The 131,155-nt window shown below is 51.5% G+C and overlaps 11 protein-coding genes across 21 annotated transcripts; 8 read left to right on the top strand and 3 right to left on the bottom strand.

Moving 5' to 3' along the window:
- Positions 1-11,230: 11,230 nt before the first annotated feature.
- MLF2 (myeloid leukemia factor 2) lies at positions 11,231-16,825 on the bottom strand. Of its 2 annotated transcripts, none has more exons than XM_080661283.1 (9): positions 16,184-16,825; positions 15,567-15,646; positions 15,196-15,322; positions 14,913-14,948; positions 14,101-14,154; positions 13,391-13,519; positions 13,062-13,221; positions 12,023-12,235; positions 11,231-11,783 (listed from the first exon to the last, which is right to left on the bottom strand). In XM_080661283.1, the coding sequence occupies exons 2-8, from the start codon at positions 15,614-15,616 to the stop codon at positions 12,048-12,050; spliced, it is 744 nt and encodes a 247-aa protein (XP_080517409.1). In that variant the 5' UTR covers positions 15,617-15,646; positions 16,184-16,825; the 3' UTR covers positions 11,231-11,783; positions 12,023-12,047. The 2 variants fall into 2 exon arrangements, with proteins under 2 accessions (XP_080517409.1, XP_080517410.1); XM_080661284.1 differs by having other exon boundaries at positions 15,567-15,742; positions 16,184-16,363.
- An 8,074-nt stretch (positions 16,826-24,899) lies between these two features.
- PTMS (parathymosin) lies at positions 24,900-29,727 on the top strand. Of its 2 annotated transcripts, none has more exons than XM_080661282.1 (5): positions 24,900-25,511; positions 28,486-28,557; positions 28,759-28,837; positions 28,958-29,019; positions 29,185-29,727. In XM_080661282.1, the coding sequence occupies exons 1-5, from the start codon at positions 25,467-25,469 to the stop codon at positions 29,233-29,235; spliced, it is 309 nt and encodes a 102-aa protein (XP_080517408.1). In that variant the 5' UTR covers positions 24,900-25,466; the 3' UTR covers positions 29,236-29,727. The 2 variants fall into 2 exon arrangements, with proteins under 2 accessions (XP_080517408.1, XP_080517407.1); XM_080661281.1 differs by having other exon boundaries at positions 25,004-25,511; positions 28,486-28,566.
- A 1,756-nt stretch (positions 29,728-31,483) lies between these two features.
- Positions 31,484-36,875, top strand: LAG3 (lymphocyte activating 3; the record flags this gene model as incomplete). Its single annotated transcript, XM_080660254.1, has 8 exons — positions 31,484-31,541; positions 31,813-31,957; positions 32,285-32,526; positions 33,166-33,429; positions 33,848-34,123; positions 35,703-35,942; positions 36,226-36,356; positions 36,655-36,875. 8 exons carry the CDS (start codon positions 31,484-31,486, stop codon positions 36,811-36,813), a joined length of 1,515 nt encoding a protein of 504 aa, XP_080516380.1. The 3' UTR covers positions 36,814-36,875.
- Positions 36,876-53,677: 16,802 nt separating this feature from the next.
- Positions 53,678-68,310, top strand: CD4 (CD4 molecule; the record flags this gene model as incomplete). Its single annotated transcript, XM_080660253.1, is given in 11 exon segments — positions 53,678-53,683; positions 53,821-53,842; positions 53,845-53,925; positions 54,060-54,236; positions 62,612-62,776; positions 63,208-63,453; positions 64,695-65,030; positions 65,830-66,030; positions 66,617-66,741; positions 66,976-67,125; positions 67,424-68,310. Coding segments are annotated over 10 exon segments (1,485 nt in total). The 3' UTR covers positions 67,102-67,125; positions 67,424-68,310.
- A 1,791-nt stretch (positions 68,311-70,101) lies between these two features.
- GPR162 (G protein-coupled receptor 162) lies at positions 70,102-75,759 on the top strand. 4 transcript variants are annotated; one of them, XM_080660282.1, is made up of 5 exons: positions 70,102-70,187; positions 71,747-72,657; positions 73,746-73,935; positions 74,561-74,712; positions 75,003-75,759. In XM_080660282.1, the coding sequence occupies exons 2-5, from the start codon at positions 72,427-72,429 to the stop codon at positions 75,540-75,542; spliced, it is 1,113 nt and encodes a 370-aa protein (XP_080516408.1). In that variant the 5' UTR covers positions 70,102-70,187; positions 71,747-72,426; the 3' UTR covers positions 75,543-75,759. The 4 variants fall into 4 exon arrangements, with proteins under 4 accessions (XP_080516408.1, XP_080516405.1, XP_080516406.1 ...); XM_080660279.1 differs by having other exon boundaries at positions 71,747-73,046; XM_080660280.1 differs by having other exon boundaries at positions 71,747-73,046; positions 74,561-74,649; positions 75,003-75,758.
- Positions 75,760-77,207: 1,448 nt separating this feature from the next.
- P3H3 (prolyl 3-hydroxylase 3) lies at positions 77,208-88,258 on the top strand (the record flags this gene model as incomplete). 2 transcript variants are annotated; one of them, XR_013960294.1, is made up of 16 exons in its annotated part: positions 77,208-77,687; positions 78,647-78,799; positions 79,124-79,322; positions 79,406-79,537; positions 80,019-80,155; positions 80,571-80,660; positions 80,890-80,942; positions 81,076-81,143; positions 81,266-81,390; positions 83,895-83,996; positions 84,267-84,417; positions 84,649-84,766; positions 84,841-84,916; positions 85,702-85,842; positions 85,958-86,235; positions 88,235-88,258. XR_013960294.1 is itself a non-coding variant. In XM_080662954.1 (15 exons), 15 exons carry the CDS (start codon positions 77,208-77,210, stop codon positions 86,129-86,131), a joined length of 2,199 nt encoding a protein of 732 aa, XP_080519080.1. In that variant the 3' UTR covers positions 86,132-86,502. The 2 variants fall into 2 exon arrangements, 1 of the variants encoding a protein (XP_080519080.1); XM_080662954.1 differs by lacking the exon at positions 88,235-88,258 and having other exon boundaries at positions 85,958-86,502.
- On the top strand, positions 87,541-93,501 carry GNB3 (G protein subunit beta 3). Its single transcript, XM_080662955.1, has 10 exons — positions 87,541-87,670; positions 87,902-87,988; positions 88,235-88,273; positions 89,466-89,572; positions 89,650-89,713; positions 89,842-90,004; positions 90,119-90,185; positions 90,268-90,469; positions 91,784-92,000; positions 92,877-93,501. Exons 2-10 carry the CDS (start codon positions 87,932-87,934, stop codon positions 92,981-92,983), a joined length of 1,023 nt encoding a protein of 340 aa, XP_080519081.1. The 5' UTR covers positions 87,541-87,670; positions 87,902-87,931; the 3' UTR covers positions 92,984-93,501.
- A 2,568-nt stretch (positions 93,502-96,069) lies between these two features.
- CDCA3 (cell division cycle associated 3) lies at positions 96,070-98,154 on the bottom strand. Its single transcript, XM_080662956.1, has 6 exons — positions 98,086-98,154; positions 97,697-97,872; positions 97,353-97,482; positions 96,781-97,074; positions 96,547-96,650; positions 96,070-96,422 (listed from the first exon to the last, which is right to left on the bottom strand). Exons 2-6 carry the CDS (start codon positions 97,814-97,816, stop codon positions 96,267-96,269), a joined length of 804 nt encoding a protein of 267 aa, XP_080519082.1. The 5' UTR covers positions 97,817-97,872; positions 98,086-98,154; the 3' UTR covers positions 96,070-96,266.
- A 762-nt stretch (positions 98,155-98,916) lies between these two features.
- Positions 98,917-112,154, top strand: USP5 (ubiquitin specific peptidase 5). Of its 2 annotated transcripts, none has more exons than XM_080662953.1 (20): positions 98,917-99,108; positions 101,990-102,115; positions 102,623-102,689; positions 102,884-103,017; positions 103,143-103,288; positions 103,547-103,731; positions 104,164-104,258; positions 104,945-105,138; positions 105,746-105,817; positions 106,118-106,205; positions 106,325-106,450; positions 106,937-107,090; positions 107,385-107,559; positions 108,187-108,275; positions 109,095-109,217; positions 109,794-109,937; positions 110,014-110,159; positions 110,376-110,529; positions 110,813-110,897; positions 111,508-112,154. In XM_080662953.1, exons 1-20 carry the CDS (start codon positions 98,998-99,000, stop codon positions 111,599-111,601), a joined length of 2,508 nt encoding a protein of 835 aa, XP_080519079.1. In that variant the 5' UTR covers positions 98,917-98,997; the 3' UTR covers positions 111,602-112,154. The 2 variants fall into 2 exon arrangements, with proteins under 2 accessions (XP_080519079.1, XP_080519078.1); XM_080662952.1 differs by having other exon boundaries at positions 98,918-99,108; positions 109,095-109,286.
- A 500-nt stretch (positions 112,155-112,654) lies between these two features.
- Positions 112,655-116,369, top strand: TPI1 (triosephosphate isomerase 1). The gene is made up of 7 exons (XM_080658971.1): positions 112,655-113,205; positions 114,359-114,482; positions 114,586-114,670; positions 114,745-114,877; positions 115,167-115,252; positions 115,561-115,648; positions 115,781-116,369. Exons 1-7 carry the CDS (start codon positions 112,989-112,991, stop codon positions 115,897-115,899), a joined length of 852 nt encoding a protein of 283 aa, XP_080515097.1. The 5' UTR covers positions 112,655-112,988; the 3' UTR covers positions 115,900-116,369.
- A 116-nt stretch (positions 116,370-116,485) lies between these two features.
- SPSB2 (splA/ryanodine receptor domain and SOCS box containing 2) lies at positions 116,486-128,351 on the bottom strand. 4 transcript variants are annotated; one of them, XM_080658967.1, is made up of 4 exons: positions 119,176-119,343; positions 118,710-118,850; positions 117,810-118,556; positions 116,486-116,848 (listed from the first exon to the last, which is right to left on the bottom strand). In XM_080658967.1, exons 2-4 carry the CDS (start codon positions 118,711-118,713, stop codon positions 116,721-116,723), a joined length of 879 nt encoding a protein of 292 aa, XP_080515093.1. In that variant the 5' UTR covers positions 118,714-118,850; positions 119,176-119,343; the 3' UTR covers positions 116,486-116,720. The 4 variants fall into 4 exon arrangements, with proteins under 4 accessions (XP_080515093.1, XP_080515091.1, XP_080515094.1 ...); XM_080658965.1 differs by lacking the exons at positions 118,710-118,850; positions 119,176-119,343 and adding an exon at positions 128,263-128,351; XM_080658968.1 differs by lacking the exon at positions 119,176-119,343 and having other exon boundaries at positions 118,816-118,939.
- Between the last annotated feature and the right edge of the window lie 2,804 nt (positions 128,352-131,155).

Here is a 131,155-nt window from a genome sequence, read left to right as displayed (position 1 = left end):
TGGACCCCCCCCCTCCCCCCGCCACACACACACACACACCTGCATGTGAAGCAGTTGCCTCCTAAGAGTCCCAGATCTTGTGCTATTCTCTAGATCAGTGGTTCTCAACCTTTCTAATGCCGCGACCCTTTAATACAGTTCCTCATGTTGTGGTGACCCCAACCATAAAATTATTTTCGTTGCTACTTCGTAACTAATTTTGCTACTGTTAATGAATCGTAACGTAAATATCTGTGTTTTCCGATGGTCTTAGGCTCTACAGCGGCGGTTCTCAACCTGTGGGTTGCGACCCACAGGTTGAGAACCACTAGCAGGGTCGCCTAAGACCATCGGAAAACACAGATATTTCCATTACGATTCATAACAGTAGCAAAATTACAGTTATGAAGTAGCAACGAAAATAATTTTATGGTTGGGGTCACCACAACATGAGGAACTGTATTAAAGGGTCGCGGCATTAGAAAGGTTGAGAACCACTGCTCTAGATGGAGATTTAGGACAAACCACTCTATTGGTCCTAAAGGTGTCAGTTACAGAACTAGAAAGTGGGGTGGAATTCTGAGTTTTTTTATTAAAGTGGGCTGGGTAAGCTATGGAGACTTAATGGGACCAGTCCAAAGAGCCCTACTTCAGGAGTTGACACTCCTGGCTTCTCATTTTAGCTTTTCGCTAGACAAGCATATTAAGTCTGTTGCATCTTGATTCTCAGTCTCTACTTCTGAAATAAACCCTTTCTTCCTCCCACACCTTCTAATGTCTAGAAGTTGCTCATTCCTAGTGCTTTAAACCTGTCTCCCCTTCCTTTGCCCATGCCCGTTTTTCTTTAAACTTACACATTTTCCTGCAAGCTGGTTGCAGCTAATAGTTCCATAACTTCCTAACCTCTCTAGCTCCATCCTTTAGTAGATGGCTCTAGAATGTAGTGTGTGCTGGGCTGGAACTGCCTGCCTAAATATCCAAAGAAGGAGGAGGACCCTTCACAGCCCCAAGGACATGCAACTGCAGTTTGTCTTTGATTTGCAAAGATGGGTTCTTGGCTACCAAGGAAGGCATGGAGAAGAGGGAATAGAGTATTTGTGGATTCAGTTTTTGAGCATGAAATTTGGTTCAGGATTTAGGGATTCCATGTATAACTAAGCCCAGGGCACCAGGAAAATCTTCCCAACCAAGAATCTTATCACCACTTGCACACTCTCACACACTCATCCCTAACGTACAGCAATCTTAAATGACCTTGGGGCTGGACCACTATGGTAAGAGGAGGAAGAGAATTTGTTTTCATGAGAATTCAGAGTTCATGCACATGAAACAGATGACACTTAAAAGATTAAACCGAAGTCTCTGAAGCTAAAAATGGCGGTTGGACTGGTGCCTATCTTTATGCATAAGGAAAACAGAGACAATGTCTACAGTCAAGTGTTTTGTGAAATCCTGTTAAAGAAGAAATTCTCCACTTAGGTGCATCTTCCAACATGAGTGGAAAGAAAGGCGTTTAGAGAGACAAATCTAGGCAGTGTATTAGTTATATATTACTGTGTACAAATTATTCCAAAACTTGGTGGCTTAAAACCACATATTTATTAACTCAATTTCTATGTTTTGGTATTTGGCACAACTGAGCTGAGTTTTCTGCTTTAGGGTCTCTCACAAGGCTACAAACAGTACTCATTAGGGCCATATTATTTCAAGATTCCAATGGGAAGGACTTGGTTCCAAGCATGCTCAGTGATTGTCAGCAGGATTCACTGCTTCAGAGGTGGATGGACTGAGGACCTCATTTCCTGCTGACTTGGTCAGAGGCCATCCAGGTAGCCTCCATCAGAGCAGGAGACCACATCAGTAAGGTGAAATAACAATTATCTTTCTATGATGATTGCTAATAATATAAGCTAGTATTTATAAGTGTTTACTATAATCAAGCAGTATCCTAAGTGCTTTATGTATTTAAACACTTAATTTACACAAGGACCTTCTGAGATTGTATGATTACCCACTGCACAAGATGACAAAAGAGGTATGAAGATGTTATGTAATTTGCTCAGGGTCACAAAAATTACAAGTGGAGAAGGCACACCTCACCCTGTCTCCCATGCTCCTAAATGCATGGAGCAGCTGAGATCTCAGAGAAGTAAATGGTAGCAGGGAGAAAAATCAAAGTTCCATTAAAAAATGGTGAGTTCACCATTTTTCCTCCTCCAGTATCATCCAAAATGGACTCAAAGGCAGCCAAAACCCAAAATGGACATCAGATGTGAACTGAAAGAGCTCTTCTTGGAGCAGGTCTGAGGAGCAGAAAGGGACTCCTAAGAGTTAGGTTGGGGAAACCCTATTTTCTTTTTTCCCTTTCTTCTACCTCCAGCCCCAAGCACACCATGGTGGTGATAGCTGCAACAGTGACAGCAAGAGTGGCTGAGCAGGCACTTAAAATTCTGAGAGGAGAATCCATATCTCTGACCAGAAGAGTTGTGGTCCCACAAGTGTGAGTCAGATCCCCTCTGCTTTTTTCATTCTCTGTTCTCTTGAGGCTTAGCCCAGACATAGTGGGAAATGCCTAGCAGACTGGAGAAAATAAAATCCCAACTTTTGGTCAGAGGATTGGGACGGAAAGCCCTCAGAGAACCAGAAAGTGTCAGAAAGGTCATAGGAAGAAGATCAAGAGAACAGTCCCACAGAATTATGTGTTAACTCCTGTGCTCACCTCTGAGTTGCACAAGCATGGATCTGACCCTAAATAGCTTGCCAAAGCTTTGTGAACTGAGCAACAGGATGGACCACTGTCCAAGTATGACTGGCCACTGGGTGGAACACATGTAGGGCTGATCCAAATACCACCACAAAATTAAACTGATAATGGAACCACAATGTAAAGAAGGAAAGTTGCTGCCTGAACCCAACCTAATTAATTGCCTGTAAAAACAAACAACATTCTCCTTAGTATTTTAACAAGATCCAGAGTCAATATTAGAAATATCCAGAATACAATATAAAATTATTCAGCATACAAAGAAATCTCCAGGGAAAATACAATCAACCCAAGATGGCTGAGATGTTAGTATTGAAAGCAAAGACTTCACAGCAGTTAATATGACATTGGAAGAAGAAAGGGAGAATTTCTTAAAACAGATGGAAAGATAGGAAGTTTCAGCCAAGAAGTAGAAGATATAAAGAAGAACCGATTGACATTTTGAACTGAAAAATAGAAATAACCAAAATAAAATAGTCACTGGATAGGTTTATTAGCAGAAAGGAGAAGACAGAGGAACAAGTGAGTTTGAAGGTAGATCATTATAAATCATGTACTCTAAAACAATAGACAAAACAATATGTTTAAACAAACCACACCAGAGCCTCAGGAACCTGTGGGACAATACTAAAAGGTCTAACATTCATGTCAATAGTGTCCCAGAAGTTGAGAAAATGTGAAATAGAAAAGTTATTAGAAGAAATAGCTAAAAAAAATTTCAAATTTGGCCCAGCCATTGTGCCTCAGTGGTTGAGCATTGACTTATGAACCAGGAGGTCACAATTTGATTCCTGGTCAGGACACATGCCCAGGTTTCAGGATCCCCAGTCGGGGGTGTGCAGGAGGCAGCTGGTCGATGATTCATCATTGATGTTTCTGTCTCTCCCTCTCCCTTCTTCTCTGAAACAATTTTAAAAAAATTTTTTTAAAGTAGAGATAGTGGAACTATGAGCAATGTACCAACCAGAAACAAATAATAAAATTATAGAAATAAATGCAAACATTAATAATGTAGATGTAAATAGCGTAAATGCAACACTTAAAAGATAAATTATCAAAATGAATTTTTTAAAAATCAACTATGCTGGCCCTGACCGGTGTGTCTCAGTGGATGGAGCGTCAGCCTGCGGACTGAATGGTCCCAGGTTCGATTCCGGTCACGGGCATGTGCCTTGGTTGCGGGCACATCCCCAGTGGGAGGTGTGCAGGAGGCAGCTGATCGATGTTTCTAACTCTCTATCCCTCTCTTTCCTCTCTGTGAAAAATCAATAAAATATATATTTTTTAAAAAAATCAACTATGCTGCCCTTGAAAACCCATTTTTAAGTATGACACAGGTTGGTTTAAAAAGGATTGGTGCACTGTTGTTTTAGAGTACATAATTTATAGTGTAGGTCAGTTGGTTAGAGTGTTGTCCTGATCTCCAGTCAGGGCACATACAAGAAGCAACCAATAAATGCATAAATAAGTGGAACAACAGATCAATGTTTCGCTCTCCCTCTCAATTCAATAAAAAAATAAAGTTCAGCTTAGCTGGTGTGGCTCAGTGGTTGAGCATCGACCCATGCACCAAGAGGTCACAGGTTTGATTACTGGTAAGGGGACATGCCTGGGTTGCAGGCTCAATCCTCAGTAGGGTTCCTGCAGGAGGCAGCCAATCAATGATTCTCTTTCATCATTAGTGTTTCCTCTCTCTCCCTCTTCCTTCCTCTCTGAAATGAATAAAAATATATTTTTTAAATAAATGGTGCAAAAACTGATAGATGTCAAAGGAAAAATGGGCAAATTACAGTTGTAATTGAAAATCTCAAAATTCTTTTCCCAGTAATCAAAAGAACAAGTAAACAGAAAATGACCAAATATACAGAAGTATATAGAACCAAATTATACCATCAGCCAACAGGATCTAATTGAAATTTATAGAACACTCCCCCAACACAGAAGAATACACTTTTTACTTCCAAATGTGTGTTGAACATTTACTGAGCTATACTGTCCTGTGTCATAAAATTCAACAAATTTAAAGAATCAAAGTCATATAAAAGATGTTTTCTGACCATAATAGAATTATAAGTAGAAATCAATAACAGAAAGCTAGCAGGGAACACTGGTCCAAACATTTGGAAACTAAACACATTTCTAAATAACCTATGGATCAAAGAGAAATTAGAAAATATTGTGAACTTAATAAGAAATACATAAAACTAGAGGCCCAGGGCATGAAATTTGGGTAGGGTAGGGTCCCTAGGCCTGGCCTGATATCATGGCCCATCAGGTTCCCTTCCTCCCCACCTCCTCCTTCCCTCGCTCCCTCAGCGCCCACCACCACCGCAGCTGGTCACCCGCCATGTTCTGCACTGCCCCCTGGCGGTCAGCGCACATAATAGCGAGTAATCGAACTCCTGAGGGGACAATTTGCATATTAGCCTTTTATTATATAGGATACCAAAATATATTGGATGCAGCTAAAGCAGTGACTAAGGGAAAAAAAATCATAGTATCAAATGCTTATATTAGAAAAGTCTGAAGTCAACAATCTAATTTGTACCTTGAGAAGGTATATAAAGAATTGGAGAAATAAACATAAAGCAAGCAGAAGAAAAATAAGAGCAACAATTAGTGAAATTGAAAACAAAAATAGAAAAAGTCAATGAAACCAAAAGTTGAATATTTAAAATGATCAATAAAATTAATAAATCTCTAGCCATACTGATAAAAGAATAGAGAAGAGCCAAAACCGGTTTGGCTCAGTGGATAGAGTGTCAGCCTGCGGACTGAAAGGTCCCAGGTTCGATTCCAGTCAAGGGCACGTACCTTGGTTGTGGGCACATCCCCAGTAGGAGGTGTGCAGGAGGCAGCTGATCGATGTTTCTCTCTCATCGATGTTTCTGACTCTCTATCTCTCTCCCTTCCTCTCTGTAAAAAATCAATAAAATATATATTTTTTTAAAATAGAGAAAACATAAATTACTAATATCAGGAATAAAAGAGGAAATACCACTACACACCCCACAAATATTAAAAAGTTAATAAGCCCTAGCTGGTTTGACTCAGTGGATAGAGCCCGCGGGACTGAAGGGTCTCGGGTTCGATTCTGGTCAAGGGCATATGGCCAGTAGAGAGTGTGCAGGAGGCAGCCAATCAATGATTCTCTCATCACTGATGTTTCCCTCTCCCTTACTCTCTAAAATCAATAAAAATATATTTTAAAAATTAAAAAGTTAAGGGAATATGACAAACATAAATTCAATGATTTAGATGGATCAACTCCTTGAAAGCCACAAGCTACCAAAACTCACTCAAGGAGAGAAAGATGTAAATATAAAATACACAATTATAAACCTTTTATTTTTTTTTATTTTTTAAATATATTTTATTGATTTTTTACAGAGAGGAAGGAAGAGGGATAGTCAGAAACATCGATGAGAGAGAAACATCGATCAGCTGCCTCTTGCACACCTCCTACTGGGGATGTGCCCGCAACCAAGTTACATGCCCTTGACCGGAATCGAACCCGGGACCCTTCAGTCCGCAGGCTGACGCTCTATCCACTGAGCCAAACCGGTTCTGGCTATAAACCTTTTAGAAGATAACATAGGAGAAAATCATAGTTTCTGGAATTAGCAGTGTTCTTAGATGCCACACCAAAAATGTTATTCATAAGAGAAAAAAGTGGTAAGTTTGACTTCATTAAAATTCAGAACTTTTGCTTGGGGGGAGAAAAAGTCAAGAAAAGGAAAAGAGAAGCTACAAAATAGGGAAAAATACTTGTAAATCCCTATCTAACAAAGAGCTAACCAGAATATATAAAGAACCCTAAAAACTCAATAATAAGAAAATAAACAAGCCAATTTTGAAAAATGGCTGACTTAGACAGTTTATTAACGAGACTGTAATGATGGCAAATAAGCACATGAAAAGATGCTCAACATCATTAGTCATCAGGGAAATACAAATTAAAATCATGATGTGATATTTATTAGAATAAGTACCTACACACCCAATAGAATGGGTGAAATAAAGTACTTGACAATACCAACTGCTTGCAAGGAGGCAAAGCAACTGGAACTCTTGCTTTGCTGGTAGGAATACAAAATGGCGCAGCTACTCAGGAAAACAGTTTGGCATTTTCTTTTAAAGTTAAATATACACTTACCATATGACCTAGCAATCCCACCCCATTCTAAAGAAACAAATATGTTCACACAAAAACGTGTATAGGAATGTTTATAGCAACTTTTTTCATAATTGCCAAAAACTGGTGAATGGATAAACAGACAATAACCAGTAGAATATGGCTCAGCAATAAAAAGGATTGAACTATTAATACATACAACATCATGAGTGAATCTAGGGGCTAAATAAAGCCGAGTGAAAGAGCCACTCTCAAAAGGTTACATACTATATGACTTCATCATATGACATCTGGAAAGGCAAAACTCTAGCAATGGAGAACAAATCAGTGGTTGCCAAGGGTTAGGACTGGAGGAAGGGTGTGACTACAAAGAGCAGCAGGAGAGGGTTTGGGGGTAATGGAACAGTTTTGATCCTGATGGTGTTGGTTTACCCAAATCTATTATGTGTTAAATAAAACTCAGAAACTGTACACACAGCAGCTTTACTGTATGTAAAAACAAATACAAGATTAAAAAAACAAGTACTAGGCTACTGGCAATCCATTGTTTTAAACACTATGCTGTTGGGTAAATTTTAATATAAATTTTAAATTACTGAGGAACTTTTCATTTAAAGGAGGCCCCATTGTGAATCATTCTGTACAGCATATTAGTATCATTTGTGTCAATCTGGATTTTGAGTCCCGGCTCTTGCAGTGCTACTAGCTATCTATATGATGTTCAACAAGTCACCTCTGTTCCACAGTAAAATAGGAGCTGGGTTTGAATATCTATAATTGTTGCTAAGCTACCTTGGAATCCTCTCCAACCTCAAGATTCTGCTTTAGTAGGCTGGGGTGGTAATTCTGACCTGCTGCCACATTTGGGAACATACAGAGGTGATCTCTAAGGTCTCTTTCAACTCTGAAATTATATCATATACTTAGTTTGCTTAAATCAAGGGCTATCTGTATTGGGAATCAGTTTCTGTCCTTCCCTGCCACATTCTCTGTGAATTAGGAACCCACCCCCGACTCAGATCCCACCAGTAGTTTTCTAAGAACCTAGCTTTGCTTACTTTCATCAAACTATTTTCCACCTGTGTCACTTTGACTTTTCCAAGGTATTTCTGCTCCCTCTTTTAGAGACTCAGTCCCACATCTCTAACCCTTTCCCATGCCCCTTTCTCTCCCCTCCTCCAGCTTCATGTATCCAAATGTCCTTTGCCTCAGACCCCACAGACATAGGGCTGACATCCTGGATGGAGAACACTGACATCTTGGGGATAATTGTCCAGAACCTGTAAGTTCTCCAGTTGGCAGGTGACAGGCTACATGAAGAGGATGGGATGGATGCTGGGGCAGCACCCTATTCTTCAAAAGATAAGGTCTTCAGGGATGATGAGAAGAATCATAAAGGAATTCTGACCTCACCTCAGTGACAGTCGAGGACAAGGACCTGGGCCCAGAGCAGGAAGCACCACTGCTCCTCCTTGTCCCTGGAAATCCATTTAAGGTAGACATTGAGTCTGGGAAGGCTCAGAGCTATCAGCACCCCACAGGGGGACTTTAGGCTCACCTTCTCTAGCAGCTCTGCCAGCCTTCTGCATCCCAACCCCTTTAGGTGATCTTCCCTCCAGCCATTGCAGCTCCATGTCCCCCACAGGTTCTCCTCTGGGATGGAGGCAAGTTGGGAGGCTCCTTGTGGGAACCAGCTATACAGTCTTTTCTCCCAGTGCCCCCCTTGGTTGCTTCTCTTATCTTTCAGCCCCTCCTCTGCCCAACTGTCCCTATCGTCATCTCTCCTCCTCTAGTGTGGCTTCACCTGGCTCGCGCCTCTCCTATCTGAAGCCCCCCAGCAATGTCTAAGGGAGAGAAAGGGGAAGGCTACTTTTTTCTTGTTCCTAGCCCAACTGGAATGGCCTGAGAGAAAGAATCCTTGACTCTTGCTGCTCCTTCAGCCTCATTCCCAGGACTGGGAGCTTAAGGGCAGGATAGGTATATAAAGTTAAATGGCCTGGAATATGTGGGCTAGGAGACCAGCCCTCGTTCTCTGGGTAGCCTGTTTATTTAACTCAAGCACTGAGTAGGCGTCATTGGGCAAAAGGTGTTACTAGAACCCGAAGCCCTTTGTTAGCACAGGAAGGGGGAAAATCTCAAAATGCAAGTGGGGCGGGATCAGAATGGCCCAAAACATTTGTTTCTACTTGTTGGTCTGTGAACTGAGCGATGACAAGGTGAAAGATGGTAATTGGTAGCTGGGAGAACGGAGGGCTTGAGGCTGATTCAAGGCCAGTAAGATGGGAGTTTGGTTGTATCTGGAAGTATTTTAGGAGTCCTGTGGATGGAATGAAGGATGAGGACCAGAGAAAGCACTGAAGGCGCCAGACTGAGACAGAGTAATTGGGGAGAAATCATTTATATCCCATGCACTGTGTCAAAAGCTTTCTCTGTACTATCCACATCACCACTGCCACCAGTGCCAAGAAAGGCCCATTTTACAAAACAGGAAACTGATGTTGAGAGATGAAGAATCTTCCCCAGAGTTGTAGGTAAGTGCTGGAACAGCATATCACTGCTGAGAACTAGAGTCACAGGCCTGCGGAATAAGTGTTGGGTTGAAGGGAAGACCTCACCCAAGAGCAGGGAGCAGGGGTGAAAATTAGTTCATGTGTCAGAAAGCCAGAACCCAAATGGGAGAGCTTGTGACTCACCTAGATGGCAATAAGGGCAACCCTTGCCCCGCTACAGCCCCCACTCGAACTACACCCATGTGTGGGTACTGGAACATAAACTCAGGGTGAGATTGGGCACTACTGTAGCCTAAGATTTTGTAGCTAGAAGGAACCCACACAGCTGAGGTCCAGGGAAGTGAATGATCTGCCTAAGACCACATGGCTAGGTTGTTGGCAGAGCTGAGTTGAAGACCCAGCCTCTGGGCTCCTTCTGTAACTCCAGTGCTTTTTCATGAGCTGCCTCCTCAGGAGACTGATAAGGCTACTCCCCCTGCTAGAGGAAGTAAATATGTGTCTATCTGGACAGAGCAGATTACACTTGAAGCTGAGGGCACTGAGTTCCATCAACCATAACTCAGTACCCAGCACCCAGGTGGAGGTTGGATTAGCTATACCTGTTTAACCTCTGGAATTCTTGGGTTCTGGTGTGGTTTTGTTTTTGTTTTTATTAATTTCTAAAGAGAAAGGGAGAGGGAGAGAAACATCAAAAGGAGAGGGAGATAGAGACCTAAAAAGAGAGAGAGAGAGAGAGAGAGAGAGAGAGAGAGAGAGAAACATCGATGTGAGAAACAGATAGATCAGTTGCCTCCTATATGTACCCCAACTGGGACCAAACCCACAACCTGGGCATGTGCCCTGACCAGGAATCAAACCGGTGACCTTTCAGTGCACAGGATGACACTCAACCAACTGAGCATTCTTGGATTCTTCTAGTTATTGAATTGGTTCCCTTGACCCTGGTCATGCCTCTTTACCAACCCTATTTAATAAGATTTAACACCTGCCTTGGACTACAAAGCCAATGTTTGGTTGTTGAGCTCAACATCATCTCTCTGCTCATTGAGCAACTAGACAAATCCTCTTGAACCTCTTTATCCATTAAAACCTCCCTTTGTTGAGAGGACTCAGAGCCTTGAATTTTGGGTGGTTGTTGATGGATGTTTTGCCTTTGTTTACCAACTGGAAAGGATTGAAGATTTTTTTAATTAGAGGAAACCATCATCAGACTCATACAAGCATTTGTCATCATTAATAGGTTCCCAAGAGAAACAGAGTGACCCATTTGCCTGAGCCAGGTCAAGCAAGAGTGAATGTCTTGAGAAATTTGAGCACTTCATGCCCTTCCAGTACCGCTCAGGTTCCAGGTTAGTTTTTCCCCCTGGTCTCCCTCACTGGGCTCAAATTCTCAACAACTGGCAGTGGAGGGTTTGAAGAATGTTTGGTGGAATGTTGCTGACCCCAGAGTTCCTCCCACTTGAAGGCCTGCGTAGGGTTATTTGGACTCCTTCCTGCTCTGTACCACAAGTGTTCCCACCCATAGTCCATGGGAGAGACTGTGCCTGAGGGACAAGGGGCAGCAAATTCCTCAGGCACCTATGAGATATGCCCTACATTCCCCCTGACAAATGAAGTTACAGCAAAAGCAAGGGAGGACAGCTGCTTGCATTTCATCCAGCCCAGCTGAGTCCCATTGCTGCTTCTCATCTGCCAGTCCCAATGTCATTACCATTGAGGCACTGGGATTGAACTTGAGTTATGAATGCCACACATGAAGATAGAAGAAAGGAGATGACGAGGAGGAGACAAGAGGGTTGAAATTGAACAGGGAAAAGATTAAAAGTAAAGCCAGAATGCCACTTGGTTTTTTTCCCCCATTCTCCTTTATTCCTTAAACACCTAGTTACAAGTTGCACAAACAAAAAATAAAGGTAGAGGACACAGGGAAGATTTTTGTGATGTGTAGGAGGTGGGAAGGGAGAAGGGGTTGAGAACCAGTCCTCTCTCTCCACACACAGCCCTGAATGAGGGCTGTGACCCCTGCAGCAGGGGATCTGAGAAGGAGGTGGGCAAAGATCCAAGGTAGCTGAGGGAGGGAGGAGGGCCCTAAACCCAGAGCTCCCCACAAAAGCCTTCAATGTATGCCAGGGGTAGAATGGGGAAAGTGAGGAGGTTCAAAGATGGAGCAGCAAAATGAAAAATCAAGTTAGTGGATACAGGAGATGTGGAGTCACTGTGGGAAGGGAATTAAAGAAGGAAAATGTAGATAAAGGGGGCAGTGAAAGGTTCTCCCTGAGACTCCAGGGAGAGTGGGGGGCCAGCTTGCCTGTTAATTTAATATTAAAGTGGGAGTGGGAGTTGGGAGAGGAAAAAGTTATATCGGGGGATGATTTGTCAGCCTCTCAGCCTGTACCTAGAGGGGGAGAGAGATGAGTACAAGTCAAAAAGAAGACAAATGATAAAAGCCAGGAGTTGGGGTTTAATCCCTATTCGGGTGAGAGTTCTTTCTGTAGCAACTAAAACTTCTATCAAAGGCAGTATTTGCTAGGCACCTGGACTGTTTCTGCCTCAGCAGAGTAATGTGCATAGGTACACTCCCCAACCTCCCTCCTGTGCTTGGCATCTTACAATTCCTCCCCCTCAAATACTTACAAGAGAGACTGAGGGCCCAGGGCCCTCACCAGTCATAGCGGCGGGACTGTCGGGAGGGGGAGTCCTCAGGTGCCTGTATGGCCAGGCGGGGAGGCCCCTCGGTCCTTCGGCCTCCACCCCCTGAAGCCTCATGCCTTCGAAATTCCAGAGGGCGCTGCTGCCGGAATCGGGAGGTCTCTCTCCGCCATTCATCATCGAATGCTGCGGCCTCACCTGAAGGGGACAGAGACCAGACACCATCTGTGGACCCCATCTGGCTTCCGGAGGGAGATGCAAGGGTGAGCCACAGGCTTCTAGGACTGAAACTGCCATGAAGGCTGAGAGGAGGGGTATGGGGATGTGTGAGGGAGGGCAAGTTTATTTAGCAATTTTTGGTTCAATGTGGTTCCTAGAAGCCACCAGCAGGCCTAAGGCATGACCACTGGAGAAGGAAATCAGGAATGGGATAATTATTTACCTAAGGAGCAGAGTCCCAAGCACACAATAAGTATTTGATAAACATTTGTTGATTTAAAAAAAAAGAAATAAAAAAACAAAAACTGTTCCAGATGGAGAGGGTAGATTACTATCAATCTCTCACTTAGGTGACAGAGTTTGCCCCTCCCTGGTGACCTGACTCAGCCCCAAAGCTGACAAGGCTCCAAGTGAGGTAAGAATACAGGGCTCACCATCACCCGGCAGGTGTGACTCAGTGGTTGAGCATCAACCTATGAGCCAGGAGGTCACGGTTCAATTTCCAGTCAGGGCACATGCCTGAGTTGCAGGCTCGCTCCCCAATGGGAAGCATGTAGGAGGCAGCTGATGGATGATTCTCTCTCATCATTGATGTTTCTATCATTATCTCTCTCCTGTCCTCTCTGAGATCAATAAAAATGTTAAAAAAAAATAAACAAAAGGAATATGGGGCTCACCATATTTTGCCCAAAAAAATATCTATGGATGTAGGGAGAAAAAGCTGGTATCTCCTAGTTCACAGAAACTGGACTAGGGGCTACTGGAAGAGAAGCTGGAAAGGTGGTGAGCAGCAAGGAAGGCTCACTTTCATCCAGGTTGATGTAGTCCTGCCGCTCTTCCTGGTCCCCTGTGCGGTGGTTTCGGGAGCGCTGGAGGATGTGAGCCCGATCTCGGATGTGATGTCCAATGGACATCTGCTCTAGTCCACTGTCCGAGTCCCGCACAGTCCTCCGAGTCTCCCGGATCTGGGAGGAGGCAGAACACGGCACATTCAGCTGCCCCTTCCAAAGCCCAGGCCACGCCAACGCGGGACAGACAAACCACCCACAACTCAATCTTGAAAAAAGAAGGCAGGGTTTCTGTGGCTGCCATTCAAATCCTGCCTTCTCTGAGAGGAAAAGCTCTCCAACTCACCCCGCCTGGTGCTGAGCGCATTTCTGAGGTCTCCTGGTAGACTTTGGGGGCACCGTCACCCGTATTGGAGTAGGAGATGACTGTGGAGGATGAGAAGGTCTGGCAGTTGCCTCCAGCAGTCATGTGTTCCTGAGAAGGTAAGGGTCCAGTGGGACTGAAGGGGAGGGCTCTGGAGACAGGATCCCACCCTTCAGTTGCCTGTTCTTGCTCATATCTTCCTCACAAAATGTGAAAATAAGAAAATGTCAGGACTCATCATTACCCCCAAATTCCTCTGAGTGCAACAATAAAAAAGTTCCGCCTGGCCAGTGTGGCTCAATGGTTGAGCATTGACCCATGAACCAAGAGGTCGCCAGTTGGATTCCCAGGCAGGACACATGCCCAGGTTGCAGGCTTGATCCCCAGTGGGGAGATGTGCAGGAGGCAGCCAATTGATGTTTCTATCCCTCTTTCCCTCTCCCTTCCTCTCTCTCTAAAATCAATATAAACATATTTTAAAAATAAATTAAAAAGGACTTTAAGAGATTGAGCCTTAACTGCATATTTCATAAGAGTGCTGCTGCTGCTTGGCACTCAGGCATGAGAGCAGACACCGGAACCCAGTGCTCTCCGGGTTCAGTTTCTTTACCCAGCTTGACCCCTTCTCTATCACTCTTCCCCACTCCTCTGAGGACTCAAGGTGGTGCCAAGGGATGAAACAGGAGTCTCACCATGTTTCCGATCATGTCATTCATCATCCCAAACATGTCCATGAAGCCACCCGACTGCAGCAGAGAGATGGAAAGCAGAATGAGCTGAGATAACCCACCATCCCATTCTCTTCTTCCTTCACGCCTAGCAACTGCTCTTTGTCATTCTTCATGAACATGTTTCTTTTCCTGTATACTGCAGCCCTCCTCCTCAGCCTCAGGCTGTTCTGATCCAATTTCCCTTTTCCTGACTGCCCTAAGTATGCAAAAGTCAATGGACTCTCACCTGTAAAGGTGTTGGGCATGAACTTGTACAGATAATCTTCTAAAAACCATGTCTAGTGGGCCCTTCACCTGCACCTCCCTCCTGAAAAGAACAAACTTTCCTAGACAAGTACATTTTCCTAATGAGGACAAAAGTCAATATTAGTGTCTTTACCTCACGGGCTCATAGCACACAGCAGGCCCAGAGCTTTGAGAACACTATAAAAAGTTTATAGGGCCCTCGCCAGTTTGGCTCAGTGGATAGAGCGTCGGCCTGTGGACTGAAGGGTCTCAGGTTCGATTCTGGCCAAGGGCACATGCCTGGGTTGCGAGCTTGATCCCCAGTGGGGGACATGCAGGAGGCAGCCAATCAATGATTCTCTCTCATCATTGATGTTTCTGTCTTTCTCTACCTCTTCCTCTCTGAAACCAATAAAGAAATATATATATATTTTTAAAAATTTTATAGGGTTACCCATAAGGCTATTCTAGAGAGGCACATTTGGAAGTAATATCTAAGTGTATAGAGTGTATCTGAGATGGAAGGACACAAGGAGATAAGAACTCACCATTCCCAGCATCCCAAAGGGAGAGACAGCCCCAGCCTACAGGAACACAGAAAGAACAGACATAAGCAACCACAACCTATCTCACTGCAATCCCAAACCTAGCCCATGGTCTCAGCTTGTTTTCCACCCTCCTCTCAAAAGGGTATCACTAAGCCCTTCTTCCAGACTCCTTCCCCCTACTCCTAGATGATCCCACTTTGCTAAACTGGCAAGAAAAATCAAGCGCTTTACTAACCACCCTCCAACCTTTCTTTGGGTCTCAGGTACACCTCAGCATCATTACCTGCATCCTGCGGCTGGCAGGCCTGGTCCCTGGCATGTTGCCATCTGTAATGCTGAGGAAGGGGCTGTATCCAAAGCCACCTGACAACATTCGGTTCATATGCTGACGGTGAATAGCAAAGGGGTCCCTGTGGAGTGAGTATCCAGTATGGATGGCAGAAGGGCCAAGCAGTCAACCGCGCCCCCCCCCCAAAAAAAGAAACCCGTCCTGGGGAACAGTGGCACAGATGTCTGCTTCCCCTCTAAGTTGGAGCTGGAGCTCAGTATCCAGCCAGTACACACAATGGGAAGCCACATGTCTGTAGGAACTACTCAGACACCTGAAGTGGAGTGGGATGAGTACCTAGAGCATGAGGGGGAGGGAATACTCACATCAGGAACATGGGATCCTCAGGCTCCACATCCCTCATGAAGCGGAACATCCTGATTTTAGCTCCAGGGGGCTCCACACTCTAAAGATGAGATACTTGGAGGCAGCCAGGCTTTGCACACCCGCTCAGTGTAGGGACTCTCACAGCACTCTGTCCCTTCCAAATACTGTAGCTGACCTTCCCACCCGAAACGCCAGTGAGACCCTCCTCCAGGTGTTCACCACCACCCTCCAGGGAGAGAAGAGCTCTTCAAACCTCTCGCAAGGAGGGCCATGGGAAATTTTCCAAGCCTCTCAGTTTTCTGCCTCTCCCACTCATAGCCATCCTCTCCCCAAAGCCCGGGCCAGAAGCATAACCCCTCCTCTGACGCCACTGTTCCGGATGCGAATCCCAAGTGCCGGCCCTACGCCCCACGATGACCCCCAACCATCCCGCCCCCTCCTTCCACCCAGACGCTGCCAGGCCTCCCCTGACGGGCTTCGTAGTCCCCACCGAACTGTCAGAGGACTCCCCAGGCCCGAGCTCTCCGCCGGGCAAAGCAGGAGAGGCGGGCCTGACTCTCCCCTCCCCGCATCCCAGGCTCGCAGCCCCTGCAGCCCCGCTCCCACCGAGCCTCACCGGTCCCCGCCTCGGGCTCAGCGGCCCATCCGGCCGGTCTCGCCTCCCGTGCGCTGCAGGACCAGGGCTGGCGGCCCCGGACGCAAAATCGGTCCGGGCTCGAGCTCCTCAGCCTCCCGCGTTGCCGCCTCCCACAGCTGCCACCTCCGTACCTCCCGCGGCCCACGGAACCCGAACCCTGGCCAGGCCCGGACGGAAGTGACGTCACGACGGGGACGCCCACCCCGGGGCGGCCCGCGGAGCCCCGCCTGCCGGCGGGCGTGGAAAGAAGGCAAGGGCCGCTCCCGGGGTGGCAGGGCGCTGGGGGCAGGGCGCGGGGTCCTCTGGGGACAAAGGGTAATGGGAGCTGATTGGCAACCTGGGCTTGGGTTCTGCTGACAGGAAGAGGCTCCCTGTAAGGGTTTGGGGGAAGCAGAGGAATTCATTACTAGCGAATGATGGGGCTGGGGCGGGGCGGCACGTTCGTTCAGGCGAAGGACGAGGACAAGGGGCAGATTCCCATGGGGGTGAGGTGGGAGGGAGGCACGCTCCCCGTAGAGGACCAGACGGGGCGGATCCTTGGGGGAGCCTGGAGCCGATTTTCTACCGGAGAAGCTTTCAGCCCAAGAGGCAGGAAGGGCGGCGATTCCGCAGGGGAAGCGCTGGGGGCCAGTTCAGGAGGAGGCGCTATCGGACAGAGGCGTGGCCGCTGAGTGACACCAGGAGGCGGTGACAGTTCCACCCCGGTCCAGCCTGCTCTGGCTCGGAGCACTCGGGCGGGGCAGAGTCCAGGTGTGGGAGGGATTCGGCCGCCAGATGGCGCCCTTCGGTCAGGCTGGAACGACCTCCCCTAGGGAACTGGATTTGGCGAGGTTCCTCAACCGCTCACTGAACCCTACCGTGAGGGTCTGACTGGGGAAAGGCTCTAGTTCTGAAATCATTTAGTTTAGCACCAACCTTCCCTTTCTGTTCCCTAATTCCTGTGTCCTCAAGAGCTCCCAGTCCTGCACTGATCTTGTCTCTAGTCAGGTAGCTAGGTCAAGGGTCTAAAGATTGGGAGAAGCTTCATTAACCAGAATCACCCTGGGGTGGAGCTGGAAACAGACTCTGGAGACCTGACTCGAAGGCCAAAGACTGATACTTTGACATAGTAAATGTCTTGCATAAAATCTGGCCCAACTGGAGAGAAAGGCCCATCCCCCTGGGTGTCAGGGAATTTGGACTGTCTAGGGTGGACTTTAAACCAGATTTATCCAAATTCTAGCTCTCCCTGGTTCTTTACTCTGGCTGCCAGCCATCTGAGTGCTATGTGGAGCCTGACAATCAGAAAGACTTGTTTCCAATATTTCCCTGGGGGAGAAAGAGGAAGGGGTCCATGGTGACTCAAGAAAAGGTACTGGGGGCAGGGCTTCTCAAGTTTCTTTGGACTTGATCATCATTAAAGAGGAAAAAACAATAGTGAAGGCAGCGGGTACAGAGACAGATAATTTAGAAGCAGGCTGACTGGCAAAGCCAAAGAAAGACAAAGACACAATAAAAGAAAATTTGTTTTCATTGATATTTCTGGGGAAGAGACTTAGTAAAATATTTTACATTTACATTTATCTTCCAGATGCTCTATCTCTTGACATCCCACCATGCAAGTGCCCCTGGAGCAGATCCCAAATGCTGTTTACAAATTACAATTTAGCTTCTAACTATGAGACAAAGCTCCAAACCTGGGTTTTGTCTCAGGTTAACAGAAATCCTTGAACAGATGGGGATGAAGGAGGAGATGCAAGAGCTCATTTTCAGTGTTCCCGGAGACATACCATTTAGGCAGCCATCTACTCCAAGAATTGAAGGGATGTAATTTTACAAGAACCTTTCTGTCCCCCACAACCAGAGTGTGTCTGTCGTCCTCCATCGCCTTCACTTCTATTTCCTCCCACAATCCCTCCCTGCTTTTCTGCTTCCCTCCCTTCTTTCCTTCCTCCCTCCCTCCTTCCCTTTCCTTCCTTCCTTCTTTCCTTCCTTCCTTCCTTCCTCCCTCCCTCCCTCCCTCGCTCCCTCCCTCCCTCCCTCCATCTCTGGCCAATGAACTCTGAGGAACATAAATTCCTCTATCACTGGAGTGTCTTGTAGATAGTAAGATGTATGAGGAAGAGTGGACCCTGCCAGGGGTGAGGCTTAACACAAGGAGGATAAAGATGGAAGAGAAATAAAGTAGTTCCTATATTCACTTCTCTATTTGATAGAAACAAAGTCAGGAAGTCCTTGTGAGAATAGAGCTTGGCCAGAAAGGGGCCTTCTTAGATGCAAGGTCATGCACCTGGAGCAATCCCAGGTCAGTTGGATTTGGAATAGAGTGAGGATGGAGAATGATGTGGGAGTACAGGAGACTGGATTTCCTGCCTGGGCCAAATGAATGGGTGTAACTGAGTGTAGTGTGTATGTATGTATGCATTTGCATTGGGGGAGGAAGATGAACCCTGAAAACTAAGGTGCCCCAGGTAGAGGGAGTTGTACAGTAGACACCATGTTAGAGTGAGATTGAAAAGTGACTCGGGAGCATTTTTTAAAAATCAGCTTTTCAGTTTGTTTGTATATCCACATCCACTCAACAAATATTTATTGAATACCTACTGTGTGTCAGGTACTGTTCCTGGTTCTGCAATATAGTAGTAATATAGAGAAAAATAAAGCAAGGTAGAAGGGGGACAGAGGAACAAACAAACAACTGGGAGGTAGTGGTGGCTTTTTAGAGTGACTAGGGAAGGCATCACATATAAGATGATAATTAAATAGAGACCTAAACAAGAGGAGGGCTAGCTGAGGTGAGAACTTTCTAGGCAGATGAAATAGTAAGTGCAAAGGCCCAGAGGCAGAAGTATGGTTAGTGTGTTCAACAAAGAAGCCAATGTGCCTAGACTGATGTGGAATAGGGAAGAGCAGTAGTAAGAGACAAGGTCACAAAGAAAGAAAGAAGCCAGATCATGTGGAAGTTTGTACGACCTACAAAAAGGATCAATGTGGCTATTACATGGAGGATAGACTGTTGGAAGACAACAGCCAGCAATAGAAAGACCTATTCACATGCTGCTGTCATAATCCAGATGAGACATGATGGTGGCTTTGACTAGGTTAGAAAAAATGGAGGTGATGAGAAGTGTCATGTTCTAGATATATTTTGAAGATGGAACTAATGAAATTTGCTGATAGATGGATGCAGTGTGAGGGAGAGGAATCAAGAAGGACTCCCAAGGTTTTTTGATGTGGGCAACTGGATGAAAAATAAATGACTGGTCTGCTTGCTGCATTGTACTGAATATATACAGACAATGATTTGAGAATAGTATATTAAAATTGTGTCTGGTTGGAAGATCCTGACCATGTGGCTCCCTGGACAGTCTCACCTTTAAAAGCTAGCCACCTGCCCTAACCGGTTTGGCTCAGTGGATAGAGCGTCGGCCTGCGGACTGAAGGGTCCCAGGTTCGATTCCGGTCAAGGGCATGTACCTTGGTTGCGGGCACATCCCCAGTAGGGAGTGTGCAAGAGGCAGCTGAATTGATGTTTCTCTCTCATCGATGTTTCTAACTCTCTATACTTCTCCTTTCCTCTCTCTAAAAAAAAAAAAAAAAAATTAAAAATAAATAAAAAATAAATAAAAAATAAATAAAAAATAAATAAAAAATAAATAAAAGCTAGCCACCTGAAAAAATAAAAAATAAAAAGCTAGCCACCTAAAGCAGGAGATGTGGACAACAGGAATAAGTGAATTTCATACCTAGTTGGACCATAAATTGTTAGCTGTTAGACCATCAGGGATAGATATGCTAATGTTAATGGTTGGTATCAGCATTGGATTTTTTTGGTTTTTAAAATAATTTTATTTACTTTTTTAGTTAATTCTCACCCAAAGATATTTTTCCATTGATTTTTTAGAGGGAGTGGAAGGGAGGGAAAGAGACAAAGAGAAACATGATATGAGAGAGACACATTGGTTGCCTCTGTACTCACCCCTCCCCCCCTCACCGCCTACAACCAAGGTATGTGCCCTTGACCTTGTCCTAGAAAAGAGTTGAACCCAGGTCCTACACTCTATCCACTGAGCCAAATCAGTTAGGTTTGCATTGCATTGGAGTTTTAAGTCTTAAGAACTTCCTGTTGTTCTTTGATCATTTCAAGAATACATCCTGAAGGAAGCAGGGCATCATGTGATTAACATGGGCATTAAGGATTAATTTTTGTGTCACCTGTTTGGTAGTTCATATCAAAAAATATTTATTGAGCTCCTACTATGTGCCAGGCATCGTGCTAGGTGCTGGGGATAAAAAGACAACACATGATCTCTGCCCAAGATATCAACCCTTCAGTGTAGGCCCACAGACTGAAGGGTCTCTGGCCAACATGGAATTAATTATTATCCAGTGAGGAAGTCTGCAATAGAAAGATTTATTTTTTAAAATTTTATTAAATTCATTGAGGTGACATTAGTCAAGTGTACAATTCTACAATACATCATAATCTGTATATTGCATTGTTTATTCACCACCCAAAGTCAAATCTCCCTTTCATCTCCATATATTTGACTCTCTTTACCCTTTGAAAGATGTATATAAAAAGGGCAAAACTGGTTCAAAAGAGGGAGTGAGTGGCTTTGGGAATGGAGCCAAGAGAGCATTCCAGGCAGAAGATGTGATCAATGCAAAGGCACAGAGGTATGCCTCATTTGGGAAGAACTATCAGGAGTAAGAAAAGGGAGGGGGGGGGCCTGAAGCAAAACATTTGAGGGAACAGTGGTGAGAGATGAGGTTACAGAGGTTATACCCTTAAAGGGACCAGATCTTGAAGGTCTCTGTTTGCTCCTGGACTTTATCTGATAGTTTTTTTTGTTTGTTTGTTTTGTTATTGTTGTTTGTTAACCCTCAAAATCAATGGATATTTTTCCACTGATTTTTAGAGAGAGTAGAAGGGAGAGGAGAGACAGAGAGAAACATTGATGTGAGACACATCCATTGGTTGCCTCCCACAGGAGCCCAGACCAGGGCCAAAGCCTGCAACAGAGGTACAGGAATCAACCTTTGACCCTTCAGTCCGAAGCTCTATCCACTGAGCGAACTGGCTAGGACTATCACAGGGTTTTATATAGAGAAATTAAACAGTCTGTATTTTAGGTAGAAAGACAGTTGATGCATTTCAGGAAACATTTTTGAATTTCTACAATATGCCAGATAAGCAAGTATGTGCTGAAGATACAAAAATTGTAAGAATTGATTGAAAATCCTAATTAATTAAGCTAAAAGTCAGCAAGTGATATTGAGTCCCAGAACAGAGGCAGGAGTTAGCTTGGAAAGAAAAGTACTCAAGATAGCTTTATAAAGTGAAATGTATCCTTATTTATTTATTTATTTATTTTTAATAATATATTTTTAATGTTTTTATTGATTTCAGAGGGAGAGAGTGATAGAAACATCAATGATGAGAGAGAAACATCTATCAGCTGCTTCCTGCACTAGGGATTGAGCCCGAAACCTGGGCATGTGCCCTTGACTGGAATCAAACCCAGGACCCTCCAGTCCACAGGCCGACGCTCTATCCACTGAGTCAAACTGGCCAGGGCTACCTATCCTTTTAAAAAAATTTTTTTATTTTATTGATTTTAGAGAGAGAGAGAGAGTACGAGAGGGATAGAAAGATAGAAACATGGATGAGAAACATCATCGATCATCTGCCTTCTGCACACTTGCTACTGGGTATCGAGTCCACAACCCAAACATGTGCCCTGACTAGGTTCTAGGTAGATAGATGTTCAACCACTGAGCCACTGGCTGGGCGTGAAGATGATTTCTTAAGTAATGCTCCTGGGGGCAACATACTCAAAACCAGGATAAAAGTTAAGCTGGTTTAGGTCTCTCTCTAGTAGCTCATCTCAACTTTCCACTGACTTGAGTTTTTTTAATTTTTAAAAAAAAGGCACACACACCAAAAAAAAAGGCATAGGAAAAAGAGGAATAGAAAATGAGGTTATTGGGAGTGGGGATAAAAAGGTACAGTGAGGAGAGGGGAGGTCCAGCTCTTCAGGTTTCTATCCTCCAATCCCTTGAATAACTAGATCTTCCTTAGTACTTAACCAATCTGATAAATAGGCAAACGAAAACAAAAATAAAATGCCAACAAACAGGAAGCTGGAGAGGGGGAAGAATTCACTTATGAATGAGATGGACAGAATTGAACACCTTACACACCAGTGAGGTAAATTTCTAGGAAGTCAGGCCAGAACTCACAGTATCCTCCTGCTTCCTGGGTTCATGCCTCCCTTGTTCTCATCTGGCCTTTTTCCCCACCTTCAGAAAATGTGTAAGCAGCACAGGTTTCCCCATTCAACTAGTGGAAAAAATCCTCAACTGGACTGTGGAGTAATAGAACTCTAGGGATAGACAACCCTCAGAAATAGTTCTCGGGAAAGGAGCAAACATGCTAGCATCATTTAACACTGTTTGGCCCCAGAGACCAAATTCTAGGTCCTTGCCCAGCCTCAAGGATATGGGGGTTGGCTTTCAGCAACCCAACCAATCCATATTCACCCCATTTCACTTCCAGCTTCTTTAATTTTGAAGCCAAGACTTCAGGAGACTAGTCTGTTGTCCAACCAGACAGGGAAGGCTAAAGGATGCTTTTTCCATTCAGGAAGGGATTTAGATCCAGGCCTCCAGCTTCCTGGGTCTTTTTCCTGTGGTCCCTAGTGTCCAAACTCTTAGATTCTCAAGGCACTCCCTTGGGCCTCGGGGCAGGACTCCCATTCTCTGCCTCTCCATCTCCCTGGAATTTTCCACTGCAGCTGCCTCCGCTCCCAGACACCCCTCCCTGGGCAAAATTCCCGGCTCCCTCCGCCTCCCATTCCTTAATCACACCTCATTCCCACCCCCGGCCCTGAGGCCCAACCCACAGACCCGCTCACTCCCCACACTAACCCCGGTGGTCCTAGTTAGAGAAATGGGAGGCCAGGCCCTTACAGAAGAGTGAGAAAGAGGGTCCCAGGCTCTTTCCAGAGCAGGCAGAAAGGGCAGTGGAGGGGCTGGTCCCCTGTGGGTCTGGTGTGGGGGGAGTGGCCCTCCTCAAATCCCCATATAAGGCAGGGCAAGCAGTGGGGCTCCTGGATTGGCTGATTCAAATGAGCATTCCACCTGGCAACAGGGTTTCTATTGGCTCTCAGGAAAAATAGGAGGAAGGTGGATGGAGGTTGTTGGTGGCGGGGATTGGAGGGGGGAGGGGAGTGGAGGTGACCGGAGTGGGGGCGGTTACCAGGGCAACAGGGTAAGAGCCCAGCAGGGTGTCCGAGACAGCAGGCGGGGCTGGGAGGTGGCGAAGTGGGTAGAGGAAGGAGGAGGGTGGGAGGGAAAGGAAAGAGACAGACGGGGAGGGAGTGAGACCGGGGAGAAGGGGGGTGGGGGGGGGCCAAGGAGGGGGGAAAGGAGAAAAATGAAGCTAGAGAGTAGAGATGGAGAGGGTCAGAGATTGCTAAAAACATCAGTAAATGAGTCAGAAAAACAGATTGAGAGATGGAAAGATCTCAGAGAAAGATGGGTTCGGCAAGGAAAAACCTGGGTGGGGCTCCAAGATTTTTGAGGAGAGGGAGACTGATAAATGGAAGAGCCAGGAAGCGAAATTGAGACCAGAAGATGGTTTATTTAAGCCCTCAAATAATAAATGATCAGTGTGTATTTTTTATGAAGAAAATAAGAGTAATGATAATGATAACCAAATATGGGAGTGCGCACACACCAAAGATATCTTTTTCCAAACCCTAACCTTCCACTCCATTTAAATTCCTGACCTTTAATACACACCCCAGCTCCTGTCCCCTCCTGAAATCCTAAGCTTCTCAAAATGGCCCAAATATATTGAAACTGAGGGCCAGGGACTAAGACTGTGTGGAATAGGGTGAGACTCCAGACTAGGACCCCTTGGAACGGAGGCAAACATAATTCCGAAAAGCTGGAGAAGATGGCAGCGGAGGAAATAGAAATGGAAAGAAAGGGAAAATAAGGGCATGAAGAGGAATTGAGGAAAATCTAAGGATATAGGGCCAGGAGACAGACTCAGACGAGACAAGAACAGTGGTGTCCGGGAAGGGGAAAGAGGTCAGGGATGGAAGGGTGGAAGAGGGCAAATGAGAAGCAGAACAGAGGTGACAGAGCGTAAGAGAGGGGTGAGATGTGAATGGTTGTAAGAGGGGGGTCTGGGTACAGAGGAATGAAGAGAAATAGAAGGACCAGGCGAAGGAAAGTGAAGTGAGATGGAAGAGAGGAAAGGAAACTGGGGAGCCTCTGATCCACTCAGGGAACAAGGAGGAGCCAGGATGGGAAGAACCCAGTAAAGGGTCACAAAAGTCAGCCTCGGGCAGGACCGAGGTGAGCTGCCCTTTCTGCTCCCACACCTCTCAAGGCCACGCAGAGAAAGTAGATAGATGGCCGAGGACAGGGGAAATCCAGCGTGGTGTGGAAGTGGTTCCCCACCCTCTTCCTCTTCTTTAAGCTTTTAGTTTCTCAAATACCTGCCCAGCTTGCCCTCTGCTCCCCACACCATCCCTTGGCAAAATCTCAGGGTTGCTTTTCTTTTTTTTGAGGGGGGGGATGTCAGTAGGATTCTGGCCATTCCTCCAGTCCGCCCCCAAAAGATAAGACTCCACAGTCACGGTCGAGATTCGGAGGTCCCTCCCCGCAGGAACCCCACCCCTTCCCACCTCCGCGCCCCGCGCCTTTCTCTGAGACCGTCAGTCCCTCCATTTCCCCCTCCCGTCTCGTCCTTCCTCCCGCCTCTCGCGCTCACCCTCCCCTCGCTTTCGTCCTCCTATCCCCACCTCTCCAACCTCCGCTTTCATCCTCCTTCCTTCTCCTCTCCTCCCCGCTCCCGCCAGCCCCACCCCTGGGAAGCCCCTCCCGTCGGGCAGCGCCGCCTTTATAAGCGGTTTCTCTGCCCGGGGGCGGCAGCGGCTGGTCGGTGGCAGCTCTGCTGGTGCGGGGGCGGCGAGGACCCAGCGACCGCGGCCGGAGCGCGCCAGCCACCGCCCGCACCGCCCTTCCGCCCGCTCTCTGGACGGCCGCAGCCCTGCGGGTCTCCGCTCCAGACCCACCTCCGCCCCACCCCGCGCGCCTCTGCCGCCTCTTCCAGAGACCCAGCTTGCTGAGCGGCCGCCACTGCCGCTGTCGCCGTCGCCGCCGCCACCGCGCCAGGTTCCGGCCGCGGCCACCTTCCGCCGTCCAGTGCCCCTCCGTCCCGACCCCGGGACCCCGGCTCCCCGCCAGCCCCGGCCCCGGCACCATGTCGGAGAAGAGCGTGGAGGCAGCGGCCGAGTTGAGCGCCAAGGTACGGGCGGGGACGGCCGCCACCCGGACCCGCGCGACCCCCGGACTCCGCGCGGCCATGCGCCCCTGGCCGCCCCCGACGGCCCCACGCTGCCCTGGCACCGGATCCCGGCAGACCCTTCTCCGCCCTCCCCCCGCTCCCCAGCCTGGCGCTGCCTACCCGGTTCGGCGTGCCGCCCGCCAGCGCCCTCTAGCTTCCCCAGCGCCGCTCCCGGCCCCGCTCGGGCCCAGTCGCCGTCTCCACCCCTCTCCGGGCCTGGCCCGCACGCCTTGGCCCCGGCCAGTTTCCCGTCTGAGCTCTGCGCGGCTCACTTTACCTGCCCCCTTCCTCACACCCCTCTCCCCGCGCCCTGTCTCCCCGTCTCCCGTCAGATTGTAAATCTGACTTCACCTTTCCTGGGCTGAGTGGTGTGAGACTCTCCTGTGTAAACAGGACTCTCCCTGGAGGCTGCTCCTCTCGGCCCCTCCCCTCGAGGCCCGACTGCTGCTTCTCTCCTTGGACAGCCACTGCCTCTATTTTCTCATTTCCCTCTGTTCTTTCCTCTGTATCTTTTCCTTTAACCATGGCCTTCAGCTATCTTTCCTCTCCGTAGCACCTTTTCAGCCTTCCCCCCCACCCCCCCACTTAAAGAATCTTGAGTCCCTAAAAATCAGAAGCGGGATAGGAATAGCCTTCGAAAAAGCCTCTGCTCAGCATTACACTGCCTTGCATGGAGCCATCCTTGCTCTCGTCAGCTCCCTTCCCTGGCCCATCCGTTTGCCCTTGCCTCTCTTCCAGCCTTTAATTTCTCCAGGGAACTTGCTGAGTATTGCTTTGGGAAATTAATTCGGCCAGGGCTTGGGGGCTGGGAACCCGACCTTGGGAGTGGAGGGTGGCTGAGGAGGTCACAGAGGCCTCCTGATGGCCTGTGAAGTGAAAAGGAGGGAACCAGTGGGATTAAAGGCAGTAGAAGAGAGGGGCTATGTGCGAGATCTGGCAAGGTGTGGTGGCACGTGACTTCATTGAGTAGGTGTCTTTATATGTCTGAAATTCAGCAAGTGTGTGGGACTGCCTGTGTCAGTTACATGTGTGCATGTGGAGACCTGGAGCCATGTTGCTGTTTTGTGAGTGCCCAGGACTCCACTGTGCTCCGATGCTGTCTGTCTCAGGAGTGTGCCAGAAGACCCAAACACCGGGCCATGTGTCTTTGAGTTGCGTGGGTGCTCCTCTGAAGCTGTGTGTGTGAATTGGTGTCAGCCTGTGTCGGTGTGTGCCTGTGTTGAGTAAATGGGCCAGAGGGCTGCTTAGCACAAGACCTGGGTCATACCCTCCTGGAACGGGGATCATGGAAGGACAGTGACCAGAAGGACAGAACAGGGAGGAGAGGGCCGGGCCCCTTGGACTTTGGTCTCTGGTAATGTCCCTCCCCCCTTAAGCCCAGATGGGAAACTCGGGCCAGGGCGACACAGACTTGGTGCTAGGGCCCAGAGAGAAGCTCATGAGCCCCGGCTCTCCAGGCCCAGGATGGAAGAGCAAGTCCACCAGGTAGTCAAGTACCATACTGCCCTGGCCGGGTAGCCCAGTTGGTTAGAGTGTCGTGCCACGGTGTGGGTTTGATCCCTGGTCGGGACACATCCAAGAATCAACCAGTGAATGCATAAATAAGTGGAACAGCAAATCAATGTCTCTCTCGCTCATCAAAAGTAAATTTAAAAAAAAGAAAGAAATGCCATACCGACCATGTGGCAAAGAAATGAGGACAGCCAAGTGACTTGAAGAAACCTAGCTGGAGTGAGAGGGTCAAGCATCCTCCCTTCCCAGAAAGGGAGAAGGGAATCGAGTGTCCCTCCAGGCCAACCATTGACACCAGCCCATACCCCCTCCTATCCCAGTTCAGTTCCAGAAAGGACACACCCTCCCGGGGTGATCTACTCACACAGAAAACTTCCATCCACATGGATCAGATACACAGAGTTGCACACCAATGCCAGATCTGATCATAAGGAGACACTCGTTCAGGGCCTGCCAAGGGTGGGGTGGGAAGAGGATGAATCAAAATTGGAAGGGTAGGTGTGTCTAAAGAAGGGGAACTCTCGGGAGCATCTCCCTCTGCCACATCAGAAAAAGACGGTGTGCCTGCTAAGATCTTGGGGTGAAGAAGAGGGACAGTGCAGAAGCGGTGAGAGTGTCCTGTAGACAGGTACCTTCCCCATCAGTATTCCTGTCCCACCCCAGACACAGAACTTGTCTCATTTCCTCTCCATGTCCCACATTCTGCCATGTTTCTTTTATCCTACTTGACCTACATCCCCTGGAAGTGGTTATTTCTACCCTTCTACCACACCATGCACACTCCACAGGCCTTAGGGAGGTGGAAACTACTTGAACTTTTTTTTCCCAGAGGGGGAGTGGGGAAAAGTAAGAGGGGGGGGGGGTGTCAGGAATTGGGCTAGAGTGCTCTCCCTATTCCTGTGGTGTTTGCCCAAGTAGGAGTCTGAGGATTCTGGGGACAGACACACAGGGAAACAAAGGCTTTGGTTTTGGTAGCTGGGGGGAAGCTGGGAGGGATGCCCAGGAAAGAGTACCAGGAAAAGGCCCTAGGGTTAGACAAAAGGCAGAGCTGGGCAGGCAGTGGGAGGGGGTGGGGCATCAGGGCTGTGAGCAGATGGAGGGGATTTGCTTTGCTGAGCTGAACTCTTCAGCCAGTGAGGTTTGGAAGAACTTGATGGGAATGGTGAGCAGTTACCTTGGCCACCTAGTTCTCTTTCTCATCACTTTTCATCTTCTCTGAGACTTGGGGAAGAAAGTGTCTGATCTCAGCCCTGTTGTGGCCTTAAGGACCCTGCGACCTCTTCTGACTGTAAACTGCTGTGACTACCTTCTCTATTTTACACTCTCCTCTCAGCTCACTGCAGAGGGAGAACCACGGCTAGAGGGACTTCAGGGCTGCAGATGATTTCTGGTGAGAGAAAGGTGACCTCTTTCTCTCTTGCAGGACCTGAAGGAGAAGAAAGAGAAGGTGGAGGAGAAGGCAAGCCGGAAAGAGCGAAAGAAAGAAGTGGTGGAGGTGCTAAAGGTCACGGTTGGGAGTTGTGACCACCCCTGCCCCCCATTCCCCCTCCTGAGAAGCTGGGTTCTGTCTTTCCTCTGACTCCTCCATCCTCCTTGCCCCACCCTTCTGGCCCTCCCAGTGCCCCTGGCCGCTGGTGGTGATGGTGTGGGAGGCAAACAGCCAGCCTGACACTGCTCTCTCTTCTGGTCCCCAAAGGAGGAGGAGAATGGAGCCGAGGAGGAAGAAGAGGAAACAGCTGAGGACGGAGAGGAAGAGGATGAAGGAGAAGAAGAAGGTGGGGAGGGGCAAGGAACAGAGTGAGGGTGGGCTTGAAGACCTGACATAGGGCTGAGGGCGACCACTGGGGCCTGCTGGGGCTCCCTGCCTCCCCAATGACCCATTTCTGGCTCCTCAGATGAGGAAGAAGAAGATGATGACGACGAGGGGCCCGCGCTGAAGAGAGCTGCTGAAGAGGAGGTTTGGGCTGGGTTGTGGGGCCTGAGGGGCTGTCAGGGATGCAGCAGGGGCTGGGAGCCCTTTGGATTTGGATCCAGAACCCTGTGGTGCATGGGCGGGTGCTGGAACAGGGCAGGGACAGGGGGAAGTCCCTCTCCCATTTACCAGCTCTTTCCCTCTCCACAGGATGAAGCTGATCCCAAGCGGCAGAAGACAGAAAATGGGGCATCAGCATGAGCCCCCTGCCAATGGGCTGGGGAAGGAGGCCCCTGAAGGCCTGGAGATGGGGGCAGGAACAGTTCAGTGCAGCCACTCTTCACCTGACTCCTTGCTCTGGGCCCTGCATCAGAGCTACCACCCTCTTTCTCCCCAGCCTTCTCATGTCCACCTCTCCAGACTCTGCCCTTCCATCCTCACTCTGCCATTGTTCCACCTTCTGACCTGTTCCATCTGAGCTCCCCAGCTGGTCCCCAATTGCCCCCTTTCCCGCTTTCTCTTCCTCACTCTCACCCCTCCTCCGATAGCTTCTCCTTCGGAACCTCTGCATCCTACCTTTCTGTCCTGCCCATCCCTACCCTGCCTGATCCCTGGGTCTCCTCCAGATCCCCTTCTCTCAAGACAGCGCCAGGCCGGGGTGGGGCCAGGGTTGGGACCAAGCCCCACAGCTGCCCCCCTCTCCTCCCCTTTTTGTATAATTTAATAAAGAAATGGTCGCGCTTCTGTTTTTAACCTGTCTCCTGCTTTCCCAGGGCAGAGGGAGGAGGGTGGCTGTCACATTCTGTTAGGACCCTTCCGTTCTATAAAAAAGTGCCCTCCTATTATCCACTACTCAAGAAGACAAGGTCAGCACTTTCGGGGTGGACACAGAGCACAGCTTCTTTGAGAGCTGACTGTTGTCCTGATTTTGGATTCTTGGGGAATTCCTCCCCAGCAATACACACGCACTTCCCTGCTAGCCCACATCAGGTCTAGACACTGCTGAGCCCAGTGGAAAGCTACCAGCCTTATTGTGCTGAACCAGGCAAAGAAACAGCCTCAGAAACAGGAAGTCCCACCCCTGCAGTGGGAGAAGGCTGGAGGCCTGGGTCTCAACTTCCTGGGACCTGAAGTGAGAGTTGCCTAGCATCAGATCTGCCCCTCTGCCTGGCACTGAGGAAGTGAGTACCTGGTTAAGTAGAGGAGAACTCCAGGGCCTCTTGTACCCAGGCTGCCTGCAAGTTCTTGGCACCCGCCCTCCACCACTCCCTGCTGGGCTCCTCAGGCTGGGACAGGTGGGAAGCAAGGGTTTCCCTCTGGCAGTCTCAGTACTTCTGCCTCAGTTTTCCTAGAGTTTGATCTCTGTTGCAGGATTTCTGCATTTCACCATATCACCCTTGCCAATCAATCTAGAACTTCTGGATTGGGATCAGGGTTCTGAGCTGGTGCAGGTGCGTGTGACTTATTAACACCACCAGCTTGCTAAAGACCCATACTTCACCCAAGGTCAGGCTTACACACAGCTTTTGTCTTCATACTCAGTAACTGACCTTGCCAAATTATTTCATCTCTGAGCCTGCCTCAGTTTCCTCATCTGTACAGTGGGGATAACAGGTTTCATGAGTTGCTGTATGTAGTGTCCAAAACTGCCTAGCCCATACTGAAAGCTCATAGCTATTCTTCGGACTTGAGGCACCCTTCCCCAAACCTATCATCTTTTAAGGTCCAATAAACCTTCCTGTCTACCTTATTCCCAAGAATGATTGGGTGGATGAGGGAGGCAGGTCTGCAGTGGTAATGAAGTTCTGGGAGGTTAAAGGAATGAGGGAGGGGATGAGTACCAAAGAAAGGGCTGGCCAGGAAGAAAGTGTGACTGTTGGAACTGACAGGGGAAACAGTTTACAGTTTGTAGAGAAGGGCAGAAGGTCCTGGGAAAGGGAATAGTCAGGAGGGTGGGTGAGGGCGTGGAGGAGGTGGTGGGGACACCCAGGACTGAGGAAATAAACAAGGGGAGCGCCAGCCACCACAGGGGTGGAGGGTAATGCTGCTGGGAATCAGCCCCCTCAGACTTTCCACTGCGAAGCGAAACCGTGAGCCCTGAGGTGTGTGGGGGGGCAACGCAGAGGGGAAGTGGGGAAGGCAGAAGGACAGGGGCAAGGGCCCTGGGAACAGCAGACCGGCCTCCCAGCTCAAGACATCCACCTTGCCTCTGCTCTCCTCTCTGCCACTGCCCTGCCCCATTACCTAGGACTCGCCCCCACCCCTCCCCCAACCTTTCTCCCTACCCTTCCCAGCCCCTGGCTGCCTGACCTGGCCAGCTTTCCTCTGGATTCCAGCCTCTGGTCATTGGTCCCTCCCCTCTCCCTCCAGGTCTCTGTCCCTGTCCCTCTTCCTGTAGCTTCCTTTCCTCCACCTTCCACCTTGCAGAACCTCTCTTGTTCAGGCTGTCTCTCCCTACTTCTTGACCTCTCCCTTTGGAGGGCTTGTCCTGGCCCGGGCCTAAGGGGAGATGGGGGAAGCCCAGTTCCTGGTCTTGGTGCTTCTGCCCTTGCTGTGGGTGGCTCCAGGTAAGATGGGGATGATGCTGTGAGAGGGTTGACCCAGACCCACAGGAGGGGGTCAGCAGGGGTCTCCGGATGATTACACAGAAGCCAGGGTTCTTAGTTTGGGTGGATTTTTCTCATGACTTGCTTGGGGCAGTCCTTCAGTCCCAAAGCCTCTCATCAGCTCCCCGTTGGCAGGAAAAGGGCAGAACCCCTGGTCTTCCTCAGGCTCCTTCTCTACTCCTAAGTCACTTGGCTCATGGCCCCTCCCCTTGGCCTCTCTTTTCCTCCCCAGTGGAGGCACCAGGGCCCCGGACCAAGGTCCGGGAGGTGTGGGCCCAGGAGGGGGCTCCTGCCCAGCTCCCCTGCAGCCCCACAACCCCTCTCCAGGATCTCAGCCTTCGAATAGGAGGCGTTACTTGGCAGCATCTACCAGACAGGTATGCACCCCAAACTTGGGCAACAGAATTCCCAAATCCAAAGTCCAAGCCAGCCCCCGGTCCCCTCCCGGGAGCTGTCAGTCCCTCTGAAGCCAGTTGCCTGCCTCCCCTGCCACTCTGCACCCTAGGCCCTTCCTCATCTAGGCAGCCCATAGGTTGCCAGCAGGGGATGGTGCTGGCCCAGTGCGAGGGCAGATACCGGGTCGTTAATGGTCAAGAGACCTGCCCTTTGGGTGGGCTTCCTTATCCTCAGAGTGTGGCGGGACCGCATCTCTCTCTCGAGACTTCTTTCCCTTTAATGTCCCCATCTCTCTCTCCCGCTCCCAGCCCGCCCCCAGCCCGGAGCGCCCCCTACACGGTGCTGAGGCTGGCGCCTGGGGGCCTGCGCAGCGGGCGGCCGCCCCTGCAGCCCCGCGTGCAGCTGGAAGAGCGGGGCCTGCAGCGCGGAGACTTCTCGCTTTGGCTGCGCCCGGCCCACCGCGCGGACGCGGGCCAGTACCACGCCGCGGTGAATCTCCGGGACCGCGCCCTCACCTGCCGCCTCCATCTGCGCGTGGGCCAGGCCTCCAGTAGGTGGGGGCGGGGCGAGGGGCGCCGGGCTGGGAGGAGGGCGCCCAGTTCCAGACGCGGTCCGGAGGCAGGAAGGGCTGGGCCAAGTCTGTGCTTCTAAGGATGCGCCCTGGGCCCTGCCAGCGAGCCCCCAGACGGGTAGCGGAAGAGGGTGGGGAACCAGATTGCGAAGTGGAAGGTACCCCCAGAAAAGCACGTGTGGGGGAGGAGGGCTCTTTGGAGAGATTATATCACCCCTTGAACTCCCCTTCCCCCACCCACCGTGGGAGTGCTAGGGTGGAGGAGGGGAGGCACTCCTGGGAGAGGGGGTGGAGGGAGGGTGCCGGGCTAGAGTGATTCATTTCAGACATCTGTGGCTCAGGAGGTGGGCTTAGTGGGGATCCTCGGGCAAGGAAGGCCTGGTGAAAGGGAAGACCAAGCCAAGTACACTTGGAGGCTGCAGAGTCTGGGCATCCATTTTAAGCACTTCCAGGTGCCAGGCACTGAGCTGGGTGCGGGGAGCGCCGAGGGGAGAAGACAAAGAAATTTACAGTGTGGTGCCTATTTCCAGGAGCTCCCAGCCTAGTTGGCCTGCTGTGTTGGGAAAGTGTTTGCAGTGGGGCTGATGAACCCTTCAAACCTTCTTTATCCTCCTACAGTGACTGCCAGTCCCGGAGGGCCTCTCAGGACCTCTGATTGGGTCGTCTTGAACTGCTCCTTCAGCCGCCCTGACTTCCCAGCCTCTGTGCAATGGTTCCGGGGCCCAGGCAGAGTCCCTATTCAGAAGTCTCCCCATCACCACTTAGATGGGAGCTTCCTCTTCCTGCCCAAAGTCAGCCCTGTAGACTCTGGGCTCTGGGGCTGCATCCTCACCTACAGAGATGGCTTCAGTGTCTTCAGCACGTACAACCTCACTGTTCTGGGTAACGCCTCCAGTCTGCCTTCACACTTGACCACAATGCCTTGCTGCCCTCTTCTCCTCTCCTCCTGACTTGTGGGTCCCCAAAGTAGGTCTTCAGCAGCTTACATCACCTGTGATTATTCTGGACCTCACTGTCCGATTTCTTCCTTTCTCCTGTTGCTGCCTTCTCCCATTGTAGAATTTCCTTTGGCCACCCAGCCACAATGGCCAGCCTTTGGTTTCCTGCTGGCCCACTCACATCCTGGGTTTCGGAGCCTCTGTGGTTCATCCACCTTATTCTACTCCTTAGCACTCCTCAGAGCCGGACCACCTCCTTCGCTCCTGCACTTTTCTGCCTCTCTTCCATTCACATCCAGTGTTCCAGCCCCTCTGCTACCTCCCTCTCTCTGATTTAATGTTGGGTTTCCTTTTCTCTCCAGATCCGGAGCCTCCAGTCCCTCTGACAGTGTACGCAGGAGCAGGTTCCCGGGTGGAGCTGCCCTGCCACCTGCCCCCTGGTGTAGGCACCCAGTCTTCCCTCATTGCCAAGTGGGCCCCTCCTGGGGGAGGCGCTGACCTGCTGGTGGCTGGAGACAATGGCAACTTTACCCTTCAACTGAAGGCTGTGAGCCTGGCCCAGGCTGGGACCTACACCTGCCGCATCCATCTGCAGGGGCAGCAGCTCATTACCACCGTCACTCTGGCAGTCATCACAGGTCAGCCCTGTGTGGGAAAGAAGTAGCTCCCAACCCAGGGGAGCTGGGCAGGGAAGGATGCCTGGCTGGGCAAATACTGGCAAAGCCACCTTATGATGATGCCAGGCCATGGGCACAATTTCCAGAGGCTGCCCCTCGTGGCCTCCTCTTTTCTCGCCCTCACATATTAAAACTGAAACTAAAAATCTCCCCTGAGTCACTAGATGAATGTTCCACTCTTCTCTAAGGGGATCCCCTGCTCTGAATTGGGGGAGGGAGGGTCTGAGAAGTTAGAAGGAGAAGGAGCAAAAGTTTGAATGGTTCAAAAGGGGTGGACTATATTTCTAGAATCCTTGTCCCACTTTGGGGCCAGGGCTTGGGTTAAAGTTGCAGGAAGTGGCCTGGATTTGGGAGGAGTTAATACATCAGTTCCTTGGTCAGCAAATATTTACTGATCATGGGCTTTTCAAGACAGTGTAAAACAAACACATTTAAAAAACACTAAATATCAAAATGTGTTGATTGATTGGTTATTCAGTCAATTGCCAATGGTGGTTACCTGACTGTGTCTGCAGTACTAATCTGTGGCCACTAAATAGTAGCACCACATAGTAGGTGCTTAATGAATATAGTTGAATAAGTGATTATGCTAGCAAATAATACACCCCCTGTCTGCCAATGATGAATTTCCATATAATTCCTGGAAATTTCTACCTAGATCTCACAGTCACACCTCAGCCTCACTCTGAACCCCATCTTTTCCTCATGCTAAGTCTCGCTGACTTAGCCTTTCTGTCAATAACGCCATTTGCATCCCACTCACCCTGAAACCTGGCTTTCTTCTTCCCTTATGTCCAGTCAGTTGCCAAAGCCTACCAATTCTTTCTGTCTAAGGTTTTCTTGAGGGTCCATTGTTCTGTGTCAGTTTCCCATGCTATCTCATGACAATTCAACGCGAGATGCTTTATAGAGGAGGGACATTCCCAAAGCCACACCCTGGGGAAGTGTCAGACTCAGGGTCTGTACTCAGGTGTCTGTGTCATCAAATCTTCAGGTTCCTGTGCGCCGTTTTTCTCCTCCTAGTCACCCTGTCTCTCACTGTTTAGCTTTGAGATGCTCTGTCTGTAGGTCAGTTGGTCAATTCACCGTTCTCCAAACATTCAGGAAGTGGGCAAGTTCATTCAGGGGGCACCTCAAGGCAGGGGCACTGATGTGTGATTCAAATTATGAAAGCAGGAAAAGTGGAAAGTATATTGGGGGCCAACTCACCTAACAGATATTGAGGGTTTGAGCATTGGAGTAGTCAGTAATATAAAAGAATCTGAAATAATAATTTGTTATGGGATCCTTCTGGCCCATTTTGAGTTTGAACAGTCCCCTGAAGGCAACAGGGAGCCTGGGAAGTTTTTTGAGCAGCAGTGATCTGACCAGAACTTTGTCTTCATAAGATTACTTTGGCCATGACCCTGATCTCCTCCCCTCAACCTCATCCAATCAGAGCTCAGGGGAGTGCAGTGTGATTGAGACTTGGGGGTTGATCCTATGGTGTCAAGTAAGGGGACCGGGGACTCAAAAGATCTCTTCCCTCTAATGTTTTCAGTGACTCCCAAATCCTTCGGGTTACCTGGCAACCTGAGAAAACTTCTTTGTGAGGTGACTCCGGCATCTGGACAGGAGCACTTTGTGTGGAGCCCCGGGGACAAGTCTTCCAGGAGTTCCCCAGGACCCTTGCTGGAGGTGCAGGAGGCCAGCCTCCTTTCCCAGCCCTGGCAGTGCCATCTGTACCGGGGGGAGAGGCTTCTCGGAACAGCGGTCTACTTCACGGACCTGCCTGGCTCAGGTCTGAGACCCCCACAACATGGGGTCCCCAACTCCAGACCAGTCATCTTGATCCCTCTTGCAGACCTCCTCCCCACCCCTCTCAGCTCTTTCTTTTCTGATTAGGGCCCTGACTTCCAGCTCTTGTCTAGTCCTGACCCTCTTCTGCCAGTAATTAGTTGAATGATCCTGGACGAGTCCCTTAAACTCTTTGGGCCTCATGGTCTGCATCTGTAAAATATGAAGGTGTGGCCAGATGTCCTTTCAGTCATGACTCTATGCCCAATCCTGTACTTTCTCCTTAGGTGCCCAGCGCTCCGAGAGAGCCCCAGGAGCCCTGAAAACCGGCCACCTCTCTCTCCTTATCACCCTCGGTATCCTCCTCCTGCTCCTTTTGGTGACTGGAGCCTTTGGCTTTCACCTTTGGAGAAGACCGGTGAGCCAAGGACTCCCCTCCCCTTGCCACTGGTTTCCCTTCTCCCCAGTCCTCAGGACTGTCTGGCACCACCTCCTTAGCAAAGGTGACTGAGGTGGGCCCTGAACTTGCCTTTAGAACCCCTTCTTCATAGGCCTCTGCACCCCAGGGATCCCTTGTGCCCAAAGAATGCAGGGGAAGCTTGAAGGGGCCGAGAAAAGGCCTGGGACCACATGAGAAAAAATAGATGGACCCAGTAGCCTCCTTATTCCTTTCTCTTCATCCTTTTCTTTCTCTCACCCTCCATGTCTTGCCACAGTGGCGGCCAAGAAGATTCTCTGCTTTAGAGCATGGGATTCACCCACCTCAGGCTCAGAGCAAGATAGGGGATCTGGAGCAAGAACCAGAGCCGGAGCCGGAGCTGGAGCTGGAGCCAGAGCTGGAGCCAGAGCTGGAGCCACAGCCACAGCAGCCCTGACCTGGAGCTGAGGCAGCCAGTGGATCTCCGTAGCTCAGTACAAATAAACTCCCATCAGCAGCAAGGCTGAGTCTGGCTCCTTCTTGTCGCATGAAGAGTCTTGTCTCTCCCCAACCTCTGGGGGCTCCCTTCGACCTACTCTCCCTCCCTCCCTCCCCGCCAGTCTCATCTTCTCCTTTCTGTTCTGGGCTTCTCAGTGATTCTTTTCTCCTTAGTCTCTTTCTTACTATCTCTTATGGGTAGTAATTTTTCTAAAGCTCCAAAAAGCCCTCACCCCTTACTTCTACAGCTTTCGTCTGTCATTTGGCTATCGTGCTAGCTGCCCTGGTTTCCTTTATATTTTTATTCCTCTGGCCCACCCCACCGCACCCCACATTCAGCTCCACTTCAGCACTGTCCTTGGCCCTCTAGTTGTAGTGGGTGCATGTGTGTACACACACACACACACACACACACACACACACACACACACACACACGGAACAGCCCTGTCCTGTCAAATCCTCCTGGAGATCAAATCTTGCAACCTTTCCGTGCCAGCTGGTTGAGGTTCCTGTCTGCTTCTGCCCCACCCCCACGTTCCTCAGCTCTTGGGGCCTTATCTGTTCCTAGGCATGAGAACACACTGCCACCCAGTGGTCACTGTCACACAACATGGGTTTACTGGGTAGGCTGGGCACGTGGGAGATTAGCAGGGCTGTGGACAGGCAGCTGGTGTCCCCACATGTAGGCACCGCCTTTGTGGGGTGCCCTTGATATAGTCTGTATATGAGTATGCACCCAGCAGCTGTCACATGCTCTGTGCACCCACCAGGAAAGGACTGAACAATACATGCCTCAGGATACATATCCCTGGACCTGTGAGGTTATCCAAGTCTGACAAAGGAGAGTGTTGTGAACAAAGGCCTCACGTGGGGACAAGAAGAGCCAGCAAGGCAGCTGGCTGCTACTGCAGCTTTGAGAGTCAGGAGACCTGGCTTCTGACCCCAGCTGTGCTGACGTGACCAGAGTTAATCTCCCTGAGCCTCAGTTTCCTCACCTGTTAAATGGGATAGTAATAACCCACCAAAATGGGCTGTTGTGAATACTGGATAACAAAAGGGTTTAACTGTGCTGTGCTCCACGCATGTGATGTCCTTGTCTGATCATCCCTTTGTGAAGGAGGAAGCAAGCCTGCTCTGGTCATGCCAGGAATGATAGAGACGACCCACCCGCCTGCCTGCCCTCCCTGTCTGTCTGTCTCTCTCAGAGAGAACATTCATGCCGGTTGTGGTCTTAGAGCACACACACAGCCTCAGCCCACAGCACCCCCACAGCGACCTAGACCTCTGCCTGCCATGTGTGCCACGCTCTGGACTTTGGCCGCAGACAGCTCTGTCAGGGAACTTTACCCTGGGCAGGAGGGGAAAAATATTGAGAGTGGGAGCAAGTCTGCACCAGGAGGAGCCCCCTTTTTGAGTGGGGCAGGGGTTTCCTGGAAATTCCTGTGGGTGGCATTTTTCCTTTCGACTAGGTAACATCCTATGCCCTTTGGGCTTATGAAAGCAGTCATCGAGGATTCACCAGTGTCTCTGCGGGGACTTCCCCATGTTCCTGCACAAAGGGAGCAGGGAGGGGACAGGGGCAGAGTGATGGGCCACCTTGTTCACCCGCTAAGGAAGTGAAGAGCAAAGAAAGAACGGGAGGAAGAGAGGGCATGGGGCTTGTGCTTACTGGTATCCTTTATTAATTTTTACCCCCTTCACTGTGAGATCTCTTAAGAGGTGACACACCCTGCCCCTCCCCCTTTCCCCTCAAAGCTCTAGCAAGATAACCTCCAGCCCATTTTGTGTTCTCTTCGTCCTTCCAGGGAGCTGGGTTAATTCATGCCGTGCCTTCAGGTTTATCTGTGAACTGAACCAATATTCCAGGCTGGGGACTTAGAGGGGAAGGGGCATCAAGGAGGCAGGAAGCTCAGCCCTAGCCAGGTAGCTCAGTTGGTGAGAGCATCGTCCTGATATGCCAAGGTTGCAGGTTGGATCCTCGGTCAGGGAACATACAAGGAGCAACCAATGAATGCATAAACAAATAAATAAGTGGAACAACAAAAAAATCTCTCTCTTTCCCCCTTCACCCCTCCTCTCTCTCTCAAATCCTATATAATAAAGAGGTGATATGCAAATTGACCATCACTCCAACACACAAGATGGCCACCCCATGTGGTCAAAGATGGTCGCCCCCATGTGGACACAAGATGGCCACCACAAGATGGTCATCAGGGGAGAGCAGTTGGGAGGGACCAGGCCTGCAAGGGAGGACAGTTGGGGGGGACCAGGCCTGCAGAGGAGGGCAGTTGGGGAGGACCAGGCCTACAGGGGAGGGCAGTTGGGGGGAACAGGCCTGCAGGGGAGGGCAGTTGAGGGGACCAGACCTGCAGGGGAGGGCAGTTGGGGGGATCAGGCCTGCAAGGGAGGGCAGTTAGGGGCAACCAGGCCAGCAGGGAAGGGCAGTTGGGGGGACCAGGCCTGCAGGGGAGGGCAGTTGGGGGGACCAGGCCTGCAGGGGAGGGCAGTTGAGGGGACCAGACCTGCAGGGGAGGGCAGTTGGGGGGATTGGGCCAGCAGGGGAGGGCAGTTAGGGGCAACCAGGCCGGCAAGGGAGGGCAGTTAGGGGCAATTTGGCCAGCAGGGGAGCAGTTAGGTGTCAATCAGGCTGGCAGGGGAGTTGTTAGGGGGTAATCAGGCTGGCAGGCAGAAGCGGTTAGGGGCAATCAGACAGGCAGGCAGGTGAGCGGTTGGGAGCCAGCAGTCCTGGATTGTGAGAGGGATGTCTGACTGCCCATTTAGGCCCGATCCCACCAGGATTGAGCCTAAACGGGCAGTCGGACATCCCTCGAGGGGTCCCAGATTGGAGAGGGTGCAGGCTGGGCTGAGGGACATCCCCTCGTGCATGAATTTCGTGCACCAGGCCTCTAGTCAATAAATAAAATTTTAAAAAAAGGAGGCAGGAAGCTCAGTGGGGCCTGTGGAGGGTGGGGGAGGGATCATCTTACTCCTTGTTTTTGTGGTTTTTTTTTAAATATATTTTTATTTCAGAGAGGAAGAGAGCGATAGAAACATCAATGATAAAAGAGAATCATTGATTGGCTGCCTCCTGCATGCCCTCCATGGGGGACTGAGCCCACAACCTGGGCATGTGCCCTTGACCAGAATCCAACCATGACCTGCTGGTTCATAGGTCGATGCTCAACCACTGAGCTGCCACGCTGGTTGGGTTCCTTAAAAATATATATATAGCCAAAACCGGTTTGGCTCAGTGGATAGAGCGTCGGCCTGCTGACTGAAGGGTCCCAGGTTCGATTCCGGTCAGGGGCATGTGCCTTGGTTGCGGGCATATCCCCAGTGGGGAGTGTGCGGGAGGCGGCTGGTCGATGTTTCTCCCTCATTGATGTTTCTGGCTCTCTATCCCTCTCCCTTCCTCTCTGTAAAATATCAATAAAATATATTTAAAAATAATAATAATAATAATAAAAATATATATATATAGCTATAGATAGATATAGATATATAGATATCCTATCTAATAAAGATGGAATATGCTAATTGAGCCTCATGCCGTCTCAAAGATGGTGGCACCCACAGCCAATAAGGAGGGAATATGCTAATTACTGCCCTGCTCTCAGAGATGACGGTGCCCACAGCCACAGGATGGCAGTGCCCAGTCTCCTCACCCCCGCCGGGGCACCTGCCTCTGGAGTCCCAGAGTTGCAGAAGGTGGCCATGGAGCTAGGGAGAATGTGGCCAGGGTGGAGGTGAGTCAGCCCTCCCAGACCCCAGTCCCCTCAGCCCCCTAGCCACCCAGGGCAGGCTGAGGCTTGTGCTGCCGACAGTGGCAGCAGCAGAGGTGTAATGGGGCGTCGTCTTCCCCTGATCCCTGAGCGCTCCCGGTCTGTGAGAGGGGGCAGGCCCAGCTGAGGGACCCCCCCGTCCAGTGCAAAAATTTTTATGCACCAGGCCTCTAGTATAGATATATAGATATATAGATATATAGATATATAGATATATAGATATATAGATATATAGATATATAGATATATAGATATATAGATATATAGATATATAGATATATAGATATATAGATATATAGATATATAGATATATAGATACATAGATACATAGATATATAGATATATAGATATATAGATATATAGATATATAGATATATAGATATATAGATACATAGATACATAGATATATAGATACATAGATATATAGATATATAGATATTGATATTTATTTTATTGATTTCAGAGAGGAAGGGAGAAAGAGATAGAAACATCAATGATGATGATAGAGAATCATTGATTGACTGCCTCCTGCACACCCCCAACTGGGGACGAGCCTGCAACCCGATGCCCAGCAGGTCTTCTTATCTTTAAGGTGCAGGGCAGGCCCAGAAAGTTCCCTGCTCCACCTCCCCCACCAGGCAGAGGTGTATTCCACAAAAGAGGTAAGCAAGGAGCTTAGGTTTCCTTGCTTGGGCCCACCCCACGATGGAGGTCCCCCTTTGAAGGGAATGGGGTTGGGTGGGGATGGGTTCTGTCTGCTTTACTCTGCGGCTGACAGTTATCCAAAAGGCTGCAGGTGCCAGCTGGCTGAGCCCAAGCTGGGCTCTGAAATTTGCCTGCTCATAGCTCCCATGGGGTGCGGGAGGCCCAGGAGCCACCCTCTGAGAGTTGCAGAAGGTGGCCATGGAGCTAGGGAGAATGTGGCCAGCGTGGAGGTGGGTCAGCCCTCCCAGGCTCTACTTCCCAGACCACCTCTGTGGCCCCTCCCCCACACCCCCATCTCCAAGCCTGCCCCCAACCCCCTTTGCAGAGCGTGTCAGTGCAGCTGCAGATGTTTCTGGTAAGGAGGCCACCACAGGACTGCACCTGGGGCTTCCAAGCTCCCCTCCACAGCTTCCACCGGCAGCCCTACCCCTTCTCCAACAGCCCCGCCTCCAACACTTCCTCAGCCTTGCTGCTGTCTTCCCTCTGCTTCCCCTCTCTTTCTCCCCACTTGACCTCCTCCCCCTCCTCCAGCCTGAGACAGAATCCACGCAGCAAAAATAGCGCTCTACCAGGAACAGGAGGCTTCTGGAAATCTCCAGGCTCAATGCTTACAGTCCTACCATGGGGCTTAACATCATTTCTTCTTCTATAAAATGAGGATAATAATACCTACCAAAAGGTTTGGCAAGTGCTAATGTATGTGAAAGTGCTTTGAAATGGAAAATCACTGTATATATGTGAGGCACAGTGGCGATGCTGAGCCTCAGCAGCCCCAGATGAGGTTGTCAGCCTCATATCCCTGCACTGTCTTCCTTGATGCAGAGAAGAGGCAGTCGAGTGGGGGGACAATCCAAGCATTGGGCCCAGGCAGAAGTTCAAACCCCAGTCCCACCAGTTATGGTTACTAGCTCTGTGACCTTCAGCAATTTTCTTTAACGCTTTGAGCCTCAGTTTCCTCATCTGTATGGTCTAGACCAGTGGTTCTCAACCTTTCTAATGCCGCGACCCTTTAATACAGTTCCTCATGTTGTGGTGGCCCCCAACCATAAAATGATTTTCGTTGCTACTTCATAACTGTAATTTTGCTACTGTTAATGAATCGTAATGGAAATATCTGTGTTTTCCGATGGTCTTAGGCTCTACAGCAGCAGTTCTCAACCCATAGCAGGGTCGCTAGCATTAAAAAGAACTGCTAGCAGGGTCGCAGCATTAAAAAGGTTGAGAACCACTGGTCTAGACTCTAGAGAATAATACGTGTGCCCTCTCATTGTTGTGAGGATTAAATAAAATACACAGCCATATAACGCACACGGCTGTTGTAAATGTTCATATAAACTTGCTCTCTCTTCCTCTTTTCTTTTCCTCTTTGGAAATCCCAGAGTGGCAGCCAGGTTCTTGGAGCCTGTTGACTCTTGGGAACCCATCTTCATAGACATTCACAGGTCACAGACCCCAGAGTCGAATGGTGTTACACAGCCCATCTGGTTCATCAGGTGCAATCCGTGGGCCCTAAGCTAGACCCTGCCTCTGGAATGCTTTGTTTGATTTAACCAGTGTTAGAACAAAACAAAAAATTAGTTGTCAACATTAAAATTAGGAGGTATTACATACATGTCTGGTTTTCCATCTTCTCTCAAAATTTTGGCAGAGCTGGCAACTCTGAGTTCATATTCTGGTACCACTTCTACTATCAACTCAGCTGGAGCTGTGTGATTAGTGGCTGTCCCCGGTGAAATGAGGCAGGAACTCTCTAGTCCCCACCCCTCCCTACAGTTCACTGCCCATCTGCTTTTCTCGTTTAGATTACCTAGCAGGCTCCCGTAGGCATTTAAGTCTGCGATCTGACCTAGACCCTATCCATTCATCCATTCAAAAAATATTCAGGGAAAGGGAATAGAAAGTTAGTATTTCACAGGTACAGAATTTCAGTTGGGGAAGATGAAAAAGTTCTGGAGATGAATGTTGGTGATGGTTGCACAACAATGTGAATGTACTTAATGCCACCGCACTGTACACTTAAAAATGGGTAGAATGATAAATTTTATGGTGGTATGTATATATTTTACCACAACTTAATATCAATAAAATTTAATACATATTTTTTAAAGAGATTTGACAAGTATTAAGGATCTACGAGGCCCAAGGCACTCTGCTGGGTGCTAAGTAGACAGACGTGGTCACCACTCCAGTCTGGAAGACAGACACTAAACAATCAATCATTTCATCGTCATTACACTTGGACAAGTGCTCCCAGGGGAGAAGCAGCACAGGCTGCTGGGCGATCTTACTGTAAGCTGTTGCAGAAGACCAAAGAAAACCAAGGACGCTTCAAAGAAGAGGAAGGACACTGTTTAATACACTGGTGGACTCAGGGAACAGCCTTCCAAATCTGAGTGAAGAAACATGCATGGGGCTTTCCTTTATATCTCCCTGTGGTCTTTGTCCCGCAAATATGGATTATGCTTCCGGTCCTTTTCACAGGCCTTGCAAGAAGGTCCCCAGGTGTTGGGGGTCTCCAGGCCATATCTGATGGTCTGGCCTGGCGCCAGCGTTAACAACCCTCCCTCCGGGGCAGTGTACTGTTCACAGTAACAGGTTCTGCAAGACCAGTATCTGAGAAGGAGGTAGTGACTTAATTATAGGTTACCAAGAATGTACACTGAGGGCCCTATCCAGTTTGGCTCAGTGGATAGAGCATCAGCCTGGGGACTGAAAGGTCCCAGGTTCGATTCTGGTCAAGGGCATGTGTCTTGGTTGTGGGCACATCCCCAGTAGGGGGTGTGCAGGAGACAGCTGATTGATGTTTCTAACTCTATATCCCTCTCCCTTCTTCTCTGTAAAAAATCAATAAAATAAATTAAAAAAAAAAGAATGTACACTAAGCTTGCTGGCATGGATTCAGATCACTATCCCCCAAATATCAGGGTTATATTGGAATTAGCCCTTTTTAGCCTTCTCAAAGCGACACTGGTTTTAGCTGAGGAGCTTGAGTGGCCTTCTCAGGCTATGAGGAGGGGTCGTGGGCAGAGGATGGTGGAGCCCAAATCCAGCCTCTGGGGTAAGAGGTGGAGCCCCTTCATCTCTCTTATCTCTGAACCACCTGCCACCAGACTTCTTTCAGCTGAGAAATCGACTTCAGTCTCATGTAAGCTTCTATTATGTTGAATTTTCTTTCATTTGCGGCAGAGCCCAATGCTTACTGATACACACTCCTCAGAGAAGCCTTTCTCAGCCTCCCGGTTGAAATAAAGTTCCCTATGATAAGCTCTTCCAGCACTCTGTGATTCTTCCTTTGTAGCACTTGTCTAATCGTAATGAAATTATTAAATGTGTATTGTCTACCTCACAGGCTAGAGCAATGACCATGTCTAGCTTACCTGACATCCCCAGCACCTTGGGTCTGGTAGACACTTAACACCTGTTGAATACATGAATGAATGGAGGAATCGGACTAGATCAGGGGTTATAAACTTTAGTGCCCATAGGAGCCTCCTAGGTAATGTACATGAGAAAGCAAGTGGGAGAGTGTTGCATTCCAGCCTGCAGTAAGGGGATGACGGCCTGAGGAAGGATACACTTCATCCTCTGAAGGACATATGTCCTCCCTTGAAGGATGCTCCGTAGAAGGTGCGCCTAACATTTTCTCTTACATCCATTAACTAAAATTGTCATTTAACCACATTCAGCTGCAAAGGAAGCTGGGAAGTATAACTTAAATCTGGGCAGCCATGAGCACCGCTAAAAATTGAGGGCATTACTAAGGAAGAAAAGACTCTGGGGACAATGAAGGTCTGTGCAGAGACATAGTTAAGATCTGAAGGATGAATAAAAATTTTCTAGATTAGTCGTTCTCAAAAGTGTGGCCCACAAGGTTCCTTGCCTGGGGGTTCTCGAGGTCCAGTTATTTTCATAAAAATAATATGAAGTTATCTGCATGTTGAGATTGCAATGATGTTGCAAAAGCTATCAGGGATAGACTGCCTGCTGCCTTAGCACAAATCAAGGCAGTGTTGCCAAACCATACTACAGTCATTGTATTCTTCACTGCCACGCACTTGCAGTAAAAAAAAAAAAAAAAAAAAAAAAGAAGAAGAAAGAAAGAAAGAAAAAAAGGTGCCAGTTTCACTTAAGAATGTCCTTGATGAAGCAGTAAATATTAATTTTATTAAAGTTCAACCCTTGAGTAGATTGTTATGGAATGAGATGTAGCACTTCTCATTAATTATGAAATGAGAAACGAGGGAAGACTTCTGCTGCAAACGAAGCACAATGATGGACTCAAGTGGAAACACTGTGTTAATTTTTGGAGTTGCAAGCTGAACTAGCCACTTTGTTTTTTCTCATAGTCGGGGAATGGCATGATATGTGCATATTTAAATTCAGGCTGCTGTGCAGAGGATGTCCTGGAGGAAGAAGAGTGGAGAGACCAGGAGACCAGTGAAAAGGCAGGTGCGATCATCCAGGCAAAGGATGATGCTGGCACCTTGGATGGGAATGGTGGCAGTGGGGCAGAGTGACTTGGACAGACTTCAGAGCTCTTTAGAAGGTAGCATCCATGAGAACTGGTAAATGAACACATGGGAGGGGCTGGGTGGAGTCAAAGATCATACCCAGTTTATTTGGCGTGGGCAGCTCGGTGGATGGTGAAGCCCTCACCGAGTGGGAGGTTCAAAGAAGAAGCTCGGCAGGTTGTAAAAAAACAATAAATGAAGCCACTTTATTTGATCAATAAACACCTGTATTACATGAGCTAAGATAGGAGGTAGGATTTATTTGCTGCTCCCGGCCTTGATTTTCCTCAGCTGGAGCCCCAGCTCCTTGCCCTCCAGCACAGAGCCTTCTGCGCGGCCCCACTGGCCTGGCCTTGGAGCGGTGCGTGCAAGGAGCTTGCCTGCTGGAACTAGAAGACGGATGATTCTGGCATTCTTTTTCCTTTCACCGTATTTCTTCTGAATTTTCTCTGATCGTTTTTTGTTTAAACGGTCTTCCTCCTCAGGAATCAGCTTGGCCCCCTTGTTCCGGCCCAGGGGCGGTGCCTCGTGGGACTCTACCACTGTGGGTGTGGGGTGCTGTAATGAGCACCGTGCAGTTCTTTACTAGGGTCTTGGAGCGGATTGGTTTGTTGTTGGATGTGTTGTAGACAACATCAGTAATCCTTGTTTTTTGGGTACAACACTCCCAGCCCCAGAAGTTGGCCACGTCCAACCTCAAGGTGCGGTACTTCTTGCTGCCTCGCCCCGCCCGCCACCGCACACAAACTGTGTGTATGCGGGAGGGGCGGGGTGGGGTTGGGGGGGGGACGGGGAGGCATGTTAGTGCTGGCAGCAAGGCGTCCCAGCTCATATCTTCACTTCTTGTGGTGGGGCTTCCTCTTGTCCCCGGTCTTGTGTTGCTTGTTCCAATTGTCCCAAGAGATGTCCATGGCTCAATGATGGCTGAGAACTAAATGGAGCCACTTTAAAATGGAGCCAGAGCTGCCGTGCCAGAGGAACTGTGCCCGTCTTATGCCTCAAACCTTTGGAATGTTAGAACAGGGCAAAATAACCTTAAAATATATATATTTCAGAGAGGAAAGAAGAGGGAGAGAGAGACAGAAACACCGATGATGCAAGAGAATCACTGATTGGCTGCCTCCTGCAGGCCCCACGCCTGGACACACAGGCAACAAGAAGTACGTGACACTCTGGGCTCCCTCCTGGTTCTGCTTAACTTTTTCCTTTGACTTTTGCATTTTCACTTTGACATTTTCCCCTACAGGCAGAGAGGGTGGGGACCCCAGCCCCAGGCAGTGACGTTGGGGGCCGGCCTGGTCTGGGGTGTGGAGTCTCACTACCCAGCTGGCTTCCTGTCTCTTCATTTAAGTGCGTCTCTGCAGGAGTGACAAGCACTCTCCCCAGCGGGGTCGTGGTGGCAGAGCTCCCAGCCCGCACATAGGCACACCTGTAGGGGCAGCGAGAAGCAGCGGGGACTAAAGACACAGGCCCAGAGGTAAGATGGGCAGACAGCTTCGTTCCTCTCTGCGGTGGGTCGGGCAAGCGGGGAGAGCGTGGCAGCAGGTGCGTTGGGATGTGCTGGACGCCCAGTTCTCCCACCACAGGGCGGGCCACCTTCTCTTGCGTTTCGTGTGCAGCGATCTCCCACTGGATCTGTGAGCTTCAGAGGCCAGGGACTGTGCCAAACCCCTCTCGGCATCCCCTCCACGCCCAGCCCAGTGCCCAGGCCAGAAGGTGCTCCTCAGAGGAGTGTGGACTCAGCCTGCAAAGTCAGAGAAGACCCGGGACTTGAGGCCACCACGGGCTGAGGAAAGCAGTGGAAGGCAATTAACTATGGGGAGTGGAGACGATGACGATAGGGAGAGAGGGAAAAGAGAAAAAAGAGGAAAGGAGGAGTGGGAAGGGAGGAGAAAGGATATGTTAAGGAAGGAGGGGAGGAGGCCTATAAAAATAAATGAGAAGGGGAAAGAAAGGGAAATGCAAGAAAAAGAATACGAGAAATGGAATCTAGTCTAGAGGCAATTCTCCCAAAATCGATTTTCCCTATGACACCATCACCAAAAGTCACACCAGAAATCATCCTGGCGGCATTTCGTAAGCCACACGATCGATACAGCCTGTTAATCGTCTTTTCTGTTTATAGTACTTTGACATTTTGTCTACTTTTGTGTATTTTTAGGATTTTTTGAAAAATATCTCTAAAGACTTCTCCTTTTAATTAGCTTTAAAATGATGAATGAAATGGAAAAGTTAAAATTCTCAAAAAGGATTTACATTGAGCTTTATGTGTGAAATGCTATAAAGAGGATAGAGACATTTTGAGGTAAATACGTCTTGGGAAATATTGGCTCTAAGAGAATCGGTTTTAGGTGTCTTAGCTGCTCTGAAAAAGAAGGCTAGGGGGCTAGAGAAGGATGTGCAGACCCCCACCCTGCCCCAGGCTTGGCCGAGTGTGGGGGGCACTCAGGAGCTGAGACCCCTCAAGATGGGACACCTTGTCCAACTCCGCAGCCTCAGACCTTTTCTCCCCTAAGACCTCCTCAGCTCCCAGCCCTGTGCCCACGGCGTCCTCCGCCTGCCCTTCTGAGACTGGGAGAGGGCCTCCTCGGACAGTCAGATCCCACCCAATAGAAAAGCCCGTTCTCCCTAATTCGGAGGTTTCGCCCTGGCTGGAGTCCCTGCACCTGGATGCCCTGCTCCGTGGGGCACACGTTCAGGAGCACGAGGCTGCCAGCAGGACCTGATGGGGAAGATCACCACTTTTTCGTCTTTTGACAAATAATTTTGGGGCTGTTTCCACAAAATGGCCGCCTCCACCTCCGCTGAGAGGTTTCGGAGAGGACAGGGCCAGAAATCACTCGCCAGATGAGTTCCCTCCGTCAGTGTGTGGACACTTTACCTAGAGGAGGTCCGCCTCAGAGTAAAAGCTGCCCCACCACCTGGTTTTAGGCAGAGCCTCTGGGCACCTGGGGCCTCACCTGGCCGCCAGGGAGCTGGGGAGACCCAGGCCTTGCCCAGTGTGGACACTGAAGAAAAGTCTGTTGAATGAAAGAACGTTGATGAGGTGGGTGCTGCGAGGAGGCAGGTGGGGGCCCGGGTTTGTAAGGCTCTCAGGTTGATCTCTGTTCTGCACCTTTCGGGGGGCAGGGGAAGGAGGGGGCCACGGCTCCCCCAACGTGGGCGTCTGAGGCAAAGGAGAGGATGGCGGAGGTTGCAGCCACCGAACCACAAGGGTCCCTCAGAGGGGTCATGGCATCTAGGAAGCTTACCCGACGCCTGTAAGCAGTGGAGAGGGTGTGCGGTGGGGGGCACATCCGTGGCTGGGCCAAGGGGGCTGACTGGGGGCCGCGGGGAGAAGATGAAAGCCCTGTGGGACCACAGACTGTCACTGTGGTGGGGCCGTGCCCTCTTCCTCTCCCCAGCCTCGCTCCCCATCCCATCTCGGGGGGCCAGGGGGAGCAGGAACCTCAAGGGCTCTGAGTGTGCGGTGCGTGTTGCCATTTCGGTCGCATCGCCCCCTTGTTCTGTCTCTCTTTTGGTCGACTGCGCCGCGCACGGGCCTCGCCTCTCAGAATTTCTTCATCTCTTTCCCTCTGCCTCCACCTTGTTTGTACTCCCCTGGGCTCCGTGTGTGATGGTGGATTGTGCAGAGTGCAGCGGCGGTGGCTTTAATGAGCTGCTCTGGGTCGCTCCTCACCTGGGCTTTCCCTCCCTTCCTCCCGGCGTCAGCCCCTGGGGCGTCGGTGTGTTTGTCCCAATCCGGGCTTTTCCCTTTGTCCACCCTGCGGCACCCCCCTTGCATCCGCCCCTCCGCTCCAGGCTGTGCTCTGCAGCTTGTTGAAGCCTGCGTTCCTGCCAAAGGCCTGGATGCCTGTTTACCGGCAAGAAAGGGAATTCGAGCTTGGTGGCAGCTGGGATGGGGAGAGAGGAAAAGGAGAGGCAAGGGGCACTCCACCCCAAACCAGCAGAGTCAGAACTGCCTCCTGGTGTCTGAGGCTCAGAGGAAGAGAGACACATACGCAGGGAGATGAAGATGGATGCATCCACGTGGGGAGGCACAGATACAGAAATGCAGGGGATGCGAGCAGAGAGACACTGGGGCGGGGGGGGGTGGGGGTGGGGATGAGAGGCGGCAGGGGTGAGGGGAGGAGAGAGAGGCACCAGGATCTTGGGGACCAGCGAACCCTCCTAGCCTCTGGGGGGTGGGGGGGAGGTGTACAGGATGCTGCAGTACTGGGGCGGGGCGTGTCTGGGGAGAATGAGGATGTGGGAATCAAAGGCCAGCTCTCTGGGGTGGCAGCGGAAGCCCAAGGCAGGAAAGCAAGCAGCAGCTGGAAACCCCTAGCCTCCTGCCTCAACTGAGCTCAGGGTGGGTTGGGGCAGTGCAGGGAGCTGGAGGCAAGAGTGGCCCTCTGCACAGCCCAGGATCATGGCGTGGGGAAGAAAAAGGACCACCGTTTGGGGAAAGGTCAGGAATGTCCCAGCTTCCTCACGCATCTCAGCTGGATTTGGGCCCCTGGGAAGTGACATCCCCTAGGACAGTGGTCGGCAAACTGCGGCTTGCAAGCCACATGCGGCTCTTTGGCCCCTTGAGTGTGGCTCTTCCACAAAATACCACGGCCTGGGCGAGTCTATTTTGAAGAAGTGGCATTAGAAGAAGTTTAAGTTTAAAAAATTTGGCTCTCAAAAGACATTTCAATCGTTGTACTGTTGATATTTGGCTCTGTTGACTAGAGTTTGCCAACCACTGTCCTAGGAGACCCCTTCACTCTGCTCACCAAAGACACAGTGAGTGTCCTATTTCCCTGGAATAGGGCCAGTGAGAGCCACTCAGATGTGAGTGCCCTGCCTACTCTCTCACCCCAGCCTTCCCCTCCACAACTCCCTGCCCCAAGCTAACTTGTAAACAACTGCACCCCGTGACCAGCCTCCTTCCTTTTCTTTCTTTCTTGTTTAAATATTTTATTGAATTTTTTTACAGAGAGGAAGGGAGAGGGATAGAGAGTTAGAAACATCAATGAGAGAGAAACATCGCTCAGCTGCCTCTTGCACATCTCCTACTGGGGATGTGCCCACAACCAAGGTACATGCCCTCGACCGGAATCGAACCTGGGACCCTTCAGTCTGCAGGCAATTAGTGGCTCTATCCACTGAGCCAAACCAATTAGGGCCTCCTTCCTTTTCTTTTCTTTTCTTTTTTTTTTAAATATATTTTATTGATTTTTTACAGAGAGGAAGGGAGAGGGAGAGAGAGTTAGAAACATTGATGAGAGAGAAACATCGCTCAGCTGCCTCCTGCACACCTCCCCCTGGGGATGTGCCCACAACCAAGGTACATGCCCTTGACCGGAATCGAACCTGGGACCTTTCAGTCTGCAGGCCAACGCTCTATCCACTGAGCCAAACCGGTTCGGCCTCCTTTCTTTTCTAAACCCTCCTTCCTGATATCTCTTCCTATTTCCCTGGTTAAAAAAAATTCTATTGTTAGGTCGCCTAAGGAGGAACGCACAAGGCCAGAACGGGTTTGAGTAGGACTGGGCTCAGTGTCCATCCTGGTTGCATTTGAAGCATGGGCCCGGAGGAGGTTTAGCCCCTGACTTACCCTCTGTAGGAGGACCAGCACTTCGTTTGGGGTTCATGAGAGTGGTGGCTAGGAGCTGGAAGGCTTCCTTCCGGGCCTCAGCCTTGGCCTGATCTCGCCTTTGTTTTTGGATTTGAGTCTCCTCGTCTCTATTATTAAAGACCGTAAAGGTCAGGTTAACGAGGTCTTTTTGAGGGGTTTGTGGACCTGTGTCTATTTTTCCAAGTTTGTGGCGTGTGTCGGGGGCTGATTGGGATATAAAATGGGTATTCAGAAGAAGGGCTCCCTCTGGGGAGGTGGGGTCTAAGGATGTAAATTTATATAAGGCCTCGGTGAGGTGGGAGAGGAGGAGGAGGAGGAGGAGGAGAGCTGGGTTTTCACGAGGGCCTTGAGTGATTTCATTAAGTTTGTCATAATTGACCACAATACCCTCAGTTCCTGCTGCCTCCCTCAGGGGTAGAATGTGGGCGGGAATAGAAGAGGCTGTTGAGGAGGGTGGTCTTTGGGTGGCCCAAGAAGAGCAAGTGTTAGGTGGGAAAAGGCTGTTTTGGAGCTTGCATTCTTGGGATTTGGGCTCTCAGGGGCCGGGGAGAAGGTGGTTGCTGGTTAGTAGGGTCTGGGTTTGGGGAATCTACTGCAGGTGAGGGAGGGGATGTGTAAGGGGGTGGAGGTCGGTGGTTTGCTGGGTCAAAAGTAGATTCAGAATCAGAAGTGTTAGGGGTATGGTGTTTTGTGTGAAGGAGAAAGATCTGATGGGTAGAGCAGGACTGAGAGAGAGGATTGGGATTGAAGGTGAAAAAGGCCTGGACGTAGGGAATCTCTGACCATTTTCCATTGCAGTGACAGCAATTATGTTAAATTATATCTGAAGGTCAGTTCTCAGGGGAGGGTATCGATTCAATTCTTTGATCAGACCTAACTCTATCAAGCCCCTACCATGTGCTTGGCCCTGGGTAATTATTCTTTCAGGTAGATCGAGTGACTGGAGAGAGCTTCTTAAAAAAATCTTCCCCTGCCCTGGCTGGTTGCTAGGTGGTTAGAGCATCGGCCCTCAGATGGAGGAGTCCCAGGTTCAATTCCTGGTCAGGGGCATGTTCCCCAGTCCCAGTGGGGGCACGTGGAGGAGGCAACCAGTCCATGTATCTCTCTCGTGTTGATGTTCCCCCCGCTTCCACTCTCTCTGAAAATCAATGAAAAAAATTGGATGAGGATTTAAAAAAAAGTCTCCTTCCAAACCTCATCAGGAGCCCCCAGCCCCCAGCACCCCTCTCTTAACTCCCAACTCTCCTTGAACAGCCCTACCACCTCTGCACACCTCCGGGTGGGATGCCCCTTCCCTTTTCTTTCATCTAATTCATGGTTTTCAGATTCAAGTGTGCGTCAGTCACCTGGGGGTTTGTGAAAACAGACTGCTAGACCCACCCCCAGCTTCTGATTCAGCAGGTCTAGGGTGGGGCCTGAGACTTTGCATTTCTAACCAGTTCCCACGTGACGCTGCTGCCGCCAGGGATCTGGACTCACACTTGGAGAATCGCTGCTCTAACCTAATGCTATCCCTTCCTCAAGGGCTATTCAGAGCTTTTCTGCAGCTTCCTCCCCCAACCAGCGACCACAGAACTGGCTCCTGCTCTGTCATCGAATGCTGAAACAGCACCTGGGAGTCATGAGAGGGTCGGTCTGCTGGTGCACAAGGCTTTACCTTCTGCTCTTTCTCTCCCTGGCCCCTCACACTCCATCAGGCCCCAAGTCCTGGGAATCTCACCTTAAGTCAATCTCTTTCCCACATCTCACCACCACTGTCTGAGTTCAGGCCTCCCCTTCCCTGGCAGGGTTGTTTCAATGTTGACTCCTGTGCTTGCCCTCCTCCCACTCATCTTTCACACAGCACATCCTCCTTGCTCAGATCATGCTGATCTGTCCAATTTTAGTATGCGCTGCTGAAGGCACCAGGCGGGTACTTGTAACAACCTGTAGATGCCGGGCCTGAGCCAGTGGACAAAACATTCCCACCACTAACGAGCCATTTTGCAAATCTAATCCATTTTGCAAATCTAATCGTGTCCTTTTCTAGTAAAATCCTCCGCTGGCTCCCCAGAACAAAGGGTCGGGTCCCAGCATCCCAGCGTGGCATTCAAAGACCTTTATGACCTGGCGTGGCTCCCTGGTCTCAGTCCCCACCAATTTGCTACTTTCTTGGTCTTTTTCTGATGGCAGCTGGCAGAGACCCCATCCCTGGCCTGGGCACAGCACTGTGTGGCACATGCTGGTGGGGGTCTGCTTAGAGACAAGCTCGTCCAGATCCCTGGCTTGGTTGTAGGTTCCTGAAAGGAGAGATTGCCTGTCATCCCTGTAAGCCCCAGGCCCAATAAATGCCAGCTACCTAATGATGAGTGTCTCCCTCAGGCTCTGCCCCTTCTTCAGGGGAAGACCAGGTCCCTACCTGCCTCAGCAAGGCCACAATGCACCAGGGAACTTCTTTTAGGCACCTGCTCCTGCTGCTGCAACTGGGTGAGTGCTCAGACTTGGGGTGTGGGTGCAGGTGGCCTGGGAGGAGGGGCTGATTGAGAAATGCAAAGGTGGGGGATGGGGAGGAGGTGGGGCAGTGACTGGCTTAAGGTCTGACCTCCTTCTTTTCCACCTAGCTCTGCTCCTAGGAACCACTCTGGGGAGGGAAGTGGTGCTGGCTAAGGCAGGAGGCGAGGTGGACCTGCCCTGCAAAGCTTCCCAGAAGAAGGAGATGCCATTCATCTGGAAAGATCCTCAAAGAATCATGATTCTGAGCACTCACATCCGCACCGGGACTTCAAATTGGCTTAAAGGTAGGGTGGCCCGCTCCCCATTCCAGAAGAAAGCATTATGTATGAATTGAACATCCCTGGTGTCAGAGCTCTGTTCCTAGTAACCTCTGGGATCCCAGAGTGTTCAGGGTGACAAAGACCCAGGTACATGTGTTAGTTTTAAGTGATAATAATAACATTGTTTTTAGGAGTTCTTTTTTTTTTTTAAGTTTTTTTTTATTCTCACCTGAGGATATTAGGATATGTTTTTTATTGATTTTAGAGAGAGAGGGAGAGAAGTGAGAGAGAAGCATCAATGTTAGAGGAATATCAATTTGGTTGCCTCTCTGAGGCCCCCCTGACTGGGGATGAAACCCCCAACCTAGATATGTGCCCTGACCAGGAATCGAACCCACAACCTTTTGGTGTATGGGACGATACTCCAACGAACTGAGACACCTGCCAGGGCTAGTTTTTTGGTGTGTGTGGTTTTTTTTTACAGTGGCCTTCTGTTTATGTCAAGTGATACTGGCTTCCTGTTTATCATCCTATCTAATAAAAGAGTAATATGCAAATTAACCATCACTCAGCTACACCCACAAGCCACGCCCACCAGCCAATCAGAGTGAATATGCAAATAAACCCAACCAAGATGGCTATGGCCACAGAGAGCAGGAGGGAGGCTTGGGTTTCCCCGGCAATGGAGGAAGCCAAGCTTTCCGCCTGCCCTTGCCGGCCTAGGCCTTCACTCAAGGCTACAAAGTTTCAATGATAGGAGATACATAAATCCAAACAGAAATGGCAGCAGCCACGGAGCTGGAAAGAGCAGGAGGCTAGGGTTGCCCCCGGCGATGTAGGAAGCCAAGCTTTCCACACACCCTGGCCGGCCCAGGCCTCCGCTTAAGGCTACAAAGTTTCAATTATAGAGGATACATAAATCCCCCCAAAAAGGGCTGCCCCCATGGAGCAAGCAGAAGGCTTGGCTCCGCTCCAGGCTACAAAGTTTCAATTGTAGAAGATAAATATATCCCAGATACAGGGCCTCCGCTTGGGTCACCAGGGGGCGTGGCCGGCCTGCAAACCACCACAGGCTCCTCACCCAGGCCACCCCACACCCCAAGGGAACCACCACCCTGATCCGGGACACCCTTCAGGGCAAACCAGCTGGCCCCCACCCGTGCACCAGGCCTCTATCCTATCTAATAAAAGAGTAATATGCAGATTGACCATCACTCCAACACACAAGATGGCTGCCCCCATGTGGTCAAAGATCCTGCCCCCATGTGGTCACAAGATGGCCGCCACAAGATGGCCAGCAAGGGAGGGCAGTTGGGAGGGACCAGGCTTGCAAGGGAGGGCAGTTGGGGGCGATCAAGCCTGCAGGGGAGGGCAGTTGGGGGTGACCAGGCCTGCAGGGAAAGGCAGTTAGGAGGGACCCAGGACTGCAGGGGAGAGCAGTTAGGGGTGATCAGGCTGGCAGGGGAGCAGTTAGGCATCAATCAGGCTGGCAGGGGAGTGGTTAGGGGGTGATCAGGCTGGCAGGCAGAAGCAGTTAGGAACAATCAGGAAGGCAGGCAGGCGAGCAGTTGGGAGCCAGCAGTCCTGGATTGTGAGAGGGATGTCCGACTGCCCGTTTAGGGCCGATCCCACTGGGATCAGGTCTAAATGGGCAGTCGGACATCCCTCGAGGGGTCCCAGATTGGAGAGGGTGCAGGCTGGGCTGAGGGACACACACACCCCCGTGCACGAATTTCGTGCACCGGGCCTCTAATAGTGATTTAAGTTCCCTTTTAAATGAATTAATTTAATTTAATTTTTAAAAGTGAATCCATTTTTTTTTAAATATGTATTTCTATTGATTTCAGAGAGGAAGGGAGAGGGAGAGAGAAATAGAAACATCAATGATGAGAGAGAATCATTGATTGATTGCCTCCTGCACACCCCCCACTGGGGATTGAGCCCACAGCCCAGGCACGTGCCCTTGGCTAGAACCGAACCCGGGACCCTTCAGTCCACAGGCTGACGCTCTGAGCCAAACCAGCTAGGGCAAAAGTGAATCCATTTTAAAATGTTACATAAATAGGACAAGTAGATTTGGCCAAAATCATGTATAAGGTATGTGAATGGTTGAAGTCTGGGAAATACGGCTGCAGCCAAGACCGATTTTACTAGAGAGGAAACTGTGGCCCTCGAGAGGAAGCCCCTGCCCTGAGCTATGTACCCAGTGAGGGGCAGAGCTGGGTTGGAGCTTTGGTCCTCCAACTTTCAGCCTGGGCTCTCCTGTGGAAAGCTATCCTCAGCGCTGTCAAACCTGAATTGGCCACAGTGCACAGGAAACCGTGTTTGTGGAAAATGGACATCTCCCGCCCTGGCCCGTGTGCTCAGTGGTCAAGGTGTCCCTCAGTGCACCAAGGGGTCTCGGGTTTGGTTCCGGGTCAAGGGTACATTCATGGGTTGCAGGTTCGATTCCTAGCCCCTGTCGGGGTGCATGGGGAGACAACCAATTGATATGTGTCTCTCACATCTCTCTCTCTCTCTCCCCCTCTCTCTCTCTCCCCTCCTCCTCCTCCTTCTCCCTCCCACCCTCCCTCCCTTCTGCTCTCTCTAAAAATCAATGGAAAAATACCCTCCGATGAGGATTTTATTTATTTATTTATTTATTTATTTATTTATTTATTTAAAAAAATATATTTTATTGATATTTTACAGAGAGGAAGGGAGAGGGATACAGAGTTAGAAACATGGATCAGCTGCCTCCTGCACACCTCCTACTGGGGATGTGCCCGCAACCAAGGTACGTGCCCCTGACTGGAATCGAACCTGGGACCCTTCAGTCCTCAGGCCGAGGCTCTATCCACTGAGCCAAACCGGTTTCGGCCGATGAGGATTTTTTTTTTTTTAATATATTTTATTGATATTTTGCAGAGAGGAAGGGAGAGGGACAGAGAGCCAGAAACATCGATGAGAGAGAAACATCGATCAGCTGCCTCCTGCACACCTCCTACTGGGGATGTGCCCGCAACCAAGGTACATGCCCTTGACCGGAATCGAACCCGGGACCCTTCAGTCCGCAGGCCGACGCTCTATCCACTGAGCCAAACCGGTTTCGGCCCGATGAGGATTTTTAAAAAAGAAAGAAATGAACATCTCCCCTTCCAGTGCAGATGTTCTTGCTGGGCTCTGAGAAACGCGATTCAGGCACCCATATCCACTCTTCAGGTCTGGACATGAAAAAGCTGTTCCCTAAAAACTGACAAAACCCCAACTCCTGATCTCTTTCTGATAAAAACACAAAGCAGAAATCAGCAGATTAACTGTCCTTTGCCTGCCATGTCCTCTCCTCCTTCAAACAGCTACTTCAAGAAGCCCCTACGATCAAACTAACCTTCGTCCTCCCCTGGGCCACGGGCCCATTAGGAACTTACACCCTTGAACAGAGCCCAGAACCACAACTCCCACAAACGCTGCAAGCGATTTTCCCATCCTAGAATTTTATTCTGCTAAATCGCTTGAAATAAACTGACTTTCTGCTAGGACTTTATTTTTATTACTTTTAACGTTAAAATACTAACTTGAAAAAATAATACAGGTACAGGGTAAAATTTTAAAACCATGCAAATGATATACAGTGACAGCAAATATTCCTCCTACTTATGATCCCCAGTTCCTTAGCTCTTTTCCCTGGATAATGCCGGTGGTCTTTCTTGGCATCTAGAAGGGTTCAGGAATCTGGAGAAGGGGCTGCTGTAAATGATTAAAGAGTCCAGAGATGAAACATAATTTTGGAAGCATTTGGGCCGGGGGAGCAGAGGAGCTTGGCTAAAGGAACCAAGTTCTCCTGTCTCTCTGGACCCCTTGCTTTTTATTAATACAAATTGTCCTAAGGCAAGGTAGATATACATATCAAAGGCAAGGTTTAGTATACAGAATCCATTGTCAGATTGGGGGAACTGCCTAAGGCTGTTCAGGTGTTTGGTCAGTAGGAGGCAATAACATGTAGATTGAAATGCCCTCAGCTGTCTGGCAGCAAGCAATCATTTATGCATCCTTTTCAGGTTTGGGAAAATGCCCTCAGCCATCCCAGATGATTCAGCCCTGCTGACATGCTGGAATTAGCTTCCAGCACCTAGAGGCAACTGTTTTAATCACTTTTTATGTTTCCTTCAAGAGATGAACTCTGCATGTAGAAGCCCATATGTATATAGTCCTCTCCCCCACCCCCAAATATATTTTTATTGATTTCAGAGAGGAAGGGAGAGGGAGAGAGAGAGACATAGAAACATCAATGATGCCCAGCTGGCATGGCTCAGTGGTTGAGCATCAACCTATGAATCAGGAGGTCATGGTTCGATTCCCAGGCAGGTACCCTGACCCGGGTTGTGGGCTCGATCCCCCAGTGTGAGGTGTGCAGGAGGCAGCTGATCAATGATTCTCTCTTGTCATTGATGTTTCTATCTCTCGCCCCCTCTCCCTTCCTCACTGAAATCAATAATAAAAATATATTTTTAAAAAACCATGTAACTGTAGTCTTAAAAGACATTTGGGGCATATTTGTTTATGAGGCAGTTATTCTGACTTCTGTGACCAGTGTTAATCCAAGTATGCTCATTTACATGTCTTAAAGAGGGAAGCTAATCAGCACAGTGTGTACATACAAAGTCCATTGTGTTTGTACAATAAAATGATATGATTTTTTAAAATTAGGACTTTCAGAAAAATGAAGTAGATGTATGCATTAGTCTGCTTGGACTGCTATAACAAAATGCCATAGACTTCAAAAAACAGAAATTTATTTTTTCACAGTTGTGGAGGCTGAAAGTCTGAGGTTAAGGTGCCAGCCAGCATGATTGGGTTCTGAAAAGGACTCTCTTCTTGACTTGCAGATGGCGCTTTGCTCTGTCCTCACTTGGTAGAGAGAGAAAGCAAGCTTTCTAGTATCTTCTCTTATAAGGGCACTAATCACATCATGAGGGCCCCATCCTACAACCTCATCTCAATCTAATTATCTCCCAAAGACCCCATCTCCAAATACCATCATATTGAGTGTTAGGGCTTCAACATATGAATTTTGGAGGGACAGTTCAGAACATACTTTTCACTATTGCTCCCAATAAGTATAACAGAAAATCCTGGAAATTATATGTAGAACTAACATAAGAAGATTTTGAAAGTTGCAGAGAAGAGGGCAGACTGGTAGGGACCTCAGGACCTGAGGAACGACATGTGGGAAGTTTTCTTGTTGCCTTATATATCTGAAAAGCTGGTAATCTGAAAACACCAATGGGCACAGACAAAAATAAGCCTCAACAAAAGCCTGTGTTTTCTATACAAAGGACCAGGAAAGGATTAACTTAGAAAGATAAAACACTTTTAGATAATAACTGCTCTACTTCAGTCAAACACCAGAGAAAAACACTGTGGCCCACAAAAAAAATGAAAAGTTCCACATGTATATGCTCAGAAAGATGTCAAGCATATTTTGTTAAGTGGAAAGAGTAAGCTATATATGTAATATGCTCTCATTTTAATTTAAAAATACAATGTGTGTGAATATATGTTTGCATGAGCTAAGAAAAAAGCATGAGGAATCCACAGCAAACTGTATAGTATTAGGAAGCTGGGCCAAAGAAAAGGGAAGTGTTGAGTCTGTATAATTTTCCTAATTCAAATAACTAACTTAAAAAGTAAAGATTAACTTAATGCAACTCTAAAAATGTATATTATGAATAGTTTCCTTTTTAAAAAAAATATATATTTCTTTTATTGATTTCGGAGAGGAAGGGAGATAGAAATAGAAACATCAATGATGAGAGAGAATCATTGATTGGCTGCCTCCTGCACACTCAACACTGGGGATGTGCCCGCAACCAAGGTACATGCCCTTGACCAGAATCGAACCCGGGACCCTTCAGTCCGCAGGCCGACGCTCTATCCACTGAGCCAAACCGGTCAGGGCCCTTTACTTCTTTTAAGTCTTGGTTCAACACTGGTCTCCTCCATGAATTTATCCCAGACCCAACCACACTCAGACCTTTCACACCATCCTGCAATCGCTGTTGCAAAGTATAGGACAGCCTGGACAAGTGGGCCATGATGGGCTCAGAAGAGGAAAAGGAAAGCAAGGAGGAAGAATTCTTTTAGGGAAAGGGGGATACATTTTGAACCAACTGAGTTTTGGGTGATGTCAGGCTAATCTGATAAAATTATTCCCTTGGGCCCCTGGAAATGTAGACCCAGCATTGAAGAGAGAGGTTGGGAATATCAATTGGGGACTCATCTGCAGAGCTGACAGGGGATGCAGTGGAATTTAGAGTATCTATAGAAATGGGAAAGAGGATCCAAGACAGAGTCTGGGGTTACACCTAAATGTGCTTGTCAGAACCAGAGTCCAAAAGGAAGGAAAGAGAATGGTGCTTAGATATGGAGGAATCAAAAGAGGTGAAAAAAGGGGCAGAACTAAAGAAGGCTACTCTTTCAAGAGTTCTGGTAAATTCTGAGAGGAACACAGTAGGATTTCAGAAAAATTGGGGAACTAAACCAATGTGTAGATCCAAGGGAAAGGGCAAATAGGGTAGGAACAACTGAAGGGACAAATGAAAGGGGTGTTGGGTGAGTGATGGAGGGAGGGTCCATGCCCTCAGGGTGCTGGACATGGACAGGGCTGCGCTGTGCCCAGGGCTACAGGTTCCTAGAGAGGATGAGCCTGAGCAGTGGAGAAGGGGGGATGAGGTCTGGAAGAGGAGAGAAGGGAGAATGCACGGCCAACATGGCATCCAGTCTCCCGCACCAAGACCAATATAGGAAGAAGGCCTATGACTGCTCAGGGAGGCAGAGATGGTGCAGAGAGGGTTGAGGATGGGGCTTTATCTTAGTCACCTTCTTCCCACCCCAGCAAATATGCATTCCAAGTAAAAAATGGTGTGTTTGCTACATAAATTTAGCTTCTAAATCCCTCCACAGGAATTCTGGAGCTACCACTGCACAGGGGGGAAATGGTTAGTGAACAAGAACTTCCTCTCGGTGATAGTTGTTAGATACTAAAAGAGGAGACTGGAGGAGACTGCATGTCCATGCCTGAGGAACTAGTACTGCATAGAGTACTAGTACTTCATGATGTACCTAACAGGCCTGAATTTTAATTTCATTCCCCCACTTACTGGAGCCAAAATTCAAATGGTAGAAAAGGGGGCCCAGCCGGAGTGGCTCCGTTGGTTGAGAGTCATCTTGTGCACTAAAAGGTTGCCCATTCGATTCCCAGTCAGGGCACATACCTGGGTTGTGGGTTTGATCTCCCGTGGGGCCTATAAGGAAGGCAACTGATTGATATTTCTCTCTCTCTCTCTCTCTCTGTCTCATCTCTCTCTAAGCATGTTCTCAGGTGAGAATTAATTTTTTTAAAAAGGCACAAAAGGGTTTATAGTGAAAAGCCCACCTCCCACACCTTTCTCAAAGGTATTCACTTCCTATCCCACAGGGGCAACCAAGGTTACCATTTTATTATGCTTACTTCTAGAAATATTTGTTCATATACAAGGTAGATAGATAAAGATAGATAAATCTCCCACTCCTTTTAAAAATATCTATTTTTTATTGATTTCAGAGAGGAAGGGAGAGGGAGAGAGAGATAGAAACATCAATGATGAGAAGGATTGATTGGCTGCCTCCTGCACTCCCCACACTGGGAGTCGAGCCCACAACCCGGGCATGTGCCCTGACCGGAGTCGAACCATGACCTCCTGGTTCATAGGTCAACGCTCAACCACTGAGCCACGCAGCCAGGCTCCCACTCCTTTTTAAACAAATGGTAACCTATTTAATATCTTGCTTTATTCAGTTAATAATGTTTCTTAGATATTATTCCATCTCATTACATAAAGAGCTTCCTCATTCTTCTTTCATAGCAACCCACTGAATGGGTGAACTATAATTTAACCTATCCTTTCTTGGTAGTCATTTAGTTTTGTATATGCACTTGGAATTCTGGTGTATATTATAAATTACTTTCCAAAGAAATTATACTGGTTTATGTTCCTGCCATCATTGTGTAAAGAAGAGTTTGGGCAACTACTTAATCTCTCTGAGCTTCAGTTTCCTTATCTGCAAAATAGGCAGAACAGTACCTATTTGTTGGTTGTTGTGCAGATTATTTGGGATGGTGCATGTAAAGTGTTTGGCATGTAGGAGCTGGTGTTTTCTAAATATGATGTTACTTTATTCTGGATTAGTGAGATATTGTCCTGGTCAGGTAAATGAATGTGCTAGGACCTCCTCGCCAGCCTGGGGTTCTTTGACTAGGACAAGAACAGATTCTGCAGGAAATTAGTAATTCAGATGAGAAGAGTTGTGAGCTCTGCCTTCACCAGGGGTACCGTGTCTCCATAACACCCCAACCTTCTCCCTATGATTTCTACTCCCAGGTTCTTCCAAGATGAATGATCGTGATCGTGTCGAGTCGAAAAAAACCCTGTGGAATCAAGGATCCTTTCCTCTGGTCATCAGGAATCTTGAGATAACAGACTCAGGGATTTATAGCTGTACAGTGGAGAACAAGGCAACAGAAGTGGAACTTGTGGTGTTCAAATGTGAGTAGGGCAGACGGGGGTGCAGACACCTCCAGCCAATCACCCTCCCCTTCCTTCCTATCCCTGCACCCAAACCAGGGCCAAACTAGCTGTCAGTATTTCAATAGTCCAGAGCCAAATGAGACTGACCACCACCTCTCCTCAAACCCTCCTCAAGCCTTGGGTCAGACATGGGGGAGAGGAAAAGACCTAAAGAGAGGGAAGGAGCCAGAGGAAAGAGGGGGGAGACATGGAAAGAGAGGAGAAGGAGGAGGATGGAAGTGGGTAAGAAGAAGAGGGAAGCCCTGCCTAGGGCTGGGGGTGGGCAGCTGGCATTGACTGAGAGAAAGATGTTGAGGCAGGGGTAATGGAGACACTCTTCGTTTCCTGGCTTCTTCCCTTCTCCTTGGGGATAGAGTGTGTGTGACACAGGTGACCTGCTTCCTCCACAGTGAATGCCAGTTTGAATACCCATCATCGCATCCACCGGCTGCAGGGGCAGAGCCTGACCCTGACCTTGGAGAGCCCCTCTGGTAGAAACCCTTCAGTAGAATGGAAAGGTCCAGGGAATAAAGAGCGGAATAGGGGCAAGAGCCTCTCACTGTCCCAGCTGGAGTTGCAGGACAATGGCACCTGGACATGCACCGTCACCCAGGACACACAAAAACTGGTGTTTGAGATAAACATCTTGGTGCTGGGTAAGAGCTGCTCCTCTCTTGCAGACCCGCCCCCTCCCCTCGACCCCCCTCAAAGGCTGACAGACCCTCCCTCTGCTCTCATTGCTCTGCTCCTGGGTCTGGTACTAGAGGACAGAGGGAGGCCAGGGCCCAGCTCCCCTAAAGCTGAAGTCTATCCTAGGGATACTCTGGGCCCTCTCTTCCTCAGGGTGATGGACATGGAGGAAGGAAGGGAGATGGGATGGCAGCAAGTGAGGGGCCCCACAGACCCCTGAAGGAGGCCCAAAGGAGGAGTGTCAAGGACACCTATTTGCTTTGTTGCCTCCACTCCCCACTCACCCACCAATTTGCACATCCACTTACTCACTAAGGGATACTAGCCAGCCCTGAGGAAATGCTACATTCACCTTTAGAATCCTGAGCTAGGCACGGGAGGGTTGGGGTGGGGGGGCCAGAATGCAGGTCTTGTCCTCTGTGGGTGCTTATGTGACACAAGGTGGGGTAGTGTCTGGACTTGGATTCAAATCCTGGCTCTGGCAACCTTGGACAAGTTACTGAACCTCTCCATGCCTTGGATTCTGTAAAATGGGGATGATGCTCACCGTGATGTACCTACCTGGTGGTGTTATGGTAAGAATTAATGCAATGTAAGGCCCTTAGAACAGAGCCTGGCACATAGTAAGCCTATGTAAGTGTTTGCTCTTATCTTGTGAAGGGTGCTAACTTAAGCACCTAAGAAATGCAGGGCAGCCCAGCTCGCTCAGCCGTTAAGTGTCGATCCAGGGGCCAAAAGGTCACGTGCACATGCCCGGTTTGTGGGCTCCATCTCCAGTAGGGGTGCATGCAGGAGGCAGCCGATTGATGATGTTTCTCTTTCATCGATGTTTCTGTCTCTCCAACAATCAATAAAACCATATAAATAAATAAATAAATAAATAAATAAATAAATAAATAAATAAATAAATGAATGCAGGCCAAATACCCTCTGTGCTCCAGGGATCCTAAGGAGGGAGCGGACCCCTCTGGCTGGGCTGTTCTATGAGGGCTTCCAGGGGGAAGAGGAACATGCTGGGGAAGAGAGATGAAAGAGAAGATTAGAGAGGTAGATGGGAATTTAAGGGCCTGAAATGACAACCTGGGTGTTTGGATGCACCTGGTCCCCTTCCATCTTTTTGCTGCCTCCACCACATGCCTACCCCACTTTGTACACCCTCGTCATTCCATCTCCTTCTAACCCAGGTTCTCTCCCTTCCTACCTCCAGCTTTCCAGAAGGTCTCTGACACAGTCTATACAAAAGTGGGGGAGCCCGTGGAGTTCTCCTTCCCACTTACCTTTGAGGATGAAAACCTGGTCGGGGAGCTGAGGTGGCAGGAGGAGGGGACCTCCTCCCTTCAGTCCTGGATCACCTTCTCCTTGGAGAACAGAAAGGTGTCTGTGAAGAAGGTTCGCAAAGACCGGAAGATCCAGCTGAAGGAGACACTGCCGCTCCGCTTCAGCCTGCCCCAGGCCTCGCTTCAGGACGTTGGTTCTGGACACCTGACCCTGAATCTCAGCCAGGGGCAGTTGCATCAGAAAGTGAACCTTGTGGTGATGAGAAGTGAGGAGCGGGGCTGAGAAGGGGAAGACGGGACAGGAGGACAGGAGGTGGAGGGGCCTGACCCAGAGCTTCTTCTAAGGCAGGACAGACCCTCATAGGGATGCCTAAGCCCTGGTTGTCTGATGGGGCTGATGGAGGGCCCACTGGTTTGGGGGCTGATTTTAAACTAAAACTGGAATCCATATATCCTTTCCTGACATCTGTGAGCCAGCCTAGGGCACATTCCACTGAGAATCCTTAAAGGACATATGCTGACAACCAGGGTTCTAGTTCTGTCTCTGTCCCCCCCACCCCCACCATGATGCTGGCTAAGCCCCCTACCTCTGTGTATCTGCTTTCTACTAATGAGGATGACAAAATTTTCTCTGAGTGTACTAGTGATGATGACAATGTCAGGCTCCACGCTGAGTTCTTCACTTCTCTATTTCCTTAATCACCATAACAACTCCACAAGCAATAATGGCTAATACTTGATGCTTCCTACATGCCAAGCCCCATTTAAGAGCTCTACAAGTACTTGTGCATTAATAATTGTCTGGGGCTCAGGTTGCTAAGTAACTTGCTCAGAGACACAGATCATAAGCAGTGGGGCTTGGATTTGAATCCAAGACTGTTCTGTCGGACCTCAAAAGCTGTGTTTTCTCTGTTAAACCTGTATGAAAATGTGCTTTGAGATGCTAAAAGAGGAACTCCCATGTAAAGTGTCCTTTTGGTTGTTCTACTGATTCCCCTTAGAGCATGGAGGTGCCAAGAACCCAGAGGTGCAGGCTCCTAACCTCAGGCTCTTGCCCCTCTACAGTGACTAAGTCCCAGAACCAATTGACCTGTGAGGTGTTGGGGCCCAGCTCCCCCAAGCTGATGCTGAGCTTGAAGCTGGACAACCAGGCTCCAAAGGTCTCAAATCAGCAGAAGCTGGTGCAGATGCTGGACCCTGATGTGGGGATGTGGCATTGTCTACTGACTGACAAGGACAAAGTCCTGCTGGAATCCAGTGTCGAGTGTGAGTGAGGCCTAACCCCAAAACCCTGCCTCCTCAGCTATGGGTCCTTCCCAGGGTTGGCAAAGAAAACCCAGAGTCCCAGCCTCCCAACGCTCCTGAGATAGGTGGGTTATGCGCATGGTGCCCGGACACAGGGGTGATAAGATGAAGTAGGGTATGATCCTGGACCCTAGGTACCCACCTGTAGTCCTGAAAGTTCCCAACTCCCCAAGGTCTGCAGCCCATGAATGGGGCCCACCTGACCAAGAGTCCCCATCCTTGCTCCTTTCCTAACCCAGCCACAAGCACTGGCCCGTGTGTGTGTGTGTGTGTGTGTGTGTGTGTGTGTGTGTGTGTAAGGCACATAGAATGGACCACTGCTCCTAGCTCCCCAGAGTGCCCCGTACTCTTTAAACCTTAAAATCCCTTCCCCAGCCTTTCCCCTCCTGCCTGGTGGCCTGTGAGAGCCCAGAGGATCCTGCCCCAGTCTCCCAGCCCCAGCATCAGACTCAAGTATGGATGGGCAGCCAGGCCTTCCTCAGGCCTCCAGGGTGCGGTGCCCAGAGGGAAGGTAATGAGCTGAACACACCTCTCTTCTCTCTTGCAGTTTTGCACCAAGAGTTAACCCAGGCCTGGCCAAAGCTTCTGGCCATTGTGCTGGGGGCAGTAGGCGGCTTTCTGATTTTCACTGGGTTCTGCATCTTCTGCTGTGTCAAATGCTGGCACCGAAGGGTGAGTGAACCTCCTCAGACCCTGATACCCCTCCCCCCCAACACACACACATAGCAACTAGGATGTCCTGTCTATGTGACCTGCTTCTGCTCTGCTTCTCTCTGCCCACCATCGAGTTCCCTTATTGCAGACTGGGCTCTGTCCCAGATCCCAGGGAGGGAGAGGCAGGAAGGAGCAGAGAGTCAACTCTGGGACAGATGGCCTCAGCCACAGTATCTGCTTCTCCTCTCCCAGCTTTCCCCACTCCCCCCTCCAAGGGGCACCTCCCTTCTGGAGGCCTGGGACCCTCACTACTCCTCTCCTTCTTCCTGGACAGCGCCAGGCAGAGCGGACATCTCAGATCAAGAGACTCCTCAGTGAGAAGAAGACCTGCCAATGCCCCCAGTAAGGAACTTGGCGGGGGCGGGGGGAGGATGAAGAGGGGGTGAGAATGGGGGGACTAGGGGGAGAGGAGGAGGGGGAGGAGGGATGCAGATGAGGAGATGGGGGCTAAGGGAGGTGGTGGAGGGGAGAGAAGGGTACAGAGGGATGGCTGAGGAGGTAGGAAGCAGGCAGAAGGTGGAGGGAGGATGTGGCCCAGAGGTCATTACCAAACTGGAAGAGAAGAGGGGCCATGGAGGTCCTAGAACTCAAAGGAGTTGGGGAGGAAGAGCCTTGCTCCTCTTATGCTTTTTTCCTCCAGCCGGTTCCAGAAGACATGCAATCTCATTTGAGGCACTGGGCCAGGGGGAGCTTCCCGCTTGCAGCCTCCCCAGCTGTCTACCCTGTGTTTCCTGTTGGACTCCTGGGCCTGCGGACCAGATGAATGTAGCAGATCCCAGCGCCTTTGCCATCTCCTGCTCTCCTTGTCCACAGCTGGCCATTGGGTCTCCTCCTCCAGAGGCTTACTCACACCACCGCTCCCCCATTCCCTCTTCTGTTGAACCCTAGCCCCTCTTTGATTATTTCTTTTCAACTCTGTCCCTCACGGCCCACTTGGATCCTAGGGGAGCACTCAGGACCAGCCCTGCCTGGCCTGGAGTGTGAGGCTGGGTGACTGAAGCACAAAGCACAGGACTGTCATCTTACAGGAAAGAACCTTGGGACCAGAGAAGGCAGGGAGTAGGCCAAGGTCACACAGCCCATCAAGGACAGGTCCAGATCTCAACGCTCCACTGTTCCATTCTGACACACACCCATGTCCGCAGCTCACACTTGTGCACTGACACAATTCCTTATCACTCAAGCAGCACACTCAGTTTATAAATCAGTTTCACATCCTTTATATATTTAAACCTTATGAAAATCCTACAAGGCCCTAGCCGGTTTGGCTCAGTGGATAGAATGTCGACTAAAGGGTCCCAGGTTTGATTCCAGCCAAAGGCACATGTCTGGGTTGTGGGCTCAATCCCTGATGGGGGGCGTGCAGGGGACCGCCGATCAATGGTTTTCTCTCATCATTGTGTTTCTACCTCTCTCTCCATCTCCCTTCCTCTCTGAAATCAATAAAGAAATATATTAAAAAAAAAGAAAAAGAAAATCCTACAGGGCTGGTAGTGACAGGATCAAGATTAGCATCTACGGTTTACAGACCAGAAATAGAATTCACAGAGGTCATATTGATTGCCCAAGGTTGTAAGTGCTGGGGTCCAGACTGGCCCAGACTGCTTGACTCCTAGTTCTATGGCTGTTTCTTGAACACAGAACAAATACCGCACATATCTCTGCAGCTGGCTAGTCACAGATGCTCAGTGTGCACCTTAGGATTCACAGGAGCACCTCGGGGAGGGCCTGCCTCAGAGAGGTCAGAACATGGAGGAGGGCCTTCCTGCCTAAAATCCTTCATCACCTGCTGGAGGCAGAATCCTGTTACCAGAGGACAAAGCCTTCAGCTCTCCTAATCAGAGCGCAGGCTGGGAGCAGAGTACCCAGTGACCCACCATGTACCCTGTGCAGAACCTTCTGGAAGGTGAGCCTTGCGGGGTGGGGGGGGGGGCAGGCACTGGGAAGAGTGAACCCACTGAGAGGACTTCCTGGGAAGGGTGATAGTGCTGGGCTTCAGTCCCCCTGCCTTACATGGCTCAGCTCCTTCATCCTCCTGCCCCAAACCATTCAGGGTACAGGAGAATTAAGGTTACACGTATTCTTCCTCTTAATTCAGTTCTATCAGGATCCCTAGCCTGCTCTGCCTCTCCTTCCATTCTTTTCTCACCATCTCCCCCAGTCCCTATGCCCTTTCCTTTTCCCTTCCCTTCCAGCCTGCCTCTTCCAAGAAGCACACCTAGTTGCTGCCAGAGCTCCCATTGCTTGCTTTGTATTCCTGCCCATTCCCCATCCCTACCTCCCTGAGGGGACAGAAAAATACAGTAAACTTACTACAAAGAAGATGCTCTTCTTCGTGTGTGTGGGTGTGTGTGTGTGTGTGTGTGTGTGTGTGTGTGTGTGAGAGAGAGAGAGAGAGAGAGATATGAACTCTGGGGACCCAGAATCTTCTGATCTGTGGGGTCAGACCCAGAGCAGAGGTTGGCAGGCTTGCCCCGTAAGAGATGAGGTTTCTCCCGGCAGGCACAAATTATTTGGAGACTGGTTACCCACCTACCCACCCTCAACGGGGCCTGCACATGTGTGTGAGGCTAAGACTTTGTAGTCACGCGTGTGCCTTGGATGCACTGAGGGGGAGAGTCTGCGGGGGGGGGGGGTGCGTTCCTTCCACACATGCATGTGTGTGTGGTGGAGAGCAAGGACCATGAGAAACTGGAATGTGTGCCTGCAAATTGTGTGTATCCCACAAGGCGTGTGAGCTTGTGTTCCAGGAGGGGTGTGTGTGTGTGTGTCTCCCTGCATCCCTTTAGACCTGTGCACCCCCACCCCACGAGCAGCCCAGCTTCAGCACCACCACCCCTCACTGCCCACAGCCCCCAGCACATGCCCGCTGAGCTGCAGCCCTCTCAGGGATACAGTGACACACGGTGACACACGCTTCCTCCTCCCGGAACAGCCAGCTCCTCAGTCCCCGAACACCACCAGCTGCCTCTTGGAGCTGGTTTTCATGTTGAAACCGGGATGGGGTGGGGGTAGGACACGAACCGTTTCACCAATGAAGTCGGTTCCCCTCCATCCTCCTCGCCCCCTCCCTCCCGGCGCCTTCCTCGCCCCTCCTCCAGCAAGTCACCACCGTCCAGTTCCCCGCCCTACACTTGTTCCCCTTCCCCGGAAAACCTTTCCTTCGGTCCTCAACGTGGGGCTCCCTGGCTGGAGGACTCAGGGACACTGGGGCTGGGGGAGCCCCCAGGGGCAGAGACCAGTGCGCGGCCGGCTGAGCAGAGAGGCTGGGACCAGGGGAGGAGGAAGGCCAGGAGGGGGTGGGGGAGGGAGGAGGGCGGGCGGGCGGGAGCAGGCGGGCCGCGGGAGCCCGGCGAGCGGTGCTGGGAGTGCGGTCTCCATGGCAGTGCTGGGCGCAGCCGGAGGTAAGCCGACCCCTGCCCCGTCCCCCGCGGTCTCCTCCCCTCTCTCCCCCGCCCCCCAGCAGCTTCCTCTCCCCTCCGGCCCGCCCCTCCTCCCCAGCCACCTGCTGTTTCTGCCCTGGAGAACCTGGTGGGCGGCAGGAGGGAGGAGCCGCGGTGACCTTACCCCTTCACCCCAAAGGGCGAGGGGCCCGTATCCCCCCCCTGGAGTCCCCGGATCTCCCGTCCCACCTTCCTTGGATTTTTCTCTGCCCTTCACCTCCCTCTCTGTCCTTCAGATCCTTCCTGTTTTCCTCCCTCTCTGACTTCCCATCTCTTTTCTTCCTGAGCCCACCGGCTGGGCCTGGGCGGGCGTGGGTGGGTAGGGGTCCGAGGTTGTCAGAGAGGAAAATGGGGGAGGCGCTCCTGACCAATTCTCCCCACCTCCCTCTGGCTGGCCATTGCCATAGCAACTAGGGTGTACTGGGCTCCAGAGAGAAGACAAAGGTTGGGTGGACTAGGACCTCTTGAGGAGGGCAAGGGTCTGAGGTTCTTCCATAGAAATGGACCCTCCCACTGCTGTGCCCCCTTTTCCTCCCATTTACCCCAAAGCCATTATGCCCAACCTTCCTGCCTCCACTCTGTTTGGGGTTGCACCTGATTTCCTCTTAGCCCCCTCCCCAGGGCTTACTGAAGCTCAGCGTTCAGCGTCATGAAATTCAGAACTATCCTCCCTCCCATCAGAAGGAAACTGAGGCTGGGGCAGGGGAGGAAAGACTCAGTGTCTGCTGGAGGGAATCAACACCTTAGCACATTGAGCTTTTCCTCCCAGCCTCTGCATTCCCTGTTGCCTCTCTCCCTCCATCCAGCCCTCCCTCCTCCAGCCTCCTCTCCAGGGGTCTCTGGGCTTTTCCTTCTATTTTCAGATACTATCACTTTGCCCCTCCTTTCTCTTCTGCTGAAACTCTCCTCCTTCCCCCTAGTTCCCCCTCTTTCCATTTCTGGATGCGTCTGATGTCAGTGGTTTCCCCGCCTTCAGGTTCCCTAGGCCCCCCTCGGTCCCAGCCTCTTTTCTCCCATCTTCCCAGACTCCTGGTGAGCTGGAGGGTGATCATGCAGACGTGGGGAAATGGGGCTGAGCACCAAGACCATGGGCCCAGGAGCCTGGATGGTGGGGGTGGGGGCTGTAACACCATATCCCAGTTTACCATGAACCCTCAGGAAGTCATGCATCTGCCATCAGCATCTCTGAAGAGAGACTCTGAGGCATGAAGATAGTGGTTGAGTAGTACTGAGCAGGGGATATGAGAAGAAGGAACCAGAGAGTGCCAGAGGGAGGAAAAGGGGCTGAAAAGGGGTGGGACACAGGAGGTCAGAATACCTTCTTTTCTGGAGGTCTGGAAACAGGGCTCTTATCTGTGCGGGGTGGTTGAACAGCTATCTGATTTAAGACAGGAGAGTGATCCCTAGAAATCAGGCATTTCTATGGTTGCAAGAGAAGGGGAGCACAAGAAGCCAGTTGGGGACCAACCTGGGCCTTATCTTTGCCCTCCCCCCTTCCACATTGCATTTCTCCCTTGCAGTTTGTGCAGGTGGCTGAGCCTCACCCCTACACCCCTTGGGGCATCCAGAAGATCCCCGACTGGTCAAGAACCAGAGGAAGAAGAGATCTGCAAGTCTGGGCAAGGGGGCCAGAGCTCCCCAGGCAACCTCATAGTTGGCAAAGCAGCCAGCTTGCCTCCCCATTAAACCACAGGGTTACTTCAGGAAGGGCCCCACTCAGTATGGAGGTTGAGGACCACTTCTGCTGAGCCCCAGTCTCTTCCCCTGCCCTCCACACCTGACCTTAGCTGGGTCAGTTATGCAATGCTGAGCATTAGGGTGGGCCGAGGGACTGCCTGCCCCACTACAGGGCAAGGACTGTGGGCATCATGGCGGTGTGTGTGAGTGGGGCTCCTGGGTGAGACCTAGCCCCCACCCCCAGGAGTTCAAAGGGGGTGGGGGGCTGAGAACAGGATGGCTCGGGGCGGGGCAGGGGCAGAAGAAGCCTCCCTGCGCTCAAATGCGTTGTCCTGGCTGGCCTGTGGGCTCCTGGCCCTGCTGGCCAACGCCTGGATAATCCTCAGCATCTCTGCCAAGCAGCAGAAGCACAAGCCACTGGAGTTGCTGCTCTGCTTCCTGGCGGGCACACACATACTCATGGCGGCAGTGCCCCTCACCACCTTCGCTGTGGTGCAGCTCAGGCGCCAGGCTTCCTCTGACTATGACTGGAATGAAAGCATCTGCAAGGTCTTTGTGTCCACCTACTACACACTGGCCCTGGCCACCTGCTTCACAGTTGCCTCACTCTCCTACCATCGCATGTGGATGGTGCGTTGGCCTGTCAACTACCGCCTCAGCAATGCCAAGAAGCAGGCGCTGCATGCTGTCATGGGCATCTGGATGGTCAGCTTCATCCTCTCCACACTGCCCTCCATTGGCTGGCACAACAACGGTGAGCGCTACTACGCCCGAGGCTGCCAGTTCATAGTCTCCAAGATTGGCCTCGGCTTTGGCGTCTGCTTCAGCCTCTTGCTACTTGGGGGCATTGTCATGGGGTTGGTCTGTGTGGCCATTACCTTCTACCAGACGCTGTGGGCCAGGCCCCGGAGGGCAAGGCAGGCCCGGAGAGCAGGGGGTGTTGGTGGGGCCAAGGGCAGTGGGCCAGGGGGCTTGGTTACACGGCCAGCCTTTGAGGTGCCAGCCATTGTGGTGGAAGATGCCCAAGGGAAGCGGCGGTCCTCGCTGGATGGCTCCGAATCGGCCAAGACATCCCTGCAGGTCACCAACTTGGTCAGCGCCATCGTCTTTCTCTATGACTCACTCACAGGGGTGCCCATCTTGGTGAGATTGGGGTCCCCCCTGTTCTCCCCAAACCAGCCCCAGCACGATTACCTGACCTCCAACACCATCATCCATCTTCCTCTCCTCTATCCATCCCCACTCCATCATCCATCTCTATCATCCATCTTCCAGTTCCCATTACCCCCAGCTCCATCATGTTTTCCAGTTCCCACTACTGAACTCCATCATCCATTCATCCTTCAGTCCCACTACCTATCCTCCTGCTCCATCATCTGTCCTGAGGCCCCACTATTCAGCCCCCCCAGACCTATTATCCAGCAGCTGAGCTCCATTTTCCATTCCCTAATTCTTTCTGGATATAACAGGGTCTCTGAATACTCCTGGGTGGAAACCCCAGAGAGCTCACCCCATCACCCCAACCTTTTGCATCCCCATCTGATCCCTACTCCTGAATGTTTCTCTGTCTTCAGGTTTCCTGTACCACCACCTCTGCTCCTCTCCCTCTGGACCCAGGGCTTTGCTCTGGAACTCTCCCCTGACCTTCCTCCAAGTCAGTCCCTTCCCCTCTATTCATTCCGTCTCCACCTCCAGCTTTGCTTCTGTCACGATCCGGTGTGACCCCGGCCATCCCTTCCTGACTTCTTTCCCACCAGCTGCACTAGGATATCGGATCTGGGGTGAAGTGGGCCCGCTAGGCTCTGGGCCCTGACCCGGCGCGGTTCCCCATCCTCCCACCAGGTGGTGAGCTTCTTCTCTCTGAAGTCGGACTCGGCTCCCCCGTGGATGGTGCTGGCTGTGCTGTGGTGCTCCATGGCACAGACGCTGCTGCTGCCCTCCTTCATCTGGTCCTGCGAGCGCTACCGCGCGGACGTGCGCACGGTGTGGGAGCAGTGCGTGGCTATCATGTCCGAGGAGGATGGCGAAGACGGTCAGAAGAGGGAAGAGGGACAGGGCTTTTTTCCTGGGCGTCAGCTCCCTTTTCTGCTCCTTTCTACCAGTTCTTCTCTGTGCGGGGACGGGCTGCCTGGAGTGCCCCCTGCTGGACGGAATCTGCCCTGCCCCTGGGCTGACTCCACGCTCCCCTTTCCCCAACCATACGCCATGACCACAGCCGCCGCTTCGTTTTGCACTAAGGGCTCCCTCCAAGGGGCGTCGGTTCCCCTCTGGAAGCCCACCTATCCAGCTGTGCCTCCGCGGGGCAGAGGGCCTGAGAAACAGCCCAGAGCCCTAACCACCGTAAAGGAAGGGTGTGGAACTAAAGGGAGGCTAAGCTTCCTAAAAGGGACCCCAGCTATAGGGACAGCTTTTTTTTTTTTTTGGGGGGGGGGGTAACGCTTGTTTCAATAAGCATGTGTATATGTTTGACGCACTAGGGATTCAGCATTGAACCAATCTGAACCATTCAGCAACAAACCAATCTCATTTTCCTCTTGGAGCTTACATAGTAGTGGGAACAGAGAGATTCTCTGGGGAACTTACAAAAGGGGGTGGGAGATTTTCAAGGGGAGCGGGGCATTCCTTGCCTGTAACCATTCTGCCCCTTTCTTTCCTAGATGGGGGCTGTGATGACTATGCAGATGGCCGAGTGTGCAAAGTTCGATTTGATGCTAATGGGGCCACAGGACCAGGGGACCCCACCCAGGTGAAGTTGCTGCCTGGGAGGCACATGCTCTTTCCCCCTCTTGAGAGGGTCCACTACTTACAGGTATGGGACTAGGGAATATACCTCCTATTCTGGGTGTCCCCTAATTACTTTCCTCCAGTCTCTGTTATTCACCCCCAACCCCCCATTCCCTAGCCCTGGTCTGCAGGGCGCAAAAAAGAGTAGGGGAAAGAAAGGTATGGCAAGAGAAGCCCCCACTTCAGACCTCTCAGAGCCAGGTTTGCCCATCAGAGGATGTTTTCCGTGGTTTTTTTTTGGGGGGGTAGAGCCATCTTGCAGAGCCCCCACTTTGGCCCCTTCAGCACCTCTGGGTCTACTTGCCCTCTCCCCAGGTCCCTCTGTCCCGCCGTCTGTCCCACGATGAGACCAATATCTTCTCTACTCCTCGGGCACCGGGTTCCTTCCTGCACAAGTGGTCATCCTCTGACGACATCCGGATCCTCCCAGCCCACAGCCATGCTCTGGGAGGCCCTCCTGCGTACCTGGGACAAAGACAAAGGCTAGAGGATGAGGAGGACGAGGAGGAGGCTGAAGGTGGAGGGCTAGCCAGCCTTCGACAATTCCTGGAGGGTGGCATTCTGGGGTCAGGTGGGGGACCCCCACAGGGGCCTGGCTTCTTCCGGGAGGAGATCACCACCTTCATTGATGAGACACCTTTGCCTTCTCCAACTGCCTCTCCTCCCTGGCCTAGGCCACTGGGCCTCTCACCCCGCCGACTCTCCCTTGGGTCCCCTGATAATAGAGCCATTGGACTTCCTTTGGGGCTGAGTGCGGGGAGACGCTGCTCCCTGACAGGAGGTGAGGAGAGTGGAAGAGCTTGGGGAGGCTCCTGGGGTCCAGGTAACCCCATCTTTCCCCAGCTGACCTTGTGAGCCCAAGTGGGCCTGTTGGACTCAGAGGAGGGGGCCTGGGTAGGTAACGCCTCCTCCTGGCCCTGAGCCTAGGGCAGCTGCCTCCAGACTCCAGGGAGATGGGCACTGGATCTGGGGTCCTGGGGCCCCTGCTGTCTCCCATCCAAGTAACCAGATGCCCTACTCACCTTCTATCACCCCTAGTAAAATGTATTAAAGTCTGAAGTGTTACCATGGAAACCTCTGTGTGCAGTGTACTATGGTGGCAAAGGGTATGGCCAGTGGCTTGCGGGGTGGAGTGGCTTATAGAGGACAAAATAGAACAGGGGGAGCGGACAGAGGCACAAATACCCTTGGAGAAAGACAAACAAATTTAAACATGCAAACATACACAGAGAAGGGCTTATAAGAGCATCTCATGCTGGGGGGGGGGGGCATGGGGAGTCACTGGTTTGGGGTGTGAAGGATCTTTGTTCAGATCTGTGGAGGTGTTTTAGAGTATGACCCTGTCCTCTATGCTTCTTTCCCCGAAATCCATGTAGGGGCCCAATTACTGGACAGGAAAGGGTTTGGGCCTGACTTGTGCAGTAGGTCTGGAGTTTACCATCCTCCATGATGCACTCTGAAGCTCTTTTTCCAGGAGCTGGGTAGGGGAGGGCTTGTGACTCCCTTTCCTGGCCCCAAGAGTGGAAGGGAACCCATGGGCCTCAGGTTCTGGTGTCAGTGGTCCTAGTTCTGGCCCTTGCCTTCTTCTGTCCATGATTTGTTTCTTGGTCTGTTTCTCATCCCACACTACCCAACTCTTCTTTTTAAAAAAATATTAACTTCAGAGAGGAAGGGAGAGGGAGAGATAGAAAATCAATGAGAGAGAATCATCGATCAGATGCCTCCTGCCTCACATTGGAGATTGAGACCGCAACCCAGGCATGTGCCCTGACTGGGAAACGAACCGTGTCCTCTTGGTTCATGGGACGCTGGACTACCCAACTCTTCTTTTTTTAAAAAGATATATTTTATTGATTTCAGAGAAGAAGAGAGAGATAGAAACATCAACGAAAGAGAACTCTTCTTTTTAATATATTTTTATTGATTTCAGAGAGGGAGAAATAGAAACATCTACGTGAGAGAGAATCACTGATTGGCTGCCTCCTGCACGCCCCCTACTGGGGATCCCAGACATATGCCCTTGACCAGAATTGAACCCGGGACCCTTCAGTCCGCAGGCCTCTGCTCTATCCACTGAGCCAAACCGGTTAGGGCTACCCAACTCTTCTTAAAGACTGCTTTCTCCCATTACTTTTTAAAAAAATTATTGATTGCTTTTAGAGACAGAGAGGAGGTTAAGGGAGAGAGAAACATCGATCTGTTGTTCCACCTATTCATGCACTCTTTGGTTGTTTCTTGTACGCGCCCTGACAAGGGATGGAGCCTCCAACCTTGGAGTATCCGGGATACTCTAACCAACTGAACTGCCAGGACTTTCTCCACTTTCTGCCAGGCTCCCGCTGACTTCTCTCTCTCTCACATTGGGCTCTCCAGGTCCCGTTGGCTCCGCTCATTCATTCCTTCTCCCTTCCTCCCCTCCTCTCTATCTCTCCTTCCTTTCCCCTCCCTCTTCCTGCCCCCTTTCCTCTCTCTCCTCCGCTCCCGCATTCTCCTTAGGCAGCCGCCGGAGGCTCGGGCACCATGCTCCGGCTCCTCCACTTGCTGCTGCTCCTGCTCCTGCTGCCTCCCCCGGGATCCCCCGAGCCCCCGGGCCTGGCCACGCTGTCCCCCGGGGCGCCCCCCCAGGCTCCCGACTTGCTCTACGCCGACGGTCTACGCGCGTACTCGGCGGGGGCCTGGGCACCGGCCGTAGCGCTACTGCGGGAGGCGCTGCGGAGCCTCGAAGAGCTGGGCCGCACGCGGCGAGACTGCGGGGCGCGCTGTGCGGTCGAGGCTGCGCTCCCCGACGCCCCGGGCCCTGACTCCCCGCCCGGCCCGGCTTCCGGGGCCTGGGAGCGGCTGCTGCTCCGCGCCGTGCTGCGCCGCGCCGAGTGCCTGAGCCAGTGTGCGGCGCGGAGGCTGGGGCCCGGGGGCGCGGCGCGGCTCCGCGTGGGGGGCGCCCTGCGGGACGCCTTCCGCCGCCGGGAGCCCTACAACTACCTGCAGAGGGCCTACTACCAGGTGCGCCGGCCGCCCGGCGGGTGGCGGGGTCCGCCCGACCCACGTCGCTGTCCTGCGGGCACTCACCAGGAGAGGGCGGGCTGCGAATGCCGGGGCTCGGGTGGGGCAACAGGGGGCGGTCTAATGGGCCTCCGACCTCTGAATGGGTCCTTCACCATCACACCCTGGACCCGCTCAGAAGGCAGCCTAAGGGAGAGTGCGAGCAAAGTTGGCGTGGGACGGGGTCGTGAAGCGGGTGGAAGCAGATCGAAGATGGAGGGAAGGGGCCTGAAATCTTAGTAGGTCTTCGACCTCCGTGGGGGTGAGCGCTGCTTCTTCCTGGGGATGCGGCGGAGCGGGTTGGGGCGAAACCCGCCGCTGGGTGGGAAGTGAGGGGAGGAGGGGGAGAGTAAGCCTTCCCTTGAGGCAGGAGGGAGCTTGGAGCTGAAGGGAGCTTCGGGAAGGGAAGGTAAGAGGAGAGGGGCCGGGCTGGGGGACCGTGAGGACTGACGTCTAGGGGTGCGGTGAGTGTGAGGGGGGGCGAGGGGGCGTGGACACTGCGCAGCTCCTGGACGGTAGCTGTAGTCTACGTGGCTGGGGGAGAGAGGGGGCTGGTCACATACCTCACCTCAGGGTCCTAGAGACCTACGGGTTTCGCTGGTCAATCAGGTCTCTGCCCCTTACCACTGTACTTAGCTTAGCCATCACTTGCACCTTGTCTCCCAAACTGAGGCCCCTCTGCCCATAGCGCACCGGCTCCAAAGTGTTTAGTCCCCTTTCCTTAGCTGCCAGACTCCTGAGAGGGCCAACATACTGATGTCCCGGGGCCTGGAGCTTGGAGGTGGGCAGTTCACACTGTCAAGTTTCCAGAAGGCTCTGGGGCAGCCCCAGGTGTGTGTCTGGGATGGGGAGGCTGGTGAGAGGCAGAGGTCTGACACCCGCTCCTCAGGGCACTGACTCTCTCTTCCTCCCCAATTCAGCTGAAGAAGCTGGACCTGGCAGCAGCCGCAGCTCACACCTTCTTTGTAGCAAACCCCACGCACCTGCAGATGCGGGAGGACATGGCTAAGTACAGACGTATGTCTGGGGTTCGGCCGCAGAGCTTCCGGGACCTGGAGACGCCCCCACACTGGGTGAGACCCTCAGCAGGACCCCTGTCCCTCCCCCGGCCCTTGACTAACAGGATACACAAGTCTCCCTGGACTGCGTCCCTGTGTGTCTTGGGCATCAGGAGATCTGAGTACCATTCTCAGTGACCTTGGATGGGGAGTCCTTATCTGGGACTTCATTTTCTTCCTGAGGATCACTAAAGTCCCACGTTCTAACGCTCCAATCCTGAGGCCAAGGCGAAGTGGGACTGGAGTCCATGCCCGGAAGGAGACACCCCTCCCCTTCTTTCTACCTGGCACCCCCCACCCCCAGGGTCTCAGGTGACTGACCACTCCCCTCTCCAACAGGCAGCCTATGACTCAGGCCTAGAGCTACTGGGGCGCCAGGAGGCAGGACTGGCACTGCCCAGGCTCGAGGAGGCCCTGCAGGAGAGCCTGGCTCAGATGGAGAGCTGCCGGGCTGGCTGCGAGGAGCCTGAGGAACTTCAAAGAGAAGAAGAGGAGGAAGGAACTGGGAGCCAGGGAGGTCTCTATGAGGCTATTGCCGGTAAGGCGCCGGGAGGATGGCGGATTCACAGTGCCAGGAGGAGAAGCACGACAAGCTGAATAGCTTGTGTGTGTCCTCCGCAGGGCACTGGATTCGGGTCCTTCAGTGCCGGCAGCGCTGTGTGGAGGAAACAGCCACACGCCCTGGTCGAAGCTTCCCTGTCCCCGACTTCCTTCCCAGCCAGCTGAGGCGGCTGCATGAGGCCCATGCTCAGGGTCAGTTGGGGAAGGGAGCCCTGGGGGTGATGGATTGGAAACAGGTCTAGGGAAGGCTTGTCTTCGATGGTATCCTGAGCCCTGTCTCTTCATCCCTCCCATCTGTCTCTGGATCTGTCGTTGGTCAGGGCTCCGTGGGGACCATCACTTCTGGAGGACTCTAACTGGCTTTCCTTTGGCGCCACTGTGGAAAGCTCAGGAGATGGGTCCCAGGGCCCCTCCTGCCCTTGCTGCTTCTCACCTTCCTTTATTCTCTCCTCTCTTCCTCCCCTTGAATTCTGCCCCTTCAGCTCAGGTAGGTTTGAGTTAAGCTTTGACAAGAAGCAGTGGAGGAGCATGTCTGCCAGGGGGAGGGGTGGGGCCTCAGTGTTGGTTGGCATTGGGAGATGACCTTTCTGTCCACCTGTCTTCGCTGCCTCTGCCCAGGATCATGGCCATCCTTGGTCTGTGTGCCCACCCCACCCTGTTGCTCTCTCTCCAGTGGGGAATCTGTCCCAGGCTATGGAAAATGTCCTGAGTGTCCTGCTCTTTTATCCGGAGGATGAGGCTGCCAAGGAAGCTCTGAACCAGTACCAGACACAGCTGGGAGAGCTGAGACCCAGCCTGGGGCCAAGAGAGGTACCTCCCTACCCCACCCTTACCCTGTGAGGCTCTAAATCAAACATACCTGAGCAGTTACCTGGACTCTGCCCCCTTCTCCCATTCTGGCCCAAGCACTCTAGTCATCAGAGGCAACCCCAAATCCAGCACCGACTTGTCTCCATGCCCTGCGCCCCACTTCGGATTCCAAGTCCACGTGCCAGCCCATCTCTCTTCCCTTAACCTCACCTCTGCCTGCCCCCACCCTATACACAGACTTTTCCCTCAGTTTGAGTCCAGGTGTCCTGAAGCGGCTGAGGGAGGAAAGTTGAGCGAGAGTGTTTATGGTGCAGGCAGGCTGTCCCCTGGAACCTGGGGCTGCCCTGCCTTCACTTCCCTGCTCCACTTAACTTCTCCTTGCCCCGCCCCCCTCCCTGCTGTCCACCCGCCTCAGGACATCCAGCGCTTTGTCCTTAAGTCCCTGGGTGAGAAGAGGCAGCTCTATTATGCCATGGAGCACCTGGGGACCAGCTTCAAGGATCCTGTGAGTAACTCTACTTCTCTCTACCCCACTTCCACGTATAAAGCTCTTAGCACCTGGCAAAGAGTGCTACGTAAGTTGTTGTTATTACAGAGTTTGGCCCAGCACCCAGGGCTTTCCCCACCTCTGCCCTGCCTTCTGGAAGCAGAGCCTTAATGTGGGAGTTCAGAGTCTAGTATCAGGGATCAGGGCTGGGCTTGGTGGGTGATGGCGCTTTTCTTGACTGTTCCAGGATCCCTGGACTCCAGCAGCTTTCATCCCCGAGACACTTAGAGAAAAGCTCAGGTAGGAGATGCCGGTGGTGGGAGGGGCCTGCCCTGAGCTGGAAGGTGACAGGAGGGGTCCTGCGAGGCTGGTTCTGGGTAAAATGGATCTGGACTGGTCTGTGCATCCACTGAGCATGTCTCTCACCCCCGAGAGAGGATCAAGAGCAGCGACCTTGGGACCATGAGCCTCCACAGCCGAAGCCCTTGACTGATTGGAAGGGTAAATTCCTGGGAGAGCAAGAGACAGGATCCTGGAGGGTCTGGGGGCTGCCAGCTGGGACTACTGCTGGGCCAGCTTCCAGGGGACCCTCAGTCTCTTCCTCCTTATCCCTTCCCCTGCAGATGTCCTCCTCCTGGAGGGAGTAACCCTGACCCAGGATGCAAGAGCGCTGAATGGGTCGGAGCGAGCGGTGCTGGACGGTCTGCTCACCCCAGCTGAGTGTGGGGCGCTGCTGCAGCTGGCCAAGGTAAGAAGACCTACGAAAGAAAACCAGGCCGGCCCAGTTCAGTGTGGCTCAGAAGGTCACGGTTCAATTCCCAGTCAGGGCACCTGCCCAGATTGTGGGCTCAGTCCCCACTGTGGGGTGTGCAGGAGGTAGCCGTTCAGTGATTCTCTCTCATTGATGTTCCTGTCTCTCTCTCCTTCTCCATTCCTTTCTGAAATCAATAAAAATATATTTTTAAAAAAGAAGACCCCTGGGCAGGTGGCACCGTTGGTTAGTAAGGGACCCCAGGCAGAGCTGCCTGCCCCCTGTTCCAACTTCTCTGACTCTCCAGCCGGGACTGTGCTTGCCACTGCCTCACTGCTGTGGACAAGTTCCTTTTCCTCTCAACTTAGAGGGCTTGGTGTGGACATGCTTTTCTTTTTTTCCTTACATTCTTCACATATGGATTTTGCTAGAGGTTAATAGGAAGAACAAAAGAAAATAAAGAATATAAAGGCATAGAACATTGGGAATATGTGGGTGAGGATTCCTTGGAGTTTCATTACCGGCTTGGCTGATGGCTCAGTGGATACACAGGCTTATTTTCCCATCCATTGAATTCCCTCCTAGTTTGGGTTGAATGATCCATATTCACCAGGTTGAGCCTGCCATTTTATGAAGCATCAGTCTTCATTCTAGGCTAGTGTTCCTTCAACACACACGCTTTGAGTACCTGCTGTGTACTCAAAGCTTCTAGGTTCCAGGGAGAGCTAGGTGAACACAGACTCTGCGTCCTGGGGCTCACTGTAGAGAGAAGGAGTCAGATGTAGAGACACACTTAGAGCGGTGGTAAGTTTGATCAAAGAAGTATGTACTCCTTCAAATAGAAGCACCAAAATGCAAGGTCATAGAAAGCTTGGGGTGGAGGGTGGCATTTGAACTCAGTGTAAGGACGAGACCAAGAAAAGGAGGAGAATCGGGCTTCGAGGGAGAAGGCCAAGGTATTCTGGGAATTGTGGTGGAGTATAGGGGCTAAGCACATAGGGCAGACCCCACAATGACTGCCTATGTGATGTTGGGCAATGTATTTCAGCATCTCTGAGCCTAGCTTCCTCATCTATAAAGTGGGGCTGTAAATACAGTGGTTTTGTCACAGAGTTGTTGTGAGCATTAAATGAGTTAGTACATGGTCAAGATCTCAGAAGAAAGTGCTCAGTATTTAGTAGCTGTCACTATTATCACCAGGCTGTGTGTTATTCAGAGGTGTTCCAGGGGAGAGACCCAGAGCTGGAATTAGAGGAGAGACGGTGAAGGGCCTTCTGTACCCTACCAAGGATGGTAGGACGGCTTCTTCAAGTATTTAAGGAGCGGTGACTTTCTTGTTCCTGTAGAACCTCCCAGTTCTGCAGGGTCCGGAGTCACCACCATCCCAGAGGACTGGTAGATCCCTCTAGGGCAGAGTGGAGAAATGCAATGGGAGAGGACAGTAAGGGGGAGACCCCGGGGTGATGCAAAGACCAGACCTTTCTGTTGCTTGATCACACAACACTCTGGCCTCAGGCCCTTTGCACTTGCTATTTCTGCTGCCTGGAACACTTTTCTCTCTTATTCAAGGGACTCCTTCATATCATTTGGTTTCAATTCAGATGTCACCTCATCAAGTAGCTGTCCCCCCACCCCTGCCGGGGCACTCTCAAAGTTGTAGATCTATTTTTTATTTTCTTCATAACATTTATCTGAATTAATCTGGTTTGTTTGTTATCTGAAAATATAAGCCCCATGAGAGCAGGGGCCTTTTCATGTTCACAATTGTGTCCCCAGTGCCTAGAACAGTGCCGGGCACATAGTAGATGCTCAGGACAAATTGGTGGAATGAGTGAGTGAATGAATGAATGAATATAAGAATAGAAGGTTAGATGGCTTGGGTGATAAGGTGGTTTCTCAGAGATGAGGTTTATGTATGGAATAATTAGGTGGTGGTATTTTAACTGAGTTTCACAAAGCAGATAGGAGAATAGGTGTCAGGAAAGGACAGCCAAATATCAGGAGACCCCACACACGATGTGGGAGTTTACATCAAGGGTTCGCGTGTTCTCCAAGAGCGTGTCAAGTGGAAGGAGGTCAGAGAGCGACACTTCGCCTGGACCTGGCCTGACTACCGAGCTTCCTGCCAGAAGTTCTGTTTCCAGAGGGGCTCCTCTATTCTTAGCTCATCAGGGAATGATCAAACCCTTCCTGCACCCCTTTCCCAGCTGTCCTTGCCCTCTCAGAGGCCCTTTGTTGGGTGCTCTCCAGAGTTCTGTGCACAGGCCCTCAGCCAGTGGGATGCCAGATCTTTACCAGGGAGCAACGATACAGATGAGAAGACAGCACTCTCTGGGGAAGGGCGGCAGCTCCGGGAAAGGAGCCACCAGAGATCTCTGGGAGCTTCCAGCCTCTTCCAGAGAGTGGGAGGGTTGGAGAGAAAGTCTTGTAGTCCGTGGGCAGTGAGGCGGGCAAAAGTCTGGGGCTGGACGGTGACCCCACAGTCAACTCTCCCTATTTAGGATGCAGCTGAGGCTGGAGCCAGGTCTGGCTATCGGGGCCGCCGATCCCCTCACACCGCCCATGAACACTTCGAGGGGCTCACGGTGCTGAAGGCTGCACAGGTGAGCGAAGAGGTACCCATGCCCTCGCCTGATGCTCAGGTCTGGAAAAGAGGGCATGCAGGAGGCTGGCGCCAGGGCCTGGGCTTCTCCAATGGAGGGGCTCTCCAGGACTGAGAGACCTTGAGTTCTCTGCCCGGGGTCAAGGAGGGGTTGTCATAGAGCCACTGGAAGGAGCAGCTGGGGCTGATGGACAGAGCTGGCACTGAGAGACTCCAAACTCACCTTTCCATTGCCTCCCTCCTTTCTTGTCCTCCCTCCGGCTGCCCACAGCTGGCCCGGGCTGGGGCTGTGAGCGCTCAGGGTGCTAAGCTGCTCCTGGAAGTGAGCGAGCGTGTGCGGACCTTAACTCAGGCCTACTTCTCCCCGGAACGGCCCCTGCATCTCTCCTTCACTCACCTGGTGTGCCGTACTGCCATCAAAGGTAACTGCCATACCCCACTGTTCCTCCCTGACCTCCGGGCCCTGTGGGGGCTGCACAGCCTCAGCACCGCCTACTGTGTGGGTTTACCTTCACTCCTAGAAGACTGACTCCCCTGCCCACATGGGGCCTGGCCTCTCCGCTCAGCTGTGACCCCCAAGCTTCAGGGGGGTGTGGATGGTGGAGGATGGGCACAGGGCACAGAGGCGTTCACCAGGCCCCTTTGCTTCCCAGGGGAGCAAGAGCAGCGCATGGACCTGAGTCACCCAGTGCACGCCGACAACTGCGTCCTGGACCCTGACACGGGAGAGTGCTGGCGGGAGCCCCCAGCTTACACGTATCGAGACTACAGGTGGGCAGCCCCTCCTGGGGTCAGGCGGGTGCGCCTGGGTTGGGATCTCACTGCCTCCTGTCTTCCTCCTCCAGTGGACTCCTCTACCTCAACGACGACTTCCAGGGCGGGGACCTATTCTTCACAGAGCCCAACGCCCTCACCGTCAGGGTAAGGGGGGCGGGTGGTGGTTTGGAGCAGGGAGCACAGCTGTGGGCTCAGGATTCAAAACAGAAGGATCCCAGAAGCAAATGCAGGGAAATGTCTGGGGCCACCTGAACCCTTTCCTGGCCTCCCAGCTCTTTCCACCACTTGTCTGTTCAGGAGCTCTCCTAGCAGCGGTTGATTATGGTGCCCCTTCCCCGCCCCCCAAGGAGATCACAGTGACCCCTGCAGACTTGCCTTCCATGTTTGCCTCACCTCCTAACGAAGGGTGGTGAGCACAGGACCCCAAGTCCCTATTCCAGGTAGAAACTAGGGGCTAGAAATAGGTAGAAGGAGAGGGACAGTGATTTCTCATCATCGGTAGCTTTGGCTTCCTTCCTTGCCTGTTGACCACCACCAGCACCTATAATCCACGCCCTCTGTGGGGGTAGAAGGATCCCCAAGATCCTTATGCCCAGTATCCAGAGCCTGGTCCTGCCTCATGTCGCAGATTACTTCACACCCAGTTCAAAGCATTGTACGAGTGTCAGGGCAAGAGGGAGGGGACCCCCAGGAGGCACTGGACGAGGCCCCTTCTCCCTTTGGCTCCAACTCCTTTAGCCTGTCTGGCATTTGTGCTCCCCAAGGGGAGGCCAATCTCCCCTTGGCCGCAAGACAGTCCCTGAATTAAGGAGTGGGTGATGGGCCAGAGAGCTGATCTATCCGTGCCCGCTGCCCTGTCCTAATCCAGGAGTCAGGGCCACGTGCTCTGAGGGCCTGTCCCTGGAGCTGAACCTGCCGTCATCCCCCAGGCGCAGGTTCGTCCTCGCTGCGGACGCCTTGTGGCCTTCAGCTCTGGTGGGGAGAATCCCCACGGTGTGTGGGCCGTGACCCGGGGCCGGCGCTGCGCCCTGGCACTGTGGCACACGTGGGCACCTGAGCACAGGGAGCAGGTGTGTGAAGCGTGGGCTGGTTGCTGGGTGAGGGGCAGGGGCTGACATGACCCGGGGAGGGTCCTTGGGGAGGGTGGATGCTGGGATTGGGCCTGACTCTCCTCCCACCTCTCAGGAGTGGACAGAAGCCAAGGAGCTGCTTCAGGAGCCAGAAGAGGAGGAGGCGGAGGGTGACGAGGAGGAGGAAGAAACGCCCAGCAGAAACCCTTCTCCAGAACCCCCCGGCCGCAGGCCTCAGCGGGTCCAGGACAAGACTGGGAAGCCGCCTCGGGTCCGAGAGGAGCTGTGAGGGGTTGAGCTAGCGCCTCGGGGATGCGGCCACTTGACTCGTGAAGGGCTGCCTCGGTGCCAGGACCCACACGAAGGCCCCTGTGACAGGAGCAGCACAGCGAGGTCTCTGTCCCTGCACCCCCATTATCTTGGGGATCACAAGGGCCATCCAGCCCTGGGCTCAGAGGACACTGCACAGACCAGCCTAGAACTCGCCCGGTCTGAGGAGTCAGGCCTGGCCCTAGGACAGACAGAGGGCATGATGCCTCCCTGAAAAGAAATGGCCGGGGGCAGGGCCTGACTGTTTCAAATGAGGAGGATGAGAGGGGAGAGTAAGCCCCCTGCCCTTTCCCAGCCTGTCAATAAAGAACGTGAAGATCCTCAGCCAGGGCCCATCATTCGTATCAGTTTCTGTGGTGGCTGGAGGTGGGAACGGCTCTGGCTGGTCTGGGAGGAGACAGGTGTCTCCTGGAGGCGGGGCCACTCAGGCCTGTGATTTGTCAGGGAAATCTCAGCCACCTGCTGCCCTCATGCAAATACACCCACATCCCTGACAGCTGCTCCTTGGGCCTCCAACTCTAAGACCTGTCTTCCCTCCGAGCTTGGCCAAGACTTAGGGCAGCTTGATCCCTAAGACTCCTGCTTTCCCAGCCCAGCAGGACTTCGTGAGTCATGGGGGCAAGGAGTGGGCCAAACCCCAGACAGGAGCAGGGGTGGGGGCTGCCCTCCACTTGCAATCCTTAATGCACCCAGAGCAGGGGCAGGCCTGTCCATCCCTCTTTCTGAATCCCTGTACCCGCCCCCTGTCCCCATCCCCCAGAATCAGATCCTGGGGCAGCTGGTTGGGGTTTGTCTGGAAGAAGGATTATCCAGATCAGTCCCTTCTAATCTCAGCTCTGGCCTGCGCCCTCCCCATAGTCACCAGAACCCTCTTCCCCCGCTACCTGAGCTAAGGAACAGTTTTGGGTATTGACAATGGGCCATCTCTGACCCTTATATTCTGGCTCTGGGGCTGGGTGCTAGGTAGGCCCTGACAGCCAAGATTATCGCTATCGGTGGGGCCGGGCCTGGCGGCGGGGAGAGGGGGGGGCACTTGCTGGAGCTGTGGTGGCTACTGCTCCTTTGCACCCTCCCAAACGTCAACCTTTAATCCTCACAGCTTTGCTCTAATCCCATGGGGCCTAATGCTCTTCTCTCTGCCTGCAGAGAGAGACCGATCGGGAAGCATCTCCTCCCCCCCAGAGCTTGTTGTGGGGGGCTACTCCTTTATAGCCCAGAACTACTGCTCCTCCCCCTCCCCCAGGCTGGGCCCAAGTCTCTGGAAGCCACACACCTCCTGTCCTCCCCACCCCTGCCAGCTGATTTAATTTGCCTGACGTCGTTGGCCCTACCCTTCCCTGTCTGTGCCCACGCCCCCCTCCCCAGAGTGGGGCCAGGCCAGGCCAGCTCCTCTGGCAGCAGAGCCGGGGTAGGTGACGGCTGGCGTTGCAGTTGAGGGAGTGAGGAGGTGCCTGGGAACCGGAGCTGGAAACCTGGGAGAGGTCCAGTCACAGCCCAAGTAAGAGGGAGCTGGCCTGGCTCTGCCTCTCGGCCTGGGGCTGCGGGGAAGGCGGGCAGGGCTGGGCTGGCTGCACAGGACTCCAAACATGGAGGGGCTCCTGGGGGAGGTGGTGTAGGCCACCTGTCAGTTCCCTATTTCTTGGAGTGGCCTCCAGCCCTCTTGAGGAGTCTGGTGTAGGGTGCGAGGCAGAGGGATCCCCTGCCTATACCTACGGCATGTTCCTGGCAGGAGCCGGAGCTACCTCTCAACCTGTCAGCCATGGGGGAGATGGAGCAGCTGCGGCAGGAAGCGGAACAGCTCAAGAAACAGATTGCAGTAACTCCAGCACCTTCCCACTGGGGACCCCAGAAAACGTGGAAACGGGGACATGAGGGAGTGTGGCCTAGGGGGAAGGAGGCTGGATTCACTCCTGAGTGACGTCTTAGAGACCCCTGACCTGGAAGTCACCAGAGACTTTCTGGATCTCATATTTGAGAAGTCCCCAAACTGTAGATCCCCAAGCCTACCTACCTCAGAGGCCCATGCACCCCCCTCCCTCCCTAATGTCTGCTTTCCCCCCAGGATGCCAGGAAGGCCTGTGCTGACATCACTCTGGCAGAGGTGAGACTCCTGTCCCCCTGAGCAGGGCCTGAGGGGAGGAGAGGGGATGGGAGCTCCCTGACCAGCCCAAGCTTTATTTAGTACAATAAGTCCCTGGCGTGAGGAATAACACTAATTAGTTCAGTCAACAAACATTTAGTGAGCTCTGCTCTGGGCCAGAGGCCGTATTGGAGGCTAAGGACAAGATGCTGCCCTACCATCATCATCCATAAAGCAAAGGTGATCACACCCGCTCACACTGCAGGGTGGTGAGGGTGAAGGGAGGGACGGCACTTTGTAAGTCACGCACCCTTATAGGCTGCAGTTACTAGTTGTCTGATACTGTACTTCATCAAGTCTAAGACGCACACTTTTCCACATTTTTACATTTTTTAAATCAAGATGCATCCAACACTAGATGACGCCTTACAATGAAAATTGGCAGCGTTTTTTCTTTCTTAGTGATACATAAAAGAAAGGTGCTTCCTAGAGTTATTTGCACCTTAGATAGGATTAAATATCTTAGTAAGTATTTACTGGACACTTACCTTGAGCCAGACACTGGGCTAAGCTGCTTCAATACCTAATTCCATTTTCATGACAACCCCACAAGGTAGGTGTTATAAACACTAATTTATAGATGAGGAAACAGGCTCGGAGAGGTCAAGTAACTTGATCAAGATAATAAAGCAGGTAAATGGCGAGTCAAATCTATTGGCCTCGGAGCCTCAGACCAAGTCCAGAAGCTGGATAGACTTAAGGGGCATAAGGACCACACATTTCAGGAGCTGCAGTTCAAGGTCACAGTGATACCTGGACACCCAGTTAAAGAGTTGGCTGTGCTACAGTGGTGTGTGCGGGCAGGCTCCTAGCGGTGTGGAAATGTGTACGTATCTTCCTGAGTACGTGTTCCGTGACTTCACATTTTGAAATTGGTCAAGGTGGGAGAATTACAGGATAGAAATCACCCTCCCTCCTCGCCTCGCCCTCCTCACCCCACACTGGAGAGGGACTTGTTAAACACTTAACAACATGCCACGGGTTGTCTGTCATCAACTTAAGCCACTCCACAGCGGGGACTTATTTCCCTAAGGCTGGGGCCTGACCCAGAGCCTGGCACAGAACAGAAACCTGTACAGATCGGTGGCTGTGACACTGACATCTGGTCAAGTACCCTGCTCACCCTGATTTCTTGTGCCCCCCTTTTCTGCAGCTTGTGTCTGGCCTAGAAGTCGTGGGACGAGTCCAGATGCGGACGAGACGGACGCTGAGGGGACACCTGGCCAAGATTTATGCCATGCACTGGGCCACTGACTCCAAGTGAGACTTGAGAGGTGCCAGAGGGGAGGGGAGGCAGGAAGGACAGGTTTGGGTGACACGGAGTGCCCTCTCCCCAGGTTGCTAGTAAGTGCCTCGCAAGATGGGAAGCTGATCGTGTGGGACACCTACACCACCAATAAGGTACCAGCCCTGCCTCCCGCCCTCCATCACTCCATCTTTTCTTGGGGACACTGTGCCTACCCTCCTCTGCTCTCTCCACCTGGGAGCTCAGCCCAGGTCCTGCCTCTGCTCCCCTTGCCCTTCTGCAGGTACACGCCATTCCTCTGCGCTCCTCCTGGGTCATGACCTGTGCCTACGCCCCATCAGGGAACTTTGTGGCATGTGGGGGGCTGGACAACATGTGTTCCATCTACAGCCTCAAATCCCGTGAGGGCAATGTCAAGGTCAGCCGGGAACTCTCTGGTCATACAGGTGAGAGGCCCTCTCTTCCCGTCCCACCCTGAGGGATCCAGGGAAGTCCCTGGCTGGCTGGCTGGCTGGCGGGTCGTGGCTCTGCAGCCAGGGCACTGTCCTAACCTCCCCCAGGTTATCTCTCCTGCTGCCGCTTTCTGGACGACAACAACATTGTGACCAGCTCAGGGGACACCACGTGGTGAGGACTGACACTGGGTGCGGGGCTGGGAGGCAGCTCTGGCCTGGCCTTTCTCGGTGACAGCCTCCCCTCCTCCCTGCAGTGCTCTGTGGGATATTGAGACCGGGCAACAGAAGACTGTGTTTGTGGGACACACAGGGGACTGCATGAGCCTGGCTGTGTCTCCCGACTTCAAACTCTTCATTTCGGGGGCCTGCGATGCCAGCGCCAAGCTCTGGGACGTGCGGGAGGGGACTTGCCGGCAGACGTTCACTGGCCATGAGTCGGACATCAATGCTATCTGTGTGAGCCCCCTCTGTGCTCCAACTCCTGGGACCACCTCACCATCCCAACACGCATCCTTCACCCCCTGCGAGAGCTCCCCACCCCTGTCTTTTTAACTTTCCACTTTAAAATAATTTCACCTTACAGAAAAGTTGTAACAAAAAGAGCTCCCACTTAGCCTTCACCCTTATTCACTATTAACAGTTTACCACATTTGTTTTATTCTTCTCTGTAGAGGAAGGGATGGAGGAATGGATGGATAAATGATTGACAGCTAGCTAGACACACACATACATCCCAATGTAGATATACATTTTGTTGTGTTTTTTTTTTTGTTGTTGTTGTTAATCCTCACCCAAGGATATTTTTCCATTGATCTTTTTAGAGAGAGTGGGAGAGGGAAAGACAGAAATATCTATGTGAGAGAAACACATCGATTGGTTGCCTCCTGCATGAGCCCTGACCAGGGCCCGGTCCAGGGAGGAGCCTGCAACTAAGACCGGAATCAAACCCAGGACCCTTGGTCTGTAGGCCGACGCTCTATCCACTGAGCCAAACCAGCCGGGGCTTTCCTTGTTTTTTTTTAGAGTAAGTTGCAGATATCATACCTCTTTACCCGTTAAATACTTCAGTGAGTGTTTCCTAAATACAAGGCCATTCTCTTACACAGCTACAGTATAGTTCTTAAAATAAGGAAATTTAACATTAATGTAGACACAATAATATAGTCTACAGTCTGTATTCGCATCTCTCCAATTATCTCTAAAAATATCCCTAACCGCAGTGGGGTTTTTTCCTGCCAGGAACATGTATTGCATTTTCTTGCCACATCTTGGTTTCCTTTAAACTGGAACTGTTTTCCTACCTTTGTCTTGTGTGACATTGACATTTTAAGAGTACAGTGCAAACCAGTTTTCTGTAGACTTCCCCTCTGTGTGAGTCGATCTGACATTTCCTCATGATGAGATTCAGGTTATGCATTTGTACTTGGCCCTGCTCCTACACTCTGATCCACTGAGTGTAATGGGAAGAGTCAGAGACAACCTCCCCCCCTTCTAGCCCTGTGATCCTGGGCAGGCTGCAGGCGCACCCTCAGCCTCATGGGAATAATGCCAGTCGGTCATGAGGAGCCAGTGAAGGGTGTGGGGGAGCCACCAGCGTGCATGAAGAGCGATGCCATGGCCTTTCTCACCGAAGGCCAGGGGAGGGCCAGCCAGGGAGGCTGAGGGAAGCAGCTTGCCCTGGAGCCACCAGGGCAGGAGCCAGGGAGAAGGCAGGAGAGGCAGCGGCTGCCCAGGTCTGAGTCCTGACCCCCTTGCCACCTGTGCCCTCAGTTCTTCCCCAGTGGAGAGGCCATCTGCACAGGCTCAGATGACGCCTCCTGCCGCCTGTTTGACCTGCGGGCAGACCAGGAGCTGACGGTCTACTCCCATGAGAGCATCATCTGCGGCATCACATCCGTGGCCTTCTCGCTCAGTGGCCGCCTGCTCTTCGCAGGCTATGACGACTTCAACTGCAATGTCTGGGACTCCATGAAGGGCGAGCGTGTGGGTAAGGGTCCCCCTACTGCCACCTCAGCTGGAAGTGCCCTCCCGCCAGCTCCCCTTGTTGGGAACTTACTGCTGTTCCCTGATCATTAGATAACTCTGAGCTCTGCCCCTGGAATCGTGTCCCTTTGGTTCCCAATGTAGGATCATCTTCTCTGAAAGCAAAGTTGCTCTGAGGGCCTTCCCTACTGCCCAGGGCCGGAGCTGCTCCCTCCAACGCAGCTCCTTCAGGTTGTGCCCAGACCTGAGGACCTCAGTGTCCCGTCAGGTCTGGTTTTCAGGGGCGGCCCCATTGCAAGGAAAGGGCGGCCTTGGGGAACTATGTGATGAGCAGGATCAAGGTCCAGAGTGATCTGAGGGCCCTGGCCCCCAGCGAGCGGCTTATGGGACCAGCCTGGTCTGCAGTTGAGTCGGTGTGGCTTCTTCTCTTGGGCCATGTCAGGTGCTCAATGAAAATCACACTGGCCAGAAAGTCAGGGTCCGAGCCCTGGTTCTGTGGCTTATTTTCCGAGTGCCCTTGGGCAAGTCACTTCTCTCTGGGCCTCGGTCTCTTGGTTTGGAAACAAAGAAACAGCACAAAAGGGTCCCTCCCCACGTTTTCCAGCACCCACCAAATGCCCCTTTCTTTTCCCACAGCACACGGACACTGCCGACCCTTTGTCATCCCTCTCTGCCCCTCCCCCACCCCAGGTTCTTGGCAGAGATTGGCCTCAAGAGAAGCCGCACTGCTTAGGGCTAATCCTCTTTGGGTCTTCCCGTCTCCACCAGGGGGGCTGAAGTCGGAGCCCAGCCCACCTAACCTGGGGTTCCTGTGCCTGCACACACACTCCCTGCCAAATCAGCATGTGCAGACCCACTGACTCCTCGCCCTTTTCCTCAGGCATCCTGTCTGGGCATGACAACAGGGTCAGCTGCCTGGGGGTCACAGCTGATGGGATGGCGGTGGCCACTGGCTCCTGGGACAGCTTCCTTAAAATCTGGAACTGAGAAGGCTGGAGGAGGGGAGGTAAAAGGCCATGAAGACAACTCAGCTGCCCCTTCCTCTGCTCAATTTCTTTGAGGTTCCTTAAAGACTTTCTCTTCTATACCCCAGCTGCCATTCCCACAAGCTTTCTCCTTCGAGACCCGTGGGGAACACAGGGTGTGCCTCTGGGAGACAGCATCCGCTGGGCAGAGAACCGCCCCATCTCCTCCCATGGTCTCCCCTCTCTGTGGTCCTCATAGTTTCTCCCTTAATAAGTAAGGACAACAGACCCCTTCCCAGCTCTTGGCAGCCCAGCAGGCTTTCAGTATGAGGCTCCAGGCCCTAGGATTCCTCCTCCAGAGCTACTACCTTTGTCCAGGGTAAAGACCTGTGTGGCCAGGGTGCTCGGCCCCGTGACTATGGCTCGGGCAACACCAGGGTCCTGGCCCCTTTCTCCTTCATGCTTTCCCCTTTTTCTACCTTTTTTTTTTTCTCTCTTCAAATCACCTGCAATAAAGTATAGCACCCTGGTATATCTGTGATGTTTGGTTTCCACCCTACTTCTGTTCCAAAAAAATTCAGTTCCCACTTAAGTAATAAAATATTACAGGTACAAGTGATAAAGACTGGGTATCAGACAGCTTGTGGGCAGAAAAGTAGGGTAGAGGCAGAAGCCCAAGGCTTGTGGGAAGGCCAGAGATGGATTAGGAGAGAAGGTATTCACCAGGTGGCTTGGGTGTGCGTGCACAGCAGTTTCACCATAGCCTGCCTGTGGTGCGTACATGTGTGTTTGTATAGGAGGATTATGTTGAGAAAGAATCTATACTAATAATAACCTAGGTGGTCGTCACGCCCTCAGGCCGTGACGCCCTCATGCCGTCACAATCCCACAATCCATCACCAGGAGGCTGTGTGCGCAGTGGGCGCATGCGGGTGGGTGGGGACTTGACGCTGTGTGAGCGGTGCGGAGGCTGCCCCCAGCGGCCACTCTGCACAGCCAGGCCTGGGGGTCCCAGGACCCCCGGCTCTGGCCTACCTCTTTGGGGCAATCCATTGAGGAGCCCCGGATGGGTGGGCGGGGCCTACCTCTTTGGGGCAATCGATTGTGGGACTCCCACACTATGAGAGGGCACAAGCCAGGCTGGGGCACCCTCCCCCCAGTGCATGAATTTCTTACACCAGGCCTCTAGTCCTATATAATAAAACCCTAATATGCAAATCGCCCAAACAGTGGAATGACTGGTCGCTATGACGCACAATGACCACCAGCGGGCTTGGGGGCAGCTCCTGCATTGAGCGCGTGCCCCTCCCCGCAACACACACACACAGAAGGAGGTGATCAGAGGCCAGTGGACAGCGCCAGGTCACCAGCCAAGGCAGGTGCCAGTGTGTTGGGGGGGACTCCCAATCACCCTGCCCGCCGTTTGCCCCACAGATCGGCCCTGATCACTGGCCAGGCCTAGGGACCCTACCCTATATATTGGGAACAGTCTCTTAGATTTAAAAATTAAAACCTGGCAAGGCCACTCTAACACTGAAAAAACAGGATGATGCAGCGATGACATGCATGGACTCTGGCTTGCACATTTTGTGGTCAGCCCTGATTCTGACACTTATAACTGTGACAAGGCCAATTACTTAACTTCTCTCTGCTTCAGTTTTTCCACCCATAAGATGGGGAAAATGGTACTACTGCCTCAGAAGGATCATGTTATGTACTACTTTTTATAATCAGGGCAAAAAAATGTAGCTGCCCATACAACAGCAAGATGCCTTCCACCTGTATGAAAAGTATGGTCATTGGTGCACGCAGTGTCCCAGATTGCGAGAGGGATGTCTGACTGACATCCCCCGAGGGCACAGGCTAGGCTGAGGACACACAAATGTCATGCACCGGGCCTCTAGTCAGATTATAAAAGGCCTTGAATGTAAGGCTAGTCCAGACTTTATCCTAAGGCCAATGGAAAACCATTGAAGAGCTTTGAGCAGAGTAATAATGTGATCAGCTAGGCTTCTCAGAAAGATGAACCAAGCAGCAGTGTAGGTTGATGAAATGGAAGGAGGAGAGACAGGAGGGAATAAAGGCAACAGTAGGAGCCAGGTGGCAAGAAATTGGAGCAATAGGACAATAGGACAGGGGGCACAAGAAAAGGGCTGGGAAAGAGATTCAAGATACAGAATCACCAGGATTTAGTGGCCAAGTGCTTGGATATGAGATATTAAGAGGGAAGGATTCAAAATGATGGCCAAGCCCTGGCTGGTGTGGCTTAGTTGGTTGGAGCATAGTCCCATACACCGAAAGGTGGCGGGTATGAGGACGCTTGAGGAGGGGAGGTAAAAGGCCATGAAGACACTCAGCTGCCCTTTCACCTGCCCAATTCCCCTGCACATAACCAGGTTGCTGGTTTGATCCCTGGTCCTGATGGGGAACATGCAGTCAGGCATGTGCAAGAGGCAACTGATTGATGTTTTTTGCTCTCTCTTTCTCTCCCTTACTCTCTAAAATCAATTAAAAATTTTTTTTAAATGTTTTAAGAAGCTGGGCCCATATGGCTCAGTAGTTGAGCATAGAGCTATGAACCATGTCATGGTCCGATTCCTGGTCAGGGCATATGCCTGGACTGTGCTCGATACCCAGTAGAGGGCATGCAGGAGGCAGCCAATCAATGATTCTCTCTCATCATTGATGTTATCTCTCTCTCTCTCTCTCTCTCCCGTTCCCTTCCTCTCTGAAATCAATAAAAATATGTTTAAAAAAAAAAAAAAAAGAGGGGAAGAGAAATAGCTTTTTGGGGAAAGATCACAAATTCAATTTTAAGACAAACTGACTTTGGAGTGCCTATGGGGCAGATGGATAAGGTCAGGGTTAGATAGAGAGACTGGAAGTAACCAGAATATAGGTAAGTAGTAGCTAATCCCTAGAAATGAAGAGCGAGAGGAAAGAACCAAGGACAGAGCCCTGGTGAACACCAGAATTTAAGGGAGGTGCGTTGAGGAGCTTGGAGGTACCAGTGCAGGGGCACTCAGGCCAGGAACACAAGCTCCCCAGGCTGCCTTTCTACATGAAGACGACCCAGTGCAAGGTTTAAGTATAACGGTTAACAACATCACTTAAAATCACGTCCTTTAATATACAAGAAACACATAACACACAAAGAAAGCCCAAGAAAGCTATCAGTTCCAGAGCTGGTAGTTTCGGGGGAGTCGAAGAAAACGAGTCTTTCCAGTCTCCCAGGGAAAGAAGAGGTGGGAGGACTCGGAATATCACTAGACCCTGGTGAACCCAGGGCTGGGGCCACCCATGGCCTAGTTCTCTACCAAAGCAAAGTGCTGGTTTTCCTTGTCATGGTCCTGACCTTGCTCCCACGCTTGTCCTCCGGTTCTCAGAAGTCGTCCAGTTCCCAGAATGGCCCCTTCCTTTAGTTCCCTAACATTTTCACTCAGGGGAGAAGGCCGCTTACCCTACAAAAGGCAGTATGCAAGTTGGGGGAGGGAGGGAGGTTGTTCAGGAGAGGGAAGATAGGGTAAAGGGCCTCCCACCTCTATGTTGGACTTCCTAGGAATAGCCCTCACCCTCTCCCTTTACCTGTCGTAGTGTCAGAGTCCCAGGGGAGTTGTCATCCTGCAGGATGCTGAGGGGAGATCTCCCTAGTGCCTTGCCCCTTGGTTTCCGTCTATTTCGCTTAGAACCTAAGGTGGGTAAAGAGTTAAAGAAAGAGCCAAAATTAGGGACTTACAGTTTATTCCTCCTAAACTGTCTGTAGACATCAGGACATCATTCCAATTTCTCTTCCTTATACCTTGCCCTTAGATTCATTACCTGAAGATCTAGGCGTCTCAGGGTCTCTCATGGGCTTGTCTGAGCCCTGGCTGGTCATAAGGGTTTCTGAGGGCTGTCCCGTTTCTTCCTCAGAAAACACCTGCTTGGAGGGGAGCTCAGTCTGGCTCCCATGAGGCTTCTGGTCCTCAAGGGAACACTGCGTGCCCGGAGGCAAGTCCAAGTTAGAAGATGAAGGTTCCTCTAGGGGCAGAACAGGCTCTGGGGGAAGATTTGATTTGGGGGCTTCCGTTTCAAATTCTTCACTCAGCTCTTTCACCAGTGGGGTTGTGAGTTCTAGGGGAGAGACGTGAAGTGAGATAGTGACTCCCTGATACAAACTGTTCAGCAAAGAGGAAAAAAATATAGAAGCCTTAGGATTCATGCCCTGGTGGGAGAGAAATTGAGAAGAGGGAAATCAAGGTGAGAGGGAGCAAAATGTTGAGAAAAGAGTGAGATGGGTTCACAGGAGGAGGATAGAGGCTCCTTTAAGAAGGCGCCCTGAGAGGATGGCTTCATTGACCCAAGAATGCTAGCTGACAACCTCATTAGAGTTCCCAGGGCCCAACACTTACCTCCACTGCTGGTCTTCATAGGTGTCCGTGCAATGCCAAGGGTAGGAGAGCGGGGATCTGTGTCCTGGGCCTGATTAGGATCCTCCAGCTGTTCCCCTGATGCTAGGTTTGGCTGTGGAGAGCTCTCCACCTGTCAAGACCAAAGGCCGTTAAAGTATGGGCCCTGACTCTTCTTCCCTCCCAGGTCTCCAGCGTTAGGCCAATATTTCAGGCAGGAATTGCCAAGGCCTTCCGACATTCCGGGGAATGTAGAGGTGGGGAGTGGGGGCTCTCTTAAAATCAGATTAGGCAGAGGCCAAAGAATGCGGAGTTTCTCTTCCTACCCCTCACGCGGCCCAGAGTACCTGGATGGGAGTGCGCATGATGCCGGCACTAGGTGAACGCGGGTCCGCCACTCGAGCCAGAAGCTTGTTGTGCGGCGGAGGCCGCGCTGGAGTGACTGGAACGCTCTTGGCTGAGCCCATCTCAATCCGGAGGAAGAGGGTGGGGCAGGGCCCGGCCCGGGGCGAGGAGGGTATACCTGTGAGAAGTGACTCAGGTCTCAGCCCTCACCGCGACCATGTTCGACCTCGGACTCCAGACCACCCGATCTTCCCAGATCCCGGCTAAGGAATCTCCTGGCCGCTGGGCCAGAGGCCTCTGTGGGAACGGTGACTGGTGCAGCTAACTAGGCGGCTCATTCCGGGTCTGCGGGGCCCTCTAACTAACTCACTAATTTACTTAAATCACTTACCGGGGCCCCAACTCCACTTTGGTGCACAACAGCTGCAGCCTCAATTCCCGAAGCTGAGTTTCAAACCTCCCGCCACGCCCCCTGCCGTGACCCTATTGGCTGAGTTGAAACAGGCTCCTATAGGCCCGCTATGTGAGATCCGCCTACAGGGAGGGAAGCCATTGGGCTGAGAGGACGTCTATCATGGGAACCACGGGTCAATGGGCAGCGGCTTGGCTCTCACCCAGGGGTGACGCCTCCTGGATAAAAGGGGAATTTTGTTCCTATTAGGGTGCAAATTGTCCATAGTGGAACTTTAAGGAGTGCCAGTCTTCGCTTTTGAGACCTTCAGCTTCAAAACCAAGTTATTTTTTTAAATAGAAAAAAAGTAGAATTATTATGCTATTATGTACAGATTCAGGCGGAGACAGAGTTATGAAGGTTCTTTTTTGAGGCAAGAGAAATAGTAATCCGTAGAGGTTGACGGCGTCATCAATCACTTGACTCTAACCCTCTCATACTCCGCCTCATTAGGTAGGCCCTTTCCAAATACCAAGTCTCCAGGAAAGTCTCAGATTGATTTACACAACCGTCAGTTTCTGCTCTTCAGTAGGAGGCACGCGAAGGGACCGTAGGGGGGTCCCAGAGTGCGAGCAGCGAAAACTCTGGGGCCCACCTCGCTGCTCGGCCCTGGAAGAGTGGGATTGGTTCTTTCGGCCATCGATTGCATTGGAGGCGCTTTTCATTGGCTTTAGTCAAGAGTAGGGCAGAGGGCGGAGCACTAGAAGGCCGGCTCCGTCCAACTGCCATTCTCGCGCGTCTTCCCTGGAGCGCATGCACCTAACAAGTAGTGCTCATTGGACCGCCAGAGTACGGGGAGGGGGACTAGGAAAGGTGGGAGCTGCTCTGTGTGAAGGAGCTACTGCCGGTGTCATGGCGGAGCTGAGTGAGGAGGCGCTGCTGTCAGTATTACCGACGATCCGGGTCCCTAAGGCTGGAGACCGGGTCCACAAAGACGAGTGCGCCTTCTCCTTCGACACGCCGGTAAGCCCATTCCCCATGTCCGCAGCGAGCACGACTTCCTTCCATAGCCCTGGTCATTCTGCCGGGGCCTGCAAGGCTTGGGCTACCGCCTCCTTGCGGTGCACCATGGGACGTGTAGTCTCCCATGCTACTCCCTGCCGTTGCTTTTAATTAGCTGGAGCTGTCGTGTGACTACCGCCCCCGGAAGCCACCGCGCCCACTTCATCCGCTCCCCGTCCGTGAAGCACTGTGGGGATTGTAGTCGCTCTCTTCCTTCTGCCGTTCTAAGCTAGGGGCGCAACCCGATCATCGGACTACATCTCCCAAGTGGATACCTGCGAAAGCCTGGGAGTTGGCCTTGCCTATCGCGCATGGTTCTCCGGGGTTTGTAGTCTCGTGTAGGAAGGATGGGGCGACCCCCCACTGTTCTGGGCCACGGTTGAGGTTGGAGGGTGGATACTGCGGTTCCCAGGCGCCTAGTAGTCTGGAAGTGGCCGTGAGGAAGGCCGTTTCTGAGAAAGGCCGAGCTACAGAGCCTCCACCCATGATTAATATGGACAGGGGGCGGGGAGGTGGGTCATTGGTGGTAGGGAGGGGAGGAAAGCTCTAGTCGTTTCTTCTTTAAGATGAACCATTCCCGCGGCCCCCTCTTTCCCGCGCATCACAGAAAGCAGAGGGGACCTTTTTCAAAGTATTTTTAGAGAGATGGTTTCTTTCTTACAGGATACTAAGGCCTCTTTCCCATCCCATTGGCACTCTTGACTAGTTAGACAAAGCCACCACCCACACCATGCTTCACGTTATGCAGGCTCCACCCGGTTACCTCCCTTCCTGCACTTCTCCCTTCTGTGTCACCCTCAAGCAGAGACAAGGCTCTGGCCAGGGCAGAGCCTGAGCTGAGAGGGCAGCAGCCTGGTTGGGATCCGCCCCCCTCAGCAGCCCTCCCCTCAAGCCTCTGGGCCCTGCCCTGGGTGTTCAGCCAGACCAGCTCATGGCCAGGAAAACTGCAAGTCAGAGTGGAAAGGATCATTAATGCAATGCTGAGTATGGGCGCATGATCTAAAGCCAAGTGTAGGATCACCACTGATTTGTGGTTTGCTTGGTTTGCTAGGCTTTGAGCTTGACCTCAAACAATGTGCTGCTTCTCTAAAGTCTGGCTTTGGTAAAGCTAAAGCTAAGAGAGGACTGCTCAGAGCAGAGCTCCAGGGTTCCCAATCCTTGGTGAAACCAGCATTTTTCATTTCCAGCAGAGGAGTTTAATCCCTGCAGTTTCCTCAGGCCCCCGTTACCAGAGGCATGGCTCGGCGAAGCACCATCTTTCTCAGGAGGAGAAGGTTTTCCTTAATTACCAAATGATGGTAGAAGTCAATGGATTCCTCTTTCAACTCCTGTCTTTCTCCTAGTAACTGCTTTGAATAATCCAAAAGCGATTTTGGTCATCTTATTACACTTTACTCCTCTCACCCCAAGTCAGGAGAGCTCCAGTGTGGCTGAGTTGCTTTGCTAACGAACTTACAGCACATTTAATTATCTTCAAATTGGGATCGTGGTACAAAGAGAGCCTACGTGACCTGCCTGATGAGAAATGCTCTATTTGTTTACGACTATTATAATCCACACTGTTCTAGGGAGTGAAACACAATCTGTGGGATCCAGAACTGCCTTAGATGATGCCCTATTTTTGCTATGACAGCAGAGAATTTTTCAAGGCCACTGGGGCTTTTATCCCAGGAAGAAGATGCCTGCTGTTGCTCAAAACCTTGGATCTGGGGGGTCTAAGGGAAGACTCTGTTGTTGTCCCAATTTCCTCCTCCACCTTCTCCATTACTTGAGTCACAAAGGCCCTGAGAGACTTGCTCAGTGTGGGGGAAGCCCATCCTCTCTAGAGTGGACACCTGTCTTTCCTTGTTTTCTGCCTGGGGTATATGTGTTCTACCTATCTCAGCAAGTGTTGCTAGATTGTTCTAGAAAGGGGCTGGCTTGGAGGTTGGAGGTTGATGGGACTTCATCGGGGAATTAGTTATTGGTCAGAGGGGAGGTGACAGGGTGGCTAGAGAATGACATGATCCCTGCCAGTCTGGGTCCACGTTTAGCTGTGAGCTGCACACAGGGCATTGTTCCCCTGGAGTCAGGCTTCAGCAGAGAGGAGGGAGAAGACTCACTGTGGACCGGGTTCTACTACCTCGCAGAGTATGGTAGAGGAAAGGTCTGGTCTTGCTGGCAAGCTCGGGGTTAGATATACTAGAAGAAACTCTGCTTGTCCAGTCTGGTAGGTTTTCTTTCTTTTTTTTTAGTCTTTATTGTTGAAAGTATTACATGTGTCCCCCTTTTTCCCCTGTTGACCCCCTCCAGCCCGTCCCCGCCCTCCGCCCCAGGCCTTCACCACCCTGTTGTTTGTGTCTATGGTTATGTATATTGGTAGGTTTTCTTAATCCTGGAGATCAGGTGGGGTTTGTCATGTCCTTGGTTTAGGTTCAGTGTCTGACATACAGGTCTTTCCTCTCCAAGGAAGGAGACCCTGTTCCCCTCTGAATGTTATTTCTGGTCCTGGAAGTCTGTGGTATTTGGTCCCCTTTTATTTTCTGGGTCTCTTGGCTCCAGAGAAGAGGTGGAGGCAGTTCTCTGCAGTTGATTGGAGGGCTCCAAAGAAGGAGCAAGGAGGAAGAGGAATGGTGACTGATAGGTGTTCGCTCCTGGTGCCCTTGTTGGTTGTTATCAAAGGATGGAGAGAACCTTAGCCATGTACTAAGTACTAAGTAGGTAAATGACTTACCAAGAGCCACACCTCGTTAGAGAACAGAACCTTTCTTTGGAAACCAGAAGTTTTCGAGCCTGGGTCTTCGTCTCCCCACCTGGCCGGGCTTAATCCCCCGTGTGTCCTCCCCTGCTTCTTGTCCTGCAGGAGTCTGAGGGTGGCCTCTACATTTGCATGAACACATTCCTGGGTTTCGGGAAACAGTATGTGGAGAGACATTTCAACAAGACGGGCCAGCGCGTCTACCTGCACCTCCGGCGGACCCGGCGCCCGGTAGGGTCGGGCTGGCGGGCTGGGCCTGTGGACATCCTGGCACATCCCACTGGGCCCCCATTTTGAATCTGTTCCGTTCTGACTTCTGTAGGCCTCAATTCCCCTCTCACCTGTTTCTGTTGGTATCGTTAAAACCCAGCACACATGGCCCTGACTGGTTTGGCTCAGTGGATAGAGCGTCGGCCTGCGGACTGAGGGGTCCCAGGTTCGATTCCGGTCAGGGGCATGTACCTTGGTTGTGGGCACATCCCCGGTGGGGGGTGTGCAGGAGGCAGCTGATCGATGTTTCTCTCTCATCGATGTTTCTGGCTCTCTATACCTCTCCTTTCCTCTCTGTTAAAATCAATAAAATATATTTAAAAAAAAACAAAAAAAAAAAAACAACCCAGCACACATGTTTTTTAGCTCCATTCTCTTCTGAGATTAACTCATTGCATCCCGTCCATCCCCCCCATTTGTCCCTTATCCGGGCTCATTGCTGATCCTGCCCTTCCTGCCTCGTTGCAGAAAGAGGAGGACACCACTACAGGCACTGGAGACCCCCCACGGAAGAAGCCCACCCGGCTTGCTATTGGTGAGCACCACTACGGTCTTATTCTTCTCCCTGAGCTAGTCTTCCCTGCTCTCGGAAGAACTAGGAAAGCCCCAAAGGAATGAGCCTGATCAGTGGGCCTTGAACTCTGGAAGGGACGAAGTCAAGTGTTGTATCAGAGAAGGGACATTTACCTGTGGTTGTTGTCCTACTATTCTTCTTCCCTGTCTCACCAGGTGTCGAAGGCGGGTTTGACATCATCGAGGACAAGTTTGAGTACGATGAGGATGTGAAGATTGTCATTTTGCCGGATTACTTGGAGATTGCCCGGGATGGGTTGGGGGGACTGCCTGAGTTTGTCAGAGATCGGGTATGAACATTTTCCCGCCCTCCCCAAGATTTTAGGGCAAGCACTGAGAAAGCTAAAGTCCAAGTGCTAGAGGGCCATGTGGGGCTGGGGGCTGGGCACCGTCTCTGACCCTCTGCTTTCCCCAGGTGACCAGTGCAGTGGAGGCTCTACTATCGGCCGACTCAGCCTCCCGCAAGCAGGAAGTGCAGGCCTGGGATGGGGAAGTACGGCAGGTGTCTAAGCATGCCTTCAACCTCAAGCAGCTGGACAACCCTGCTCGAATCCCTCCCTGGTGAGAGACCTGGCCCCTCGACCTCGAGGCACAACCCCCAGAGTAGGGGCAAAGAGGCCACCCTCCTGGGGATCTGGTGGGAGAGAGGGCCAGGAGCAGGACAGTTAGGGAGACTTGGGGAAGAACTAAACAGGGGGACGCCCAGAGCAGAGGAGGACAGAGAGCTCATGGATTGGCAGGGCCCAGGGAGTCCCCTTTCTCCTCCACTCTGAAATACCCCTGACCCATATTGCAGCCCATGTTTTTCTCCTGGGTTAGTGGCTGGAAGTGCTCCAAGTGTGACATGAGAGAAAACTTATGGCTCAACCTGACGGATGGCTCCATCCTCTGTGGCCGACGCTACTTCGATGGCAGTGGGGGCAACAACCATGCTGCGGAGCACTACCGGGAGACAGGCTACCCGTTAGCTGTCAAACTGGGCACCATCACACCTGACGGAGCTGGTACTCCTCTCCTTCTCAGCCACCTCCACGCCAAAATGTCTTTTAACTGTTACTCGTTTTATTGGCACAAATAATACATGAGTACATTCTCTTGACAAACAATGAAAATATTGCAGATAAGACTAAATCTCCAGTTACCCTGCAAACCTCAGTCCTCTTTCTAGAAGTAATTATTATTATCCGATAAGTAAGCAACCCTCCCAACCCATCTGACTAGACCCTTGTCCCTCGGGGTCACAATGAATTCCAACCCTCACCCTGTTTCACCCCATCTTTCCTGACAGCCATCCCCAGAAGGCTCAAGGGTGCCAAGGGGTTATCCTACAGGCTCATCCTTCTATCCCATCAAGGCCCCTCAGGGCAGGGCGTGACATTGGTGGTCAAGCCAGTCCTGAGCCATCCCTGTGACACTGTCTCTGCCTCCTATCCTAGATGTGTTCTCGTATGATGAGGACGACATGGTCCTGGACCCCAACCTGGCTGAGCACCTGTCCCACTTTGGCATCAACATGCTGAGAATGCAAAAGGTACGATCCGTTCAGCTTCAGATTCTTCTTATTCCTGCCCATTAGGCCCTTCTTCCTTGCCTGAGGCAGAATACTGGAGAGAGTTGCATTGCCACAGTTATTCCAGTCCCCATGATATGTGGGCTTTGAAGAACTTTCTAGAATCATTTGTTCATTCATTGAATACTCCTGAGTACCTACTATGTGCTAGTCACTAATAAGGCAGGTGTGGTCCTTCCTTTCTTCCTTTCATCGACTAATATTATATATGGAAAGGCAGACATTAATTATATGCTCACACAAATAACTGAATAATTGTAAATTGTGCAGGGTACTATGAAAGAGATTGGAGGGGGCGGCAATAGTTACAGCAGGGACCCCGCCTAGCCTAGGGCATCAGGGAAGTTTCTCTGAGGAAGCTGTTGCTTGAGTGAAGACCTGAGGGGTGAGGAGGGGTAACTTTGGAATGGGAAAAGCGCTTCAGGCAGAGGATATTGCATTCATTCATTCCCTCATTCAAGCCTGATGACTGTCCTCTGGGACAGTTGCTTGTGGCCACCTAGACTTAGACTGGACAAAAGCCAGTATGCCTCCACCGTTCAGCAAATCTAGGCTCCAGCCGGGTTTCGTCCTAGATCTGTGACAGATCAATGGGAAAAATCCAGGGCTGAGTCCCGCTCCTCATCTGAAGTGCCCCTTCCCTGCAGACGGACAAGACGATGACCGAGTTGGAGATAGATATGAACCAGCGGATTGGTGAATGGGAGCTGATCCAGGAGTCGGGTGTGTCACTGAAGCCCCTGTTCGGGCCCGGCTACACTGGCATCCGAAACTTGGGTAACAGCTGCTACCTCAACTCAGTGGTCCAGGTGCTCTTCAGCATCCCCGACTTCCAGAGGAAGTGAGTGGTACCTTCCCCCCTGGCCCGGGGCTCTGCACCCCCTACACCCCACCACCTCTCTGGGTCACCAGCCTCTGGGCGCACAGCTCTTTCAGCTGCCCTCAGCACCTCTGTTCTAGTGTTAGTTCCTCTTACACTTTGGCTGGTGTGCTATGAAGGGAGTGAGTTGTAGAACTGCACCATCGTTACCCAGTCACACACAAGCCCCACTGAAAGAGCAGAACACCAAATCCAGGGCTCTCTGAGGCCTCCTGACCGACTCAAGGGTGAGCAGGTGGTCTTTATTTTAGGCCCATGACATCAGATAAGCATCTAACATGGACATGTAACCCTTGGGGAAACGGGGGGGACTTGGGACACTTACGTAGAAGGAAGGCACTTTCTTTCTCGAGGGGGCTGGGAAGGACTGCCTCAGTGCACTGCCTACTGACGTAGTTGAGAAGGGAAGAAGGGCAGGCCGATGGAAAGAAATGGACTCCAAGGTCCAACCACATAACTCCCCACTGTGGAGGGAGCCTGTTCGCTGAGCTGGTAGATAATTTCTCCCTTGGCTTTTCGGCCGAGCCCAGACCAAAGCCCCTCCAGCTCTCCTTCCCTTGACTCTTAGGTATGTGGATAAGCTGGAGAAGATCTTCCAGAATGCCCCGACGGACCCGACCCAGGACTTCAGCACCCAGGTGTATGTAGCCAGGTCCTATGTACGAAGGCTGTGACCGCCTCGCAGCCTGTCTGCCTCCTCTCTCCTCCGTGACTGCCTGGAGGGGGCAGCAGTTTAGCCCTGGCCAGTTAAACGCTGTCAGATGATTGCCTTCTCGGCATGCTTACTGCCTTGAGATGGGAACCTGAGGTTTTCCACATTTTACAGAGTTGTCTAAGGAGGGCTTTCAGCCAGGATTGAGTTGGGGAGGAAGAGGTATAGCAGATGTCAGATTATCATTGGTTGACGAAAGCCAAGTGGTTCTCTTGGATGTTAACATAGGGCCAAGCTGGGCCATGGCCTTCTCTCTGGAGAATATTCCAAGCTAGCACCGGAGTCTGGCAATGGGGAACAGGTGTCAGAACACAAGGTGAGTCAAGGACTCTATCCCTTTCAGGCTCTGGAATTATGGGGGAACTGAGGTCTGGGAGATGTCTCACTTGATGGCCTCTTGAGCCCCAGCTAATTTGCTGCCCTGGCTCTGCCTAGGAAGTTCAAGATGGCATTGCCCCTCGGATGTTCAAGGCCCTCATTGGCAAGGGTCACCCCGAGTTCTCCACAAACCGACAGCAGGATGCCCAAGAGTTCTTCCTTCACCTTATCAACATGGTGGAGGTAAGGGCTGAGAAGATGACAAGGAGGGTACTCTTCCAAGTCCTCCCATCCACCTGCAGGTCACTCCCTCTCCCTCCTGCCCCTTTCTGCCTGTCAGCCCCACCCCTGCACCTGGCAGTCTGCATGCACTGTGCCTTCCCTGTGGTAGCAATGACACCCAAGGAGAATAGTAGAGCCAAGCAATGGTCCTTACACTTGATGGGCTTGCTGCCTCATGAAGGATACACCCAAAGAAAATGCAATTGGGATACTTCCTACTTATCTGGAAGACTACAAGCACACTCCAACACAGTCCCACAGTGCTGTGACCGGGCCAGAATCAGGGAGGGGTGGGTAACTAGGGAAGGCCTCTGTTCCTGCATCCCTGCGCTCTCAGGGGTAGTCTCCCTTCTCTTCCCCTCTGCTGCCTCCCTAACCAAGGACCCTTTTAGGCCCCCATTTCAGCCCCTGGCTACCCAGACCTCCCCACCTGCCTCTTTCCCATAGAGGAATTGCCGGAGTTCTGAAAATCCTAATGAGGTGTTCCGCTTCTTGGTGGAGGAAAAAATCAAGTGCCTGGCCACAGAAAAGGTGAAGTACACGCAGAGAGTGGACTATATCATGCAGCTGCCTGTGCCCATGGACGCGGCCCTTAACAAAGGTAGGGGTCTCTCAGCCAGGCCTGGGTGTGGGCACAGTCTGAGGGCTATGAAGAGCATTGGGCATCTAATAGGAGCAGAGCCCATGGTATGCCCTGCTCCCCAGCTGTGGTCCTAAGCTAGGCCATAGGGGGAAGTAGGATCAACCTCACCCACAGCTTATCAGCAGAGCTATGTTAAAAAGAAGCAAGATCATATACAGATGCTTGTCGGGCGGGACGCGGAGCCAGCAGGGCCAGATTAGGAAGGAAAGAGCATCACCCTCTGAAGGATCCACCCACCAATTCTGTCACCAGAGGAGCTACTGGAGTATGAGGAGAAGAAGCGGCAAGCTGAGGAGGAGAAGCTGCCACTGCCAGAGCTGGTTCGGGCCCAGGTGCCCTTCAGCTCCTGCCTGGAGGCCTACGGGGCCCCCGAGCAGGTGGACGACTTCTGGAGCACCGCTCTGCAGGCCAAATCAGTAGCTGTCAAGTAAGTCCTGTTGGTCTGGGCTGAGGGTTTCGGGCCTGTGTCAGGGTGGTCCCTGAGATACTATCTGCCTCTTTCTCATTGTCATTCCTTTTTTGGGTGGAATCTCAGAATTGCATCAGTTTAGGCTGGTAATCTGGCCCTGGTGGGAACCAAGAGGCCCCAGCAGGAGCAGACACAGGCGATTACTACATATTCCTTGTCCTGGCCAAACCCCTCCCTCTTCTCTCATGGCACAGGGTCACTTTAGTGCAGCTTCTCTCCACTCCCTCGATCCTGGCAGGGCAGACACTGAGTATCACTGGTGAACAGAGTGTGGGTTTCCAGCAAATGCTTTTACTTTTTGCCTAACTGTTGGCATGAGCTTGAGATCTGTAAGAGTGCTGTGGTCTCCAGAGACGTCAGCCATCCACCCCTGTGCTGCTCCTGTCAACAAGCCAGCCCTTGTCCTGGCTTCCGCCGCTCCTTGTTTGCAGATGCTCTGATGCCTGCCCAGGGCGAGATGAGAATATGGGGTATCTTCTGGGCTGTTAGGTCTTCTACCCATGAGAGGCTGAACCCCAGGGTGGAGCTTTCAGGATATGAGAAGCTTGGGATTGTCTGGGTACCAGGACATTCTCTCTTCCCTAGGACCACACGATTTGCCTCATTCCCTGACTACCTGGTCATCCAGATCAAGAAGTTCACCTTCGGCTTAGACTGGGTACCCAAGAAACTGGGTATGATGGCTGGGACAAGTGAGGGAGGTTAAGCAGAAAATGCTAGACAAAGAAGAGGCCTTGATATATGTAAACTAATGTTTCTCTAACTTCCCTCTGAAAGAAGAAAGCATTACCTTAGATGTTTCAAAATGTGTCTAGTTTGAAAAGCACTGATTAAAAATATTAGAAGACTTCTTTGGGTTATTTTTTTAATGTATTGATTTAAGAGAGAGAAACATTGGTTTGTTGTTCCACTTATTTATGCATTCATTGGTTGCTTCTTGTAGATGCCCTGATGAGGGATCGAACCCACAACCTTGGCATATGGGGACGACACTCTAACCAACTGAGCTACCTGGCCAGCGCCAAGACTTCTTTGATTTTAGAGTTATAATTTACAACCAAAAATGATCTTCATAGTTTTACCATTTTTATTTTTACAATTGTTAAAATGTTTTCATTTTAATAATCTGGAAATAATTAGTTCTCATGGGCCTTATAGGCCCCTGCTGATTTTGAGAACTATGATTTAACTTCATTTCCTAGATAAGTTGAGACTCACAGAAGTATAAAATCATCCTGTCCCACAAGTTGGAGGCCCCCTTCCTTGCCCATAGCTCATTGGTGGTAGATCTAGGACTAGAATCCAGGTCTCCTGACTCCCAGGCCACAATTATTTTTATTACACCAGATCCCTAAGATTGGTATTCTCTAAACAGCTTCATATTACAGGGCAGTGCTAAGATACGGTGCCTGGGCTTGAGATTCCCAAAGTGCTTTTTCAGGGAGGGCCCCAGGGAGCTCCTGAGTGACCTTTTCCTGCCATTCCCATTACAGATGTGTCCATCGAGATGCCAGATGAGCTAGATATCTCCCAGTTGAGGGGTACAGGGCTGCAGCCTGGAGAGGAGGAGCTGCCTGACATTGCCCCACCCCTGGTCACTCCGGATGAGCCCAAAGGTAGCCTTGGTTTCTATGGCAACGAAGACGAAGACTCCTTCTGCTCCCCTCACTTCTCCTCTCCGACATGTTAGTGATTCTTTTTCCTGCCTGTCTCTCTCCCTTGCTGATGGGGGTCTTCTCTGCCTAACCCACAACCCTGTCCTCTGTGTTTCTCCTGTCCTCCCTTTCCAATTTCCTCCGCCCTCTTTGGGTGGACTGAGGACCGACTGAAGCACTCCCAGCCACATTCTCTGTGTGGATGGCAGTAGCGTGGGCTAATTGCCTCCCTACCCTTGTCATCTATTGGTTAGGGGTGGGGGCTGCGTAAAATATTTCAGAGAAAGGGCCCATTCTGTGAGACTGGGCAAGGAAGGGGATCCATGGGGGATCTTTAGCTTTGGTCTGTGCCTTTAGGACCCACATTGTGTTGTCTGTCATTTCAGTTCTGGGATAAGGTGCCAGGCTGTGGAAGAAAAATGCATGGAATGGAGTGGTTGGGAGAGGGCTGGGGGCTGGCCTGTGGGGAAGGGGAGAAGGTGGAGCAAATAGTGGCCCAAGGAATTGGTCACCGTGCCCACACTTCTCCCATCACAGCCCCCATGTTGGATGAGTCAGTCATCATCCAGCTGGTGGAGATGGGCTTCCCTATGGATGCCTGCCGCAAAGCTGTCTACTACACCGGCAACAGCGGCGCCGAGGCTGCCATGAACTGGGTCATGTCTCACATGGATGATCCAGGTAGGTAGGGATGGGTAGCAGGGCCTGGCAGGGCCACCATCCTCCCCAAAACACTTCAACCCCTTCGCATCCACAGATTTTGCAAACCCCCTCATCCTGCCTGGCTCCAGCGGGCCTGGCTCCACAAGTGCGGCTGTGGACCCCCCACCAGAGGACTGTGTGACCACCATTGTCTCCATGGGCTTCTCCCGGGACCAGGCCCTCAAAGCTCTGCGGGCCACGGTAGGGGCTGCCCCCAGCTCAGGACTGGGGCCTCTAGGGTCAAAGGGGGTGGGAATGAGGTTCCATCCTTTGTAAGCAAGACCGAGGACAGCCGCTGTGGTATGGCCACAGCTGGGCTCCACCCTTTTGTGGCTGTGATGAAGGAGCTGAGGCTTTCCCTGGTGGTTTTCTTGCCCCCGAACTTGTTGGAAATGTAATGCTTTCCTCCTCTCCAAGAACAACAGTTTAGAACGGGCTGTGGACTGGATCTTCAGCCACATTGACGACCTAGACGCAGAAGCTGCCATGGACATCTCGGAGGGTCGCTCAGCTGCCGATTCCATCTCTGAGTCTGTGCCGGTGGGACCTAAAGTCCGGGATGGTTCTGGAAGTGAGTGTCCCCGGGAAAGAGGACAGGCCTGGTAGAATCTAGCCAGTCTGCTCTACCAGAGCCTCATTCCAAGGCGGCTCTACTTCCCTCAGGGCAGAGGGTGCAGAAGCTTTTTCCCGAGACATGACTCCTGACAGTGGGATTCTAGGAGGCGGAGATAGACTTTTGACCCAGTACATGCCTACACTCCCTGAATTTGAGCTGTATATATCTTTGGACTGTCAGTCACTCAAGGATCCCTTTCTCATTGTCTTCTCTGCCCTCCCCTTCACTCCATCCCTAGAGTACCAGCTCTTTGCCTTCATTAGTCACATGGGCACCTCCACCATGTGTGGTCACTACGTCTGCCACATCAAGAAGGAAGGCAGGTGAGGGGCCACAGTGTGCATTTGGAATGGGGGAGTGGTGGTAGAAGTGAGCAGGCCCATCCTGGAGACCCTTAGAGTATGTGTGGAGAAGGTGAGGACTGCCTGGTGGGCGCCACACATCCACCAGGGATGAAAGAATGCCTGACCGCCAACATCAGGCCAACTACAGCCCTCTGGGCTGGGTCGGGCCTCTTGCTTTTGTAAGTAGTTTTAATGAGCATAACTGTACTTACTCATTTATGTATTATCTGTGCTGTTTTCACTCCGCAAGGGGAAAATTGAGTAGTTATATCTTTTCAATGGCCTACCAAACCTTCTGGCTCTTTACAGAAAAAGCTTATAGGAATGGGTGGGGGGGATGGCTGTAAAGATGATCCCTGCCTTATAGGAATGGGTTGGGGGGATGGCTGTAAAGATGCTGGAGGATCTGCAGACACCGAGTCGGGGAAATGGTCTTTGTCAGACAGGTAGCAGCTGGACTGTAGGTTTGGGGAGCTTTCCCCACAGTCACCAGGATTGACTCCAGAGGCTGGGTCAGAGAAACCTAGTTGAAGCATTGTGGACTTCTCGGTTTGTTCATCCTTTTCCACCTCTCCCCCGCCTTTCCCAGATGGGTGATCTACAATGACCAGAAAGTGTGTGCCTCTGAGAAGCCGCCCAAGGACCTGGGCTACATCTACTTCTACCAGAGAATGGCCAGCTAAGAGCCTGTCCTGACCCTTACCACGGAGGGCAGGGGCAGGCCACCTGGCATGAGGGAGAGGGGCTGGGAGTGGACTGCAGTCGCTGGCTCTGCACCCTTTTCCTTTTTTGTCCCCTGCAGCAGGGAAGAAGCTAGAGGCGCTAGGAGAATGGCTGAGCAGAGTGGAGGGACACTCAAGAGACTTTGGGAATAGAGCAGGAAGGGGACGGGAGGGTGGCTGCCTGTCTGTGAGGAGACTACGTTGCTTCCCCTCCCCCTGGGCCCTCATTACTCTGCTTCTCTAGTCCTGCCAGCTCCTGGTGTGGAAGGGGCTTATTTGTGTGTGTGTGTGTGTGTGTGTGTGTGTCGCTTTGTGCAGCCTCTTCCACCGAAGGGGGTGTCCCTGCTCCCCCTTGCCCTTTGTGTTTGCTCCCTGTGTGGTTAGGTCAGGAGGGATATGAGGGAAATGGGGACCCCCTCGCCCTCCTGCCTCAGTCTTTCCTCTACCCTGTTTCTTCCCTGTCCTCTGGAAAATGCCAAAATACATGTTGTGAATAAAAGTACAATGGGTTAAATTGTGTCCTGTTTGATACAGTGGGAGTTGTCTTCCCTGGGGCTAGCAGGAAGGCCCCTGTCCAAAAACTCCCAGCCTTGCCCCTTCTGTAGGCAATTCTCTACTTTTCAGTAGTTTTTGGAGCTCTTGGGAAACGGAGGGTGAGGTGAGTGCTAGAGGCTGTCAGATCTGGGGAACTGGAGTGGGATGACAGAGCAAAAATGGGGGCAAAAGCCCTTCTTTCCAGCAGCTCCACACACTTCCTCCAGGGGCCCAGGTAGGTATTCCCCAATGTTCCTAGTGGCTAAGGAGCCCTGGGCCCCCAGGCCCTGCAGTCTCTCCTTGGGCCTTGGCCATCTGGAGCAAGGAGTGGGATACTCCTGGGGGCCCTAGGGGTTCCGACGGCCTCTTTCTTAGCTGTACAGTTTCTGTGCCAATGTGGGCCGTCCCTCTCCCTCTGAACCCTGTCACTTGTCCAATAACTGGGCTAGGCTTTCCCTGCGTGGGTCAAAGGTACCCGCTGGGCAGTCAGGTATGTAGCTACTTGGATGGGCGGAGTCCCTCTTCCCAGAGTTGGGAAGCTGGCCCTCAGTGCCCAGTACCGTGGTCTAGCCATCGGGGGAGTGGTTGGACATGCCCTGGGAACCACTTCTGCCCCCCTGAGCTGTAGTCTTGACCTGAGGCGCCCCTCCTTCCCCCCAGCGCAGGGGTTCATAGGTCTCTCCTGAGGCAATTGAGCCCCAAGCCCTAGAACGTTGCTACAAGAAAGGGGGTAACGTCAGAACATCGCCACACGGGCAGCGGGCGGGGCGCGGGCGGGCGCGGGCAGGACTTGCGGGCAGGGGCCGGGCTCACCATGGCCGAGGAGGCGGAGTTCTGCTTCTCGGCGCTCTATATAAGCGGGCAGTGGCCGCGGCTGCGCCGTGATACTGACCTTCAGTGTGTCGGCTTCAGCGACATGGCGCCCTCCAGGAAGTTCTTCGTCGGGGGAAACTGGAAGATGAATGGGCGGAAGACGACACTGGCGGAACTCATCACCACTCTGAACGCCGCCAAGGTGCCAGCCGACACAGGTGAGCCTCGCCTGGATGGGGTGGAGTGGGGTGGGGAGGGGACGGCGGGCGAAGCAGCGCCCTCTCCGAGCTACCGGGAGTCCGCGTGGACCTGGGTGCAGGGCTGAGGACAGGAGCTCCCGGGATCCGGACATTGACCCCGCAGCGCCGTGGCCCCACTGCCGCAGTATCGGGGTGTGTCGAGGGGGAAATCGGGGCCATATTTAATGGTGCCCTGGGGCAGTGGGGCGGGAAAGGACTTGGTGGGTCTTCGGGAGGAAGATGGTCCTTTGGGAGGACGGGGCTGCACCGCCAGGAGCCGGGCATGGGAGCGGAGGCCAGCCCCAGCGGGCGATCGGGAGAGGCTGGCGACAGCAGAGGCGGGGGTGGCGCGAGTGGAGGCGGCGGAGTGGGCGTGCGGGCCTCCCGCTACCTGCCCCCTCGGCTCGGCTCGTGCGCCGCCGCACGTAGCCCAAGACTCCTCCCCGCGCCTGGCGTGCGGCCGAGTGCCCCCGGCGCGCTGCTTCGGCTTCCGGGGCTGCCCGCTCTGATCCTTTACCCTCGGCAGCCTTCGCAGAAGGGGCTGAGCACGGGCCAAACAGCCTGGGCCATTTATGAATGAGGAGCGATCCTACTGCTTTCTCCAGCCTGGAACCGGGGAAAGCGCGGAGTCTCCATGAGCCGGTCCGCTCCCTGCTTACCCACCCGCAGAGTGCTGTCCTCAGTCCTTCCCATCCACCTAAATCACAGAACCACGGGCCTGATCAGAAGGGGCAGCCCCTTCTGGTTTACTCCCCAGAGGCCCCAATACCAACCCCGACTTGGCCCTTTCTGCTTTTGCTAAAAATCCTTGCCTTGCCTGTGAGAGCTATTTTAGAAGGGAGGCTGCATTGGCCCCCAGAGAATGCTGAGTCTAGTTGGTGCTCAGGCCCAGAATAGCCCCAGGAAATCAGAGCCACAGCTGTTAAAAGAGCAGAGGGCAGGGCCATGGCCTCAGGGGCACCTGGGAGGCTCTAGGAATTGGAAACAGGCCCAATCTGGGATGTGGACAAAGATCATCTTGTTGGGGTGAAAAGGGAAGGAAAGCAGAACTCAGACAGTTGGTGAGGCTAGGGGTTCTAGAGCACTGGATGGAGTCTAGAGAAGGAAGACTTCCTTGTGATCTCATCCTCAGAGGTGGTTTGTGCACCCCCCACCGCCTACATTGACTTCGCCAGGCAGAAGCTAGATCCCAAGATTGCTGTGGCTGCCCAGAACTGCTACAAAGTGACTAATGGGGCTTTTACTGGAGAGATCAGGTGAGATGCAGGTGGGAGAAGGGTGTGTGGGGACCCTTCCCTCATTGAGGGGGAAGCCACAGGTGGACTCCCTGTGGAACTGTGGCTCCACCTCTTCTCACAGCCCTGGCATGATCAAAGACTGTGGAGCCACCTGGGTAGTCCTGGGACACTCGGAGAGAAGGCACGTCTTTGGGGAGTCAGATGAGGTTAGTAACTAGGAGAAGAGATAAGAGATGCCTTGTTTCAAGAGCGATGTTTCACAAAGTTTGTTCCTTAACAGCTGATTGGGCAGAAAGTGGCCCATGCCCTGGCCGAGGGACTTGGAGTGATCGCCTGCATTGGGGAGAAGCTAGATGAGAGGGAAGCTGGTATCACTGAGAAGGTCGTTTTTGAACAAACCAAGGTCATCGCAGGTATTTCTGAAGGGACCTATGAGCCTAGCCAAGTCCATGAAGGCACAGAGGGTGGGGTCAGATGCCCTGCAGCCTGACTTGATCCCCATGCTGTTACAGGAAAGGGAAGGGGAAGGTGGGAACCCTTGCTTCCTCTCCATCACTTCTGCTCCTGCCCCATGGTATTGATGCCTCTTGGAGTTTCTTAAACAGCCACTAGGGGGCAGCAGGCCACTCTCTTTATTTCCTTGCTACCAAGCTCCGTCGCTCCCTCCTATTCACCCTGCCATCTGTGATCTCTGTCCCACAGATAACGTGAAGGACTGGAACAAGGTTGTTCTGGCCTATGAGCCTGTGTGGGCCATTGGTACAGGGAAGACTGCAACACCCCAACAGGTAACCACGCCCAGGAGCCCCACCCTATCCTACCCTGCTTGGGTAGAACTGACAGCAGAGACCATCTGGGAAAACCCTTCATTTTAAAGACAGGATCCCCCAAGCCCAGAGGAGAATGATTTGCCCAAGGACATCCATTCAGGGCCGGGTGTGTGTGTGTGTGTTAAGAGCCCTGGTGTTCTAACTGGGATCTCAGGGTTTCTAGGATTCCCTGAAGCAACACTGCCTCGCCACTGGTGCCCAGGGTGTTTTTTCCCTTTGAGGGAAAGGCAGAAAGAGTCTTAACTTAGTCTGGCTTCTTGTTCTAGGCCCAGGAAGTACATGAAAAGCTCCGGGGATGGCTTAAGTCCAATGTCTCTGATGCAGTGGCTCAGTGCACCCGCATCATTTATGGAGGTGAGTGGGTGTGGCTCCAGCCTGAGGTGGGGTGGGCTGGGAACTAGACTGAGCCTTCCTTAGACATTGAGGTGGGAATGGAGTATGCCCATTCCCATCCCTGACCAGTCACCCTCACTTCTCCCTTCCCAGGTTCTGTGACTGGGGCAACCTGCAAGGAGCTGGCGAGCCAGCCTGACGTGGATGGCTTCCTCGTGGGGGGTGCATCCCTCAAGCCTGAATTCGTGGACATCATCAATGCCAAACAATAAGCCCCAAATCCATCTCCCTGCCCTTCCTGCTATGCCAAGGCTGTGACGTTCAGAAGCCCAATAACTGCCCCTCCCTCTCCCCACCCCCACACATACTTCTGATGGTATCACCTGCCCCTTGTGGCCTAATCCAAACTGTACTTCTCCTTTACCATGTACACCTGTAATGGTTGGGACTATCCCTTCTCTACTTACTATAATCATTGGAACAAAACACGTCACCAAGATGGCTTCTCCTTGGCTGAGAGGTAGAAGGTGGGGTTTGCTCGTGAGCCCCTCAGTCCCCACGGTAGGCAGGAAAGAGAAGCCATCCTCCTCTTCCATCTCATACATGAGGCCAAGGGCTGGGAAAGAGCCCTGTCCTCCCCGGAGGCTAGGGGTGCTGTTTCCTCCCTGGTGCCAATGCCTGTGTGTTGTGTATGTGAGCAGTCCCACTTGGGGGTGGGAATAAACATCTGGCATTAAGCCTTGTGGTTTTGTCCTTCATTGTACTTGTTTCCACATCACTTCTCTTTACTTTTTTGAGGCAGCCATGGGACGCTTGTGCAAAAAAAAAAAAAAAAAAAAAAGCCACAAACAGGTTTTTACAACAGCAGGTCTCATTATTTTTACTTGGGAAAAAACTGTCTTGTGTACCAGGCGCCACAGCCTTGAATAACAGCTCCTTCTCTTCACCCGCTGGGTGGCCCGGGCTGTTCAGCTCCCCAGAGCTTGGGTTGGGGCTAGGGGTCCAGCCTCACTGGTTTTAAGTAGCTGGTCAAGCCAGCAGTACCCCTGGGGAGGGGTAGCATCTATGCCCCCAAATCTGTGGTATCACAGGGTCACTGGTAGAGCAGGTAGCGCTTCATGGCAGGGGGCAAGGGCAGAGCAGATACCTGGCCCAGCCGGGTAGCCCCCAGAGCTTGGCGCACGCACAGGCGGCTCAGGTGCAGAAGGGAGTGTGGCTCCGCTGGGAGAGAGAAGGAGGGGAAGGTAAGTAGGGGTGCAGCCACCAGTTAGACATCCTCAAATTACAGGGTTCCCTTCCACTCCTGCTCCTACCTTGGTTGAGAGATCTAATGCACCCTGAAGTTCTGCATCTGCTCTCGGGGTCGAAGGCAACACACACCCCCAGTCAGAGCTGGGGGTGAAGCTCTAGCTAAGGCCCTCTAAGCAACAGGGCGAGGTGGCTCTGACAGGGGTGGAGCTGGCCCGGGCTTTGGTTCCAGAGAGGCCTTGGGAATGGGGCTGATGAGGTGAAAGGAAGGATAGCCCTCCACTAAGCAGCTCACCGTGGGTGATGGGAGGAGAGGTGCCCAGCCTCTGCTAATACAACTGCAGAGAACAGTTGAATTCCATCAGCTCTAAAGCCAGGCCCCATTGGTTCCCCAAGGAGGTCCTTCCCCTTCAGCTCCACCCCAAACCCTGCCCATACTGCTCTCCTTCCAGGTGGGGGGAGGGAGGGCCCAGTGGCTTCTTCCTGGGGTTTGACTGAGGAAGTAGGCATGTACGTGTCACAGGTCCGAGCCCAGGGAATCTAGTACACACCCTGGGTGCCTGGCACTGCCTGTCCTCTTCCTTTTGAAATTGTACACCTAGCCCAGTACCCATTTAACCCTTTGCACCTGTGCTCCAGGAGCTGATAGCTCTGGTAAAGCCCTAATCCCTGGAGGGCCTCCCTCCATTCTGGGGGCTCACCACTGAATAGCAAGTTGCATACCCAAGCCTCACCTTTACCTCTATTGCTGTTGGGAGGATTAAATGAGGTAAGAGCTGTGAAGACCCTTAGCCATTCCTGGCACTGAGTAAGGGGTAGGGAAGCAGGTTAGATGAAGGCTCCTTCCCTCCACCCTTGTAAAGGCGTTGAATTCCCAACCCAAACCACAGCCACCAGTGACAGAACACTCTCCCACACCTACCCCAGGCCTCACCTCTCCTTTTGCCCAGGTAGCTGATGCGGACCTGGCACTGGCCCCAGACAGCGCTTACTGCTGGGTAGAGGGTCCTGCCCTTCAGTCCGCGGAAGGCTGGCCCCAGGTAGGTACCCCCAATAGCGTAGCCCAGAGTTCCCTCCTCCATGTCCAGAATCACCAGCAGCCTCTCCGGCACCTCCAGCTGCTCACCCTGAGGTCCGGGTGGATATTGGGGGGCCCCGGGCCCCTTGCTCTGATGGTACAGCTTCCCCCGCCCAATGTCCCAGCCCCACGACTCGCTGTTGCTGCCCAGCAGCGCCGCGTAGTGGTCAGCCTGCAGCGGGGCGAGGGCCGTGGCCACACCCACCACGGCGTGGGTGCCCCTCTGCTCCCGCGGCCAGCTGATTTCCCAGGCGTGCAGGCCGCTCGAGTAGCCCCTCTTACCCCGGGCCCCATCAGTGCTCTGGGCCACGGGCCGCCGCTCGAAGCACAAGCCCCCCTCCTTGACCTCGATGTTCTCTGAGCAGTCCTTGGGGTTCCAACCGTGGCACCGTTGAGTTCCCAGGTCAGGAGGAGGAGCAGAGAGCAGTTCCTCCAAGCCTTTGGGACAAGAGTGGTCGGGGTACAGGGCCTGTGGGACGGGGGAGCTGCTGCTGCCCCCTGCCAGGGCCGTCTGGCCCATGGGGTGAGGAGCTGGAGGGTTCCCCGAAAGGGTCTTGCTGGGGCGTCTCTCTCCTGCAAGTTGCGCTCCGGTTCGGGATTGACCTGGAAAGGAGTTGGGAGAGAAGAGACTGTAAAGTGGGGGGACCTGGCGGGGGCTCCTCACCCATGCGCCCCATCCTTTCACCCGTTTGCCCACTGCCCCGCTCCTCCCTCTTCGTCCCCCCCAAGCTCCTCAGCCCATCGCCCAACCCTCACCCATCAGTCGCGGTCTCCCGAGACTGGCGAGTTCGCCCGCTTCGGGCCTCTCCAGGGGCCGTCCCCTTCGCCCGCCCCGTGCCCGCGTCACCCGTGGCTCCCGAACCTCGCTGGGCTCCCCAAGCCGGGAGGTCGCCGGGCCTGAGGAGGAACCCGGCGTTAAGTCACCGAGAGGCGCTGGGCGCAGAACGCCGCCGCTTCCGCCTCCAAGCACCGCCCCCAGGCTTTGCCCCGCCCAAGTCCCCGCCCCACGGGCGCCCTCGCGGGGCGGGGGACGGGGGTGTCATCCCGTCGCTGCCCCAGGTCGCGCCCCGCCTCGAGGCCCCGCCCCCGTGGGAGGCCCGCCAGGGCCGTTAATCTCTTGCATCGCTTTGGGGTCTCTGGGGGTCTGTCCACCTGGGCAACCAACTCCTGAGCCTTAGGTACGAGGGGCATGGGGTCAAGGGGGTTCTTCCATTGTGCTGACCTCTATTTCCATGGTCCTGGACTCGGGGTCATCGTTTCTGGGCAGGTCTCTTTCTGATTCAGTTGTGAGTCAGCCCGTTCTAAGCCTGAGGTTCTGAACCCTGTGTTTCCGGCTCTGAGCGGTAGGTGTCATAGGGCTCCATGCTGTTCTAGTCCATCCATTCCTAAACTGTAGGTCTCATTGGGAGAGTGTAGGGTTAAGATCTTGGTTGTGAATGAAGCTATGCCACTAATTAGCTGTGCGATGTGAGAAACATCCGTCTGTTGCCTCCCTATGCGCCCTGACCCGGGATGGAACCCACAACCTAGGTTGTGCCCTGACTGGGAATCTAACCAGCAACTTTTTTGTGTACCAGTTGAGTATCCAACAAATTGAGCCACCTGGCCAGGGCAAAATTTTATAATATACTAGAGGCCCAGTGCACGGATTCGTGCAACGGTGGGGTACCTCAGCCTGGCCTGCACCCTCTCACAATCCGGGACCCCTTGGGGGATGTTCAACTGCGAGTTTGGCCGGATCCCCCGGGAATGTAGGGTTTAAACAGGCAGTCGGACATTGCCCGAGGGATGTAGTAGTGCACAAAGCAGCAGGCGGCTGGGGAGGAGCCTGAGCCTGGGCCAGGCACCGCACCACTCCCGTTCATCCTGGCCCTGCTGCCGCTCGGTAGCACTGCTGTGGAGACAGGAGAGGCTCACGCAGCCACAGCTGCGCTTTACAGTCCTGAGCCCAGCGTCTGCTGCCGCTGTGGGAGCTCACTGACCACCAGGGGGCAGCTCCTGCATTGAGCATCTTCTCCCTGGTGGTCAGTGTTCGTCATAGTGACCAGTCGACCTGTTGTTCAGTCGTTCAGTTGTTTGGTTGCTTAGGCATATATATATATATATATTAATTAAAGAGAAAAAAAGCATATTAATAAGAAAGATGTAAACCTGAATGTATATATATATATATATATATATATAAAGAGAAAAAAAGCATATTAATAAGAAAGATGTAAACCTGAACACTTGTCATCCACTCAACCTGGATATTCTTGCCAGTGTGACAATAAAAATAATGACTGTGGATAGTGCAGGACCTGTGTGATAACCAAGTGGATGAAGCGAGCCTAAACCACAGCCAACTCCAATTCAGCTTGAGAAGTAGCTGATTGTTTAAAACATGGTATTCTGCCCTAACCGGTTTGGCTCAGTGGATAGAGCGTCAGCCTGCGGACTCAAGGGTCCCAGGTTCGATTCCGGTCAAGGGCATGTACCTTGGTTGCAGGCACATCCCCAGTAGGGAATGTGCAGGAGGCAGCTGATCGATGTTTCTCTCTCATCGATGTTTCTAACTCTCTACCCCTCTCCCTTCCTCTCTGTAAAAAATCAATAAAATATATATAAAAAATAAAAAAATAAAAAAATAAAACATGGTATTTGCCAATTGTTGCCACTGAATCTTGAACTGCTCAAACATTTATTGATAATAGCTCAAATATTCCATAATGCTACAAGCAATATTAACTTTTTATTTTTTATTGATATGTAACACATGTAAAGTCCACTAATTGTAAATTGCTCAATGAATTTTTACATATTTATATGTTACTAGAGGCCCTGTGCACAAAATTCGTGCATGGGGGTGTGTGTCCCTCAGCCCAGCCTGCATCCTCTCCAATCTGGGACCCCTCGAGGAATGTCCAACTGCCCTCTCACAATCCAGGACTGCTGGCTCCCAACCACTTGCCTGCCTCTGCCTGATTGCCCCTAACTCAGCCATGGGCAAACTATGGCCCGCGGGCCGGATCCGGCCTGTTCAGTTGTTCTATCTGGCCCTCGGAGCTGAAAGAGCAGAGGGTTCTCTTGCTCTCCTCTCCGCTCCTTTACTTTGAATTTATATTAGTTCACACAAACACTCCATCCATGCTTTTGTTCCGGCCCTCCAGTCCAGTTTAAGAACCCATTATGGCCCTCGAGTCAAAAAGTTTGCCCACCCCTGCCCTAACCGCTTCTGCCTGCCAGCCTGATCACCCCCTAACCACTCCCCTGCCAGCCTGATTGATGCCTAACTGCTCCCCTGCAGGCCTGGTCACCCCTAACTGCCCTCCCCTGCAGGCCTGGTCACCCCTAACTGCCCTCCCCTGCAGGCCTGGTCACCCCTAACTGCCCTCCCCTGCAGGCCTGGTCCCCCCAAAATGCTCTCCCCTGCAGGCCTGGGTCCCTCCCAACTGCCTTTCCCTGCAGGCCTGGTTGCCCCCAACTTCCCTCCTCTGCTGGCTTGGTCACCCCTAACTGCCCTCCCCTGCAGGCTTGATCGCTCCCAACTGCCCTCCCTTGCAGGCCTGGTTCCTCCCAACTGCCCTCCCCTGCTGGCCATCTTGTGGCAGCCATCTTGTGTGTTGGAGTGAGGGTCAATCTGCATATTACTCTTTTATTAGATAGGATAGAGGCCTGGTGCACAGGTGGGGCCAGCTGGTTTGTCCCGGATCAGGGTGGGGGTTCCCTTGGGGCATGGGGCGGCCTGGGCGAGGAGCCTGTGGTGGTTTGCAGGCCGGCCACGCCCCCTGGCGACCCAAGCGGAGGCCCTGGTATCAGGGGTTTATTTATCTTCTACAATTGAAACTTTGTAGCCTGGAGCAGAGCCAAGCCTTCTGCTTGCTCCGTGAGGGCAGCCATTTCTATTGGGATTTATGTATCTTCTATAATTGAAACTTTGTAGCCTTAAGCAGAGGCCTGGGCCGGCCAGGGTGTGTGGAAAGCTTGGCTTCCTCCATCACCGGGGTCAACCCTAGCCTCCTGCTCTTTCCAGCTCCATGGCTGTCGCCATTCTGTTTGGGTTTATGTAACTTCTATCATTGAAACTTTGTAGCCTTGAGTGGAGGCCTGGGCCGACAAGGGCAGGCAGAAAGCTTGGCTTCCTCCATTGCTGGGGAAACCCAAGCCTCCCTCCTGCTCTCTGTGGCCATAGCCATCTTAGTTGGGTTTATTTGTATATTCGCTCCTGGTGGGCGTGGCTGGTGGGTGTAGCGGAGTGATGGTTAATTTGCATATTACTTTTATTAGATAGGATGTGACCACCATTTCCAGCCTCAAGATCAAGTGTATCTCCAGCCAGTAGGCTCCTTTCTTGCCCTTTCCCTAACACTCCATCCCTAAAGGTCCCTACTAATTGACCTCTATCAGTATAGATTAGCTTTGCCTTCTCTTCAATGAAACCATAAAGTATGTATTCTTTTGTATCTGGCTTATTATTCTCAATATTATGTCTGTGAGTCATCCATGTTACATGAAACAGTAGCTCCTTATGTTCAGTGTTTTACAGTATTCCATTGTATGTATGTACTACAATGTATCTATTCTACTCTTGATGGGCATTTGAATTATTTCCAGTTTTTAGCTAGTATAGAGAAAGCTATGTACAATACTGTACAAGTCTTCTGGTGGACCTACTCATTTTATTGGTTGTGAGTGAAGCTATGCCACTAATTAGCTGTGCAATGTGTGAAACATCGATCTCTCTTTATGAGCACACTCATGAATTCTGTATTCTTATGTGCAGAATTGCTGGTTTATAAAAATTTACAATGTATAGATTTAGCCACATGTAATTTTTTCAGGTTTCTCTCCATAGAGCACTTTTATTCAGAAATAAGTCATTTAGGTATTTGGCAGTATGGAACACTTCAACATATCCTTGTAGATTTGAACTGGTCTTTTCTTCCTGTTCATCATATCTTTGTCTTTTGGGGATTTTATCAGTTCCTCAAGCTTTTTTTTTTTCCATTTTAAACAAGAAATTTATTTAAACAACAAGACTCTTGACTTGAAGGAAAAAAATATCTAGGATTCTTTTTTTTTTTTTTTGTAGAGTAATTTATCCCTATTTAAGGACAGATTACCCTACATGTAACAGCTACATACAAAACAGTTATAAAATTGTCCTTGATTTTACAATGATAAATGAAAAACATTAAAATTCTCCAATCAAACAAGGTATTTAAGGATTTTTATGTTGTTGTCTTTGTTTTGTTTTGTTTTGTTTTGTTTTTGTTAAACAGTGAGAGCAAAATAACTTACTGGAATATAAAGATAAGAGCTGAGTGAACATGCCAAAATGGAGAAAGGGGGTGTTTTCACAGAACCAGGTTTTCCCTCCACCCATCTCCATTTGATGTCAATCAAAACATACCATTGGCCATTTATTTTTTTTATTTTTTTAAAATGCAAATGCTTGTGCACATACCTCAGTTACTTTTTAAAAAAATATATTTTATTGATTTTTTACAGAGAGGAAGGGAGAGGGATAGAGAGTTAGAGACATCAATGAGAGAGAAACATCAATCAGCTGCCTCCTGCACACCCCCTACTGGGGATGTGCCCGCAACCAAGGTACATGCCCTTGACCAGAATCGAACCTGGGACCTTTCAGTCCTCAGGCTGACGCTCTATCCACTGAGCCAAACCGGTTCGGGCTACCTCAGTTACTTTATGTACAATAAAGGGACGGGGAAGGGGAAAATGAAAGAATAGAGACAACTATATGTAGCAGTCAGATGTGTTGAAACCAAATTGCAGTTTTATAATTGAGAATGTCTTCTTGGTCTGGAGAACAGAGTTCTGGAGTAAAGTAGCAGGTTCCCTTTTCAGTAGACACCTCTGGTCTGCTGCTAGAACACATCAATTGTATTTTTATCCTCCATTTCCCACCGTGCAGGTGTTCTCTTTCTTTTTTTTTAGAGAGAGTGGAAGGAGGAGGAGAGACAGAGAGAGAAACATTGATGTGAGAGAGACACATCGATTGGTTGCCCCTACATGTGGCCCTGGCACATGCCCAACCAGGGCCAGGGATCAAGCCTGCAATAGAGGTACGCGCCCTTGACCAGAACTGATCCGGGACCCTTCAGCCCCTGGGCCAACGCTCTATCCATTGAGCCATACCCGCTAGGGCAGGTGTGTCTGTTTCATTGAATCAAATCGAAATCTGATCTGCTTCATTGACAAACCCTGTCCTTCACAATAGGTTTTCATTAGTTTACTAAGTGGTGTATGCCCCTTAATCTTAAACTGCACCACAGAACCATCCTTCCCTACCACCTCCAAAATAATATGATCACTGTTCTCAGTCTTAACTCCTTCCTTGGGTTTTTCGTTGGTCACGGCCAGTGCTGGAGTCTCCTCAGCTACCACTGCACCAAAGAGGTATCAGGTCCGCACCAAAGGCGCACACAAGCAGCACCAGAAGCAGCAACGGTGGAGAAGGGAGAGGGCGCGTGCACGCTATGCCAGGTCCTCAAGGTTTTCATTAGTGTTTCTCTGTGGCTCTCAATAAACTCTTCAAGCCTGGCCAGTGTTGCTCAGTGGTTGAGCGTCAACCTATGAACCAGGAGGTCATGGTTCAATTCCTGGTCAGGGCACATGCCCGGATTGCATGCAGGAGGCAGCCAATCAATGATTCTCTCTCAGCATTGATGTTTCTGTCTCTCTCTCACTCTCCCTTCCTCTCTGAAATAATTTTTTTTTTTAAAGAAGAAGCTCTTCTATTTCTTCCACAAGCCACCACTATCCACTTGCTAGGCCACAATGAAACAGCGAGCTTCATTCCTTTGTTAATAAAATATCCTTAACATCCTAAACACATTCTTCCCAACATGCATGGACTGTTTTAGGCTTGATTGTTCCCTGTCTGTGTAATATGAAGGATGCAACTGGCAATACTGAAGCACTTCCAGCTCTTCCAGCTTATTACCATATTAAGGTAAGCAGTCATGGCTCTGAGGAGGAATCTCAGCCTCACGATGTGGCTTTGAAGCAGTGAATCAAGCTTAGATCAGCAGAGTGAAGGCTGGGGTGATGTACGGAGGAAGACTTCGATGTCTTTATGAGCACACTCATAAAGTATGTGGTACCTTGGCATGGTACTGCTGTCTGCTGTCTGCAATCAGCAACACTAAAGCCAAGGCCTTTCTCTTTGAGGTCCAGGTCTACTTCTAAAACCAACTCAGGAAAAGTGCTGCAGTCCCTGGACTTTGCATTTGATTTCTACGGTACAAGCAAAAATATTTTGTCTTCTTTTACGGTACTGGGATCTGAATCCCTGTAGAACATATTGGGCTTTATTAAATACAGAGCTACACTGCCACCATGAGAGATGGAGGGAGGGGTGGTCACAAGGGCATTAGCTACCTTCAAACCAGGGCCCTGTATATCTCGTTTGGAAACAAAAGCAGCTGGGCATTTTCCTCCTAGAAGATACCAGGTTCATTATATTCTGGAAGATAGCCCTTTGGCCAGTAATTCTTTTCAATAGCTCTGGGTGGATTTTGCTGCCTGTTCCTCCACAGATACAGCCTCACCAACAGTTTGCACGTTTTTGAGGTTAAAGTGGTTTCTAAAACTCTTATGCCATCTGTGGCTGGTTGGGAAATCCTTCCACCCAAAGGCTGTCTCCTTTGGCAGGAGGTTTGAACCGTGACTTGAGACCAAGAGCTTTCTTCCTCCTCCCCCCCCCCCGCTTTTTTTTTTTTTTTTTTGGCCACATACTGCCATTGTTAGTAATAGATTTCTGGTTCATTTTTTTCCAGGCATAAATTTAGTGCTCTTTCAGTCTTCATTAAAGAGTTATCAGGGGACCCTTTCCCCTTCTCCACGTGGGAGTCTGTACGTGTTCTTCAATAAATTTCCATCTTTGCTATACAAAAAAAAAAGTCATCACATGAACTTTGCTGTCACTGGAGTAGTTATAGAACTTGATGACCTGGCTTCACAAGTTTGTTTAATTTTGATTGCATGTGTGGATTTCTTGAGGTCGTATTTATGTGCCACATGGAGATGGGCACACCAGCGCTCCGTCAGTAAGCTCTTTTTTTCCAGCATGGGAAGGGATTGCTGTAAATGTGGTTGGAATGCCTTCAGATGGTACTGTTATACGCAGAAAAACTAGAATCTTGTTTTCAAAACAAAACACTAGAATCACAGTCAGCTTCACAAGATACACACACTGAAAGGCCCAGAACTGGTGCCACGAGAACACAGTCTAGCCCACCATCCCACCCTCCCGAGGAACGGCGGCGGGCGACCTTCTACCCTATTTAATGAGTACTGTTGAGTTCACATTAAATGTCTGTGATGAAACACCACACATCTCATTTAAACCTCACAACAAAGATATCCCAATTTTTACAGATTCGTCAACCGAGACTTGGAAAGGTTAAACGACAAGCCATTCTGCAAAACGCAAGGGCGGTAACTAGCTGGCGACTGCAGAAAAAGTCAGCCGCGCCCGAAGCTGCGCAAGCCAGTTAGGTAACCGCGCGGGCGGGGCGCTGACTCCGGAGGGGCGGGCGGTCACGTGGGCGGGCTGCGGCCCGAGAGGCTCGTGCGCCCCCCAGCGGCCGCGGCCGATGCTGGGGCCTCCTCTCCACCCGCTTCTCCCACCGGCCACGATGGAGCCGGGAGCCCCTACCCTAGGGCTCTGCCCTGGACTGCCGCTTCCGCCCGGCCAACCTCCTTCCGGCGCCGGCGTTCGCGTCTGGAAGCTTCTGTCCTGGAACAAAGGCCCCAGGGCGGAAGCGAGGCCTCGGAGCAGGCGGAGGACGGGCAGCTGTAGCCACGGGCCTGCGGAGAGGAGTGGAAGGGACTAGTGCTTCCTACACTTAAAGGGCTCCTTTCCTCCATCCTTTTCTTTGCTTCCCCATCTCCCTCTGCTTTCAGCTCTGCCTAGGGACCCTCCGCGGGAGAGGACCTTTTTTCACCCTGGAGGAGGGAGGCTGCAAGTAGGGACACAGGTTGGGTTAGAAACGGCGGTACAAAGAGCACACCACTGCCAACAACCAATGCCTCTGCCACGCCCACCTAAATCAGCCAGCCAGTCATCAAGAGTCTTACTTGACAAATCTAACACCCTTTTGTTTCTCCTTGCTAATATATATATATATATATATTGATTTCAGAGGGGAAGGGAGAGGGAGAGAGAGATAGAAACAGCAATAATGAAAGAGAATCAGTGACCAGCTGCCTCCTGCACGCCCCACATTGGGGATTGAGCCTGCAACCACTTGAGCCCTGACTGGGAATCTAACCCTGACCTCCTGTTTCATAGGTAGGCATTCAACCACTGAGCCAGCCAGCTGGACTATCCTTGCTAATTTTTAAAATACTGCTTCAGCTTTTTTTTAGTTTTCCTTTCACCTAAAGGAAACCTTCCTTTAAGACATCTACTTCTTTCTAGTGAATCCTAACTGGGGATGTCTCCCTGGTTTGTCCTTTGTTCACTCCTCATCAGTGATTCTCAAAGTGGAGGGAGGAAGTAAGCGTATTTAATCTGTAAGGGCAAATCCAAATTGAGGGGATGGTACCTTTGATTACTTTTATAATCCTCACTGAGGATATGTTTTTATTGATTTTAGAGAGAAAGGAAGGGAGAGAGAATGAGAAACATCGATCGCTTGCCTCCTATACTCCATATGACCCGGATCAAACCGGAAACCTAGCCCTAGCCGATTTGGCTCAGTGGCTAGAGCACCCACCTGTGGACTGAAGTGTCCTGGGTTTGATTCTGGTCAAGGGCACATGCCCACACTGCAGCTTGATCCCCAGTGCTGACCAATGATTCTCTCTCATCATTGATGTTTCTATCTCCCTCTTCCTTCCTCTCTGAAATCAATAAAAATCTATACTAATAAAAGGGTAATATGCTAATTAGGGCAGATGTCTTCAGGATATCCATCTGGACACCCATCAGGACAAAGCCACTGTGCTGTGAGGCCCAGGACTCAGGCCTCGCAGCCGCTGCGGCTGGCAGTGGCAGCAGCAGCAAGCTGATGGGAGCAGCACCTTCCCCTGATCAGCCGGGTTGCCTCTCACAGAGGGAAGCCAGACTGTAGCTTAGGCCCACTCCCTAAGCTGCAGTCTGACCTTCTTTTTTAATATATATATATATATATATAAAACAAACACAAATCTGAAATCTAGGTATGAGCCCTGACCTGGAATGTTTTGGTTAATGGGATAACACTTCAACCAACTGAGTCACCCGGCCAGGGTACCTTTGATTACTTTTAGAAAGCACATTTAATATTCATTCAGCAAATATTTATTGAGCACTTACCATGTGGCATGCACTGTGCCAGGCAGTAGAATGCAGTGTGAAACTCAGGTCTATTGGAGTTAGAAAAGCCAACATAGAAATACATGATGACATCTAGAAGGGAATAAATTTGATTCACAAATTCATATACATACTAGAAGCCCGTTGCACGAAGATTCGTGCAATAGGCCTTCCTTCCCCTGGCTGCTGGCACCGGTTTTCCTCCAGCACCAGGGACCCAGGCCTTTGCTCCAGCCGCAGCAGAGAAGCCAAGCCTCTTCAGTCTTCAGTCTTCACTTCACGCCTGAGTATGCAAATTAACCTTCCATCTTTGTTGGGTTAATTTGCATACTCACTCCTGATTGGCTAGTGGGTGTCACAGAAGTACGGTCAATCTGTCAATTTGCACATTTCTCTTTTATTCAGGGGTCCTCAAACTACCACATGCGGCCCGCCGAGGACATTTATCTGGCCCACCGGGTGCCGCTGCCTGTCCTGCTTAGCAGCCGACTCGTCCCGGGCTCGCAGTGCGCATAGGAATTTGTTCATAGTTTTTTTTTAAACTATAGTCTGGCCCTCCAACGGTCTGAGGGACAGTGAACTGGCCCCCTGTTTAAAAAGTTTGAGGACCGCCGAAACCGGTTTGGCTCAGTGGATAGAGCATCAGCCTGCGGACTGAAGGGTCCCGGGTTCGATTCCGGTCAAGGGCATGTGCCTTGGTTGCGGCCACATCCCCAGTGGGGGGTGTGCAGGAGGCAGCTGATCGATGTTTCTCTCTCATCGATGTTTCTAGCTCTCTATCCCTCTCCCTTCCTCTCTGTGAAGTATCAATAAAATATATTAAAAAAAAAAAAAGTTTGAGGACCCCTGGTGTAGATAAAGACAAATTGTGTTGACTGCTATCAAGGAAAAGCATGAAACTGTAAGAGGGGATTCTGTTTGGACTGATACCAGGAAAGGCCTGGGGAGGTCCTGGTTAATCTGAGATCTGCAGGATGAGCAGGAGTTAGCTGAGTTACACACAGAAGAGTGTAAGTGAAAGCCCTGAAAAGGGAGGGAGCTTGGTGGTAGAAGGAACCGAAAGGTGGGCTGTGTGGCCCTCGTGTGGCTCAAGTCCAATGGCAAAGGTCATTAAAGACCTTGCCGGGCTTTGCCTATAGGCCATGGTGATGAGTAGCTGTTTTATCCTAAGAGCAATAGGAAAGCCTGAGGGGGTTAACATATAGGGTTCTCTTAACAATTGAAAAAGCTCACTATGGCTGCTCATGGAAGACAGTTGAATGAGAGAAAAGTAGAATCAGGAAGACTACTCAGGAGGCTACTGTAGTAGTTCCAGGGAGTGGTGACAGTAGTTTGGGCCAGAGAGGTGTGTCACAAGAAGGAGAGAAGTAGATGGATTCAAGATACATTTGGAGGTAGAACAGATCACACTTGGTGGTAGATTCAATGGGGGCCAGTGGGGAAAGGTGTCACTGAGGAAGAAAAATGACAAGGATGACCCAGGTTTCTGGTTTGAACATCTGAATGGTAATATAGGAAATGCTGGAAAAAAGCAGGTAGGGGAAAAGATACAGAATTTGTTTTTAGATATGTTAAGTTTGAGATGTCTGTGAGTCTTAGAAGCAGAAAAGTAGGTTAGCTGAATAAGCCTTGGACTGAGATGTTTTATTGATTTCAGAGAGGAAGGGAGAGCGAGAGAGAGATAGAAACATCAATGATGAGATAGAGTCATTGATTGATCCCACAACCCGAGCATGTGCCCCAACCAAGAATTGAACAGTGACCTCCTGGTTCATAGGTTGATGCTCAAGCACTGAGCCAAGCCGGCTGGCTGGCTGGTAGTTCAGTTTCTTCTGAGGTCTCTGTCCTTCGCTTGCAGGTGGCTACCATCTTGTGTCCTCACAGTCTTTTTCTTCATGCACGTACACCATGTCCAGATTTCTCCTTCTTATACTGATACCAGTCAGATTGGATTTGGGCCCACTTGATCAGCCTAATTTTAACTTAATCATCTTTTTAAAGGCCCACTCTCCAAAAACAGTCATTCTGAGGTATTCCAGGTGGGGGTTAGAGCTTCAACATATGGATTTGGGGAGGACCCAATTCAGTCCATAATAATTTTACTATTATCTAAGCTCTTTAAGTTATTTACCTCTATTTTATCTGTATGGTCATGTATGGAAATACCATATTATGAATTGCTAGCTTGAAATCAGCCATGATAGTAATATTTACACCAGAGAAATAAGCAAATACTAAAAATTAGGGCTTTTGTTCTCCCTGGAGAGAGCCTGTTGTTAAACATTTACTAATACATCCCAGCTATTGATGTTATTTAGTCTTCAGAGTATAGTTTGAATGTGAAAAATGGGAAACGTGTACACACATACCTCTTGTTGAAGTGCTGCAAACTATGGCTGGTAGAGAAGCAAAGAAAGTAACAGGTGTTATCAAGATGTTTTCCATTGAGACACAGAAATGCTAACCAAATGGTATTAAAACATTTATTATCCTATCTAATAAAGAGGGAATATGCTAATTGACCATCACTCCATCACAAAGATGGCTGCACCCACAGCTGAGGCCAAATTCCCTTAAGGAGCCTTCATAAGCAATCAGCAGGGACCTGAAGCTAGCCCTCCCCCACCCCCGTGGGGCTTGAGAGGGGACCTCAGGCCTCGCCCCCCACCCTGGTGTCAGGCTGGGGGACCTCAGGCCGCAACTCCCGCCCCAGTGCCAGGGCCAGGGGACCTCAGGCCACGCCCCCCACCTGGCAGGGCTTGACTGGGGACCTCAAGGTGCGCTTCCTGTCCTGGTGCTGGGCTAGGGGACTTCAGGCTGCTCCCCCTGCCCCAGCGCAGGCTGGGGGACCTCAGACCGCACCCCCTGCCCAGCAGGGCTGGACAGGGGATCT

The sequence above is a fragment of the Plecotus auritus genome (assembly GCF_963455305.1).
Source record: "Plecotus auritus genome assembly, chromosome: 3".
Taxonomy (NCBI): domain Eukaryota; kingdom Metazoa; phylum Chordata; class Mammalia; order Chiroptera; family Vespertilionidae; genus Plecotus; species Plecotus auritus.
Note: the sequence above shows the minus strand (reverse complement) of the source record. Positions and strands in the feature narration are given on the sequence as shown.

Excerpts from the sequence above, each read along its gene's own strand:
- MLF2 (XM_080661283.1), bottom strand. The coding sequence starts at position 15,616 with ATGTTCCGCTTCATGAGGGATGTGGAGCCTGAGGATCCCATGTTCCTG. Across the intron at positions 14,949-15,195 it reads CTGCCAGCCGCAGGATGCAG|GCTGGGGCTGTCTCTCCCTT; the intron begins GTAATGATGCTG and ends GTGTTCCTGTAG. Across the intron at positions 14,155-14,912 it reads CCTTTGGGATGCTGGGAATG|TCGGGTGGCTTCATGGACAT; the intron begins GTGAGTTCTTAT and ends TCTCTGCTGCAG.
- PTMS (XM_080661281.1), top strand. The coding sequence starts at position 25,467 with ATGTCGGAGAAGAGCGTGGAGGCAGCGGCCGAGTTGAGCGCCAAG. Across the intron at positions 28,567-28,758 it reads AAGTGGTGGAGGTGCTAAAG|GAGGAGGAGAATGGAGCCGA; the intron begins GTCACGGTTGGG and ends TGGTCCCCAAAG. Across the intron at positions 29,020-29,184 it reads AGAGAGCTGCTGAAGAGGAG|GATGAAGCTGATCCCAAGCG; the intron begins GTTTGGGCTGGG and ends CCCTCTCCACAG.
- GPR162 (XM_080660279.1), top strand. The coding sequence starts at position 72,180 with ATGGCTCGGGGCGGGGCAGGGGCAGAAGAAGCCTCCCTGCGCTCAAAT. Across the intron at positions 73,936-74,560 it reads CGAGGAGGATGGCGAAGACG|ATGGGGGCTGTGATGACTAT; the intron begins GTCAGAAGAGGG and ends TTTCTTTCCTAG. Across the intron at positions 74,713-75,002 it reads AGAGGGTCCACTACTTACAG|GTCCCTCTGTCCCGCCGTCT; the intron begins GTATGGGACTAG and ends CCCTCTCCCCAG.
- GNB3 (XM_080662955.1), top strand. The coding sequence starts at position 87,932 with ATGGGGGAGATGGAGCAGCTGCGGCAGGAAGCGGAACAGCTCAAGAAA. Across the intron at positions 87,989-88,234 it reads AGCTCAAGAAACAGATTGCA|GATGCCAGGAAGGCCTGTGC; the intron begins GTAACTCCAGCA and ends CTTTCCCCCCAG. Across the intron at positions 88,274-89,465 it reads CTGACATCACTCTGGCAGAG|CTTGTGTCTGGCCTAGAAGT; the intron begins GTGAGACTCCTG and ends CCTTTTCTGCAG.
- CDCA3 (XM_080662956.1), bottom strand. The coding sequence starts at position 97,816 with ATGGGCTCAGCCAAGAGCGTTCCAGTCACTCCAGCGCGGCCTCCGCCG. Across the intron at positions 96,651-96,780 it reads TGAGACGCCTAGATCTTCAG|GTTCTAAGCGAAATAGACGG; the intron begins GTAATGAATCTA and ends TACCCACCTTAG. Across the intron at positions 96,423-96,546 it reads GGACTCTGACACTACGACAG|GGTAAGCGGCCTTCTCCCCT; the intron begins GTAAAGGGAGAG and ends TGCCTTTTGTAG.
- USP5 (XM_080662952.1), top strand. The coding sequence starts at position 98,998 with ATGGCGGAGCTGAGTGAGGAGGCGCTGCTGTCAGTATTACCGACGATC. Across the intron at positions 99,109-101,989 it reads CCTTCTCCTTCGACACGCCG|GAGTCTGAGGGTGGCCTCTA; the intron begins GTAAGCCCATTC and ends CTTGTCCTGCAG. Across the intron at positions 110,898-111,507 it reads CACATCAAGAAGGAAGGCAG|ATGGGTGATCTACAATGACC; the intron begins GTGAGGGGCCAC and ends CGCCTTTCCCAG.
- TPI1 (XM_080658971.1), top strand. The coding sequence starts at position 112,989 with ATGGCCGAGGAGGCGGAGTTCTGCTTCTCGGCGCTCTATATAAGCGGG. Across the intron at positions 114,483-114,585 it reads GCTTTTACTGGAGAGATCAG|CCCTGGCATGATCAAAGACT; the intron begins GTGAGATGCAGG and ends CTCTTCTCACAG. Across the intron at positions 114,878-115,166 it reads ACAAACCAAGGTCATCGCAG|ATAACGTGAAGGACTGGAAC; the intron begins GTATTTCTGAAG and ends TCTGTCCCACAG.
- SPSB2 (XM_080658965.1), bottom strand. The coding sequence starts at position 128,347 with ATGTATTTCTATGTTGGCTTTTCTAACTCCAATAGACCTGAGTTTCAC. Across the intron at positions 118,557-128,262 it reads GGCACAGTGCATGCCACATG|GTCAATCCCGAACCGGAGCG; the intron begins GTAAGTGCTCAA and ends ACTCCTTTCCAG. Across the intron at positions 116,849-117,809 it reads CTACCTGGGCAAAAGGAGAG|CGGAGCCACACTCCCTTCTG; the intron begins GTGAGGCCTGGG and ends TCTCTCTCCCAG.